Raw genomic sequence first — 144,179 nt, forward strand, 5'->3', positions numbered from 1 at the left:
TGCGGAGACCATCGAGTATGTTCCAGAATAGCTGAATCTTTATAGATACATAGATCCATTCGTAACTTCAGTCCACAAGCGAAACACTGTACCTCGTATCCCAATCCTGACTCAGGTCCCAAGTAGACAAATCCTGTTCTAGCTAAAACATGCGAAGAAGGTAATCCTTCCCTATCCGCAGGCCATTTCTGAAACGTGTCCAATCGACGGGCACAATCACAATAGTCAGGTAAGAAGACTGAAAAATGGTAGGGTTTGAACTTGGAGTTCTCATCGGGTTTCTCACTCGATTCTTGCTGTGGCGAAGTCATCTTTCTGGTGAGTGGCTATCCTCTTACAACCAATGTTTTATACCAACGTGTCCATACGGTAAGGTGAAATGATTGGGAAGTCGAACTCGCTTCTGGTACACGATTTGATAAACTTTTTCCAAAGGTCGACTGACGATGTGGTGAGTGGGTAAACGTACAATCTTGTTCGGTTGGTGAGTCGTCACTTTAAAGTTTCCATCCTCTCCCGATTGCAAGGCTTCTTTCAATACCCCAAAGTTGACCACTCGACTGGTACGATAATTCAGAGTCAGTCCTTTCACTTTGCACGTCGTGTGCACTTCTCCTTGTTTGTCACGGTATTCGTAGCCGTAATTTTTGGGACCGCCACTGACGAAACTTAGAATCTTGTCGTCGGGATGCTCGTCTGTCCAGGCTCCTAAACGGTCTCCTTCGATGTTAGGGTGATGTTGAATCGGGTGATGGATGTAAATGCAACTGTCCGTGTCAATGTACAGGACACGTTCTTCTAACAGTTCTAAAGCTTCGTACAATTTTAAGCGAGCATGGGCTGTCACGTAAGCCGCAATGATGACATTTCCAAAAGGGTCGTCTTGTACAAAGTCCAGATCTTCTTCGTAATTGACCAAGATCAAATTCTCTCGAACGACGTCCACGTGTTTCATGTATTTGGTTTTGTCGTGAATCATCTGGAAGTAGCGGGAAGGTTCTGTCAAATATTCCGTCTTGGGTAAACACGGTCGTTGTGCCATTTTACCCCACAAGCAATTTAACATCACTTTGGCAAACGATCGCCTGCCTTCGTTTTTCTCGATGTGGTCTAAAGTGATGCCTTCTTGTTCGTAGTATTTCTCTTTGAATTGTATTTGGTCTTCGGGAGTGTGACACCAGGAAGGATAGCCGCTGGCTTCTTGCTTCAGTTTCAAAAAGGCATCCACGTAGTCTGCGAAAATGCCTTTCTGCGTGGGGTCACCCTTGCGGTATTGTTGTGTCTTGGGAAAGTGGAAAATTTCGTACACTTCTAACAGTTGGTATCCCATGTCCAGAGCTTTGAACAATTCTACGCTGACCCAGATTCCCATCAAGGCCCGTTCTTCCTGGCTGTGCTGACAAGGTTGGTCTTGGTTGCACGTTTCGGCACAAGTACGGCACAAGGGAAACATCAGTTTGCCTTGACAATGGTGAGGTAAGACGGGATGGTATAGGTTCGTGGGAGGCAAAACTTTGCACTTGATCAAGCCTTCGTATTGTCGAATGTTGACCAGGTCGATGTGTTCCGTCAGCAATTGCGGGTGCCCTACGGGAAAGCGACAATATTTGCACACGTAAGGATACAGCGAACACACGTCCAAGTATTTGATTTCTTCTCCTTTCTCTTCGTCGGCTTGGTACAGCAAACAGGTGGCATTGGTCCTTCCTCCGTACAAACTATCCCTCGGGTTCAGCGGGTCCATGAACTGGTAACTTTCCACGAGGCGTTTAAACTCGGGATCGGTTTTCATACGGTGATCGTACTCGTGTTCCCACATTTCCACCACTTGGTATCCTTGCTGTTCTAACTTTAGGCGTCGCTGACAAGTGTCCTGGTACAAGTCTTCCATGGTTCGTTGCAAAAACTGATTTTTAGTGCCACGGTCAGGGTAACAGACGGGACATCCGTGAAATAAGCAACCGTTAAACTCGTACACGATCTTGGGGTTTTCTAAGTCCCAGCCATCGACCGAATACGTTCCGATGGTCTTTTCGCCCCCTCCGTTGCGGGCATGCTGAATCCACTTGTCTTCCTTGTCGCACAAGTAATGTAACCAACGTAGGGCTTTGACCGAGTATTGACGTTTGACAAAGTGGGTCGTTTGAGGACTGATGACAGCCACGGTGTTTTCAGGCATGAATCGTTGTCGATACACTAAGGAACACGCTTTGGCAATGGTGCAAGCTTCTTTCAAAGGATCGACCCCTCCGTGTTCCATGAACAGTTCTCGAAATTTTCCACAGCAACGCCGTAAAATGTCCACGTCGGAACGACAATACTTTAGCATTTCTTCCTGAAAGTCGAAAGGGTCCGAGGCGTGAATCTGGTACCAAGCGTAGAAAGCTTCTCGTTGTTCGGTACGCATGTTGTCGGGGTCGTAATAGTGAGCCTCAGGTAAATGGGGTAGAACGGCGTGTTGATTGGCTTCCGTATTGAAAAAGTGTGGAAAGTACCCTTTAGCCATTTCTGTCATTCCAAACGTTTTAGGCATTCGACTCAAAGGCATGGCCAAATAGCTCATCGAATCTTTAAACTGTACTTGTCCCACTTGCATGAAAATGATTTTGGCTCCGTTCAAAGTCACTTTAGGACGCTCGGTGCCTTGTTCCGTATAGTACCTCAAAAGAAACTGTCCATCGTATCCGGAGAAATTGTGAGCCATCACCGTGGCATGACGATGACAATCTCCGTAACGTTCGATGTCCTCTTGGCTCCACGTCTTGTCGACGGGGTCTAAGACCCATTGGGCAAAATCGGCTAACGTGTTTGGTCCCCGAAAGATTTTTTCACGCCCTCTGGGTATCTTGCTGCAGTGAGGGCAATGACTGAAGATAGGTTCTTGAATGCACTTCTCGCACGCTCGATGAGCCACGCAGAAATTAGGGATGTGAATGCCAGTCTCTTGCATGCATTCGAAATCGAAAAAGATGAAATTGCCTTTCTTCTTGTGACCGTCCTCTTTCTCTGGTGGGGATTGGTATTTTTGCACGTAACATTGGTGTTCCAAGTCCACGATGTGGTGACAAATGTGACATTTTTTCTTTCCTGAACATACGTGTGCCTTGGTATTATTGGTACGTATGACTTGTTCACACGTAGAGCACAATCTCAGCAGTTGACAAGCACATTTCTTCTGTGAACCTTGCGTCTTCAGATGTTGTTGGTAACAGGTAGGGCTGACAAACGTGCGCAGACAAGTTGAACAAGGCACTGGTTCTTCGCTCAGACAGGGTGAAGAGGCCAAACATCCTGTGCATTTCGATCCACAATGCTTGTGTTGCTCTCGATTGTTATAACCATGGTCACATTTCTCACAGTAATAACTGTATTTCAGGAATCCAGTGATACTGGTAATGGTATCGAAATGGTCATCGTGATGATAAAGGTGAATGTATTTTCCGTCCTTAAAATCTTGCCCTCGAAACAATAGAGGTCCACGCACTTCTTGAGGGTGCACTTTCAAGGTGTATCGTGGAGCTAGGGCATCTTGCAATTTTTGCATCTCAGGAATGCCACAGGGTGTGTCTTTGGGCAGGCCAGCTTGTTGTAACAGGAGTTCTGCTTCGTTTCGTTGTTTGGCTCGATCGGATCGTTGAATAGTGTCCCAGGTTCTTTTCCATTCTACCGTGTCGTTCTTGTTGGCATAGGTTCGTCCCACCACGATGGCACGGGCTAAACACATCTGGTCATGAGGGTTGTTAATTCGGACGAGACTCATTTTGGTGTTGCGAAGGTCGTCCACCAATAACATCTTTTTGCGTCCTGTCCCTTGAGGAGGAGAGACGTGGGTCATGTCCAGTGTGGCTTTACCATCGGTGATGTCAAACTGATCATTAGATTGTTGTACGTGTTGAATCTTGTCCATGACTTTGGAAGCAGTCAATTCTGCAGGGGTGCTAAACTCGATCCAAACAGGGGATTTCAAACCGTCGTGTTGTATGGAAAGTCTCAAGCGATCGTCTTCTTTGGGTTGACATTGTCGCTTGAGTGCAGTGAGCAAAGAATCCCACACCTCGGTGATGAACACTTCTGCTTTCTCTAACGGCACTTCAGCCTTGAAATCTTTAAACTTCACCGTGTATTTGTAAGCCGTGGTTCTAAATTTTCTAGAGGAGCGCTTTTCAGTCTCTCGAATGGAATAGTACTTTTCAGGGTTGACTAAGGGTGGTGAACTTGGTTTAGAGGTTTCAAATTCTGGTTCACTCATGTCCTCTTCAAAATCACTGGCATGAATTTGTGCCAAGATTTCAGCCCTGGTACGAGGCGATAGATCACGTTTCTGCCTCTTACTTTCTTCTTCTTTCTTCTCGAATGAATGGGATCGTTTCATCTTGAAAGCAAAAAGTCAAATGACTCAAGTTCAAACACCATAAACTACTTTATAGTCATAGCAGACCAGCGTATATAAAAGGGTGTGTGTCTTGTCCTTTCACTATTCATTTCACTCTCAAGCCGAGCACAACGATGGAAGAGACTAACCAGATGGAACGTTTCGTCAGAGCTTTGCGAGGGGTCATTAGAAAATTCTCTTCAGACCAGCCTACGGACTACTCTCCTTCCTTTAGAGATAAAAGTCAAGATACTTGCTATATCTGTCAGAAGAAAGGGCATTGGTCTTCAGAGTGTCCAGACCGTCGAAAACGAACAAAAACAGGGACTAAAAAAGACAAAAGTCAAGATACCTGTTATTATTGTCAAGAAAAAGGACATTGGTCTCCAGATTGCCCAAAAAAGAAACAAGAGGAGTCAGAAGAAAAGAGGGATTCTTCAGAAGAAGAGAGGGATTCTTCAGAGAAAGAAGAGGAAGAAAAAAGACAATTCTGTTTACAAGAGGCAAAGAAAGAGGAGAAGAAGAAAAGAAGAAGGGAAGAAAATGAGGAAAAGACGGTGAAGAAATTTAAAAAACAGAGAGAGTAAACAAGGAGAAAGAAGAAGTCAATGAACTTTTAATTAAAGTGATGTGTTGTGAATTGTGAATTGGATTGTAAAAAATGGAGAAAAGAATAAATGAATGATATAAGGTAAGAGTCTTTGAGTTCTGATTTTAAAATAAGAACGTACACTCACGCACTCATATACAGACACGTACTATAAGGGTAAAATGGGTGGGGTTTTTTTTGAGTTATTGGCAAATTGAAATTGTATTTCTTTTCGAGAAATGTGGGTGGCCCTGAAAAGGGCCTTTTTTCTTCATGGTGTAGGGGTGAGTTTAAGCAATCAACTTTAACTGCCTTATGCCTTTGCCACGGCCAAGGCCTACTTCTGGACTGCGTAATGTTGATGATGATTGGGTTGAAATCACTAAGGGTGGTACGGTAGGCTTAGTCACAGGGTTGACGTGTTTAGCTCGGGAAGGTCGTATTCTCTTCGGTCGTGATAAAGAAGTCTGATACATTTGTTTCAGACTTCTTAACTCTGCTAAAATGTCCAACAGTACCGTGACCGTTTGATTTTCACCCTCTTGTTTCTTTGCTGCTACTTCTTCTTGCTGTTGCTGTTGTTGTTTTTTTCTTACCTCTTCTTCTTGTTGCTGTTGCTGTAGGAGAAAAGCCTGTTCCGCTTCCTTTTGTCGTTGTATAAATTTCTCCAATTCTTCTTTCTGTCTCTGTCTAAAATTTTCCACTTGCGGTAATGAAGAAGGTAACGAAGGTTCAGGAACAAATTCTTGCGAGGAGAGGAAATCCACAAAATCCCAATTCACCTCTTCTGAAAGTAAGTCCGAGTTCCCTTGGGCAGTCTCCCCTGCTGGTGCACCCCACTGGATCGTTTTCTGAGTTTCCGTCATGTTGAATCACTATCGCATAGATTGACTGCACACAAGCGCTAGCGAATCTATATTGACTAAGTGACGTCACAGACTGCTCTCTTCGGATTGGATGCGGGCTGACTGAATTCTGTAACGCGTGTTCGGATTGGTGAATGAACTCAATCCGTTTCAATCCTTTCTGTCCCTATAAATAAGCGCAGTTCACTGCATTGATTCACCTATTCTCGGAGCCTCAACATGTGGACCGACGTTGAATCTTCAACCCTTGTGTCAACAATGATGTTCAGGACGGACATGCTCATGTATGTCCGATCCAAGTGGACCGTTGTCTACAGGACCAACAGCAGTCTGTGGATAAGAAGAGTCTATATAGAGAGACAAGGTTGCCTCAAGAGGACTCTGATGTATGGCCCTGCTGTAAGACGAAGTTTGAGGAAAAGAAGATGTCGCAAATGCCCTTTATGTTAAGGGCATATTAACATAAACCAAAGGCCCTTTTCAGGGCCAGCCATATTTCTCGAAAAGAGATAGCCTTTCCATTGCCTACCCCTTTTTTTAAAAAAATTTTTTTAAAAAAAAAAAAATCCCATGTTAAATTCCCCTTGTCCCTAAACAAGCCCAAACTCTATTCCCATGTTAAATTCCCCTTGTCCGTAGAGTGACCCACGATTTATTGCCATGTTAATTCCCCTTGTCCGTAAAGTGCCCCACGATTTTTCTCCATGTTAATTTTCCATTGTCCGTAGAGTGCCCCAGGGGTGTTTTTAATGCTAATTCCCATTGTCCGTAGGGTGCCCCCCTTCACTACTGATATCATAGCAGGGATGATTGAAGAAGAAGTCAATAAGTCAAGAGGCTTCATCAACCCACCTTACTTCAGAGTGGGAAGTTTGAAGGAAGCACTGGATAATGTCATCAAAGTCAGGTGCTTCCTAGAAAAAATATTGTACTGGACAGAGTGGAGAAATGTAAAATGGGGATTGGAAAAGGTGAAGAAAGGGGAAGATCTGATGAGAAAAGTAATGGAGGAAGAAGTAGAGAAGATTAAAGAGAAATGGAGGGAAGAAAGAAAAGATGTGGAAAACAAAAAGAAACAGGCAGAGTTTGAGAGGTTGAATCAGAATTGGATAAAAGTTCAGGAAAAGTTTAGAGCTCTAGGTCATCCTGACTGGATGCCAGAAAAGGAGAAAAAGAAGACAGGAATAGTGACAAAAGTGAGAAGATGGTTGAAGAAGTGGAAGTGTTAGAAGAAACCCAAAGGCCCTTTTCAGGGCCAGCCATATTTCTCGAAAAGAGATAGCCTTTCAATTGCCTACCCTTTTTTAAATTTAAATTTAAATTTAAATTTAAAAAAACTTTTTAAAAAAAAAATCCCATATTCAATTCCCCTTTTCCCTAGACAAGCCCAAACTCTATTCCCATGTTAATTTCCCTTGTCCCTAGACAGACCCAAACTCTATGTTAAATTCCCATTGTCCCTAAAGTGACCCACGATTTTTCTCCATGTTAAATTTCCATTGTCCCTAAAGTGACCCAGGGGTCTTTTTAATGCTAAGTCCCATTGTCCCTAAAGTGCCCCACTTAACTACTCATGTCTCTCATTCACTAAGGTGGTAATTGTGGTTTCGGTGTTGACAGGCTTAAAGTCCTCACATAGTCAAACACCTCCATCTAACTGTCACCATCAGCCATGGTGATGTAGCTATACATTATTATTACAGAGAAGACATATGGACTACAATATCACAAGTGAGCACGTCTTAAATAGGCAACATTCTCGACCCATTCTGCTCCCTCGACTGCGCACTTGGCTGAAAAGGAACCCAGTACACAATTGTTGCCACCAGCAATACAAGAACCATAAACCAAAGCCAGATTCTTATTGTCAGATTTCTAAATCTTGTCAGCAATGATGCTATTGTGGCTGTCATCACCGAGCTGGCGTTCACAGGTGCTTTGAGCAGCGTACAGGATCTCAAGCTAACACCAGTTGAACGACTGTGAAAAGCCTGGCCCACACCATGGTTATGAAGATAAGAATCAGGCCCAAGAGCAATAAACTTGTAATTGTAGACATTACCAACTTAAGGGGCGTAAAAATGATCCTTGGCAGAGTGAAAAAGAGAGGATCAACGGTCAAAAGCCAGGGCAAAAAAAACACAAAAAAACAACAAAACAAACATAAACATAAACACAACTGTAATAGGTGTTGGCGCTGGCAGTGCCATTCAGCTTCAATTTTTTGCTGATAAATAACCACGTGCCATGTTATCAGTCGACCTCTCATACCTTCACACATGTTGTTGTTGTTGTTGTTGGCTTTAAACGCCATTTTTTAGCACACGATAGGCTATACATGGCGGCCAGTATTAATGGTGGAGGAAGAATCCGGGAAAACCCCGAAAAGAACCACCGACCCATGAGAAGCTACTGGCAATTTTGCTCACATATCCACATTGACCGCATTCGAGACTCGAACCCACGCAGACAGAGGTGAGATGGCAGTGATCCGTAACGGAGAGCGCTTTAGACCACTAGGGGCACCACTTTCACACATTGGATATGACATTTAACTACTCCGATATGGTATTCGGGAGCATTAATAATAGGAACAGCTACACCATCAGCAGCGTGTGGCACGCTTGCCCCCACCCCCGGGAATTCACCTCTAAACATATTTTGGCCTACATACATAAAACTTAAAAGCTGACCACTACATGTTTGCCCTCCCCCCAAACCCGCCCACCCCCTAAAAATGTCTGCGTGCGCCCCTGGTCAGCAGTATCTTTTTGAAGTTCGACATCACGACACACCAGATACCAGATCAGGGAGTAATACATGTACTTGAACAATATGGTTACCTCTTATAAACCAGGAATTATGGTATGTGGAACATCAATCTTAACACTCCTGGAATAAGTATGAGTGCTGTGCCACTGCAAGGCAGTACTAAAACAGGAATTATGGTATGTGGAACATCAATCTTAACACTCCTGGAATAAGTATGAGTGCTGTGCCACTGCAAGGCAGTACTAAAACAGGAATTATGGTATGTGGAACATCAATCTTAACACTCCTGGAATAAGTATGAGTGCTGTGCCACTGCAAGGCAGTACTAAAACAGGAATTATGGTATGTGGAACATCAATCTTAACACTCCTGGAATAAGTATGAGTGCTGTGCCACTGCAAGGCAAGGCAGTACTAAAACAGGAATTATGGTATGTGGAACATCAATCTTAACACTCCTGGAATAAGTATGAGGGTCATACTTCCAGGACCCTATACAAACCACCGACGTAGCATGCAATACCGTGCATTTTTAGAACACCCTTAGCAACAAAGTGACAATCGAGGGTGTCCAGATAAATGCCCATTGGGCTGGCATCATACCAGCAGTGGGATTAAACGCTCGAATGAATGGCAAGGGAATCTATCAAAGTCACGGAGCTGCCGTCGATACAGATTAGTGAATTTTACCAAAACAATTTGATATGAGGCAGGTGAAAACAATATACTTCACAGATCAGGAAGGTGTACCGAAAACACAAGCAAAGGCAGAAAACTGTACATTGATGACGATAATGATGATGACGATGAAATTGAATTATTCACATTTAAAAACTATATATTTGTCATTTTAACGCAAAATTATTGTGTACCTTAATGTTATTGTAGTAAATGAATTATGTTGGCAATGAAAAACATAAGTGAAGAATATATAGAGATGTACTAATGAACTAAAATGCAAGATATTTATGACATCTTTTGGACTGGCCTTTCAGATTCAGGGGAAAGTAACTGCCTTTGATCCACCATTGTGTTTACTTTTATAACAATTTTTAGATTACTCTGTTTTGTTAAATTATTTAATCATAAGTTTCCAGATTTTTTGAAAGAATAACATTTTTAAAAAGGCAAACAAATACATATGTGAAGCCAACTGAAGTTTTGATTAGTTTTTAATTGACCTAACAATGATGAACAATAAACACACGATAGCGGTCAAAATATTTAAATTAATGCCATGTGCATCAAAATTACTGTTAATAATCATAATTTTACATTGCGTCATTCAAAGTTGATCATGTAAATAGCTTATATTGCATTGCCTTTAGACCCCAGACCTCTCTTAACGGAAGAATGTCAACGCAACAGAGAACAATACCACTTCCAACACCACGACCACCACAACCAAAACCAATGATAACAAAAATGAAATTAATAAAAGCAATCATTAAAACTAATAATATGGTGATGACAAAGGAAAAGATAGATACTTTAAAACTGTAACTAGCAAAACAAATACTAATAATATTAATACTACTACTAATAATAGTGATTTCTTCTTAACAAATAAATCCAACATGTGCGTGCTCAAACCAATTCATTGGTGTTAGTGCTTCGATTGATCACAAATTCAGTTAAACATTCGTTCCGTATTATTTTTCCATTTTTGCTTTATATGTACTACATGGCTAAACTTGAAACAAAGTATACTATTGGTTAAAAATATCTAGGTTTAATAAAATACACTAATCAGATTCTGGTTTTCATTGACACAACGAGACATATGGCGGGATTACAAAATATGGCAACGTTCTTGCAAGTTCCAGCCAGCGCATATGACGTTAACAACAAAATCCACTTAGTGCCTTGCAGTATTCACTATGATGGTCCAGCCAAGGTGGCAGAGTTCTTTGAAGCAAACGTGAAAAAGGATGGAGATAAAAGTACAAAAGACATCATTGTGAAACCCAAACATTGTTTTTCATTTGAACGATTTAGGATAACAGGCCAAATTTAAAATTTAATCTCAGGTTAACTCCTTTTCATTTGTTTTTGCTCATTGCAAGTGCAAACAACTTATTTTATTGCCCGCATAAAAAAAAAGAATTCTCCAAAAAGTGAGCATTTTTTGTACAATGTATAAATTGAAAACAAATCCAGCAACGGAAAGAATTTTCGGGGTTAATTAATGAAGCAGTCACTAGAGAATATAACGAGACTGCATACTTTACATATGTATGTGGTATATAAAAGGAAATTTTTAGGGAAATGTGCCTCGGCCAATCCAGAATTTCAAGCTTTAATTAGAATTTTTAATTACGGGTATGTCCAATCCAAAAGCCTTATAATGTGTAAGGCTTGTTTTTATTCATGTGAAAGTGAAAAAGGGATTGGTAACATCTGCCTCCTTACTTTTCAAAAGAAATCTATAAGGACAATGTGACAAGAAAATCCATGTATTCCACTTAAATGTCTACCTGGCTTTGAATTTGTTTAGACTAATTCATCTAAAAATATTGTTTTTATGACAAAGTTTACATAAAATATTTTGATTTATTTATTTTGCAGTTGCTTTATTGCATAGTTGGATTGTGTTGGCATTTTTTGTCATAATTATATTAACATAATTTTTAAAGTGTAAAATTAAAATAAAATCACAGATAAATGATGTTTATGCAGGGGGTATGGGTGCTACAACAGTCTGAACTGTGAGTAACCTAAAAAATCTTCTCAAAAGTTTTTTAAAAATTATTACGGGGTGAGTTAGTCTTATTTTTCAGACAGAAAACAATCACATCTCATCTGTGAAGATACAAGTATAAATTTGTGTTAATCTTTTTTTACTACTACATTAATTTTACATCCAAAGGTATCAAACAGGTTTTGTACTATTTTGTAGCAGTAATAATAAAAACAAGCAGCTGGCTGCAGGAAGAGGTAGCAACGATATTTATATTCACTGAGTATATAGTTGCTACCGAAGGAGTCAGACTTTTTGTCAGTAAAGTACCTTACAATAAATCACCTGAATCTACTATGTATATTTATTATTCTGATAAGGTGATTTCGTGTTGTCACAGATTTTGTTGTCCTTTATTGATAAAACGTCAGACTCTGGATGATACCTCCACCAGGTGCTCAAGGGAGAGAACTGACACATTTCCGGTTAAAGATGAGATGGAGGGTATGTTATAATACAACCCTATTCCCACGAAACGAAGATAAGTACCACAATATTCTAATAGTATAACTAAACAAAAACAACGTGCTGTTTTACATTGTAGGACTACTGTTAATACATGCGTGTCAAAATTTATTTCAGATGTACGTCCGTGGTTCATGCCCTGGAATAAATGCCACCTGACTTAAAATTGGAATGTGACAGTTAGCCAAATGTATATAAATCAATTGTTTATGATGTCCCTGTAATAATATATGCATCTGTAAGATTTTTCATCTCATTCAAATGCATATTAACTTCAACAAAACGCTTGTAAATAGTGATGACAAAAATATGGAAGAAAGAGTAAAGGCCAATGTTTTTTCCTTCCAGGTTGTCATAAATTACACATATTTCGAAAGGTGAAGTTTTTAAAGATTTTTTCCATGCTATTTCATGACAAAGATTTTTTTTCTCCTCACTAAAATGAAAATTATAATTTTTATTCTCTTTATTTTTCCTAACATGATATAAGCAGTAGATGTTATAGTAAACAAGTTTTTGCATTGACTTTGCTCTTGTACCAAATTCCTTCCTGGATTTCCCACTAATAAAAAGGGAAACAAAAAAAACTGGTCAAACTTACAGGAAAAAATTCAACTGCCTTACTGAGACAAACTCGTCAGGGTTGGCAGGTCTGCTGACAATTTACAGTTACTAGTAGTGAAAATTTGCTATGCTATATGGAACGAACTATAGTAAAAGTCATAAAGGTCATGTATGCATTCAGTACTATTTCAGTAACTGATATCATTTTTTAGAGTTTGATTGCACATACCTTCAGATGGCTACCATTATAAAACTTCATAGTAATCAAAACTTTTTATCTGAATTTTCTTGAAGGCAGTTAAGGTGCGAAGCATTCATTCATCAGAATTGAATAGATTTTCAGAGGTCTCAGAAATGCTTAATCGTGCATATTTGGATGCTATTTTTTATCTGGGACGCAGAAAATCACTGAGGTGGGAGTCCTGCATACGCATATAATTGGTGTGCAGCAAAATTCGAAGACTTGCCACTCCTGCTTCAGCCACCTGCTTTGTGGGAAAATGTGTTGATCAGTTAGCTGTGCTGATATTTACAATGACAGAATTCAGTGGCTGAAAGACCCCTTGATGTACATGTTGCCATTATAGGAGTACGTCAAACTTACATGATGCAATAGTTTGGTGGCAAGTTCAAAGGCTTTGACTGGCGGCATGGTGGGGAAATGTACTGATATTTACAGTGATTGAATTCAGAGGCAGAAAGACCGAGATGTACACATGGTCATTTATAAGAGTACATGAAACAAACGAATTCAGCTTTCATTATTGTGTTCATTTTTGAATGTTGTGGAATAAGCAGTGCACATGACCTCAGAATCAAGACATGTTGAAACTTAGACAAAATGCCATTCACAAATTTGGATAAGAATTCTGGGGTTAAATGGCAAAATTACGAAGATTGTAACGAGATTCAGAAGAGTGCTATAGCTGCTAGAATTGATAATTTGGATGGGACAGTAGCAAAGTGTAAGAAAGTATGTGATGCTTAGCTTAGTGTTTGGAATAAATCTTTACTTGGATTGACAAAATTTGGCCTCATTCTGATGGACGAACAAAAGCTATGTCTGTGTTACAAAGAATGTAGAAATTGAACTCAATGGCAACTAATAGTTCTAATCTTCATAGTTTTTGGGGAGGCCCAGGGGTCATGCTACCAGGTGAAGTGGGCGACTAAGTCACCTAAAAGATGTAAAAATTGCCTTCTTTTGTTATGAAAGTGAAAACAACTTGGCACTGTGATTTTTTAAGAGGTACATTGACTGACCATACTTTTTTAGATGCCCCTTTGCCTTAGCCTGGTTAGTTCTAGTGTTGTAGTGATATATATTCATCAAGACGTGAGTGGCTAGGCCTAGTTTTGATATCAAATATGCTGACAAACTCTTGCCCATTCACTAGCATGTGTTTTGATAGCTGATTGACCATTAACCCTTTCCCAAGTAAGGTAGCAACTATCACTGCCCAATTTCCACATGCTATCCTTTGATGACAAAAACACAAACTTATGTTTAGAAAGTTTAACAAAAGTGTGTAAATAGCAGTTTTTGTTTTAAGATCAGAATTGGTGATCTGGATATATATTAACTGCCTCTTGTACACTATTTCCTCATAAAATTAGTTTGAAACTGTAAGTAAACCATTAGCCTAACAGGAAATAATGGCCGACATCGCTAAGTCTAGGATGTATCTAGTCCTACAGCATAAGATACATCACCTGATATTTTTGTTCTGGGGGTGATAGCACTAAAACAAAAACAACATATGCTATGTCTTACATTGTAGGACTAGAATGTACCAGTTTATTAGATGTCTGTTTTTGTAAATGATTGGGCAGATATATTCAGAAAATCATGCAATACATTGAAAGGAAATCCTGTGTATTATTTTACTAAAAGATTTAACTTTAAAATGCAAATTATGTAGGTCAGAAACATATGGGACAATGCCATGTCGTGGAATTCGGAAGATGCTTTATAGGGTCAAAGTAGTTTTCTGACTTGACATGTATTTGTGAAAATGTAGAAAAAAACCAGCAAAGCAGATACTATTTAACCATTGCCTAAAATTACTGCAAGTACGTAGACAAATAAATAAACCATAAATTTGCAATCCTATCAATGCACTGTTGTAATGAAGCTATATTAGAGTGATTACATTACGAAAACCTCTCCTTCTAAAAATCGGTGGTTCTTCCCGGGGTTTTCCTCCACCAATAATACTGGCCGCCATACATAGTCTATCGTGTGCTGAAAAATGGCATTAAAAACAATGACCTTTCAAAAATAAATGCACTCATGTCTGTTGATTCTGTAGAAAAGAAGGGTTTAGTTCATATGCCAACTATAAAGGATCCATGTCTATAACTTTATGCATTTTAGTATGTTATGTATGAATAGTTATGGTAATGTTTTATCTGAATGAGGACAAACAGTATGAACTGAAGACGCGTATGCATTTGCCCTCGTACATGGTACAGTGGTTGTTTCAAACACGTTTAGAAATCTTTGAAAGTGCCATTATTGTGATCCTTGAGAAAGTATAAATAAATAAAAGAATTAAAAAATTTGATTAAGCATTTTTACTAACTTGAAATTACAGTAATATAATCTGGTTACTCAGTTTAAAAAATTTACAATGTAGTTTCTGTTATTTTCTTTCAAGTCATATGGCCAAAAAACAGAGAAAATTGTCTACTTGAAAACAAAGTATTGCTTAAATCAAAAGTTAAATGCAAACATGAATACTGGGAAATGGCTTAATTCAAAGAAGAGGACATATATATATATATATATATATATATATATATATATTGTGCTTCTTGCTTCGTGTCCTGTTCTCTTTCTGAGCTCTTACTTTTCCCTGTTCTGTCCAAAAGCAGAATCATGGACTCTTAGTTTTAAAATCCTAGCTAGACCTCTGACTTTGATGAAACTATTAGCTTTGAAGTTTAGAATAACAATTAATTTTAAGACAAATAAATGCTCTTACATGACCACATCTACATACACTTTAGTGCAGTCAGTCCTTGGTAAGTTTTAAGGGTAGTCATACAATGTAAGACATGTACCTGGATATTTATGTTGTTTGGGTTAACATAGATGTCACGATGTAAGTCCTACATTGTAGAACTAGTCGTAATGGCTGTTGAATACAAATTGGCTTAACAGGTGATTGGGTGTGGTATAGTCAGATATCACATATAGTATATGAGTCTAAAAGTGTATATTGTTAACTTTATAAAACCATCATTTAAGTATCCAGGGACAATGTTTTGTGGAAGATATATTTATTTTGAGCTAAAATAGGCAAGGTGATATTTTATTTTATGCTGAGTAGATAACAGCATTGAGATAGTAAGGAGCTATTGTGTTGTAATTATCTTGTTTTTGATTGTTATATGTATGTTTAATTTGCAGTGTGTGTTGGCTTTTGTCCGTGATTATATGTTATGTATATCTATATGTTTTGTGACCTTGGTCAATAAATTGAGTTTACGGCGTATCTGACTATACTCTGTTCATTTTGAGGAAATAAAGATAGTGATCTCCACTAAGTCAGCATGTACAGCGCTCCCATCACATGCCTCTTCATTACTGTATACAAGTTTGGTCTCCACATGTTAAAAATCCATTTTAAATCAATATCTTACAACTAGAATCGTATCCGGTATGAAAAGGTCATGTATGGCTGGAATTGTAGTTTGGTTGAAATGGACTTAGTGCACTTTGGTCAGATTTCAATCATAATGCTAAGTTCATTTTGGCAGTCACTATCGTGCTTTTTGTGGTGCATTTGAACATTTGCTGGAGGCTGTGTTGATGATGTTAGGGCATCATGAAGTCCATGTTGACAGCACTCTTTTCAAAAGGCAGCATCCACCTGGCCAGGATCTTCATTACTTGGTTTGGTAGCCTCCTGTTGGCCCCATTAGTCATTGAGCTACCTATTTGACATATTGGGAGATGAGCTCATGAGATTACCACAAAGGATGGACCTGCTATCACAGCACAGAGGGTCTCCACAACAGTAAACAGGTTCTCCACCTTCATGATTGGCTTATCTCAAGTAATAAATTCACCAAGACTAACTTTCGAGCAAGGTTGCCTACTAAATCGCCCAGGTTAGGAGGCAATTGGCTTGGGAGGTTTTTGATGTGGAGAATCTTCTATGCTTTATGCAGTTGGAAACTTGGCAGTATTGATTGTGGCTGCCCCATTTGGGCACAGTAACTCTTTCCTTTTGAGGAAAGGGAATGATTCTTCTCTACTATTAAGTGCTTTTGGAGACATCTTTCTAACGCTCACAAGCTCTCCAGGGTTTCTGCCATTGGGTTGAACCCTCTTCTTTCTTATCTCATCAATAATTTTGAGATTTAGAGACTGGTAACTTGCTTACATATGCTTGGATGGAATCTTTAATGTGTTCTTTAAGCAATAGCAAAAAACCCTTATGAACCACAAAGTGAAGCTTACTTCAAAAACCTTACCCTTAAGACTGTTTTCCTGTTCTCCTTAGCATCTGCAAAGAGGAATGAGCCGCATGCTTTGTCAGTGGAAAGGGGTTGTTTATGTTTCAACTGTGATTCAATTTCTCTTTGCCATCCTGGGTGTCTGGCTAAGAATGGGCTTCCTTCATTAATACCAGTTTCTGTATTGTCATCTCATTCAAATGCATATCCCTAATCTCGTTGTCACACAAACCTGTCAAATTGACAGTTGGGCAAAATATGTTGCCAAGAGTGAACATGGATTAAACTCGCTGAGCTGTACTGTCATTGCGATTTTAAGGAGAAGACGTGTTCCTGCAAGATAGTCATGCTGCATGGAAAGCAAGCTGTCATACATACATTAAGATGTTGTGAGAATATAAAACAATCAAGACAGATAGAGTGTATGAGCACACATCTCATTTTGGCCTGTGGAGGAAAAGATTGGAAATATAAGCAGGGAATTGAAGAATTTGAATATAGAATAGGCCACATTTAGTTGTTATATGTATTAGTGACTTATGGACAGAAAATTGTGTAATTATTATTTATGTTCATTTTATTTTATTTATTATCACAAGAGGTTGTGTTAGTGGGGATGTGTGAGTGTGTGCATTATTAGTGTTGTATGTCAATAAATGTAATATTACTCAGGTATTTTTTGTTGTTTGTTTTCATCTATTGAGTGACTATTGCCTGTCCCAAACATTCACCCTCACATATCTTAAGTATATGAATAAGTGTAGGGGAATTTGTGACACTCAGTCATATATGTGCTGGAGATGATGAAGATGGGCTTTTTTGCTCAGTTGGGACTTTATGGTTTTATTTGGTCTTTTCTAAAAGAAGAATTATCTCCTCCCTATCTGTTAAGGTTCCTCTGATATTTTGGGAGCCAACTTCCAGTTTGATGAGTTTATCATTCCTGCACTGATGGGGACCTTTTTCCTTGAGAATCATAGAGCATGAAGTTAGGGCTATTGTTACATCTTGGCATATCTTGTGATAGCTCCTCTTTAGATGATGCTATGAAAGCCATCTTCAGGCGGTCTCATGCTACCTTCTTCAACCTCAGATGGTGCATCCAAACAAAGCCATTTTTTTTTCAAAGCTTACTGTGGTGAACACTCGTATCATAAGAATAAATACAATAATTGTTCTATATCATATTTGCAGATACCACCAGCCTTCACCCTAACTGGTAAATTCAGCAAAGCAACAGTAACAGGTTGATGCTGTTACAATGTGGATTTTAAGGGTTTATGACTGATTTTAATTATGTAATACTTGCCTGCTTCTATTGCAAATAGTCTCTCATTCCACCCAGCTGTGCTGACTTGTTGTCTCGGTCTAAGTCAAAAGAAGATGATATTTTGTACTGTTGGTTGTCACCAAGGAGTCAGACAGATCATGTTCTTTCTAATTATGACCCTCCAATACATTTTGGAAGAGGGAATAATTAGGTTGGACAGGGGACTGAGAGACCTAAAAAAGGAAAACAGCAATAGTAGCAGGTAAGTATTACATAATTAAATTTAGTTTTACCCTCTACCCTCACCAGCTATATTCTTCACCACATTCAGAATTTTGTATATCAAGAATGTCGGAAGGCATAGGAAGAAGTTCAGTACTTTTCTTTGGGACATTGTTGTCATCTGAATTATGACATCCAATACTTGGGTGCTTAACATGAGTCGCATTGCTGAATCGATCTTTGCCAATCACATTATGAACCTGGCATTCCTAAAAAAAAAAATACAAGACAGTATTTTGGAATTAATTCACTAACATAATGATCTTTTTAAGCTTATTTGCCACAAATTCAGCTGGACAAAATATCCAATCAGGTCAAATCTTACTCTGACATCTGGAGATTTTTATGCATTGTGTCCTTCACTCCATTAGCCAGTTTGAAAATCTTAATACTGAGGATTAATGGAGATGGTTTCAACACTTGGCATTAAAAGGAAGAAACAATCTCATTATGGATTGCTGGAAATTCTTTTCAGCAGTAGAGTGTCAGTTCCTTCAAGGTTTGCTTGCTTGCATTTAGGGTTTGCAAATTGACTATCAGATGAAGTAACAGGGTATTCATGTAAAATGGCAGCTGCTATCAAATTCTGAAGTCTATGAATCCTGTCCAGTGGAGATGTTGCATAGTTTTTCAAATACTGTAAAGTAATAATCCAAGTGGCTGAGTGGTCTAAAGCACTCTACATTACATATCACTGCCATCTCACCTGTCAGTGTGGGTTCAAGTCTCAGGCTTGGCCAGTGTGGGTATATATGCCCTGGATAACTGCAAGAATATATCATAGAATATACCCTGGATAACTTGGCGTGAAAGTATTCCTTAATATCTGCTAGAAGATGTCCTAGAATTTACCCTGAATAACTGCAGAAAGTGTCTTAGTATATATTGTGGATAGTATGTAAAAACATAAAAGATGTGTGTATTTATACACATAGTTTTACAGCCACTGATTGATGGCTGTTTAAAAATCATTTTAAACTTGGAAGAAATGTTATTTCAGCAAAGGATGTGGTAAGATATCTTGTGGGTGGAGGTGTATTTCCTTGTCAGAAAGGGCAATAACTTCTGAAATACTCAAATGGGAACTCCTCCTAGATGCACAACATGAAGCACTGCACAGGCTTATAATGTATTGTTCAGTTATTTTGTATCTTTTTAGTAAGGTGTAGAATGTATTTCATAAAAGATTATTTTTCTTCCATTTCCAGACCTGACCACATCTTTTAGAGGACGGCCACTTTGTGGTGAAAATTTTCCTGTTCCAAGTGGCTACACAGGTTGAAGTCTAAGTTTCATAAAGTTGATAGTGACAGTACTGATCTAATAAGTTTAATTCAATGCCATAATTTTCATCGTCTGTTCTTAATTATGAGTCATACCTCCTTGTCATTATTGTTTGAATTAGCTGGCTCAAAATTTAAAGTGCAAGGCAAAGTCTATGCAACAGTATGACAGAAGTTAGTGTTGCAAATTTCTCAGCAGAGCAGAAAGAATAGGCTGTAGTTTAGCTGGCAGCTGGTTGATATAGAGAAGGCTGACTATTTTCATCAAGACATTGATACTTGATTTCCGGTTTTGAAATTAATAAAGGCCTTTTAATTCATTTAGGGCGTTACTAGAAATTGATTACGATTGTTCAGTAATTCCTCTCACATTTTCATTTGCTACTTTGAAAATATAATTCTTTTTTAAGTTTTACCAAAGTTGTTGGTTTTGATTGGTTCTGCTTCTTTCTGTTACCATAGAGTTGTAACAGGAGAAGATAATCAGAGGAACCCACATCATCTAGAGGTTTATTAAAGAACCAGCACCATGACCATCAGCGAATTTAGACTGCCAATTAATTCATTTTTTTCCATCAGTTTTGATTGTGTTGAAGGTTGTGGATTTTTTCCATGGAATTTTCACAATTGATGTTAAAGATTTATATTTGGATTAATGGATTATTTATAATAAGAAAACCAAAACTGGAAAGTAAATTACATTTTTACTACTCTGCATGATCTTCTAATATCAGCATGTTGAAATTTATGCCGTTATGTTGATAATTTTATTATGAACAAGTTTGCAAAATGTCAGCATGATTTTAAGGAACACATGCAGAAAATTATCCAATTCAAATAACTCCTTGTAAAAATGACAGTTACATATTACAGTGGAACCCCGCTATAACACGATAATGAGGTTTTTTAAAATGGATCGTGTTAATAGCAGGGTTGCGTAAATGCGGGGTTTTACAGTATTTTACTTTTTTCAAAGAACAACGTATTGGCACGTATGTGTTTATTCATGTCTAATGTATATCATTAATAGGGTATCAAAACCATTTACTACTGAGTCGCAGCATGCAATTCATCCATAATGCATGTAATTCCATTGAAAAATTGCACACCAATTTAAAGTATTCAATAATTTTGTCACAGATCATTGTGTCTGAATTCAATGCCTAATATATAGCATGAACAGAGTATTAACACAGTTTACTTACCGTCTGATATCGTACCATCATGGCATGCAGTTAATCCATAATACATGTAATTCCATTGCACAAATTGCATACATAGTTAAACTATTCCGTAATTTTGTCATTATGTGTCCAGATTCAATGGGAAAAATTTACAGCAAAATTAGGCTAAGAAAGATGAAGCACATGTATGGTTCAGTACGTTCCAGGGTCTATGAACGGTGTCTGTACAAATTTCATTCTGCTAAAATTTTCTCATATGCGTTTCCGTGTACCTTTGTAAATTCCCAATAATTAACTCTTGTATGCCTATTCATTTGAACAACTACAGCAAGAATAATTAACAACACATGCTTTCAGCGTGCATATAACTTTTACTTCATATTTTGTGAATTTCAAAAGAAACACGTGAAAAATACTTTTAAAAAGATTTTTAAGCTGAATGCATGTATAATATCATACCCTTTCAATTTCCAGCTAATAAAGTGGTCGTTTTTTTACTGGTCAACTGATTGCATCTAATAATACCGCCAAGCCCAGCAAACATGTTGGCACCTTACATTTTTTATGTTTATTAAATTGTGAGAATCTTTTATCAATCACCGCATTGTCTGCTGCTTGGTTGTGTATGCAGTTAAAGAAGAAACATGTTGGCTGTTGTTTGAGCAGTGATTGTATACAGAATAAATTGAAGACAATCACAAAGATGACTCACTGGCTTTACTCATGGATCAGTAATAAGTAACATTTCCGATAATGTTTATTTTGGCATCACACTTCAAGAACCTGGTAAAATTGTTAAATTTCAGAAGGCACGCCATGATCATATTATATTCGAATTCATATGTGAACTCTTCTCCCAAATGATAATAAACATTTTAAACACTATTTCTCGTACTTTAAAAAAAAATCCGGGTGCGAGAAAAATACATGTACATGTATTTAAAATTTCAGGAACCATGCCACAATTGTATTATATTCAAATTCATACTTGATCTCTTCCCCAAAATGATAGTCAAATTTTTTATACACTATTTTACATACTTTAAAAAAGAAATATTTTTCTGAGTACAAAATGATAACAAATTTTTTATACACTATTTCATGTATATTTTATTTAACAAATCCATGTGCAGATGAATATATGCCACAACCACATTATATCCGAATTCGCGTTATGCCGGGGTTGCACCGTCTTATTAAATCTCTGGTCACTGATCAGGCTTTCACTTCCCTATATTAACCCTCTACCTGAATATTTAGGAAATGGAGCAGCTAATTTAGTTCAGGGAATAATGAGTCGGATTTGAAGCTTTCCGCTTTAATTTACGTAAAAGTTATTGCCCTTTGTGTCTTGCAGCTTAATGCAGTGTATGACACAGTCCTATAGCACAGCTATTCCCCCAGTTTTTGATGGATTGTTTGATCAGGTTAGGTAATTTGAACTCCACATACTTGAACTTGTGCGTAACACGTGCTGGCCTATCAACCATTAGAGCAAGCCCAACTGGTTAGTTTTCATACTCTGCATATAGAAAGGATCTTAATTGTTGGTGTCTGGTTTAACGCCATTTTTCAGCACACGATAGGCTATACATGGCGGCCAGTATTAATGGTGGAGGAAGAACCTGGGAAAACCCCAGAAAGAACCACCGACCCACGAGAAGCTACTGGCAAGCTTTCTCACGTACCCACATTGGCTGTATCCGAGACTCGAACCCACGCAGGCAGAGGTGAGATGGCAGTAATCCGTAGTGGAGAGCACTTTAGAACACTCGGCGGATCTTGATTGTGTGAGCATGGTGAGACAAATACATTGGTTTTTTTATGGCAGTGGCACCAACAATGATTCTAAGTTCTGTTAAAGTTCTTATGAATATGCCAGATATGGGGGGGGGGGATGTGGACATTAATGAAACAGCAGGTTTGTGGAAACACTTGGTTCAAGTCTTTAAAATCTTGATTCATGTATGATAGCTTGTAAGACATGCAGACAAAACTCTAAACTGCATTTAAACAGAATTCCTCTTTCTTTTTTGCTATCTTACAGGTGTGGTCATAAAGGAGACAAGGAAACCATTCACAGAAGAGGAAGACAGGCACATAACAGGGATCCAGACATTTAACCAGTTCACTTATTGGAACCTTGATCGAGAGGCCACAGCAGATGATAAAATCAAACAAACTCTGGATTGGATAGACATAGCAAAAGTGGTAAGAGCTGTCATTAAAATGAGACTTGCTTGGATTTTTTTCATTTAGCCTTTAAATCTTCAGGTTCCTTGAAGGTGCCAGGATCTTTAACTGATTTCTAATTAAAGAAAAGTCTGAAGTAATTCAACATGTCTCCATATTAAAAATATTTTCATGTGTAAAACATTACATAATGTCCACCACCTCTGTCTGCGTAGGTTCGAGTCTCAGATTCGGCAAATGTGGGTATGTGAGAAAGCTTGCCAGGAGCTTCTCGTGGGTCGGTGGTTCTTTCCGGGGTTTTCCTGTGTTCTTCCTCCACCATTAATACTGGCCACCATGTATAGCCTGTCGTGTGCTGAAAAATGGTGTTAAACCCTAAAAACAACAACAACATAATGTCCACCATAACCAATAAATATTTTTTTAAAAACAGTTATCAGGTTTTGCTCATCACAGGAAAGAAAATTGTGGAAAACGTTAAATTTAAGCCTTGGAAAATGTTGTAAATGCCAGAGAAAACCAGATAAAGATAAATAATTGTAACACTTTGGATGCCATCCACTATAGTCGAGTTATTTTCATTCCAAACGGAACCTGGTGTTCATCTTAAATTCTCCTACGGCAAACAGGCTGAAAATTTTTAGTTAAAGACTTCCCTATTTTGTGGCTTTTGTAATTTTATACTATTCTTTGCTTCATTTTGAGAATCTTTACTCTGTTGTGCTTCAGACGGGTATTGCTCTTCTATTGTGTTCTTTGGTGAGGTATGGTACAAAAACTGAAGACAAACTCCGCCAGGCAATACTGGAGGTGGATAGATTGCAATGGAGATTGCAATAATAGATTTAGTACATCACATATCATGTCAGTGCTGGGCAATAATACCTCTAGAACAGATGTAATTACCATAGTCAAGTTTCGCATCCCAGATTGGGAATTGCTCTTCTGTTGTGTTCTTTGGTGAGGTAAAGTAAAAAAAAAACTGAAGCTGAACTCTGCCAGGCAACACTGGAGGTGGACATGTTGCCATGGAGATGTCTGGCAATAGTGCCTCTGGAACAGTTGTAATGACGATAGTCGAGTATAGCATCCCTTAAAGGGAAATAATACTTAGTGGTCCCTTTTATGCTGCACTCCACTATAGATCAATTTTCTTGGAATCGAAGAATTTGTGTTGAAAAGTACCCCTTGATCTACAAATGCCAATGTTCACATAAAATGGACTCGACATTGTTGTGGTAGGGTATTGGGCTTCAAACACCTGTCAAGTTCTTCTCTTTGATGATTATGACCGAGCTAAATATAACTTTTGAGATTCAGATAGAAAGTGAAATGAACTTGGAACAAAACAGGGTACTAGGCGAAGACTGAAAGCCATGTGACAGTACGTGCATCACTCTATAAACAAGGCATTTTGTCTACTCGATGAAGGATTCATCTGCATGATTAAATTTCAGTGCAATTGGCACCAAAGGAATAAGTCGAAAATTTAACTTGATATCACATGGGAAATTCGGTTGGAAGGAAGTAAAGCTCGAGGACAATGGAGAGTAGCGTTCTTGACAAAAATATTTGCTGTTTTGAAAGACTCAAATAAAAGTCATCATAACAGATAAGGAAAATATTCTACAGCAGTGGACAAATAGAGTAAACGGAAAGAGAATGATTCTGAATGCTAAATTTTTGTCCCATTATATTATTGACAAGGTTTTTGAATGGTTTTGCCCTGCATGGCTAGAACATACCAATTAAGAATCAAGAACTATTAATGATACTCACTTGAAATAAATCGGTTCTTAAGACAACGAGAACCTTTCGGTAATTCATGTGACTTTTAAATGTAGATGTACTAATTATTCAGTTGTTGCCATCTCCCAAAGGAATTCTTCCATACATTGTGTGGTGGGTAGTGCCTGAGGTGAAGGCAAGAACAATATGCCCTTAAATATGATAATTAGGAGAATAGTTACAAAGGGAGAATTGATAATAGATTAATTAGTTTTGTGTGATATCATTGGAAGTTGGTGTGTGTTGGTATTTCCCAGAAACTCTGGTTTTAACTACGCCTGGTATAGAATCTTATAGTCTGCTAGAAATGCATACTGTGGGAAAATAAATACCTGTAGCTAGCTAATCAGAACTCCAGAATACATTACATAATGTACTACATACATTTAATTTGTCTTCTAAAGGTCAAGGTGTTTTTCCCTGCTGTAAGCACAGCTTTCAACCGCTGGACCTTCCTTCATAAAATGTTCTCAGACTCGTGCTTTGATCTGCAATTTGTAATAAAATGTTGCCTCAATCTGAAAACTTAGATCAACTTTTGCTGTCATCCATTCTCAACTTTGATATCCCAAGTGGCAAGTGTCTCATGTTTATATCTCATGCAAACAATATGGAGTGTGAGTGTACTGCAGTCAGTTTTTCTGTCTGTCCATCACATTTTTATTTATTTATTATATCTGAATCCACTGAGATATCTTCAGGAAACTTGATAATCATGACTATACCTTGACGCCTGTGAAAAATGGAGGCTGTGATTAGTATTGTATGCGTTATCCCCATTAATGTTAAAAAAAATTGTCAATCCATTTATGACACTAGTTAATGTCTATTGAACTGTTTGAGATATCTTGATGAAACTTCATATCAGTTTGTGTCATGACAATCATGTGTCCAGTTCGGCTTTGTCAGATCAGTACTTTCATATCTATCCTTTCTCTGCACTCTTCTCTGGATATTTATTATCTTCTAATCTGTTTAAGATGTCTTTATGAAACTTTATATGTAAGATTTGTCAGAATAGTACATTTAGAGTTATCTTTCCACATTGGAAACTTATCTGCACCTCCTATCACCTTAACCATTGGAGGTATCTTCATGAAACTTGTTATGCTTTTGTAGAGTTATCCCCATTTTAAAAAAAGTTCTGTCCATGTCATCTAGACTCAGAATATTAATGACTTTTGAACCATTGCAATATCTTAAACTTGGAACGCATTTATTTCTTGACAAGAGTTTATATCCTATATCAACGTTAATTTTATCAGCGTACTACTTATGCAGTTGTCTCCCCATGTTTTGAAAATTGTATTTACACTTCATAAATTCATAACTTCTTAAGTTATTTTCATGAAACTTTGTTTGCTTTTGTATCATGTAAAGAATTGATGTCATATAAATATATGCTTTGTTAAATTATCCATTGTTTGGAGTGGAAATAGGGGAGTAGAGGTATTCTGTGGCATTTTCTTTCCAAATATTTCCAAATGAAGCTTTCACCAAAAGGAAATGAAGATCATAGGAATTGATACAACATTGTTGGACACAAAATTAACAAGATTTAATGACTTGACAGCTCTCTGCTAAATAAATTCTTTTCAAACGGTAAGAAAGGTGGATGATGCTGGTGCAGACCTGCCAACTCGTACAAAAGTTTACAAATAGTCTTACTGAAACAACCTTTAACTTTCAAACATAAAGAACAGTAGCATTAAAGTGTGATCACCACAGCCAAATCCAGACGTAGGCTTGTCCTGGGTTTTTTCTTCTGGATCTAGGTTTTCATATTAGACTTTTGGTCGGTGGTGTTAGTTGGGGAACCAGACCAACGTTACATTGGGTACCTCATTTGCTTAATTTACCCAAGTTTGTTCTTGCCCATGTGGTCAGATTTTTTTTTTTTCCTTTTACCTAACGGTATCATTTGGAAATTTTATCCAAGAAATGAAAATACTTTGAAGCTCGTGTGGAAAATTGTACTCGTAATTAGATGTCCAATGAATCAGTACAGGAGCATAATGTTGTTATCCCTTCATCAGAGCAAAGTTCTAAACTTTTGAAATTAATTTTAATTTTGTTGTAGGGTTCAACACCATTTTTCAGCACAAGATAGGCTATACATGGCTGCCAGTATAAATGGTGGAGGAAGAACCTGGGAAAACCCTGGAAAGAACCACTGACCCATGAGAAGCTACTGGCAAGCTTTCTCACGTACCCACATTGGCTGAACCTGAGACTTGAACCCATGCAGAGGTGAGATGACAATAATCCTTAAAGGTGAGGGCTTTAGACCACTCAGTCACAAATTCATTTTTAAAACTTTGCACTAGAGATACGTATTACACCTTAAAGAAAATTGGTTTGACTTAGGGAAAGATAACGACTGCTTATGCATAATGCATCACCACATGGCAACATCAGACCTGCCAACAATTACAATTTTGCTGCAAGTCTTACAGAAATGACCCTTAAGATATGGACTTGTGAAATAAAAGTACACATTACGGAAATATGATTGTGGTAAAATCCTGGCTCTTCCATGTTTGATTCAGAATTGAGTTGCATATTAGATTCAGTGGAATTGGTCAGGGAACGAGACCAGCTTTACCAGTGTACCATAGATGTTTTAAACTGCTTGTATTTGGTGATGCGAAGCGTCTGCATGATCAAATTGTTGCTTTTTTCTTAAAATAGTGTCCAACAAGCAACATGTCAGGACAAAAGTGAGAATAGACCTCATAAAAAAAAGTTTAAATGGAACAGAAGAATAAAAGGAATATTGAGATTTTTGGGAGAAAAGGCAGAAAGGGCAACAATTACATTTAGTCGACATCATGCATTGATTTGAGTATGTCACATGGCAGGATAGATGATTGCCATCACCACTGCTGATGTGAATTTTTTTAAAGGATTATGTTAAGTTGAGAGATAATAAGAAGCCATTGATTTCCATAGGGTTTGAATTGCAGTTGTGAGATGGTACTGGAGATCATTATGGTTCAAATTAACTTTACAAACTTTTGAACTGAATATGATGTTTACTTTCGCTGCATCAGTTTTGAATCACACTTCTGGTCTTTTAAATGCATGTTATTCAGCTTGACAGTAGCAGTACATGGCCTTTCTGAAAACGGGTCCAACTTAACGGAAAAATATTAACTGCCTTACTGAGAAGGGGTTGGCAGGTCTGTAACGTATAGAGCCAGATAAATTCTCCATATTTAGTACAGAAATTGCAGCCATACTAAAATCTATGAGCCACATTTAAGCAACAATAACTCCCAAATAATGCACAAAAACTGATCAGACAATTGATTCTGTATAAAACGAAACTTCACTTCCATTCTACATTGAAATTTTGAAGGGAAATTCTTGCCATTCGTGCATTTTAAGATTAAATAATAAAGAAGAAATTAACCATATGAAACGTAAATGCCTTGGTCGGTTACTGGTTGTCTGTCAGTTGAAATAGGTGGCACATTAATATATGAAAGTTGACACAAAGATAGCTGTTTACGTTGTAGAAAATAATGTTCACATATTGTAGTCTGCATGCCTGAGGTTAGTAAAGTTTCAGCTGTCACTAGCCATTGTTTATTTAAAGTCGTACATAATTTGTGAAAATTGATAATATGTCAAATTTTCTCAGTGCTAGTCACATATATATCTATGATTCATTTGCTCCCTAAAGAATTGGACTAACATAGATTCAACAAATGGTATTTCAAAATGAGCTGTATAAATCTTTACCAGGTTTGTTAGGTTTATACGGTAAAGTTGGATGTCAGTGACCATTAGTCTGAGTTTCCTATGACCTTTCTCACCTCATTTTAGATATTTTGACCATTATATTCAGGTAAGAGGTCATAGCTTATTGGCTATTAAAATGTTAGAATGTGTCAAAACCATATGGTGTAGACATAGGGTACTGTATGTAGCAAACCTAAATGACCTGAAATCTAACTCTGTTCGCATGAAATTGATAGGAAGATAATTTTTCTTATTAGAGTATAGCATTTGTTAAATCTTCAAATCATTCACAGGCAAAATGAAACTACTGTGTTGATGCAATCTGACCTATCCTTTCCATTTGCGATGCTAGTCAAATGACTACTGAAATCGTTCAACCTCCATATCCATGACACTCCATGATCACACACACTCACACTTCTGTTTTAGCAGCCTGGAAAAGAGCCAGAATCATCATATAGAGAGCATGGTAGTTGTTACATGATACAACAAAAACTGTGTTGCTGTGCTTTCTGCCTGACAAATCTGTCAATGAATTAAAGACAAATGTTATTCTCACAATGTTTTAGTAGATAAATCATCTTTTTCAGTGCTAAAAAAAATCTGATTGCCCAATGCCCGGATCCACTCTAATTTTAGACCGGGCCCGTCCTGTATTCAAATTAATTTGCCCATCAGGGTTGTCAAAAAAATCAATTTGCCCAAGGAAACTTTGATTGTGCTGTATTTTTAAGACATTGACATACCTGCCATAACACTGCACAGTCTAAATCAAATCGCTGCTGTTCTATATGATAATTGAGATCTGATTTTGAATCAGATTGAAATATGGCATGGCATGCTAGAATTAGGATTTTTACTCCCAAACCTCCTGACACAGTAATGTTTCAAGCAAATGCAATTTTTGGTATTCTTAATAAAAATAAATAAAAAACACCACTTGAGAGGTGTGTGTGTGATTGGATTTTTAACATAGCTTTAACAAATTTTCAGTCGTATTGCTACAATGTCTGCAGTTCATAGTGGTGTCTAGCACCGGGGCATCATGCCGCAGACGTGTAGCATGATGTCCCACCCAGTCACATTATTCTGACACCAGACAGACCAGTCCTAATACTAACTTCTTAATGCTGAGCACCTAGCGAGGCACCAGTTAGTATAATTTTTATAAGTCATTTCTATGACTCGGAAGTGGTTTCAATATCTCATCCTCCCACATCTGAGGTGGACTCTCTACCCACTAGGCCACTGGAGCAGTTGAAGTGGTATATGCCTCTTACATGTAGTATGTATAAATGGTAAACAGTCATGATTGGAGCTGATGTACAACTATCCCTTGTGTAGTTTAATTAGTGGCAAAGAGATCAGGAATAAACCACCATTTCACATATTACTTAATTGGCTGACAATAGCTAGTGAGATGTGTTTGAAGGCTGCAGTGGGAGAACCCATTGTGATAGTTTGCAATGGTAGGATCAGAAGTGGAACAACCCAATATAGGTAAACCAAAGGTATGCTTGATGCATATACAAGAACAAACGTTATTACATGTTATTGCCCTGAATTAGGATGTTTAAGCCGTGTGTGTTATATTTTTGAACATTGGGAATATTTATTTGAAGTCAGATTGCACTGCATATATAGAATACAAAGCATGATCATATCAGTTGTCGGAACAGTGTACACATGTAATTTATTTATTTTAAGCTGCTCAGTGTTAGCTATCAGCAAAGCTCAACAAAGTAAATTTCAGAACTCTTGGGTGAAGGAGTTTTACTTTATGAAGCATGCCAGCGTAGTACTTATGAACACTAATGACACTTGGATTACCTTCAATCCCCTTTGAGCCATATTGAATTTATATTTGAATTTTAGCTATTGCAACCTTGTGACGCTATATTAAAAATGGGGAAATTTTGGGCACGTGGAAATTTGAGTCCAGGGTTGTTGAATTTCAGTCATGGCTTGTAAGTTTGTCTTAGTCAGTAGCCCTTGGCCTGTGTCTAAAAATATTTTTCTTTGAGCACTGTTCTTATTAATTTGATGTAACTTTGGATTTGGAGTTCTGTAGATTTCTAATGCACATTTGATTGCAGGTAATAGATAAAGTGGGTGTTGGGGTATAATTATTATAATATACATTTCTAGTTTCTAATGATTCTTTAAATCATTATTGGGAACATCATGTTTTCAAATTATGAAGAAAACAACAGCAGCATATGACTTTTCAAAGATGCTTACCCTTGTAAGGTATACCACCTTCTAACCACCCCTGTTAGTTGCCACAAATTTAGATGAGTAACTTGACATTCTGAGGCTAAATCAAATACATGTTCACCTGAACATAGGAAAGAACAATATGTCAAAAGATTTTGTAAAAATCCAATTCAGCCCATTTGTATCACTGTACTTCTATTTGAAGCACTTAATACAAGTTTAAAAGTAATTTGAAAACAGCTATAACAAGTTAACATTTCCTTACTGGAATAAATAGCAATTTGACCCCCCCCCCCATAAGTGTGTCCTATTGCACAGGTTTTAAAATTAGAGTCAGTAGGTAGGTATGTTCTTTTTTTTAAAACATTATCAATATTGATTTTATGATTAGTATATATAATATACTAAGCACTTGAAGTAATGGGCTAAACTGGCTCAGATGCACAAATAAATTTTTGGCAATTTGTTCTAAAAAACCTATGTTAATAAAGACAAGTACGTACAATGTACAGGGCACTTTAAGTTCTGTGCAAAACTGGCTCAATTAGATGCACAACTCAAATTGGGAATTTTTGTAAAAATTATTTTGGATGTTTTGTTTTTTTACCCGGGTGGAAAAGGTGCTAGGATCAGCAACAAAAGAAATAGGGATGGTCAGCAGACTAGAAACATTATTTTTGGCCTAGGGGTAGATGAGTATTTTATTTTTAACAATATATATATGATAATGGTTAGTATTTATAATGTCCTAAGCAGTTCAAGTACTGACTAAACCGGCTCAATTAGATACACAAATCAGTTTTGGGAATTCTTTTTAAAAACAATTTTCTTTTTAACCGTGCATGTGTGCTATGGTCGGCAACAAATAACAGACAGTTGGCTGACCCAGAAATACGTATATTAAAAAAACAGTCTTTTTGCCTTGTTTGGTCTGTTCAGAAGTGTGATCTGTTGTTTTGAGAATATGTGTATTCCTCAGATCTCGAAGCCTGCATGTTGCCCACGAGGATATAAAGATTCTGAAAAGATAACAACAATGCCCTAAAAATTATCATGAATACAATAATATTTTTCTTAAATGTGTCATGGAATGAGTAATGGAGATTTGTCACTGTGGGAACAGTGAGTACTCCATAAGATGTTGTTCAATGTTTTCATACATGATTGTGTTTTCAGAAATATTTAGACATTGGCTTGCTATTCTCAGAAATGCTTTTCAAACTTTGGTTCTTCACAAATGTTTTTAAGAAGAGAGAGTGGTTTCTCAAAACATAAGCATAGTTCTGGAGATCAGCAAATGCTCTTTGTGAATTTAGAAAACTTAAGCTTAGAAAACTTAAGCTTGAAATTGTATCCACATAGATCCTGTTTGGATTTAACATATCAAAGCCAAGCCTATGTTTTGCACTGTAGGTGTAATTTGTAAATGATTTGTTTATTTTCTTATTAACAGATTCACAGACCAGTTGAGGATGACTCCAGCCAGAAGAGTGTTGTAGAAAATTGATCATGCTAATTCAACAGTCCTGTGACTTTTTACTGGGTGACAAAGCAGTGGACAGTGCTAAATGAATTGTACAGTTTCAGGCATCAATAAACCATGCTTACAGTCTACAATGATCCTGATCTGCTGTAGCATAATGTACCTGCAGATTAGGGTCTGTATTTGTTTGTTTTTCAGATTATGCCTAAGAAACCACATAGACCCAGATATGCCAGAACATCATGCAATGGCAGATCAGGTTCTGTGCAGTTTGCAGTTGGACTCAGCTTTAGTGAGTAAATATGGCATAACTGCCACTTACCCTAATTTTAGTTGAAAAATGGTGGGGAGGGCACAATTTTCCAATTTTTTTATCCAATGTCCTGATTTTTTATTCAGTACTTACAAAAGTGATATTGTTAGCATGATACTTTTGACATTATCTTGTTTGGAGCACACAAAAAAAAACATTTAGTGCAAGATATTTAGAACTGATCAGTTTTTAAGTCTGTAATGACTAAACAAGAGTTTAAATCCAGACATATAGCATTAATTTTTAATACTGCTAGACTAGTAGAAGCTGGACAGATATTTAATATTGTAAATCCACACAAACAGGAAATGGGACTTGGTTGCAACATTATCTCCATGCCTGCATGTGCAAGATGCATGGCCATTTTCATTTCTTTTTGTATGGCCAAGTATTTTAAAATTTGCTCACATTTTAGATTTTCACAGAGTATGTTCACCAGGCTATACAAAATTTTGGTTATTGTCTGTTGGAAAATTCTGGATGGGATAATTGACAGATGAGAGTTTAATAAGGACTGTCAAGTTTGTAAGCTTTTAGCTGTACCAGAAGAGTTTATTGGAATGCCTGTTGTTTGTTGTATGTCCGCTAGTACAAGTTTGTTATTGCAGCGACTCCTAAACTACTTGGAGGATTGACATGAAACTTTACACACACATACTGTGTTGGTCCTAAATGAAAATGGTGTCACTTGGATATCCAATGTGGCCACTTCAGCAACCTTGGCTATCCGATGTGGCCACTTTAGCAACCATCTTGAAAATTTTATTGTGGCTACTGGTGATTGGGTAGTTTTATCAACATGTGACATACATGCAAACCATTATGCTTTTGGCATAATCATTATGCTTTTTTTTCATCTACTTGCATCTCACATGTATATGTTTTACACTTTTATTTGGTACATTAAAAACATTAAATGAAAGCAATACAGAGTTATGTTTTTTTTTATTGTTATTATCATCTCTTGCATGCTGCTAATATAAATTTGAGAATATTCTGAAAAATAAGACTGCTGCATAAGAATGTTCATTTGCCCGCATTAGACCTACGTGTGCTTTCCTTATTTTCTGTGTATGATATATTTTGAAGAAAACAATGGTTTCAATTTGAAAATTTGCCTTAGAGATTCATTATATTAATAATACATTTAAGTTGCAGACCAGCCTGTACTTTAATGAAAAGGGCACAAGATGTTAAATGAAACAGGCTTTATTAATGTGACTCTAAGATGTTATATGACTGAAAAATGTTAAACTTCAAAACATGTTAAGATCTGAAAATAGACCAATCAATAGCACTTTACAAATTAGAAAAGATTATGAAAGTGGTGCAATTCAGCACTGATCATAAATTTGACACATTGACTTCTTAAGGTGAGTGTTGTATATAGCCATTTTTCATACAGGGTCCTGTTATTATGACATGTAACATATGCATTACACTTTTATGCTCTGATAACGTATTTTTGCCACTTATATTAGCAGTAATTATGCTTATACCTCTCAGTCAGGGTTGGTATGCATGATATGGTTTTCACCAAAGATTGTAAGTTTGGACCTAAATGAAAATGGTGCTGATTTGATATTGTTATCTTGGCAGCCATCTTGAAAATTGTGTCATCACTACACCTCTCCTACTGAGGTTGGATGTCTGGTTGGTCATAAGGAAAAAATGGTATTGCTTGGACATCCAGTATGGCCATCACATTGTTCATCTTGAAAATCTTGTTATTGCTACTCCCTCTGGATAACAAAGTGGTTTTCACTAAAGGACTTATTTTGATAGCTAATCTAATTGAAAAATAGTAGTGTTCAGATGGTGATGTCTTGACAGCCATCTTTATAAATTGCTGTTCCTGAACAGAAGGTTGGATAGACCTGAGGTTTTCACCAGAATACTTAGTATGATGTCCAGTTTTGAATAAAATTATTTGCAACTCAGACATCCAAAGTATGACAGATATAGCAGTTGTATTGCTAATCTTCCTTTATAGAAAATGAAAATGGCACTGTTGAGACACCCAATATGGCCACTACATTGGCTGTCTTGAAAATCTTGTCACTATTCTAGATGGATGGTTATATCAAAATGAAGTTTTCACCAAAAGACTTCTTGTGATGTCTAGTTGTTTTGTAGGGTTTAATGCCATTTTTCAGCACAAGATAGCCTATTCATGGCAGCCAGTATAAATGGTGGAGGAAGAACCCAGAAAGAACCACCGACGCGCAAGAAGCTACTGGCAAGCTTTTTCAGAAACCCACATTGGCCGAAGCTGAGACTTGAACCCATGCAGACAGAGCTGAGATGGCAGTGGTCTGTAATGGTGAGCTCTTGTAGACCACTTCGGGGCCCCCTTGTCCTAAATGAAAATGGTGCCAATCTGACATCCAACATGACTTCTATCTTAATAATCATGTTATCCAGAGTCATATTGATGAGGTTTTCATGAGAAGATGTATGTCTAATTGGTATTTGGTGAAAATAGTGTCAGTCCAGCAGCTAGAATGGCAAATGCAGACCTGCCAACCCTTATAATTTCGCCGTAAGTCTCATGGTGGAATACATGTACACTTTGCCCTCCTATCCAATAATGATTTTCATAAAATCTAACACAAATTGTGGACTTTCATTAAAATGTTTCATGTGCTTATAAACTTGTTTATGCAGAATATGTCCATATTTAAGTTACATTACAGTCAATAAATAAATCAGAAACAACATTGGAGACTCATCATAATAAAGTGGAGATAGCTCAGTGGCCCTTTTCTTTTTACCAATGAATTACATATATTATGGATTAATTGCAAGCCCTGACGGTAAATGGTGTTGATACTCTGTTCATACTGTATATTAGACGTTGAATTCAGACACAATGATCTGGGAATTTTTTTATTAAATATTGTAAATCTGTGAGCAATTTTTTAATGGAATTACATGCATTATAGATGAACTGCGTGCCACGACGGCATGATAGAAAATGGTGTTGATACCCTATTCATACTGTACATTAGACATGAATACATGTATATGTGCCAATGAGTTCTCTGAAAAAAGTAAAATACTGTAAAACCCTACATTAATGCAACCCTGATATTAACATGATCCAATTTTTAAAACCCCAATTATAGCGGGGTTCCACTGTGTGTGTGTGTGTATATATATATGTGTGTATATATATATATGTGTGTGTGTGTGTGTATATATATATATATATATATATATATATATATATATATATATATAATTTTTAATACAGGACTAAATTCTTATGGGTATAATCATACCATGAAACTTTTGGTTAAATAAATTGAATACATTAATTTCCAGAGAAGAAACCTGAACATTTTTTATTTGAATGAAAATCGGTATGTGTTGGCTTGAATAAAACGTCATACAATAACATTGGTGGCTGACAATGTTCAAAGATTTGAGGGATAATTTGGCCTATGCACTGGTCATTTCCATCTAGCTGAATCAATGTAGGACTCCTGAATTGAGGCTTCATACAGTAAACAGAGGTTACTCAGAAAAGGAACGTACTTGGATATATTCAAATGTGTTGGAAGCTTAAGACCTGTGTCCATGATTATGACCTCCTAAAATCTGAAATTGAGAAATTTGCTAAATGTTATTTTGCTTTCAATCTACGGGCAGCTTAATGTGAGACACGTGCAAATGAAACGAAACTACCATATAAGGTGATCACAGTTCATGAACCTAAGTGTCAGTCCTGGGCCTACTCGAGAGAAAAGCCCATAAACATGAAGAATGTGTAATTATTTTTATGTTGATTCTGGATTAAATGTAATGTCCCAAAATATAAAATCTGTTGGTTATTCTATAGCTTGGAAAATTCTGATACTGAAGTAAAGCACTTTGGGGTGGGGTCTGATAATGAAGTAAAGGACCTGGATATCTGATACCTATGTTAAGGACTTGGAGGTCTGATACTGATGTTAAGCACTTGGAGATCTGATAATGAAGTAAAGGACTTTGAGGTCTGATATTGCAATAACTGGCACAGAAGTTTGTACATAACTGTTGTACACCAGATGATCACCTGCTTGATAAAACTCAACAGGAATGGAAATAAAGAAGAAAAAAACATGAATAATTTATCTTTATTTTATTCCTAAAAATATACATTGTAATCATGAATAGTATATAACTGATGCTGTTAATTACAGTAATACAAATCACACACTTGACACAAATGATATGTGAAACTATAAAAAATGTATTTTGGTGTTAATCACAACCAGTACAGTGGTACAATTCATCTACAGGATGTTGATTGGTATGATCTGTGTATTGTGTGTCTTCAGTCAGTACCCTGTAAGGGTCATGGCAACTGACCTCTTTTGATGCTTGTGGCTTCAAACTATTTTCTTTATACAAATAATAAATCCCAACCAAACAAAATGAATATACTCATATTTCAAACTGGTCTACTGCAATCACTATGATAATCAAAGATCATACAGGTATTTTTCTGCACTCACCACAAGATTGATAGGGGATTTAAAAAAAGTTGCCCTTGCCTGTCTATCTGTCCAACACCCCATATTGGTTTTTCCTATTTTAGGCACTGTGATGGGTCATACATGTTCTAATAGTGCACTGGTGTTTCTTTGACCATTTTTTTTAAGAGCTGGCATAATTCATGGAAGAAGGTGTACATATTTAACTGTACTAATTACATGGACCATACAAGTTAAACAAAACCACCCTGATATATATTTCAATAGAAACTACATAAAAAGTAACACATAATGGAAGTTAACATAATCACTACTTTATATCAATAAAAAAAAAAAAAAATAAATAGTAATGAACAGACATGGCATAATAAATCGCTGACTCAATAAACATTTTAGTAAAAATATGAACAAAATCACTCCAGTGATTGGTTCCTTTTTGGGGTAGAAATCACTATTGTCTATAAATAAAAATTAAAATGTACTTCCCTTAAGTCTTCCCTCTATCAAAGAGCATACTGTTAGAAAAACAGCATGAAAGAAGTTGCCACATAAACCAGTTATTTGTCAGTAAGTAACAAGCTAACCAATGGAAAGGAAACTTTTCATGAACTGTATACAAATATATTTAAAATCAACACATAATGAATACATTATACAGAAATATCCAAGTTTCTTGACAAATGAGGACACAAACCAAAGTCTGCAATATGTCTGCCCCTTTGGCTAAATACTAGGCCATGCACATGAATGATATCTTGGATGTATATAGTTTATTCAATTTTTCACTTCAAACTATGGTATATTATTACAAATGATAATCTATCATCTTATGTGATGTGTTTGTCATTTCAAGTAAATGTTTGCTACAGTAAAGGGTCCTGTCTGTATTTATATATCAGAAGTTAATGCAATCTGATACTAAGCTGTAGAACATAAAATTTAGGATTCAGTTACTCCAAAAAGTCAGAGTTGGTGTGACCTCAAGTACTAAAAAATGCAACACCTGAAGCATGATCTCTAACCTGGTAAGAAAACATTAACCTGACACTTAAAATTCAAATACAAAAGGTTAAAATTTCAGTTGATAAAAAGCAACAGTTTTGTGTATACAATTACTAGTATTCAGAAGCTAAAGGTGCAATCAGGTAAATAGCCATGAAGAAATATTAGAGTGCATCATTATGGCTAATCCAGGCAACCATGATTTTTGGTCAGTAAAACTTAGGAAAATGGGCTGGGACATATTAATAGTGTAAAAAAAGGAGACCATGCTGCAGGTGTAAATATCAAATATCGTGCTAAACACAGGTAGGTCTTGTTTGAAATAGCATAATATTCAAAAGAAAGCTAATTCTGACCAGTAAAAAGTGCATCTACAATGATTCACAACTTTTAGAACTAAATCAAACAATGGTCACCCCTTGAAACATATTGGTTACATAAATTCTTAGACATAACTAACATTATATCCCACAAAAGCAGTCATCTTCCCAGAAAATTATGATGGATAAAGAGTGTTCTGAAAGAATCAAAATTTCATCTCCATAAGAGCTACTCGCATCAGCTGATCATGTACAATTCAAGTCGAATGTCATCATACAGTTAATTAAAAGCTTTTTATTTTATGGAAGTAGGATCTTACTGGAAGATACTGTTTTGTCTGGATTGCAGCATTTCGTACAGATCAGAGTAGTTGATCTTTAATTCTGGCTAATAGAAAGTTGTGATATTTATTTTTCTTCCTTTCTACAAAATGGACCTACTTTTATAAAACTTCTATGCTTCCCTAGTTTTGAAGAATAATTGATGAGTGTTAATTACAAACATTTATTTGGCTTTTGTTGTGCCTAAACTAAGGCAATGTACTATTTCTCCAAGTTTATCTTATAGAATTTTTCCTTGATTCTAAAGTAGTTCATCAACTGCTTGGTGGTGGGGGACTCCATGTGTCCCTAACATTGAATGCATCTGTCATGTTCTTGATATTATGTTTCCTACTTGACAAATGAGATTTTTAAAGAAGTTAAAAGTACAGTTAAAATGCTCGAGTTCACTGCCTGGCATTGTACAATACCATGTGACTACCCAATGTCAAGTTTACAAAATACGATAGATCATGCTTATAGCCTATACTATGCAGCAATCAAGCTGGCACTTACATCTTAGCAAAGGGTGAATGATGGTGCTTTCATGTTAAATTGACACCAATTCAGGACTTTTAAGAGGTGACAATGCTACAAGAGTACATACATGCTAATTGACACATCTAATAACTAAACCAATAATGCTGAGGTGCAATTCAGCAGAATGTTAGAGAAGAAGCTCACTGTCTTCAAAAGGATAATGGTTTGCTAATGGTAAGGTAGCAGGCCTGCTTTCCTAAAATGCCCTGGGAAGAGCACAGACCAAACACATCCACTAGGACAGTCGACAGTTTCATGAAAGCTCTGCCCACTTTCATTTGCAAAGAAAATCCTTCTGAAACTGAACTGGAAATTTTAGGTAATTTTGAACTGCATTTGAATGCAAGTGATACTTCATGAGTCATCAAGCTAGGGTTACTATATGCTTCAAGACAACATCTTCAAACAACCTATCAAACCAAGTCAGTCTGTAGTTCCACAGATAGATACAAAAAATGTGTCATGACTCAAGCCAGATAACAGCTGGTAGGTCTATACACATTATGTAATATGTAACCACATATGCCAGATAACAGTTGGTAGCCCTATATACATTATGTAATCACTTATGCCAGATAATATTTGGTAGCCTTTTATACATTATGTAATCACTTATGCCAGATAACAGTTGGTAACCCTATACACATTATGTAATATGTAATCACTTGTGCCAGATAATATTTGGTAGCCTTTTACACATTATGTAATCACTTATGCCAGATAACAGTTGGTAGCCCTATATACATTATGTAATATGTAATCACTTATGCCAGATAACAGTTGGTAGCCTTTTACACATTATGTAATATGTAATCACTTATGCCAGATAATATTTGGTAGCCTTTTACACATTATGTAATCACTTATGCCAGATAATATTTGGTAGCCTTTTATTCATTATGTAATCACTTATGCCAGATAACGATAACCATATTATTCATCATAGTTACTACGACAGTCACTAAGTAAAGTTCCTTTATAGAAAATAAATCCTTAAACTTAGGAAATATCAGAACTACCATAATTGTGGTACATGTGGATCAAAACGAATATGCTTAGTTGAAACAGATCAATGTGGAATAAAGAACATCAAAAAGTAACACTGGCTCTAATGGCATTGTGGAGTTGGAAGGATGGATGGTTACTGATTAATACTGTGGAAGCTATAAGCATACAAGACTGAACCCAAGTTGGTTACAAATGTACTGAAACATTTTATTTTTTATGGACAAAAAAACGAGACTCTAAATTATTTATTTTAAAAAATTATATAACATCAGTTTAACTTGTTAGATTATTTTAAGATATTACATATATATCAGAGAAGTCAACTGTAAAACTATTTATCAAATTATGGAGAGATGGATCATTTTTATCTGAAATACTATGAGTAGTTCATGTACATGTAATATTTACTTGTACTATATTTACAAGGTAAATTTCCACTCCAAATGATTTACAATTTGTCTGGCCCATTTCAGCTAGAGGCTTTACATTGCATGTCAACAGACTACACCACAAACCATGCAGGTTTTAACTGCCAAATAAGCTGTTTCAAACAGATAAGGACTGTTTTGCATAACTGAGCTACATGTATGTAAAAATGTATGTTAAATGAAAATACAAATTCCTGTCTTGTAGAACAAAATATTTATGATATAAAATATGACAACATAGCCACAAATTTTACATTATCAGATCTCTTTAATTAAAATACAAATTTTAAAATGCTTTCAATTTACAAGTGTATTGGGTAAAAAAATATTACTATAAGTTTTAACAGTAAGCTATTCTTACAAGGTGGTATAAAAGATCTTGATAACAATTATTAACAAAATGTCAAGTAAATACAGCTGTAAGAAAATACACAATTTAAATTTCCACTTTTTTTCTGGCAAATTTACATTTTGGTATGCTTTGTTTATTAAACTTTACAGGAAATTATGTTTTAAAAAGTGGACATCACAACCAGAGCCATTTCATAATTTGAAGTTTAAACAGGGCATGATCCTTTAAATATCTTTAAACTAAAATCAATAGAAAATAGAGCCAACAGTGACAATATATATGCTCATCCTGTTTTTAATAGTTCTCCATTCAGATAACTGAAGTTTGTGTGCAAAAACCACTTCTTTCAGTCTTAGTGACTTTGGCCATTGACCCTGAGACTTCTTTCTTTCCCCAAACAAGTCATTGACAAGCCTGGTTAACTAGACAATGAACTTGAATTACTGTGCAGAAATCATTTTTCTTAAGTCACAGTGACACAGACCTTCAACCTTTTGACCCAAAGTTTTACAGACTTCTTCCTTATCCGAAGTGCAAGCAATCCACAACATCTTGCAACTGTAGATGGTGGCAAACTATAGTTATTGTACATGAACCATTGTTCTTCTTTCAGTCACAGTGACCTTGACTATTGTCCTTAAAATCAATAGGGTTCTTCCATACCCATGTGCAAGCTACTAACAACGTTTAGTAACTGCACATGGCTGAGAACTCAAGATACTATGCAGAAACAATCTTCTTTCAGTCAGTGACCTTCAACTTGACCTTTTGCCTCCAAAGTTACTTGGCTTCTTTCTTCGAACAATTACAAGTCATCTACAAAATTTGGAAACTGTTGACGGTGGAGAACCATTCAGTGACCTTGACCTTTCGGCCCCAAAATGGGTAGGACTGTTCCTTACTCAAGAGCTAGGCATCCACAGATTTTCTTATCTATGGACAAATTGTGTTAGTGTGCTGAGACACATCTGGCAGTAGACATGGATAATATCACAACATATGTTTTGCTTTATGACATAGGCATTAAAAATTTAAGCCATGTATGATTCTTTTTTAATGACTTTATGAATGGCAAGTTCTATACATAGCTCAGTGCAATTAAAACTACTAAGCATAAAGACTCCATATCTTGAAAAGCTATATTGGGCTAATGATATAACAATACATTTTTAACAATCATCCAAGTAACCAAGCTTTTAAAAATTAATGTGCTCCAGCAATTTCATAAAATTAAATAAGGGATTAGCTGGCTTATTTTTTAAATTAGTTCAATGACATGCTAAAGTATTCAAAGAAAATTGGTTACATAGATAAACTACTGGTAAATCGTGTTATGAATTAATGTCTACCATTTAAAATTAATCAATTGTCCTTAACCAACATCAAATATGCAGTATACCTTAAAAAAATGATTTAAAATGTTAGATTCAACAAACTATATGACAAGTAGCAGACATTTTAGGAATATCTGACAGCATTTTGCTATCTATTATCAAACACATCCAACACAGCAAAATAGGTTTCCAAAAAGTCTTGGGGTATGCTATTGACATCCTGACACAGGTAAATAACAAATTTCCATGCATTTGGAGTCAGTCTGGAGCAATTTACTGATAAAAGCTCCAACCAAGGTCTTGAAAAGTAATTCTGTAGAAATAAAGAGGCCTCAATATGGAATTAAAAAGTCAGTGGAAAACTTAAACTTAACATTGCAAGTATGTATACCACATAAACTATTTTTCTTCATTCAAAGTTATATTTTTTTAACAAGTGTATAGACATTCAACATGATACCAGCAATAGCTAACTGCAACCCTGTGTCTGTTATGGGGCATTCTGCACCATAAAATTCCTCCATGAGTTGAAAAATGTATCCCCATGACTGATAGGGTACTAGATATGTCTAATTAAGACCAGTCCTGCAGCCTTTTATGGTTCAGACCTCATCCCACCCATTGCACTTAACTGCAAACATCAAAGACTTTCATAACTTTTTTATCAGATATTCAGAAGTGATTTATCCAAATGTTTTCCTTAAGAGGGCTAACAAAATATTTGTGTTTCACAGTGTAAATCTTATCAAATGGTGGAAGGGGCCATCAGTTCTATATAACTGGAATCTGTGCCTTCTTGGCACATATAAAACTATAAACACAAAGGTTCATGCCCATGTCTTGATTCAAAATGTGCTTAAAAATTAACAAGTGATTAATAACAACACATATGTTGCAATCAATAATAGGAGCTCACAATCTCCCTGAGAAACATCATTACTAGATTCAAGTCAGAAATGGAATTTCACACAGGAAGGCTATCTAAAATCAATAGAAAATGGTGAAAAAATCTACTACCTTGTAATTTAAATCCATTCAAACATTTATCATGATTACTCATTAAGTTTAAACAATTTGAGGGTCATTAAAAAAATAAGATCCAAGTGGACCTGAAATGCTCACATGTATGACATTGGCCAAATAGCCAAATGTAAGAAGTGGGACAAGAAATCTGGGTCAGTAGGATCTTTTTTATAGAAATTCTTCCAATTATGTTCATTGCATATGTTGTGAAAAGAACTGTTTCATTATTTTGGTATCTTCATATTTTATGGCACATCAGCATCTTTTGCCTTATACTGGCCGACTTCAATGTCTGGATACTTTCTGTCAAATTTTGTCAAGTGTTCTTTTTTTATAGTTGGGTGTCTGTTTTCAATTTTTGGTAATAGTGGCCATATTTGACAATAAAACACAATTATTTTTTTTGGGGGGGGGATTCTAAAGGCCTTCAATTTAGGTTGTTTTCCGTCAAATTTAGTTAAGTATAACAAGTTATTTAAGGTTTATATGTTTTAATAAGTACAACCACATTTGAAAGGCATTTTTGTACAAACTTAAAAGCCCTTCAAGCCAGGATCCGCTCTGTCAAATTTAACAAAATTATGTTGCGGGTTTTTCTGTTTTTAGTAAAACAGCCATACTTGAAGGTGGATCGACAGCAGCATTTGTACAAATCTGAAAACCCAACATGCCTGGATGCATTCTGTCAAATATGGTAAAATTCTGTTGAGTGGTTTTTGAAAAATAGCCATATAAGGTGTGTCTACTTTTAGTAATGGCAGCTATATTTGATGACGAATTGGCATAATTTGCACAAATGTCAAACACATCCTTGGCATAAAGCTTCCTGTTACATTTTAAGAAATTATATTGTGTGTTTTTGTGATTAAAATGTTTTTCTAGTTTGAGCAATATCTGCCATATTTGATGGTCGACAAAGCATCAGTTGCATAAAATTGGAAGGCCTTTCTGTCAGATTTTGTCTAATTCTTTTGAACAGTATTTGAGATGTCATTCAAATATTTTTCTATTTTTTTTGTAATGGCAGCCATATATGATGGTATACCATCATGATTTATACAAACTAATGCCCTGTATGCCAGGATGCTGTGAAAAATCTTGTTAAGTACTTCACAAGAAAAATTAAAATAAATATTCTTTCTTTCAGTAATGACAACCATATCCGACTGCAGACTAGCATTATTTGTATAAAATTAAAGGTTTTATGCCTGGATGCTATCTGCCAATTTGCTTGAGATTTGTTTAGTTGCTTCTTATAAGTTGTTGAATCTAGCAACTGCAGTGAAACAACCAACAGTGTGTGAAGGTCAATAGGACCATGCAAGAAGCTAACTTGTCATTGCAGCATGGCAAGTTAGACAAAAAAAACTTTGAAGCAAGGACTCTGGTCCAGATCTAAAATAAACATCCTCAGTAAAATAACATAACTTCTTTCATCCAAACCACTTTACGTAACAAGAAAACTGCTGATGGTGGTATGGCCAGACTGAAAATGATGAATAGCCTAAATGCAAACCCTAATGCAGAGAAAATGTGCTCAATAAATAAGTAATATAAATAACAAAAAATATGGGTCACAGTAGCCTAGTTTGTAATGATGGGAGTAGTACTCCTTGTGGCAAAATTCCATACCTGGGAATGTGACTCAAAGGCAACTGTACCAGACTAAATGTAATACATGATAACCTAAATCCATGGAAAATGAAACATGGGCAACACTGACCCAATTTTCATCAAAAGGTGTAATATTCCACAAGCTATATCTAAATAACAAACGTACATTATTATGAGTAATGTCAAAGAAAATGACCCAAAAACAAACCCTAACATGAAGAAACTGAGCTAAGCAAACATTAAACCAAAATCAGTTATGAAATATATATATCACACAAGCCTAATTTTCACTGAACTGCAGGACACATCTAAATACAAATTTATGTGACTCCTGAGCAATAGCTTATGAGAAAATTACCTAAATGTAAACCCTTGCTTTAATATTGATGCTAAAAAGACAGACAAAGCGATATTGTTGATACATTAACCTTAGTTTCCTAGTTATCCAGTCAAAAACTACATTTAAACCTTTGCAACATAGGAAGCTCTTTGCCAGAGGTAGCTCTATAAAATGCTGTATTTACCACTGTGTTCTTATCCACTGTAAGAAATGGTACTGAGATGCATCTTGCCTCCTTACAGTGCAAATTCTTGCCACGAAAATGCAACTTACTGCTCCTTGGCAAGTTCTATGACAATACTTGGAGTGGATTAATGCAACTTACTGCTCCTTGGCAAGTTCTATGACAATACTTGGAGTGGATTTTCTTTTGTTTAAAATCCATATTTCATTCATATAAATTTCTTTTCTTTCTGCATCATACATCGTGCTTTTCTGCTTTCAAAAATGGACGAAACGCATGTATTTGTTCTATTGCAAAAAAACAAGAAATACTAGCAAGAGTGTTATAATTACTGCTGAACAACTGAACAGCTTTGTCTTCCAAAGCAGTTAGTTTTATCCTGCTTCAAGTGTTCTCATTGGGAAGTTCAACCCTACCTTATCTGATTGTCAAGGGACAATTTAATATGTGTGTGTGTGTGTGTGTGTGTGTGTGTGTGTGTGTGTGATTAGGATTTTTAATGTAGCTTTTAACAATTTGCAGTCATATCACTACGATGTAGTGTGGCAGTTTATAGTGATGTCAACCACTGGGGCACCATGCTGCAGACATGTAGCATGATGTCCCACCCAGTCACATTATTCTGACACCAGGCCGACCAGTCCTAACACTAACCTCTTAATGCTGAGCGAAAAGCGAGGCAGCTGTTTGTACCATTTTTGTAAGTCTCTGGTATGACTCGGCTGGGGTTTGAATTCGGCTGGGGTTTGAATCCATGACCTCCCACTTCCGAGGCAGATGCTCTAAGCACTAGGCCACCGGAGTGGTCAATTTAATATAATACACATTCAACTATGAAAATAGACACAGTAATACTATGTGCTGACAGATCATGGAGGGGTAGAAAAATCCATTGCCACTTAGCCTGGGTCAACCACAATTAAAGCAAGACAACCATTTGACTCAAAATCTGAGCCCTGCTGAAGACAAGCTTTTGAAGTTATAAGAGTTTCAACCACTCACGCATACCTTGATACAAATATATTTAAAATGAAAACAGAAACTTTGGCCCTTCATTTTCACATAATTTTATAAATTCTGAATAATTGAGTAATCACTCTTTTGCATGGAATTACTTGTACTACTTTTATTTGAACAACCAGATGTTTTCGCCAGAAAATAAAATTTTCAATCCACTTGTCTGGTGGGCAACTATTTTTGTTTTAAATATAAAAATGTTCTACCTGTCACTGAATCATAACAAACGGGAAATACTCTGATTGATCCAATAATATATTATGTGTCAGTTGCTGATCTAGATCTAAAGTTACGTATGTATATTCTGTGAGCAAATACAATTCCTGAAATAAAACATCTACGAAAATCCTAGTTCCATATAAAAACATCAATACAGATCACTAGTTCCTGTTTCATAAACAGGAATCCAAATTGGTCAATAAATATTCTCTAATTCTGATTAACACGAAGACTCTCTTCTCACAACAATTTCATACACAATTCAATGTCCAGTAACATGATAGGACAGTTCAAATTAAATAATTTCAAATCAATCAGAATCTGATCACAAACCTGTGCTCTAAAAACGTAAATTATCCAAACAAGGCAATTTGGTACACACATATGTAATATGGAACAGGACAGAAATCATCATTAATTAAAAAACAAATAATTGTTTGAGTGCAACATAATATCATAAATCTTCAAGTTCAATCACTGTCTCATAGGTGTGCTAAGCTCTTCATGCCTTAAAGTATGGCATTTATTTCCAATGGTTCCAAACAACCTTGCTTAGCACCTACTAACCTAATTACCTATGACCACTGGAGGCCAATCAGGCTGCACCTGGTGTGAGTCAGAGATGTTAAGTTATAGGGGTCAACAGGTGGAAAACATCTGCACAATGTAGACCAGAACACAGCAAATAAAAGTAACTTTCACCAAAAAATCTCTGAAAATATTGGTTTGACTGAACTCAAGTTCTGAACTTGTCTCTTATTTTGTTCGTGAAATATTAAAATTGCATAATTGTTCATATACTAGGAAAGATTTTCCTATGTAAAAGGAGGTAGGTGGAGGTTAGATACAATTTCTGGAGATTCTATTACTCATACCTTATTGACTTGCACAGATAGCAAGTTTTGCAGTTTGCTGAAAAATTACACTTTCGATTTATTCATATTTGTGAACTGGTTAAGGAGTCACATGTCTTCTAAAGCAATATCTTTCACGGTTTGCAACAACCAAGAAATCCACCAAAAACTGGTACCCTACAACAAATAATGAAATAATAGTATAGATAATTCTTCAGAACTATATGAATTTTAGAGTTTTCCCACTGACACCTGTTTCTTTTTTAAAATTATACCAGCCGACTTTTCTCTCCATTCTACAACCACCCACCCCAAAACTGAAGCATATTTATTAAAAAGGTTTAAATTGTAATTAATCTTGAAAAATTTAATTTCAAAGTACCTTGGACAACTTGGAAATTCAGAAAACAAAAATATCTTATATATGCTAACATTCTATTTGGTCTGCTGCAAAAAATGCATGCAAGCATGGCAAAGCATACTTGAAATTAATTTCTTATTTCTACTTAAGTACACTGTCCAAGTCAGAATTCAGTCTCAGCACGTAATTTTAGCTCCTCAATTTGCTGTAGAAGGCTGGACTTGCTTCCCATCAGTTCTGCAGATAGGGCCCGGTCTGAGTGGAAGTGAAAGTCCTCATTCAGGTCACAGGAGTCAATGCTGGTGATAGAGCTGGTGCGACTACTCATTCCCCAAGAGTACTCAGAGCCTGTGTCAGAAAAGCGATCCTGAATTGCTGCCTTATATTCCTGGATGGCCTCGTGTAATGCCCACAGCTGGTGTAGTAATGATATATCCAGCTGTCTCAGGCCAGCCTAAAAGAAAAGACAGAAATGGAGTTATACATATAATGGAACAACATGATAGTAACAAGAGGTCCAGGTGGACATGATATCACTTACCAGTCTTACGTAACTTACCAGCTGGTCATTTCACTGGGCAGTTTTAGGCTGGTGGTTGTTATGGGTTTTAAAACATCATAGGCTATACATGGTGGCCAATATATTTGGTGGAGGATGAACTTGGAAAACCTCTGGGAAGAACAAATGACTCTCAGGAAGTTACTGGCAAGCTTTCTTACATACCCAGATTGGCTAAGCCTGAGACTAGAACCCACACTGACTGAGGTGAGATGTCAATAGTCTGAAAAGGCGAGTGCTTCAGATGCAATCTTAATGTAATATATTAATAAAACACTCTATTTAAACTATCTTACAAACTTTATATCATGCTGATTTTATCTATTTTTCTACAGTTTGATACAAATTCTTCCCAAAGATAAAGGCATAATTAACATTTATAGTATCTGCCATAACTGAAGTCATTCAAGATCTTTAAAAGTTAGATTACAACGATTTAATCCGCAGTCTACGTCTTTCACACAACTTGAAATTAGAATTCAGATGCTTTTTCAGGACAAGGGTCTGTTTTGCTTTGTAATTAAATTTTTAAAATGTTTCAGGAGTAGAAGGATACTGGAAGTATTTCTTGTGCTTAAAAGCTTAGAATACAAAAAATAAAATGCAAGTAATTTTATGCAATAGGATTGAATGTAAGTCATGCCATAAAATAATGCACAATACATGCAAAGACATGTAAATGAAAATATGTCAGGCACTTTAACTTGGCAATACTAGAAACTGTCAAACTCTATTTCACCAAACATATCATAATTGCTTCCCAGGATTTCCTATGTGTGAAAATTGTATGAGTTCATGTAATTCTCAGCAAATAAACTTACAAACTTAGACAAGTTTTTACAAGAAATATGTCCCAACTGGAGTTAAATAAATAACAGAAGAAAAAAAAAACCAATTACTTACAAACAAATAGAGGATATTTGCTTCAAATGAATAACAGATATTTCATCTAGTCGGAATATATCCATTATTCATTTGTAGAATGCAAATTTTCTTTTGATTTTATGTTCAAAATGTATTGGCTGGCAATATGATTGAAATACATTTCTTACTGGATCCTGTATAAAGTCAGTAGCTTACCATTTATGTTCTGCTGTGTTTTGTGATCATTGACACAGAAAATATAAACAGTAACATGATGCTCCCTCCCAATTCACACAAGCTCAATAATGTATGAGATCCATCGATATTAATGAGGTGATGTCCTTCTCAATTCACACAAGTTTAATAATGTATGAGATCCATCGATATTAATGAGGTGATGTCCTTCCCAATTCACACAAGCTCAATAATGTATGAGATCCATCGATATTAATGAGGTGATGTCCTTCCCAATTCACACAAGCTCAATAATGTGTGAGATCCATTGATATTAATAAGGTGATGTCCTTCCCATTTCACACAAGCTCAATAAGGTATGAGATCCATCAATATTAATGAGGTGATGTCCTTCCTAACTCACACAAGCTCAATAATGTATGAGATCCATCGATATTAATATGGTGATGTCCTTCCCAATTCACACAAGCTCAATAATGTATGAGATCCATCAATATTAATGAGGTGATCCCAATTCACACAAGCTCAATAATGTATGAGATCCATCAATATTAATGAGGTGATCCCAATTCACACAAGCTCAATAATGTATGAGATCCATTGATATTATTGAGATGATGTTTTTCCCAATTCACACAAGCTCAATAATGTATGAGATCCATCGATATTAATGAGGTGATGTCCTTCCCAATTCACACAAGTTTAATAATGTATGAGATCCATCAATATTAATGAGGTGATGTCCTTCCCAACTCACACAAGCTCAATAATGTATGAGATCCATCCATATTAATGAGGTGATGTCCTTCCCAACTCACATAAGCTCAATAATGTGTAAAATGGTAATTAGATTAGAACTAGCACATTTCACACAAATTGGATTATAAACTTCACCATATCAATACTTTTCAAACTTTCAGCCTATCAGCAATACTTTAATTTTAATTTATGTGATACAGTGATGTCCTCCAATCTACTGTAACAAAGATGCCTTGTGTGGATTAAGGTATATTTAACCAAAGATAAGCCTACAAGTTTTAGAACACTGTTATTCGTAACCAATTTTAACCAAAAACTTAGATAACAGTTACATACAAACCTCACAGTGATCTCTTTAGACACCTACATATTTAGATGTCAGTTACATAGAAACCTTAGTGATCTCTTTAGAATCTCCATATTTAGATGTCAGTTACATAGAAACCTCACAGTGATCTCTTTAGACACCTCCATATTTAGATGTCAGTTACACTGAAACCTCAGTGATCTCTTTAGACATCTCCATATTTAGATGTCAGTTACATAGAAACCTCACAGTGATCTCTTTAGACATATCCATATTTTGATGTCAGTTATATAGAAGCCTCACAGTGATCCCTTTGAACACCTTCAAACATAGGACAAGCACTTATGCTTATTTAAATGATATTAAGTCTATCTTAAAACAGGCAGATAATCCCTTTCCACTTTCCATCCACTATATTAGCTTCACTCCCACTAAATCTCACAAGATTTAAGATTCAGTAAGTGCATGTAATCTTAGACTGCTCCAGTGGCCTAGTAGTTAGAGCATCTGCCTCGGATGCGGGATATCATGGATTCAAACAACAGTCGAAGCATATCAAAGACTTATAAAAATGATACTAACAGCTGCCTCGCATTAATAAGTTGGTGTTAGTACTGGTTGGCCTGGTGTCATGATAATGTGCTTGGTTGGGACATCATGTTACATGTATGCAGCATGATGCCCCTGTGATAGACATCACTATAAAATGCCACACTGCAGACGTAGCACTATTACTGAAAATATGTTAAAGCTACATTAAATATCCAAAACACACATACATGTAATGTTGTTGGAACATTTCCATATCCACCAGGATTTTCCAATCCCTGTATAAACAAATCCTTGGTGCCACAATAAAGCAGCAGAAATATCTAACAATGCATTAAAAAATATTACTTTTTTTCTATGCTAAATAAACAATAAAAATACCAGGCTCTATCTTCTGTCAGAAATGTTTTGAGGGCAACCAGGAAATCACAGTTTATGATGCCAAAAGGGCATGTATATGACTACATTTAGGCTTTATGTACATTAATAACTTTTCTCTGCAAATGGCAATCCAGTCTTTTCACTAGCATTTTCTGATACTGGGATTTCCTTTGCAGTAAAAATCTGATTTGCTTTGTAATGACAAACCAAAAGATATCTCAACCAGGGCCTATTTTTGGAAGCACAGCTGCGTATTTCATGCAATTTCGACAAAATTATGCTGAAAAAAATCAACTAAATGCATGAAAATTGCACATCCTATTTTCAATGCTTAACTTTATTCCATAATTAAATACATGGAGTGGAGAATTCTAGCCCCCCCCCCATTTCAATTCAAGAATAAACCCTGCTCAGCTTTCCAACACCTGGTCAACATGGAAACAATATTTCTGCTTCAAATAGATTACCCACCCTTTGTTGGATAGAGTCATCAAAAAATGAGACAACCACCAGAGTGGATCAGAATGGACAGTAAAAGTGTTTGTTTTATTTGCTTAATTCACCTTGTAACTGATTGACTGTACACCAGTAGTTGTTTTGCCTTTAATGTTCTTTGGCGTCTGAAACTAAGAAAACCATAATGCACACATTAGAGGTACAACACGGGTTTGATCATTGATTTAATTATATTTTATTTGTTACAAGGAAAATAGTCGAACCCACCTTTTAATATTTGCAAATTTGATAATTATGCAGTCAAGTTTTGATAGAAAATCCAAAGAAACTTTGAAATTGTCACAAAAACATATTCATAGCGAGAAGGGGTCAATAAATGTGTCACTTGCTCAAGTGAATGTTAATTAGTGCTTGGCAATTGTAAACTGCAAACTGTGAGTTCACAGTGCATGTAATCTGATAACTGCAATTTTCAAGTTATTTCTGTATAAATACTTACACCTATCATATAAAACAAAAATTCAATTTCAATATTGTGTACAAACAATTTGTATAAATGTAGAAATCCAAGTTCATTATGGTGATTCTATCCATCCATCAACCTAGCCTCTTCTGTACCTAACTGATCTACATATACACAGTAATAGAGATGAAGTACAGTAATATAAAAGAAATTGATGTAATGGAGAAAGAAATTATAAATTAAAGACTGTTTAAAAACAATCTGTTGTTGTTCTTTGCCCACTTACCTAATATGAAAATTGATGGTGCTGGTTTAATATAATGGAATGCCACTTCAAGAAGCATTGTATATATACTATGATAATGTGTGTGTGTGTTTGTGATTTGGATTTTTAACGTAGCTTTAACAATTTTTCAGTCATATCACTACGATGTCTGCAGTGTGGCAGTTTATAGTGATGTCTAGCACTGGGGCATTATGCAACAGACATGTAGCATAATGTCCCACTCAGTCACATTATCCTGACACCAGGCCGACCAGCCCTAACACTAACATCTTAATGCTGAGCGTGAGGCAGCCATTAGTACCATTTTTTAAAGTCTTTGGCATATCTCAGCCGGAGATCGAACCCACGATCTCCCGCATCCGAGGTGGACACTCTAACCACTTATGCCATCGGAGCAGTCACCATGATAATAAAAATTAAAAGTGATGTATTGTCAAGGAACTAAGCATAATTATATTTATTTATTTCTCCAATTTGGAGTCTTTTATTCACTGTATTTTCTAAGTTTGTATTTGAATTGTTTATGTAACAATAATGTTGAGAAAATGCAGCAATGGAATTAATGTAATGGAAAAAGAAAGCATTATGTACAAACAATAGAGACTAAGTACGTTGTTGAATTATAATTACAAAAATATATTTTTTGTTCAGTCTGATTTTTGTTGTTCCTTTTGTTGTTCCTCTGTTTACTTTAATATATATATATATATATATATATATATATATATATATATATATATATATACAAACTGACTTAACACAGCGCATTACCATCTCTTTTTTGAGTCGTAATAGGGTATGGTCCAATCTTTTCATAGGATTTGAATCGACTGACGTCTCGAAGTGGGAATCATTTTGCCCATCCCCCTCGGACTCAAAGTGTCCCTGCTCCTGATGAATTGTATGCCTCTGGTCATTGTGACTTTGACTGCACGTCCCCGAGATCGGCAAGCCATCTGGCGAATCCTGAGAAAAATCCCCCCTCTCAGTATCTTCAATGAGAGGCGAAGGTTTGCCGATTAATATCCCACAAAAACACTTGGGAAGGGGCGGAAGCCCCTGAATAGACGCCATTCACCCCTCCGCTCCCCCAGTTAAAAGTTTTGTTCCTTGGCATTGACGGCAAACATGTGTTATGGCAAAAAGACTTCCCTCGTTAGTCACTTAAGAAAGTTAATAAACTTTATTGAAAACTTCCGGTTAACGAAACTGTCGAGTGTGAACAAGGGAGGTAACTTTAGTGTACGTTTGGAGCGAGGACATTGAGCAATGGTTAGCCTACTGATTAGTTTTGTTTGCTTTTTTGTATTTTCTTTTTTGCTGTTTTTTTTTTGGTGGCGATTTTTTGTTTTTTCTTAATTCAGCAATAGTCCTTAGAAAAGCTGGAGATTTTACAAGTTACAATTTTATATGCAAAACATTTTTATTGAAATTAAACTCATTTCTAAAATATGGCACTTACAATGAAATATCGAAGGTGAGATGTTTCACCGCGACAGAGTCAAAGTATGCAATTCTTTGCAGTGGTGGATCCAGGAAGATAGTTTAATGTGATCGCAAACGAGTAGAGAATGGTTCTATGAGGCCAAACCCCTTGTGGGAACCCCTGGGGCTAAGCCCCCAGAAATTGATAACAGTGTATGCGCTTCTTGGCTTAGTCTGGTTCCCTGCTTAATATGCTCCCTGCGTTGCACTCCGCAGGGAGCATACTAAGCAGGGAACCAGACTGTTCTTGGCTGCGATAAATACAGGGAGTGGAGTGTATACAATGAAAACGGTGTGTGCAGGCGAGAGAGCTGTAAATGTTTGCTCTTTTCAATAAATAGGCGAGATCACCCTCTTAACCATCGATGATTATCATTTCAGATGTGAGGCTAAGTCCTACATGTAAGACCTCAAAGCTGATATCTATGTTTTAGACGCAGAAAACATAAATATCAGCAACGAGGCCTTACATGTAGGACTAATGTGAGGCTGAATTATTGGCCTAAAATAGATATATCCACTCTTCGGAGTGTACCATATTTTGGAAATTCAAACGTGGTAACCCAGCTTTAACCGTATAACTAGCCTCAGAGAGGGTGAACAGACCACTTGCTGGAAGGTCCATTTTTGAAAAATAAAGCTTTCTAAGAAAAATGAAAATTAAAGGTCAATAACGTCAAACCGAATCCTCTAACTAAAACCGAGAGTTTCTCTAATTGGGTTGGTTGATTTGTTACTCTATCTTCGTCGTTTGTGTTTTTCAAAGTTTGTGTATGTTTTTGTTTACCCATCGTGACACTTATTTGTCGTCGCACCCTCTCTGCTGCTGTATATGTGTGAGTAATTAAATCAATATTATATAAGTCTCTCAGCCAAAGATTTTTCAAGACCTTAACGATATCGTGATCGAGGATCATGTAAATTTATTGTGATAAATCTGTGTGGGATATATTGTGCTTTTGAAAAGATTTTTTTTTTTTTAACTTAATCATGTCCATATCCCCACTACACCAAGTCTGATGAATATTTCGCAGAGTATGTGTATCGACACCATTAAACACAACTAAAATATTACAGTTATCTCTGATCACTTTAAGTATTTGTGTATATCGCTGACTAACATATATAAAATCGGTGTTTTTGTGTCTGCCTCGAGAAAATACCCGATCTGGATGTTATTGTTTGTCCAGCCTTACATCATCATACACTACAAGATTATCATTAATAAATCCATCGAGGTCATCCACAGATGACAACGGTGATAAAATCAATAATATCATTACCGTCCTCGTCCAACAAGTTTGCATTTTCATTAAAATCTTTAAGCACATCGTAGTATCTCTGATCATCAACTGACGGAGCTACTAAATACAACGTATCCCATTTGAGCCATCTCATTATCAGATTAAGTAATAATTGTATCTTACCAGACCCAGATGGACCTATAATTATGTCAACAATTTTTAGGCAATTTTTTACCCCCCTCCCCCCCCCTTGTCAACAACTGTCAAACTTTCAGTGACCCCCCCCAATACAATTTTACCCCCCCCCCCCACTAACAATATTTTATATGGCTGGCTTTTATGCTAAAATAGAATTATGGAAATTAAAAGGTCTACAAACAAATTTTAATACATTTTTTTTTACTTGTTTAACATATTTCAAATTGACTATAACAATTTTACAGCACATGCAAATGGGGGGTGGGGGGTGCATTTGCCTGAAATGAACAAGAGTCTGTTATCAAAGTGTACAATATTTGTAAGGCATTAAGGTTACTGCATCTGGTTGAAGAACTTGTATGCTTGTGTAGGCGACATAATTTATTTTAAGTATTATGTTAAAGATGACTGTATAATAATCAAGCTCTCAAGTTTCCTAGGCTCAGTTATCCATCCTTGGAGGGATAGCTCATGGACTTCAATATATATAGCATCTATACATATAACATAGATGCTATTTAATAGAAGTCCATGGATAGCTATACTATTTAGATGTCTATGGCTCAGTGCAGTCTTTGAATTTAGTAACAGCTTCCCTTAAAAATCTGTCTACAGTCTACAATCTACATTGAATAAAAACAAAATATGATGATGCAAGACTATGACTTCCTTGGCAAGAGCTCAACCGGTTTAGGATTAAACTGGTGGGCTGTTGACGGGCGAGCGAATGGGTGCCATACCAACGCACCGACTAATTTCCTATTTTTTGATTTATTAAATTTATTATAAAAGATAACATTGTTGACGTCAATTCATAATTAATGGACGATCCCTATGATAATTGATCTGATAGAATTTGGTAGCGCTGGATAATGTTTTACTGGCTCTGTCTTTCGTGTCGCTGAGAAATCAATGACATCCATGTTATAAAAATATAATAAATAATACGAATTAATTATTGTGTTTGATGCAGAGCATCCACCCCATAAGTGGATTAACAACAGTAAATACAAAAAAAAAAAAAAGAAAGTTCACTTACAAGTAAATTTGTAAAATGTGGTACAAATAAATGCAAATTTATTTTGTCTCGTATGAAGACAGGTGGTGATATCGCTGCTTCATTAGGAAAATTACCAGGAACTCCATGGGCTAAATATCCAGGGGAAAAACAACTTCCAGGATATAAATATTGTGGTCCTGGAACCCAACTTGACGAGCGAGATCAACCAAGACCTGGAGAGTATTCACTAAACGATATTGATCAAGCATGTCACGTTTATGATGTAGCTTATAAAAGTAGAGATTTACAACAACGATATATTTCGAATGTGAATTTGATTCATTCGTTAAATTCCATTTATTAAAAATCTTTCAGAGAATAATTAGCTAATTGGTTGGTAAGATCTGCGATGAAAGGTAAACTATTATTAGGTGCTGGTAATTAATCAACCGATTATTATAAAATAATGGAATCGATATTTTTATAGCCCATTAGGATATTGGAGAGGTAGAACAGCGATTAGTAAACTCGCTGATGCAGCAAATGTTACACGTTCTGTTGCTGCAAATTGGTTAGCACGACAGGCAGTTGGCAAATTTATTTATCACCACCTAAAAAAACGTTCAGCATGCACATTTTGATGTCAGCACTCCAATTGAAGTTCATTAAGCATATATGTTATTTATACCACACGATACTATTAAAACTGGTAGACGTCAATCACGGACATACAAATACGCGCTGACTGTTGTTGACGCTGCAAATAGAAAGAAGCGGACCCATTATCAACTAAAACAGCAGTTGAAGTTGTATCTGCTTTTGAACGAATTTATCAACGAGGCCACAGTTGCTACAGCTTGATCCTGGCAAGGAATTTCTAGGTGCAGTATCATCTCTGATGAAAAAACATAATGTCAGAATTAGACGAGGACATATCGCATTTCATCGCGATCAGGCAATTGTTGAACGATTTAATCGAACACTAGCTGAGCGGTTATATGGATATCAATATGCGAAGGAAATAATTCAGAAAGATATGAGTACTCGCTAAAGGGTTGCAAGATTACCAAGTGTGATAGCTGCGTTAAATAATGAAATTACTCGTGCAATTTCTATGAAACCCATCAATCGATTACAAAAAATAAATAAATAAAAAAGAAAATATACCAATACAAGGAAATGACTTTTCAAAACAACCAGTATTAGGTAATATGACTAAAATAAATTTATATCAATCCGGTGAACTTGAAGGTGGTAAATAAAAGGGCGACTGATCCTATTTGGGGTATTAGTAGTAATAGGGGATACCCTACGGACAATGAGACTTTAATGTTAAACTAGGGGGCTTGTACCCTATGGACAAGGGGAATTTAACATGGAAACTTAACATAGGAATATATAGGGACAATGGATTGGGACTGTCTACGGACAAGGGAAATTTAACATGGGGAATATTGGGACTGTTTACAGACAAGGGAAAGTGGAGTCTGTATAGCGTCTGATGTCATGGTATGGGAGATTGGTATCAATGTTTCAACCATGTAGGACGTAGCAAAGAGCGGGTGGGCAGGTGAGTAGTGAATGGGGATCCTATAGGGTCTATGGGACTTATCATTAAAAATACCCTTGGGACAATATAGGGTCTATGTAAATTTAACATGGAGAAAAATCGTGGGACAATATAGGGTCTATGGGAATTAACATGGAGAAAAATCGTGGGACAATATAGGGTCTATGGGAATTAACATGGCCAAAAACCCCTGGGACAATATAGGGTCTATGTAAATTTAACATGGCCAAAAAATCCCTGGGACTGTATAGGGTCTATGTAAAATTGAAACAGGGAGGGACTCTATTTTTTAAAAAAATAAAAAATAAAATAAAAAAAGGGGTAGGCAATGGAAAGGCTATCTCTTTTCGAGATATATGGCTGGCCTTGAAAAGGGCCTTTGGGTTTTCTTCTTCTTCTAATTTCTTCTTTTCCTCCACCAAGTTCTTATTTTATCTCCTACACTCTTCTTCTCTTTCTTTTTTTTCTTCTCCTCCTCTTCTTTCTTCTTCTCTTCCTCCTCTTCTTTCTTCCTCTTTTCATTTCTTCTTCTTTTTCAATTTTTTCGTTCCATTTGCGTATTCTTATTCTTTCCTCTTCATCCTCCTTCTCCTCCTTTATCTCTTTCATTACACCACTAATCTTGTCCTTTGCTTTTCTTAAGTTATTAATTTCCATCTTTACACGATGGGGACTATAGGAATAATGGTCTTCAACCAGTCTTATTAGCATCTGTTCCATTATTCCTAAATTGTCTAAAACCTTTTGCAAGGTTTGCATCTTGTCCATTTGGTTACAAGCCATCTTCTTTGTAGAATGGTTCCAACGAAGAACGTGGTGGGTTCTTATACTGAAAGCGCGGACGTGAAGGAAAACATCCCCCTAAAACATAAAATTGATCTTACCTAGATCATGACCCAACAACGTGCGGACGTGAAGGAAAACATCCCCACTTTTCTCATTTCATATAATCAAACCCAAACTATACTCTCCACATACTCTAAGAAACAATAAAGAAACCCATAATCTACTATTCACACAAACATACCTGAGCTCTTACAAACACAAACACACAATCACACAAACACATACCGTCATATTTTTTCAAAAAGAGTTAGTGTTTATAATCACACTACTCTACCTACACATTGGCAAATTGATTGTTATTTCTTTTCTAGAGTATTGGGGTAGCCCTGAAAAGGACTGTTTTTGGAACTTCAGAGGCACCTGGCTAATGGTGGCACCTTCCGGGTCTGGCACCACAGACACAACGCCTACTCCAGTCATTGGTCCAATTGACTGAAGTTGTTGGAAGAGCTGACGGGGGGTGAGTGGCTTCACTATCCCACTCCTCCGTTTGCGGAATAGTGAACACTTCTTCTTCTTCCCTTTGTCTTCTTTCTCTTCTATTCCTCATTCGAGGATGAACAATTACCTCTTGTTGTGGTTGTAACTGCTGTGGTGCAGTCATTGCCTGTGGAGGTTCCATCACCCAGGGCTTCACCTCACATTTCTTTATCATCATAGGGTGGCACCTGATCTCTCTCTTTCTTTCCTCCTCTTCTTTCATTTTTCTCTCTTCCTCCTCCTGTTTTATCCTGGCTTCTTCCACAAGAGCCTCCGCAGCCAGCTCGTTCAGGAGGCATCTGGCATATTCCAGGTGCATCTGGAGTTCAAAAAGTTTTTCAAGTCTGCTACTCATTTTTATTGTTGATCAGTTAACAAGGGTAGCTAGACTGTCCAGCGAGTTTCAATTTATAGTGAAAGCGCGGACGTGATGGAAAACATCCCCCTAAAACATAAAATTGATCTTACCTAGATCATGACCAAAAAAACAACAGCGCGGACCTAAAAGAAACACTCTCTCACTTTTTATGCTACTCATTCCTATTCTAAAAATTTTTTATAAATCACTTCCATAGACTATTTACATACTCTAAGCAATCCAATCTAACCCCAAATATACACCTCAAACACCAAAAAAATACATTATTTTAATCTACTATTCACCTTAACTTACTTTAACTTTTACTAACACTAACACACAAACACATACCCTCACATTTTTTTAAAAAGAGTTAGTGTTTATTTTCACACTACTCTACCTACACGCACATTGGCAAATCGATCGTTATTTCTTTTCTAGAGTATTGGGTAGCCCTGAAATGGGCTGTTTTTTTGTTTGCTATGGCATTCTTTTTTAGTTTCTAAGAATGCGATGTCCTCTGATTATAGACTTTCTGGCAATAGGTCTGCTTCTTCAAAAAGAGAAGAAGAACTCTTTGGTGTCGATACGGCAATCGACAAAGCCTCTGTCAGGTTCAGGTTGCTGCTGCTGCTGCTGTTGTTGTTGTTGTTGTTGCTGTTGCTGCTGTCTCTGAAGTCTATACTTCTCTGTCCATTCTTCTTTTTCCCTGTTCACTTCTTCTCTGAAGAGCTCTTCTATTAGGTCTTCAGTGATTTTTAACATTCTCACATTCTCTATTTCTTCTGGCTTCGGTATCAGACTGTGTCTGACCCTATGCAAATTCACGTAGGCTTCGTTGAGTTTAGCTAGTTTGGAGCACATCTTCTTAGGAGGATGAGTCGACAATGGATGGTTAGACTGGAAACAACCCCCGGTTCTTAAAGTCAAAGCGCGGACGTGAAGGAAAACATCCCCCACACGGTTTTCGAGTCGCAACGTTCAATGAGTGTTAAGGGAGGGATAGTAAGAAATGAAAGAGCATCAATCCAACATTTTTATAGCTAAACAAAAGACAAAGGCATTTTTTTCAAAACACAACATTTTTTATTCAAAAATCACTTAACACTAAACAACAACAACTCTAACATTTTTTAACAATAATAACATCAAACAATTTTCTTCAAAACCCAAACATTTTTTTCTTCAAATACAAACTACTTTAAACAGGGCTGACAACGTTGTGAATGAAATTGTGATTTCCACTGTTGGAAATCATTAGGCCATTGATGGACACTACGTTTCCTAGCTTGAGACAAAAGATAAGCATAATGGTCACAAAACCATCGATCTACTTTCACATCGTTTCTAGCAGAAGAACGAGGATCAAAATGAGTCACTAAATGTTCTCAGGAATAGCCCAGGCTGCGATGATGCAGAAAATACACACAGTACTGTCCACACACCAAGGAATCTGTGCCTTGTAATTTCACATTATTGAATCAGGTGGTTTGAGCATTTCTTCTCATAAAGTCGATGATATCGTCTTCCAAAGGGGGCAATCCGTACGAATCGAAATATTCCACACATCCTTCTTGAGGAAAGTAGACGGCTACCCAGTGGGTTCCTGGGAGATGACTGTCGTCCGTGTTGATCACGTAAGCTTGATGGTCTTTAGGTTTGCGATGAGGGAGTTCATCTTTAGCACAGACGACAGGATTCCAAGAAGCTGTATACGAACTGTGGTTCAAAAGGTAATAAAGTTCCCAGGTATCCATGTTTTGTGTGTTTTTTTCTTCTTCACAGGTAATAATAAGTCGTCAATTCGATCCTGACTTTTTGCTTGAAAATGTCTGACGAATAAACGGTTATTCGTTCTGTTTCCTCACTCTGATTCAGGAGAGCTTCGATACGATGGATCTCTTGAGTGGTTAATGGTGGACAAGAATGTTCACGCAAGTCTTTATACCACTGATGCAACACGTCTTTGTCCGAGATGAGACTCCAAGCTTCGTCCAGATACCCATCCAATTTTTCTTCTTGACTCAACATCAGGCATTTATCGTGTTGAATTTGACTGGGATGATCGTTTTGACATCCATAGCAATTTTTCTTGATCAATTCCGTCATTTTGTCGACCAAGTGTTTGGCAAAACAGGAGACTAAATGGGCTTCTTGTTCTGGCCATCTTGACTTCATCATGATTACTTCTTCTTTTTCCAGGGTCTCCTCACATTCCATCTCCAAAGTTTCTCCACTAGGTAATGAGGGATAACAGTCTTCCATGGCTTCTAGTAATCTAGAATGACTTCTCTCAAACTGTTGATTTCTATGGTATTATCGAATTCGGCATACAGGATGACGTTCACTGTCTCTGGCACTTTATCTGCAAACTAAAGTTCCACACGAATCTGGCCGGATTTTGTAGGGTGGAAATGTCCCTCGTCGCTGCCTTGGTCTGGAGTGAAATCGAAAGCCCACAAAGCATAACCTCCTGCATAATCTTCGTACGTAATACCGTGACTGGTGTTGGTCCCTAACTGACCCGTGGCTTCGTACAGGGACAAGTACGATCTCAAGTAATTCTTCTGGGCAAAGTCAGGTTCGAAAGGTCTGGTACACAAGGTTTTACCATCGCGACTGACTTCGATTTTCTTCACCTTGAAGTGTTGAAAGTTGAAAGGATTTTTACCCAAAGCTCCGTTGAAGGCTGCATTCTCGACGATACCAATGATTAAACGCTTGGGTAGCTGTCCTTGGAACAGATGATCTTCGATCATGGAATGATGTCCAACGGGAATGGTGAACGTTTTCACTTCCACGCGTCGTATGGGATACTTGGCGGTCGTTCTGCTCAATGTTTGACTGATGTCGTTACCCACTTTAGGTAACACTTCCACGCGTCGTACGTAGAGCCTGGCTACCTCGATGTCAGTTTTGCAAGCGGTACTACCTATCAAATGGAAAGCGGCACTGCTACGATTCAGTCTCAGGCGAACATTCACCCCGTTTAGCAAATATTTCTCTTGCAACCACATGTCCAAATGCAAACGGTCCATCAGTTCTAAACTCTGTCCATCTTTGATTCTGTTTCTTCGTTCTATAAATCCATCATTGTTTGGTGTTTTGCTTTCATCAGTTTCGAATCTTTCAAACTGTCCTGCTTCGTCAGCTTCCCATAGCACACAGGCATTGAGATGAGTGTTCTTGGCATCTATTCCGTACGTCAAGAGATTTTCCAGGTACGCTCGATAAGGGTAAGTATCCATGCTGCTGCTGACTAGTTTGTTGTTCAAGTACAAGTCCACTCCGCTAAACAAGGAATGCATGAAATTGTTGACGGGAGCTATTACCTCATCGCCATCTAGGGTCGTATTATCCTCATCGACAACTTTGACTTTCAGGTACAAGTAACTGCTATTCAGATCGATGTAATCTTCGGGCTGTCCCTTGATTTCAAACTCGATGGGAGCTGAGGCTATCAATGAGGAGACGGGGTGAAATTCCACCCATTGGGATTCTTGCATCGTCATCATGGTGGGGGGCATGGCAAACAGATCCAGTTCCGTCTTGGAACAAGCGCAAGACTCTCGGTGCATCATTTTTTGTTGCTGTGTCTCAATAATCGAAAACGTCTAAGTCTCGAACGGTTCTTCTTTTCTTGGCCTTTCTCGCTTGAAGTCTGGTGAAAGGGTGTTTTCTGCGTCGTCTCTTTCTGCCTTGTCCTTGCTGAATGCCTGACTCGGTAGCGTGCAGAGCATTTATAGGTGTGTCTCGTCGGCCCAAAATGTCTTTGCCCGTTTGCAGCAGGACATTTTTGCCTGCCCTCATGAAGGCTTCTTTAGGGTTTTGTTTGTCGATGATGACATTTTGGAGAAATTCTTTGCCTTGCGTCAGTGCCGCATCTTTCAAGGCGTGCAATCCGCGTGTCACCATCGGTTTCAAGACTGGGACCACCGAACGAAAGGCCGATTTTAACATGTCTCCTAAACCGTGTCCTCGCTGTCGTGCAACCCCTCGGTACACTGGATACATGACTTACTTACGAGTCGTGAGAGAACCGTTTTCGAAAATGGAGTTTCACCGTGACTTTTCCTTTGGTGAATGGAATATTTTGCCCCAAATCTCCTTTTATAGTAATGTTGACCGTGTCCAAATACGACTTGCTGACAGGTAAATAGTGAGGATGGACAAATTCGCGGTGGACGTGGTAAGTGTTTCCACCTTCCTCGTCAGCGTTTGCGGCAGAATCCACTTTGAAAGGAATGACACGCAGTAACGGCACGGAGGTGTGTCCCACCACGTTATACTCCACCACATCGGAATACACAAACATCAAATTCAGTCCTTGGTTCAGTTCTACCGGGGTACGAAAATACTTGGCAAAAGTCTCGTTGTCAGAAATGACTGGTAATTCGGGTTTTTGTTCTACTTTCTTCCTCAGCTCCATGTCACCGCCCAACATGTCAAACAGTTCAGGACAAAATAAGAAAGACATAATTTTGGACCCCTCAGGAAATTTTATCAGGAAGCGACGAGCTGTTTTGTGGTACTCCAGGGTGACACTTTTTTGACACTTTCCAAAGCTTTCCCAAACACACCATTAAACCTGGTGGCTATGGTGCTGACCAAATGTTGACCACTAAAATAATAGCCTGGGGGAATGAACAAGTGATAGGTGGTCCACTTTAGATTTGGTGTACGGGTTTTCTTGTCATATTTGCTATGGATATCCATCCACTGTTGCACTTGCTCGTCATTAACTTCCACATCAAATTTATTTTGATTGGGAAGGACATTGAGGACTTGGGTCGGGTGAATCATTTCTACTAAAGCCACTTCCCAATGGGCTTCGTGATCTAAGGGGATGGCTTGAGGTAATTTGGCCGTGTAACAGCACAACGTGTTGTGGGGAAACACCTCCATGGAACTGTCACTGGGTAAGGTTAAGTAAAATTGGTTTTGGTGACTCATAATTCCAGAGTTCTGTGGCTGTCCGAGGGGATATTACTGGAAGTCAGAGGCGTGTCTCCGCCCAAAATGGGGTTCTGATTGTGGTTGGACTGGTGACCGACACTGGCACTGGACACAAGGTTCCCGGGGTTCCCGTTCGAGGAGAATTTCAGGAAGGGATTGGGAAGCAGGTAACCGATGCAACTGCTCAATAAAATGGTCCACAATTGTTTGTCTCCTTGTTGCAAACTCAAATTGGCAATGGCTGCCCCGATGACACAATACACCACGAAGATTTGGCAGAAAAAGACGATTTGCGTTTTAGGCACACGTTCTCCACACCACACCCACAAGGGTTGTTTTTGTAAATCTTGCACTGAAGAACTAGGGGAAGAAGGACTGGTCGACGTAGCTGCGTCTGCTGTGTGAAAGGGCATGATGGTCACTTCTTTTTATAGTCGATGACTTGCGAAGCGTCGATCCAAGAATCGAAACTGGGTGGATATCCTTTCCAACGTACTTTGACTTCTTTGACACGTCGTTTGCCCACTTTACGGGTTCTGCGTTCGAGAATGCTTTCGATGTCGTACACGTCGTCTTCTTTTTTGGTGACACGTTGTAACTCGGGTAAATAAAACGTTCCTTTGAGTACTTCTCCGTTCATGTCTTCCAATTTATAGACGGTAGGATGACGACCATGCACTCGTCCAGTGACGCGAAACAATTCGGTCGTCCAGTTAGGTAAGTAACCTTTGTCGAAAGTGCGTTTGGTTTTGCCAATGCGCACCCAATCTCCTACGGCCAACTCTCCACTTTTCTTGGGGACAGCCCTCGTCGGGGACGTAGCAAACAGGCGCTCAAACACCAACACTTCGTTCTCGGGAGTCACGTCTTGCGGGGCACGTCGGATGCTTCGATGGTAAGATTTATTGTACGCTTGCACCAGGTGCGGTAAGATGTCGATGTACTTCAGAGTGTGGTGATGCGTAAAATATTTCCACATGCGTTCTTTCAAAGTGCGTTGAAAACGTTCCACAATGCTGGCTTTGGTTTCGGGATTCTCGGTGGTAAAAAAATGAATGTCACGTTTCTTTAATTCTTTTTGGAAAGCTTGGTTCAGAAATTCGGTGCCTTTATCCGTTTGCCATCGAAGAGGGTGACGACCGCTTTGTTTCAACACCCGTTGTAGGGCTCGCACTAACTCGCTGCTGGATTTGGAAGTCAAGGGCACGACCCAGGCAAATTTGGAAAAAACGTCGATGACACAAAACAAATATTTGTAGCCGCGATTGTAGCTGGCCAAATGAGAGACATCGGCTAAATCGGCTTGCCATTGATGATCGATGCCTTCCACTCGGGTACGACTTCTGGCAAACTTGCGTCGAATGGGTTTGTGTAAAGTGTAGGTAGCTTGTTCTTGTAACCATCGTTGCACTTGTGGTAAACGGAGACTTTTCAGTTGCGTTTTGGCAGCACGATACAATTTTTGAACTCCTGCGTAACCTGCAGGATGGGAGGGATCGTAGTAAATGCTAGCTAAGACTTTTTCCATTTTTTGTGTTGATTGGTGTCTTAATAAGGCACCCACTCTTGGAAGAGGCTACTCTTTTTCTCTTGGGGTATTTTCTTGGATTGCAATGCTTTGCGTGTGCGACCGGCAATAGGTGTTGAAGAGGAGGAGGATGTCTGAGCGGGGGATATCGGTTCTTGTTTCACTTCTGTCTTCACTTTCTTTTTCTCTTGTGATGAAGAAGGGGTGGCCATCATCTTTTTAATCCATCCAATTCTGGAGGTAGGTGGTGTTGTTAACTTCTGTACTTTTTTTGGTGGAGTTTGAAACCCTTCTTCTTCTTCTTTTCCTTTTTCTGTCTTGACCACTGGTACTGGTACTGGTACTGGTGATGGTGCTGGACTTTTCATCAAGGTCTTAAAATCTTTCAAAGTGGGTAGAGCTGTTTCGTCTAAAGCTTTCTGGTGAAAGAGTTGCAATCGTTGCAAGAGTTGACCGTACTTTTGCGATTTTTCTGTTTCGGACAAATCTTGGCGATCCATCAAGGACTGCAATTCGTGTTGTAACTGGGACATCTCGCTCAAATGGGGATTGGGAGGTAAATGCGGGGTGCGTTGTTCTTGCCACCGATGGTATTCCATCCATCGTTTGTAAGGCACTAAAGCTAGTTTTCGTCCTTCCATGGGGTTGTCAGGGGTCGATTCTGAGATCTTGGGACTTCCGAGGGCCTTTTTATCTTGCTCCCACCAGTCCTCCCAACATGGTTCCCAAGACTCCTTTCAGTATGGGACCTAACAAGAGAGGCAAAATGCCTCCACGTTGCACTAACATCTTCTTTTTTTGACGAATGGGAATTTGTTTTCGAACCATTTGGTGAAGAACGTGACGATGTTTGCCTAAGCATTGTTTCTGGTGTTTGGACAAAGGGATCGTGTCTTTCAAAACGTTCAAACAACATTCGCACACGGTATCGATGACCTCTTTGGAGGCCGTTTGAATGAGTTTTTTTCGTAGGGGTGGAGAAGCTTTGGACAGGACAGATAACAGGTCCCCATGTTTGGCTAAACGTGGTGGTAGTCCTTTTCTTTTTCTTTCCTTGGGGTTTTCTAGAGGGTGACATCTTTGAGTCTTTAGGAGCACCAAAAGAACACTGATACCCTACTTGGTCACACACCTTTTTTATACTGGAACGCGTCGCCACTGATTGTCTTTACGGCGTATCAACTTCATGACAGGCATGACACGTCGTGCAGGGGTACGTAACGGACTAAATCGAGTCAGTTCTTGCTTGGACAAATCCAGTAAACTTTGTAACATGCCCGATCTTTCATGGACTTTGATTTTGGGAGAAGGTACTTTGTGAGCAGCAGCCACTGCTACTAAATGGGAGGGTCCTGCCACTGGGGAAGTTCTTTTGGGGGTCATCAAAGGAGAAGTTCTTGGTGTGATTAACGTCTCCAAGTACTCTTCAGTTCCTGGTGACATCAACGGAGAAGTGGATAAACGTGAGGCTGTCGGAGACACAGTCACCGCTGTGGCAGGTCGTGGTTTGCGAGTGTAAGGCTGCGTCCTGGCCGCAGTGCCTCTCTTGCGACTAGTTTTCTTCTGTGGACTTTTCTTTTTCTGGGGACTTTTTCTCTGTTTCTTTTTCTTGGGGCTTCTTTTCTTTTTCCGGGGTGGTGTCTGGTAAGAGGAGGGTCCCGCCACTGGAGAAGTTCTTCTCTTTGGGGACCTGGTCTTTTTCTTTTTCTTCTTGGGGCTTCGTTGGACTTTTGTCTTAGGGATAACTTTGGGGGCATTAGGATCCCATCTTAAGAGTGAGCGAATGATGACCCCTCCTAGAGTACCGCTCCCTCCAGGTTTCAAAATGATTTGTTTTTTGGTTTGAGTGTCGATGCGGGGATCGGCCAGTTGGACCAAAGCGACTTTGTTTCGATCGAAAAAGCGTTTGGTTTGATGAGGAATCTGAATGATTCCTTGGAGTAATTGACGTGCAATCACCGTGAACCATCGTAAGACTTCTTTGAGACTAGCTTCTAAGACACGAGCTCGTGTTTGTGGATCTTTTTCTTGACTGATGCCATACAAGGCACGAATCAATTTGACGGGAAGATGCGACTGAAGGGACGTCATGTTCGCACTAAGAGTGAGACAGACGAAAAAGGGTCTGAGGTTTTTATAGATTTTTTTATGGGGAGTGAAATGAAGTCGAGGACGGAGACGTGTACAGGACAGGCCCTCCGTCTTGGCACCAGTGGTGAAACAAGTGGGTACGAAATCGCAAATCCTCGGGGGTGGTAGGTTTCAAATCGACGAGTAAATAGGCGTGTGGCGTTTGAGTGGCATCGTCGTACGCCTGAGTCAGCCAAGGTGTTCCTAACTGTTTGGCTAAGACTTGCACTTGCGATTTATCTCGAGGGCTTTTAAACAAGACCGCGTAATGCGCATTGAGACTGATGGTACGATGGGCTTTACTTTGTTGAAACAAATTTTGGGTGATGTAAACGACACTGGCATTACGGTGATGCCCTTTACGCGTGAACCACAGTTTAATTTCTTCTTCGTCTTCTCCTAACATGTCGTCGAAAATGACCAAATGGGTTAGACGGGAGTCAGAGACGATGCCGTCGTCTTCTTTAGGAATGCCTTCCACAAACACGATGGAATCGCCTTGACTTTCTCGCAAGAGGCTGTACGCCGATTGCCACTCTTTGTAACACCACACGATCCGCTGAAGTGGCCGATCGATCAAATGATGTTTATGTTCGATCAAACGTTTGACGAATTCGGTTTTGCCTGAACCGCTAGGTCCAGCAATGAGCATGTTAAAGGGATGGCGAAGATACAAAGCCTCCCAACTGGCACGATCTAAGTGTTCGTCGATGACTTTGACAGTAAAGGAAGAGGGAGCAGAGACAGCAGAGGTAGCCATGGTGTAAGAAATGTCACTTGTGACACGAAAAACAAACAAGACAAGAGTTTATATACTTTTTCAGAACACGTTTATTGAATGTTTTTTTCAAACATGAATACGAAAGACAAAAATACATAAAAGCCAAAGGCTTAAGTACAAGGATAAAAGGCACATGATAACTATGAACGTGGAATAAACACAAGTGTCTGTACAACAACATGTTTTGGGTAATGTTCTAACCAGTTCTATAGTAGAGGGTAAGGTCACACAAGTGTCCTCCCGAAAGGGTCTTTCAGGCCTGTCCACGACAGTCCTGTCCTGGGTGACGGGTTCTTCTGGTACCGTCACTAACACGGGTTGAAAAGTAACTTTTTTCCTTGAACAACTCTCGTGCATACTGGGCCACTTCTTGGGTCCAAGCCTCAAAACCCCATTCTTTCCAGGCACGGACATCTGTCCAATGGGGATGTAACTCACAAGCTACACACACATCGTCATACACGTCTTGGGTAGCTAAAAGTTGACGAATCTTTTTTTCCTGTTGAGGTTGAGAAGTATCCAGATGAAACCGCAAGGCTTTGAGCAAAAGGAGTTTTTCGTGACCATTTAAGGCCATGGAGGTGGTAAGTACTGATCGTAAAGTCCACAAAGAATTGGCTGGTAAACGAAATCCCAGAAAACAAGTCACTAAGACACACACCACTTGTCGTCCCAAATTGAATGGATACAGTTCTTGTAATAAACAAAGGTAATGATCCACAGTTTGAATATGGTCATTGAGTTCCTTCCACGGAATCTGTTGGATGACATACGACATAAGTCGTGGCATAGCAGCCTGTTTTTATAGTCTCTTTGTTTCGAAAAGAATACACGTACTTTCTAGCCAGTGATCTTCGTTCTCCAGTTGGGAATGTAAATCTTGCACACTGTAACCGAAACGTCAGAGTTCGATTAGAAGTTTCCTCTTCCGCTAAGTAGATTCCACGTAACAAATGTTGGTAATCCTTTACCTCGTCTTCCTCAAGGGGTTGCTCTAGGTGAATCTCGAAGTAACCAAAATGATCAACACATGAATCATCGGGGGCCTGGAAGTATTGAACAAGGTCTGACCATTGAAACAATTTCTGACGAATCAGTTCTCTTATACCATTCAGGTACCAGTGGTTAAAGATCTGGTGACGTAACGGATGCAATTGTTCTTTACGTTTCACTTGTATTTTCACCAGCTCTCGGTAAATCCTTTCTCTCAATTCCACAGGCAAAGCACGAATGTTCTCTTGTAAAGTACTCATGAATAGGTCAGTCTTTACAATTCACAAAAGTAATCCACATAGTGAGTAATTTCTGACCACTGCCATTCAGGGTAACGTCCAAGAATGTCACTGAACTCTTTTGATGTAAACGGTCTAAAGCGATATAATAGGATGAATGCAACCTTGACCCAAAGAAATCTAACACACTGGTTGACTTTTTTCACTTTCCTCTTATGAATTTCTCGACACAAAAGTTCTACAGTGACCCATTGAGATTTCACTCTGGCAAACCCCTGCCAAACTTCCTTGTAAATCTTCTCTTGCAGTTCTTTAGGTAATGATTCAATATCGTTTTTGAAATGAAGTTTAAATACTGGTCTCGGTGATGTCCAACATTTGACTCCTAGCCAATCTGGTTTCTTCTTCGTCAACGACATGGTAAGAAGTTACTTCAATGTCTCGGTCCCACTAAGGGTAAGTAATGACAATTCGGTGACCATCGAGCATGTTCTACGTAGGCCGAATCTTGCGGTTCCCAGTGGTGAAGTGACACACCGCAACTGAAGCACTTGACTTTATCTCCTTCGCCCAAGTAGAAAAATCCGGCTCTGGCTAATTCTTTGGGGGTCGGTCCTCCCAGATACTTTGGCCATTTTCCTTTGAACGATTGAAGACGATTTTCAAAGTCGCAGTATTCCGACAAACGCACAGGAAACGAATATTCGTCTTTCACAGGTTCGTTTCGATGAGGGTTGAGTGACATGGGTAGGAGTTTGCTCAGGGCTGGATGACATCCGTAGGGGGGTAGACGTGAAGGTGAACATTCCCCTTTAAAACGAAACCCAGTAAAATGTCCAAGAGGACGAGCGGCATCACTTTCGCATCCCACAGGTTTGACACGCACAGCATCCTTTCCATGATAGGGGTAGGGACACTAAAGTTCTCATGATGCTTTACGGCATCGCTCAGGTCACAACGTACAGCATCGTACCCATCGCAAGGCTCACAATCGCATTCCACTTCTGAAGCCTCACACTTGAATTGTGCCTTTCTAAACAACTTGTTCTGTGTTTCTCTGAAAGTATTCATCTTGTTCGCTCGGTCTTGGTAGTCCCAATGAACTATCGATCTTGCCTAGGGTTCCTTTTTATATACAGACCAATACCGACGTGACCGTACGGTAACGTAAAGTGATTGGGAAGTCTCACTCGCTTCTGGTACACGATTTGATAGACTTTTTCCAAGGGTCGACTGACGATGTGGTGAGTGGGTAAACGTACAATCTTGTTCGGTTGGTGAGTGGTCACTTTAAAGTTTCCATCCTCTCCCGATTGCAAGGCTTCTTTCAATACCCCAAAGTTGACCACACGACTGGTACGATAATTCAGAGTCAGTCCTTTCACTTTGCACGTCGTGTGCACTTCTCCTTGTTTGTCCCGGTATTCGTAGCCGTAATTTTTGGGACCGCCACTGACGAAACTTAGAATCTTGTCGTCGGGATGCTCGTCTGTCCAGGCTCCTAAACGGTCTCCTTCGATGTCAGGGTGCTGTTGAATCGGGTGATGGATGTAAATGCAACTGTCCGTGTCAAAGTACAGGACGCGTTCCCCTAACAGTTCTAAAGCTTCGTACAATTTTAAGCGAGCATGGGCTGTCACGTAAGCTGCAATGATGACATTTCCAAAAGGGTCGTCTTGTACAAAGTCCAGATCTTCTTCGTAATTGACCAAGATTAAATTCTCTCGAACGACGTCCACGTGTTTCATGTATTTGGTTTTGTCGTGAATCATCTGGAAGTAGCGGGAAGGTTCTGTCAAATATTCCGTCTTGGGTAAACACGGTCGTTGTGCCATTTTACCCCACAAGCAATTTAACATCACTTTGGCAAACGATCGCCTGCCTTCGTTTTTCTCGATGTGGTCTAAAGTGATGCCTTCTTGTTCGTAGTATTTCTCTTTGAATTGTATTTGGTCTTCGGGAGTGTGACACCAGGAAGGAGAGCCGCTGGCTTCTTGTTTCAGTTTCAAAAAGGCATCCACGTAGTCTGCGAAAATGCCTTTCTGAGTAGGGTCACCCTTGCGGTATTGTTGTGTCTTGGGAAAGTGGCAAATTTCGTACACTTCTAACAGTTGGTATCCCATGTCCAGAGCTTTGAACAATTCTACGCTGACCCAGGTTCCCGTCAAGGCCCGTTCTTCCTGGCTGTGCTGACAAGGTTGGTCTTGGTTGCACGTTTCGGCACAAGTACGGCACAAGGGAAACATCAGTTTGCCTTGACAATGGTGAGGTAAGACGGGATGGTATAGGTTCGTGGGAGGCAAAACTTTGCACTTGATCAAGCCTTCGTATTGTCTAATGTTGACCAGGTCGATGTGTTCCGTTAACAATTGCGGGTGCCCTGCAGGAAAGCGACAATATTTGCACACGTAGGGATACAGCGAACACACGTCCAAGTATTTGATTTCTTCTCCTTTCTCTTCGTCGGCTTGGTACAGCAAACAGGTGACATTGGTCCTTCCTCCGTACAAACTATCCCTCGGGTTCAGCGGGTCCATGAACTGGTAACTTTCCACGAGACGTTTAAACTCGGGATCGGTTTTCATACGGTGATCGTACTCGTGTTCCCACATTTCCACCACTTGGTATCCTTGCTGTTCTAACTTTAGGCGTCGCTGACAAGTGTCCTGGTACAAGTCTTCCATGGTTCGTTGTAAAAACTGATTTTTAGTGCCACGGTCAGGGTAACAGACGGGACATCCGTGAAATAAGCAACCGTTAAACTCGTACACGATCTTGGGGTTTTCTAAGTCCCAGCCATCGACCGAATACGTTCCGATGGTCTTTTCGCCCCCTCCGTTGCGGGCATGCTGAATCCACTTGTCTTCCTTGTCGCACAAGTAATGTAACCAACGTAGGGCTTTGACCGAGTATTGACGTTTGACAAAGTGGGTCGTTTGAGGACTGATGACAGCCACGGTGTTTTCAGGCATGAATCGTTGTCGATACACTAAGGAACACGCTTTGGCAATGGTGCAAGCTTCTTTCAAAGGATCCACCCCTCCGTGTTCCATGAACAGTTCTCGAAATTTTCCACAGCAACGCCGTAAAATGTCCACGTCGGAACGACAATACTTTAACATTTCTTCCTGAAAGTCGAAAGGGTCCGAGGCGTGAGCCTGGTACCAAGCGTAGAAAGCTTCTCGTTGTTCGGTACGCATGTTGTCGGGGTCGTAATAGTGAGCCTCGGGCAAATGGGGTAGAACGGCGTGTTGATTGGCTTCCGTATTGAAAAAGTGTGGAAAATAACCTTTAGCCATTTCTGTCATTCCAAACGTTTTAGGCATTCGACTCAAAGGCATGGCCAAGTAACTCATCGAATCTTTAAACTGCACTTGTCCCACTTGCATGAAAATGATTTTGGCTCCGTTCAAAGTGACTTTAGGACGCTCGGTGCCATGTTCCGTATAGTACCTCAAAAGAAACTGTCCATCGTATCCGGAGAAATTGTGAGCCATCACCGTGGCATGACGATGACAATTTCCGTAAAGTTCGATGTACTCTTGGCTCCACGTCTTGTCGATGGGATCTAAGACCCATTGGGCAAAATCGGCTAACGTGTTCGGTCCCCGAAAGATTTTTTCACGCCCTCCAGGAATCTTGCTACAGTGAGGGCAATGACTGAAGATAGGTTCTTGAATGCACTTCTCGCACGCTCGATGAGCCACGCAGAAATTAGGAATGTGAATGCCGGTCTCTTGCATGCATTCGAAATCGAAAAAGATGAAATTGCCTTTCTTCTTGTGACCATCCTCTTTCTCTGGTGGGGGTTGGTATTTTTGCACGTAACATTGGTGTTCCAAGTCCACGATGTGGTGACAAATGTGACATTTTTTCTTTCCTCGACATACGTGTGCCTTGGTACTATTGGTACGTATGACTTGTTCACACGTAGGGCACAATCTCAGGAGTTGACAAGCACATTTCTGCTGTGAACCTTGCGTTTTCAGATGTTGTTGGTAACAGGTAGGGCTGAGAAACGTGCGCAGACAAGTTGAACAAGGCACTGGTTCTTCACTCAGACAGGGTGAAGAGGCCAAACATCCTGAGCATTTCGATCCACAATGCTTGTGTTGCTCTCGATTATTATAACCATGGTCACATTTCTCACAGTAATAACCGTATCCCAGGAATCCGGTGATACTGGTAATGGTATCGAAATGGTCATCGTGATGATAAACGTGAATGTATTTTCCGTCCTTAAAATCTTGCCCTCGAAACAACAGAGACCCGCGCACTTCTTGGGGGTGCACTTTCAAAGTGTATCGTGGAGCTAGGGCATCTTGCAATTTTTGCATCTCAGGAATGCCACAGGGTGTGTCTTTGGACATGCCAGCTTGTTGCAACAGGAGTTCTGCTTCACTTCGTTGTTTGGCTCGGTCCGATTGTCGAATGTTCTCCCAGTCTCTTTTCCATTCTGCCGTGTCGTTCTTGTTGGCATAGGTTCTTCCCACCACGATGGCACGGGCTAAACACATCTGGTCATGAGTATTGTGAATTTGGACAAGGCTACGCTTAATGCTGCGAAGGTCGTTCACCAATAACATCTTTTTGCGTCCGGTCCCTTGAGGAGGAGAGACGTGAGTCATGTCCAATGTGGCTTTTCCATCGGTGATGTCAAACTGGTCATTAGATTGTTGCACGTGTTGAATCTTGTCCATGACTTTGGAAGCGGTCAATTCTGCAGGGGTGCTAAACTCGATCCAAACAGGGGATTTCAAACCGTCGTGTTGTATGGAAAGTCTCAAGCGATCGTCTTCTTTGGGTTGACATTGTCGCTTGAGTGCAGTGAGCAGAGAATCCCACACTCCGGTACTTCGGACTTGAAATCTTTAAACTTCACCGTGTATTTGTAAGCCGTGGTTCTAAATTTTCTAGAGGAGCGCTTTTCCGTCTCTCGAATGGAATAGTATTTTTCAGGGTTGACTAAGGGTGGTGAAATTGGTTTAGAGGTTTCAAATTCTGGTTCACTCATGTCCTCTTCAAAATCACTGGCATGAATTTGTGCCAAGATTTCAGCCCTGGTTCGAGGCGATAGATCACGTTTCTGCCTCTTACTTTCTTCTTTCTTCTCGAATGAATTGGATCGTTTCATCTTGAGTGAAAAACGTCAAATGACTCAAGTTCAAACACCATGAGCTACTTTATAGTCATAGCAGACCAGCGTATATAAAAGGGTGTGCGTCTTGTCCTTTCACTATTCATTTCACTCTCAAGCCGAGCACAACGATGGAAGAGACTAACCAGATGGAACGTTTCGTCAGAGCTTTGCGAGGGGTCATTAGAAAATTCTCTTCAGACCAGCCTACGGACTACTCTCCTTCCTTTAGAGATAAAAGTCAAGATACTTGCTATATCTGTCAGAAGAAAGGGCATTGGTCTTCAGAGTGTCCAGACCGTCAAAAAAGAACAAAAACAGGGGCTAAAAAAGACAAAAGTCAAGATACCTGTTATTATTGTAAAGAAAAAGGACATTGGTCTCCAGATTGCCCAAAAAAGAAACAAGAGGAATCAGAAGAAAAGAGGAATTCTTCAGACGAAGAGAGGGATTCTTCAGAGGAAGAGGGGGATTCTTCTGAGGAAGAAAGAAGACAGGTGAAGAAAAAGAAACAGGAGAAAGAAAGAAAAAGGGAAGAAAGCGAGGAGGAAGAAGAAGAGGAAAAGAGTGTGACGGTGAAAAAATTCAAAAAACAGAGAGACTAAACAAGGAGACAGAAGAAGTCAATGAACTTTTTAATTAAAGTGCTGTGTTGTGAATTGTGAATTGGATTGTAAAAAATGGAGAAAAGAATAAATTAATGATATAAGGTAAGTGTCTTTGAGTTTTGATTTTAAAATAAGAAGCTACACTCACGCACTCATACACAGACACGTACTATAAGGTAAAATGGGTGGGTTATTTTTTTTTGGAGTTATTGGCAAATTGAAATTGTATTTCTTTTCGAGAAATGTGGGTGGCCCTGAAAAGGGCCTTTTTTGGTGTAGGGGTGAGTTTAAGCAATCAACTTTAACTGCCTTAAGCCTTTGCCACGGCCAAGGCCTACTTCTGGACTACGTACTGTTGATGATGACTGAGTTGAAATCACTAAGGGTGGTACGGTAGGCTTAGTCACAGGGTTGACGTGTTTAGCTCGGGAAGGTCGTATTCTCTTCGGTCGTGATAAAGAAGTCTGATACATTTGTTTCAGACTTCTTAACTCCGCTAAAATGTCCAACAGTACCGTGACCGTTTGATTTTCACCCTCTTGTTTCTTTGCTGCTACTTCTTCTTCTTCTTGCTGTTGCTGCTGTTGTTTTTTTCTTACCTCTTCTTCTGGCTGTTGCTGTAGGAGAAAAGCCTGTTCCGCTTCCTTTTGTCGTTGTATAAATTTCTCCAATTCTTCTTTCTGTCTCTGTCTAAAATTCTCAACTTGCGGTAATGAAGAAGGTAACGCAGGTTCCGGAACAAATTCTTGCGAGGAGAGAAAATCCACAAAATCCCAATTCACCTCTTCTGAAAGTAAGTCCGGGTTCCCTTGGGCGGTCTCCGCTGCTGGTGCACCCCATTGAATCGTTTTCTGAGTTTCCGTCATGTTGAATCACTGTCGCATAGATTGACTGCACACAAGCGCTAGCAAATCTATATTGACTACGTGACGTCACAGACTGCTCTCTTCGGATTGGATGCGGCTGGTTGAATTTTGTAACGCGTGTTGGGATTGGTGAATGAACTCAATCCGTTTCAATCCTGCCTCTGCCTATAAATAAGCACCGTTGACTGCATTGATTCACCTGTTTCTCGGAGCCTCAAGATGTGGACGGACGTTCAATCTTCAACCCTTGTGTCAACAATGATGTTCAGGACGGACATGCTCATGTATGTCCGGTCCAAGTGGACTGTTGTTGATAGGACAGATACAAGTCTATGGATGAGGAGAGTTTATATAGAAAGACAAGGATGTCTCAAGAGGGTACTTGTGTATGGACCGGCAGTTAGAAGGAGTTTAAGAAGAAGAAGAAGATGTGACAGATGCCATCTATGTTAATATTAATATTAACATAAACCCAAAGGCCCTTTTCAGGGCCAGCCATATATCTCGAAAAGAGATAGCCTTTCAATTGCCTACCCCTTTTTTATTTCATTTTTTTATTATTTTTTTTTAAAAATAGAGTCCCTCCCTGTTTCAATTTTACATAGACCCTATATTGTCCCACGATTTTTGGCCATGTTAATTCCCATAGACCCTATATTGTCCCACGATTTTTCTCCATGTTAATTCCCATAGACCCTATATTGTCCCACGATTTTTCTCCATGTTAAATTTACATAGACCCTATATTGTCCCAAGGGTATTTTTAATGATAAGTCCCATAGACCCTATAGGATCCCCATTCACTACTCAGGTGTGCACCGGGCTGACCTCAATCGGGAATAAAGAGTGGGACTTAGATTTATATAACACATACAACATACAATTTTGTTTAGGCAAGAAAGCAACTCTTTTCGAGGGAAATGAGTGGCCCTGACAAGGGCCTTTGGGTTTATGTTAACATTATTCCGTTAACACAGAGAGCATCGCATATGTCTTCTTCTTTTCCTCAAACTTCTTATGACTTCTGGTCCGTCGATAAGAACCCTCTTCAAACAGCTTTGTCTCTCCACATAAATTCTTCTTTACCAAATGCACGTACCCGTGATCCTAATAATTGTCCAAGATGATTTCACATACATGGGTAAGTCCGTACGGAACAGCATTGGCGATACGAGAGTAGATGATTCTACGTTAGTCCACATCTTGTGACGAGAATAGATGAAGGGAATGCGGTGAACTGTGGTTATTTATAGGGGAAGGGCGGATCCAAACGGATTGAGTTTATTCACCAATCCAAACGTACCTTACAAAATTTAGTCACAACACGGAGTCTGTCTTACAATCCGAAGAGAGCAGTGTGTGACGTCACATTCCCTATATAGAGGTGCTAGCGTATGTGCTTAGTCAATCCATGCGACAATTTTCCAACATGACGGAACCTAAGAAGACAATGAATTGGGGTGCACCGGCTGTGGAGACGACAAGCAATCGTATAGCAGCGGCTACTCAAGTCAACACAATCCTACTTCCAGAAGAGGTTGATTTTAATTGGAATTTAGTCGATTTTCTTTCTTCTTCACAAGAATTTGTTCCGGTACCAGTACCTTCGTCACCTTCTCCTTCTTTACCACATGTGCATAATTTTAAACAGAGACAGAAAGAAGAATTGGAGACTTATTGACAGCAGCAGAAGGAAGTAGAACAAGCTTTTCTCCTTCAACAACAGCGAGAAGAAGAAGAGACAAGAAGGAAACGACACAAAGAAGAAACAGAGAAGAAACAAAGTCTAAGAGAGAATGAGAATATCGAAAGTCAAACGGTAACGGTACTTTTAGACATTTTAGCAGAGTTAAGGAGTTTGAAACAAATGTATAAGACTTTTTTATTACGACCCAAGAGAAAAAGACCTTCCCGAGCCAAACAGCCTAACCCTATTACTACACCTGCAATACCACTTCTAGTGGGGGCCCCGAGTGGCCGAGTGGTCTAAAGCGTGGGTTCGAGTCCAAGGCTCGGCTAGCGTGGGTACGTGGGAAAGCCTGCCAGTAGCTTCTCGTGGGTCGTTGGTTCTTCCCTGGGTTTCCCAGAGATCTTCCTCCACCAGTTATACTGGCAGCCTTATATAGCCTATCATGTGCTGAATAATGGCATTAAACGCTAGAGGAACAACAACCACCTCTAGTGATTTCTACCAAATCATCATTGACAGGAGCCAGTCCAGAAGTAGACCTTGGCCTTGTCAAAGGCTTAAGGCAGTTATAGCAGATTACATTCCGTTCCTGGGTGTTTTTAATTATAAACAAACAAATGCCCAACGGTCCTTTTCAGGGCCACCCACTTCTCTCGAAAAGAGATATTATTTCAATTGCCAAAATCAATTAAAACTAAAAAAAGCCCTTTTTGTTACCCATGATGTACGTATGTGAATGTTTGAGTGAGTGCGTGAGCGCAGGTTCTTGTTCTAAAAATCAAAACCAAAAGACACTTACGTTTTATGTCTGGTCTATTCTGGTAAAAATTTTACAATCCAGTTCAAAACACAACACTTTATAAAGTTCATAGGCTTCTTATATGTCTTTTCACTCTCTCTGTTTTTTTTAATTTCTTCATTTTCACAGATTTTTCCTCCACTTAGTCTTCACTTTCTCCTCTTCTTCTTTTCTTCTCTTTTTTTCTCTTTCTGAATGTGTCTGGGTTCTTCCTTTGGGGAGGGTACCTCTTCTCTTCTTCCTGTTCGAAACCTCTCTCTTCTATTTCTTGCTCCTGTTGTTTCTTAGGGCATTCTGAAGACGAATATCCTTTTTCTTTACAATGATAACAGGTATCTTGACTTTTGTCTCTTCTAGCATCTGTTTTTCTTTTTTGACGGTTTGGACAAACTGAAGACCAATGTTCTTTCTTCTTACAGATATTACAAGTATTTTGACTTTTATCTCGAAAGGAGGGTGAGTAGTCTGTCAGCTTGTCTGATGAAAATTTTCTTATGACACCTCGCAAAGCTCTGATCAGAAGTTCTGTGTGTGCTCTTCCATCGTTCTGTTCGGTTTGAGAGTGAAATGAATATTGGAAGGGAAGACACACACCCTTTGTATATACGCTGGTCTGACATTAATATAAAGGAACCCATGGCGTTTAAATGTAGTCATTTGACATTTCGCAGTCAAGTTGAAACGATAGCATCATGTCGTGGAGAAAGGAGAGGAAAGTAAGAGGATGAAACGTGATTTATCGCCTCTTACAGTAGCTGAAGTCTTGGCACAAATTCATGCCAGTGATTTTGAAAATGACATGAGTGAACCAGAATCCAGACCCAGAGATTCTACACCAAGCCAAAGTTTACCATTAGTAAACCCTGAAATGTACTACCACATTCGAGAGACAGAAAAGCGCTCCTCTAGAAAATTTAGAACGACGGCTTACACGTACACGGTGATGTTTAAAGATTTCAAGACCGGCGTACCGCTGGGGAAAGCATACGGCTTCATTACCGATGTGTGAGATTCTTGTTAATCACAGACAAACGTCAGTGTGAAGCCAAAGAAGACGATCGCTTGAGACTTTCCATTCATCGCGACCGTTTGAAGTCTCTTTTGGATCGAGTTTAGCAACCCAGCATAATTAACACCTTCCAAAGTCATCGACAAGATTCAACACGTGCAACAATCCAACGACCAATTTCACATTACCGATGGAAAAGCCACACTGTTCATGACCCTCGTGTCTCTTCCCCAAGGGACAGGACGCAAAAAGGTGTTATTGGTAGACGAACTTCGCAGCACCAAAACAAGTATCGTCCGAATTAACAACCCTCAAGACCAGATGTGTTTAGCCCGTGACATCGTGCTGGAACGAACGTATGCCGACAAGAACGACACGGTAGAATGGAAAAGAGCTTGATAAACAATTCAAAATCGAATCGTGCCAAACAACGAAATGAAGCAGAACTTCTGTTACAACCATCATGGCTATCCAAAGACAAACCCTGTGGCATTCCGGAAATGCAAAAATTGCAAGATGTCCTAGCTCCACGCTACGCCTTGAAAGTGCAGCCTCAAGAAGTGCGCGGACCTTTATTGTTTCGAGGCAAAATATTTCCAAGACGTCTATCATCACGATGAACATTTCGATGCCATTACCAGCATCACCGCATTTTTGGGATACGGTTATTACTGTGAAAAATGTGACTATGGCTATAACAATCGAGAGCAACACAAACATTGTGGATCGAAATGCTCAGGATGTTTGGCCTCTCACACCTGTCTGGACGAAGGACAAGAACGAGTGCATTGCCCTGCTTGTTAGCGCACTTTTGTCAGTCTAACCTATTGCCAACAACATCTGAAGACACAAGGTTTACAGCAGAAAAGTGCTTGTCAACTGCTGAGATTGTGTCCTACTTGTGGGCAAGGTATACGTACCAATAGTGACAAGTTACACGTTTGTCGAGGAAAGAAACTATGTCACATTTATCGCCAAATCGTGGACTTGGAACACGAATGCTACATTCAAAAGTACCAGCCACAACAAGAAGATGACCAGAAGAAAGGGAATTTCATATTTTTCGATTTCGAATGCATGCAAGAGACTGGCATTCACATTCCTAATTTCTGGGTGGCTCATCGAGCGTGCGAAAAGTGCATCGAAGAACCTATCTTTAGTCATTTCCCTCACTGCAGCAAGATTCCTGGATGACGTGAAAAAATCTTTCGGGGACCTAACATCCTGGCCGGTATCGCCCACTGGATCTTAGACCCCATCGACGACGAGATGTGGAGCCAAGACGACATCGAATGTTACGGAGATTGTCAATTTCTCGGGATACGATGGACAGTTTCTTTTGAGATACTATACGGAACAAGGCATCGAACGTCCGAAAGTGACTTTGAACGGAGCCAACATCATTTCCATTCAAGTGGGACAAGAACAGTTTAAAGATTCGATGAGTTACTTGGCCATGTCTTTGAGTCGAATGCCTAAAACGTTTGGAATGACAGAAATGGCTAAAGGTTATTTTCCGCACTTTTTCAATACCCAAGCCAATCAACACGCCCCTCTACCCCATTTGCCTGAGACTCACGATTACGACCCCGACAACATGCGTACCGAATAACGAGAAGCTTTCTACGCTTGGTACCAGACTCACGCCTCGGACCACTTCGACTTTCGAAGGATTGATCAAGTGCAAAGTTTTGCCTCCCACTGCCTTGTACCATCCCGTGCTATCTCACCATTGCCAAGGAAAAGTGATGTTTCCTTTGTGTCCTACTTGTGCCGAAACGTGTAACCAAGACCAACCTTGTCAGCACACCCAGGAAGAACGCGCGTTGGATGCCAGCTGTTAGAGGTGTACGAAATTTACCACTTTCCCAAGACACAAAAATACCACAAGGGCGACGAGACTCAGAAAGGCATTTTCGCAGACTACGTGGATGCCTTTTTAAAACTGAAACAAGAAGCCAGCGGCTATCCTTCCTGGTGCCACACTCCCGAAGACCAAAAGACATTCAAAGATAAATAATGTGAGCAGAAAGGCATCACTTTAGACCACGTGGTGAAAAAAGAAGGAAGGCGATCGTTTGCCAAAGTGATGTTAACTTGCTTGTTCGGTAAAATGGCACAATGACCGTGTTTATCCAAGACGAAGTATTTGACAGAACCTTCCCGCTACTTCCAGATGATTCACGACAAAAGTACATGAAACACGTGCACGTCGTTCGCGAGGACTTGATCTTATTCAATTACGAAGAAGAACTGTACTTTGTAGAAGCTGACGAATTTGGAAATGTCATCATTGTGGCTTACCTGACAGCCCATGCTCGCTTGAACTTGAACGAAGTTTTAGAACTGTTAAGAGATCGCATCCTGTACTTTGACACGAACAGTTGCATCTACATCGATCGCCTGGGTTACTGTTACCCTAAAATCGAAGAAGACCGTTTAGGAGCCTGGACGGACGAGCACCCCGGCGACAGGATTCTATGTTTCACTAGTGGCGGTCCCAAAAATTACGGCTTCGAATACCGGGACACACAAGGAGAAGTGTACACCGAGTGCAAAGTGAAAGTATTAACTCTCAATTATTGCACCAGTCAAGTAGTGAACTTTGGAGTACTGAAAGAAGCTTTGCAATCTGGAGAGGATGGAAGCATTAAAGTGACCACCTACGAACCACACAAGATTGCACGTTTACCCACACACCAAATCGTCAGTCGACCTTCCGAAAAAGTGTATCAGATCGTGTACCAGAAGCGAATGCGACTTCCCAATTACTTCAATTTACCTTACGGACATGCCGGTATAAAACAATAGTTCAAAGAGGATAGCCACCAAGAAGAAGAATGACTTCGACATAGCAAGAACCGAGTGAGAGACAAACTGAGAACTCCAAGTTCAAACCATACCATTTTCCTGTCTTCTTGTCTGACTATTGTGATTGTGCCAGGTGATTGGAAACGTTTAAAAAATGGCATACGGATATGGACCGAAAGTCGATTCAAAACAGTCAAAGAATAATGGCCAAAATACATGGGAGGGCCTACCCCTGAAGAATTAGCCAGAGACTGATTTATCTACTTGGGCTGTGTCACTTCAACGGTGGAAGCAGAATATTCGGCTTACCTGGAACATGCTCGATGGTCTCCGGATTGTCACTACCTATCTTTAGTGGGACGACCTCAGTAATCTCTGGATGGATACTTAGCAAGAGAATATTCGTCGCCTGTCTGTGGAGTTGAGAGAACGCATTTACCAAGAGTTGGTCAAATTACAAGTGAAACGCAAACTCAAAATCATTTCTCCATTTCCAAACTAAACGAAGACTGATTATGGGAGGACACTATTTCAATCACAAACATACACGAGGCTATTGGCCTCGACTCAGCGATTCCTGATTCTTGGAGGACACTGAATGAATACTTTTGAAAGAGAACATCTGTGGTTTGCCTGTGGAGTTGGGAGAACGCATTTACCTAGAGCTGGTCAAAATACAAGTGAAAAGCAAAGAACAATTGTTATGTTACGTCATACATGCTTAAACCATTGGTACTTGAATGATATAAGATGACTGATTCAGATTAAAGTTTTCTAGTGGTCAGACATTGTTAACTGGACTTGGGCGAGATGGATTGGCTTGTTGTGACTCATTCTTTTTACTACAAGGTAGACATGCTGCAAAGAAATCCAGAAGAAGATTTAGAGGATTACCAAAATCTTTTACACAATGTGAACTTTTTTCAAGAGGAAACCTTTGAACGAAGTGTGATGTCAAAGCTAGTGACTGAACCATTTAGATTCTTCACTGGAGTACGATCATATCGGTGCAGAAAGTACACTTATTACCTGCGACAAAAAGAGGTATAAAAACGGGATATCATGTGTCACAGTCTTTATCAATGGTGATAAAACAAATTTCGTAGAAGGAAATCAATGAGAGTATTGAGATGGTGGAGGATTTCCAACCCTTATTACATGAACTCAGTGGCGTCGCTAGGGGGGTGCGGGGGGTGCGGACCGCACAGGGTGACACCATCTCAGAGGGGTGACACCAAAATGAAAAATTGCAAATTTTACAGAGCACACACTGCTCAATCTAGTCGGATTTCATAAGCGGATAACCGATCATAGTTAAATACATGACTAGCAGGCACAGCATTGGCGTCGCTAGGGGGATGCGTGGGGTGCGGACTGCACCGGGTGACACCATCAGAGGGGGTGACACCAAAATGACATTACTAAGGATTCTGTATGGTCTGTTACGGAAGGAGGACCATGGGGATGACACCATGAGCTACCGCACTGGGTGACACCAACCCGAGTGATGCCACTGCATGAACTGTGTCCACTGAATTGGGGTGTGTGTTCATGGAATTGTGGTGTATGTCTTAATGACTTCCTTTCTGGGATTTCGTTTACCATACTTATCCTTGTGGGCTTTTTACGAACAGTACTTGCCACAAAATAAAACATGAAAGCGATCCCTTTAAATGTTCACGAGAGACTAATTATGTTAAAAGCATTGCGCTTTCATGACGATACGTATCAACCTCTACGGGTGAAAAATATTCGTCAACCTTTAGGTACTGAAGATGTGTACGACGATATTTGTGTAGCTTGTGACTTAGACCCTCACTGGACAGATGTATGTGACTAGAAAACTTTGAGTTTCGTGGCTTGCACCAAAGAAGTGGCCAATTATGCCCAAGAGTTGTGATCCTAAATTCAAACGTCCAGTGAATAGTAACTTTTAAACCTGTGTTAGTGACAGTGCCAGAAGAAGAACCCGACACCGAGGAAAACCATTTCCTTCAGGACAGGAGTGTCATGGACATTCTCGAAAGACCATACCAGGAGGACACCTGTGTGACTGTACCCAATGTAGAGACTGTAAGAACATTATTGACTGTCCCTAGGACACCTTTGTTACCAAAACATGTTGTACAGTGACTTCTTTATATTTCACTTTGATCGTTGTGATGTGAATTTTATCGATGCACTTAACCATTTGTCTTTTAAGTATTTTTGTCGTTCATGTTGTTCCATTTGAAGCATGTATTGAAATAAACGTGTCTTTAAAAAGTATCAAACTCTTCTCATGTCTGTCTTTATGTCAAAAGTGACATTCCCTGCACTATGGCTACCTCTACCGACCCTGCTCCCTCTTACTCCACTTTCAAAGTCATCGACGAACACTTAGATCGTGCTAGTTAGGAGGCCTTATATCTTCGCCATCCCTTTAACATGTTAATTGCCTGACCCAGCGGTTCAGGCAAAATCGAATTTGTCAAACGTTTGATCGAATATAAACATCATTTGATTGATCGTCCACCTGAACGGATCGTGTGCTGTTACAAAGAGTTGCATTCCCTGTACAGTCTCTTGCGACAAAGTCATGACGATTCTATCGTGTTTGTGGAAGGCGTTCCTGGCGAAGACGACGGGATCGTGTCTGACCCCAGTCAAGCCCATCTCGCATCTGGTCATCTTCGACTATATGTTTGGAGAAAATGAAGAAGAAATTAAGCTGTGGTTTAAGCGCAAAGGGCATCATCGTAATGCCAGTGTCATTTACATCACCCAAAATTTGTTCCAACAAAGAAAATTCGATCGCACCATCCGTCTCTATGCTCATTACTTGGTCTTCTTTAAAAGCCCTAGAGATAAATCAAAAGTACAAGTCTTTAACAAACAGTTAGGAACGCCTAGGCTGACACATGCACACGACGATGCCACTCAGACCCCACATGCCTATTTACTCGTGGCTTTAAAACTCACCACACCAGTTTATTTGCAATGTCGTACCCATCTTTTTCACCACTGGTGCCAAGACGGAGGGCCTGTCGTGTGCACGTCCCCGTCGTCGACTTAACAACAACAGCAACAAAAAGTCTATAGAAACATCGGACACTGGGTCTGTCTCATACAGAGTCAACAGGATGTCCCTTGAAATTGATTTATGCCTTGTACGGAATCAGTCGCGAAAAATCCACAAATACGTGCTCGTGTCTTAGAAGCTATTCTCAAAGAAGTCTTTCGATGATTTAAGTGAGAGCACGTCCGTCACTGCAAGGCGTCATTCACATTCAACATCAAACCAAGCGCTTTTTTGAGAGAAACAAAGTAACCTTGACGCAACTGGTCGATTATCGCATCGACACTCAAACGAAGAAGCGTTTCATTTTAAACCTGGAGGTAGCGGTTCTCTAGGAAGTGTCATCATTCGCTCCCTCAAAAAATGGAATCATATTGCCCCCAATGTCCTGCCCAAGAAAAAGCCACTCGCAAAAAAGCCAAACGGATTCAAAAGAAGAAAGCAGTGGTGTCAAATCCAGGTCACAGCCACAGAAAAAGAAAAGCCCAACGCGTTGCATACCTACGCATCCAATCCTTGGCTTTGACCGAAATCCGACAAAGAAAGGTGGCGAGACTGTCCCGCAAAAAATACCCCAGAAAACAGCCTCTACCAGCAAGAAAGGCACTTCAACCAGGACGCAACCGTATAATCGCAAACCAAGACCTGCAGCGACGATGACCGAGTCTCCAGTAGCCTCAGGTTCTTCCACTTCTCCGTTGCTGGTGATGCCTGCCAAACCCAATATGACAGCCGTTCATCCTCATTTGATGAAACAATGGAATCCCGCATCTCCAAGAACTTATTTTTCAGCTGTGACACCCTCCTCCTCTTTAACTGCTGTGGCAGCTGCTCACAAAGTATCTGCCCCCAAAAGCAAAGTCCAAGAGAGAGCGGGCATGTTACAGAGTTTACTGGATTTGTCCAATGAAGAACTGTCCCAATTTAGTACGTTGCGAACCCCTCTACGATGTCCGATGCCTGTCATCAAGTTGATACGACGTAAAGACAAGCAGTGGCGATGCATTCCAGTAGGGAAAAAAACTGCGGTAAAGGATGGGGATCAGTGTTTTTGTGCTCCTAAATGCCCTTAAGATGTCCACTCAAAGAAGCACACACCGTCACCATCGTCGATTTCTGTCCAAAAAGAAAAAGGAAAAAGAAAAGGACAGTCTCGTCATCCGAGAAATCACTTAGCCAAGCATCGACGTCACCCCCTGAAAAGACGCAGTAGCCCAAAAAGAGAAGAGCAGCCAAAAGAGAGGATTTTTTCAAATCTTCTAATACAAATGAGATAAAAGGATGCATGTCAAATGATGAACTTCAGTGCATTTTTTGCTCCTGAACCAAGCAGATGTTCACAAACAAACGTGCACACCACTCTCTGGCTAAAAATGGAGAGAGAAGGAAAGGATTTTCTCCTCGTTTAGCCAAACACTGGGACATGTTGTCTCTTCTGTCTCAGGTTCATTAACCCATACGAAAACAATTCCTTCAAACAGCCTCCAAAGATGTTAACGATACCGTGTGCGAATGTTGTCTGAATGTCTGGAATGGAACGATACCTTTGTCTAAACACCAGAAAGAATGCTTAGCCCAACGTCGACACGTTCTTCGACAAATGGTCCAAAAGAAAATACCCATCCGTTAAATAAAAAAAATGATGGTGCAAGATAAAAGGACCAAGAAGATAAAAGGCACACCTGGAGTCCAAAGATCTCAGACGTGACCTTTGGAATCGAATGGAAGGACGAAACATAACTCTAGTGCCTTCCAAACTATGGATGGATTACCATCGTTGGCAAGAACAACGGACCCCGCATTTGCCTCCCAATTCTCATTTGACCGAGATGTCCCAGTTATAACACGAATTGCAATCGTTGATGGACCTCAACAATTTATCCGAAACAGAAAAATCGCAAAGGTACAGTCAACTGTTGCAACGATAGCAACTCTTTCACTAGAAAGCTTTAGACGAAACATCTCTGCCAACTCTGAACGATTTTAAGGCTCTGATGAGAAGTCCACCACCACCACCACCGCCACCACTATTAGCGGTCAAGAAAGAAGATGTATGAGAAGTCTTTCAAACACCGTCATCAGCTCCAATTCATAGTAAGACTGCAGAGTCCTTGTTAACCACTAACCCCACTCCCCAACGAGAAGAACTTAAAGCTTCGGCTAAAACCCTGATGTCTACTCCTCCTTCGACGGAAGTCAAAAAGAAAGAGGTGAAACCAGAAGGGAAAAAAGAAAAGACCAAAGCTATCCCATTACCACCACCACCGCCACCACTACCCTCGAGTTCTACTCCCGTGGCAAATCGGACACGTAAAGCCGTTTCCAAACCACCATTTCGCCCCATCCAAAGTAGCATCAGACTTATTACAAATGGAGGTGTTAGCCGGCATTAACTACGATCCAGCCCATTCTGCAGGTTACGAAAGAGTTCAGAAATTGCATCGGGCTGTCAAAACCCGTCTGAAAAGTCTGCGTTTACTTCAAGTGCAACGATAGTTACAAAAACAAACTACGTACACTTTACACAAACCTATTCGACGAAAATTTTCCAGAAGTCGCACCCGAGTGGAAGGCATCGATCATCAATGGCAAGCCGATTTAGCCGCTGTCTCTCATTAGGCCTGAATCAATCGTGGCTACAAATATTTGTTTTGTGTCATCGACGTCTTTTCCAAATTTGTCTGGGTCGTACCATTGACTTCCAAATCGAGCAGTGAGTTAGTGCGAGCCTTAAAACTGGTGCTGAAACAAAGTGGTCGTCTCCCTTTTCGATGGCAAACCGACAAAGGCACCGAATTTCTGAGCCAAGCTTTCCAAAAAGAATTAAAGAAACGAGACATTCATTTTTTGCCACCGATAATCCGGAAATCAAAGACCGCATCGTGGAACGTTTTCAACGCACCTTGAAAGAACGCATGTGTAAATATTTTACGCATCAACACACTCAAGTACATCGACTTATTACCCCACCTGGTCCAAGCGTACAACCAATCTTATCATCAGAGCATCGGATGTACCCCCCCCCCCCCAAGTGGACCACTGAATTATTTCGTGTCACTGGACGAGCGCGTGGTCATCATCCTGTTGTCTGTAAATTGGAAGACATAGACGTGGAATTATTTTAAATGTTAAAATTAACGCTTTACTTGCTCGAGTTACAACGCGTGACCGAAAAAGAAGACGAAGTGTACGACATCGAAAGCATTCTCAAACTAACAACCCGAAAAGTTGGAAAACACCGTGTCAAAGAAGTCAAAGTACGTTGAAAAGGATGTCCTCCCAGTTTTGAATCTTTGATCGACGCTTCGCAAGTCATCGACTATAAAATGAAGAGACCATCATGCCCTTCAACACAGCATCAACCTCTACCACTGCAGTGACCACTTCTTCACCGAGTTCTCCTATGCAGGATCAACAAAAGCATCCCTGTGGTGTGGAGAACGTGTGCCTAAAACGCAAATCGTCTGTTTCTGCCAAATCTTTGTGGTGTCTTGTGTCATCCGTACTGCCATTGTCAATTTGAGTTTGCAACAAGGAGACTAACACGTTACTTAAAAACTGTATCAGTTACCTTCTCTCGAATCTGAAATACTCCTCAAATTGGAACAACGGGAGTCTTGTGTCCAATGTCAGTCAACAATCCAACAACCACGACAACAGAATTTACTCTTTTATACGCTCCTCTGACTTCCAGTGACCCCTTGGACAACAACATAACTCTGTAATTATGAATAACAATAACCTGTTTTACTAAACGTTACCCAGTGGAAGTTCCAAAGAGGTGTTTCCCAACAATACTTTGTGTTGTTACATGACCAAATTACATCAGGCCATCCAATTAAATCACGAAGCCCATTGGGAAGTGGCTTTGTTGGAAACGATTCACCCTACACAAATCAAAACCATCATTGAAACTCAAAACACTTTCCGGGTCAAAATCCTGAACGTCCAATTGCAAGAAGAGATGAATAAAATCGGGTTTTCATGTGACACAAAGTTAGCAAGCAATTCATCATTCGGCATCTACACGTTGAAAAATCCGGTAGACTATTATTTTAGCGGCGAAAATTTGGTGGACACAATTGCTGACAGGTTCAATGCTGCGTTTAACAAAGCCCTGAACGGAGGAAAAAAAGTGTTAAGATTGAGTACCATAAAGTGGCTCGTCGCGTACTGATGAAATTTCAGGATACGGAAACGTTGTCCATCGGGTTTAATGGTAGTTTGTTTAAAATTAGGGTGGACAGCCACATATGGTAGCACAGAATCCGAGCCCGATGCTCAACAGTTTTATGGATTTTTACAGGGCGATTGGATCCCCTGTAGAACTGAACTAGGAGCTCAATCTGATCTTTGTGTATTCCGATGTGGTGGAGTCCAACGTAGTGGGAGACATCTACTCATCGTTACTACGTGTCATTCCTTTCAAAGTAGATTCTGCTAGGACTAATCACCAGGAAGGTGGAAACACATATCACGTTCACCTCGAATTAGGACAGCCTCACTATTTACCCGTCAGTAAATCGTATTTTGACACTGTCAACATTGCTATAAAAGGAGATCTGGCACAAAATATTCCATTTTCCAAAGGTAAAGTCACGGTGAAACTCCATTTTCGAAAACGATTCTCAAACGAGTTGTAAGTTATGTATCCAGTGTACCAAGACATCGCTCGACAGCGAGGACATGGTTTAGGAGAGATGTTGAAATAGGCCCTTCGTTCGGTGGCCCCCGTTTTGAAACCGATGTTGACATAAGGACTGCACGCCTTGAAAGAAGCTGTATTGACACACGGCAAAGTATTTCTCAAAAATGTCATCATCGACAAACAAAACCCCAAAGAAGCTTTCTTGAGAGCAGGCAAACTTATCTTGCTTAAGACGGGCGAAGACATTGTGGGCCGACGAGAAATTCCTGTAAATGCCCTGGACGCTACCGAGTCAGGTATTCCTGCATCACTGACGCTACAGCAGGGACAAGGCAGAAAGAGACGACGAAGACACCCTTCCAGAGGCCTTCACACCCCTTGAGCTAAAAAAAAAACAAGAAAAGAAGAACCGTCCAAGACTAGACGTCTTTAATTATTAAAAACCAGAGATAAAATAGAAAACAAGAAATCGATACAACGAGAGTCTTGCGCATGTTCCAAGTCGGAACTGGATCTGTTTACCATGCCACCCACCATGATGGCGATGCCAGAATACCATTGGGTCGAATTTCATCCCGTCGCCTCTTTCAAGGACACAGAATCAGCTCCCATCGAGTTTGAAATCAAAGGACAGCCCGAAGATTACATTGATCTGAGCAGTGACTTGTACTTGAAAGTGAAAGTGATCGACACATCGATGGACGGTCCCGATATAAATGACGAAGATAAAGAAGCCCCCGTCAACAATTTGATGCATTCCTAGTTCAGTGGAGTGGAGTTTAACTTGAAGAACAATATGGTCAGTATTAGCATATACACTTACTTTTACCGAGCTTACCTGGAAAATCTCTTGACGTACGGAAAAGAATCCAATAAAACCCATCTGGATGCTTGTGTGGTAAGGAAACCTGACACAGCAAGCATTTTCAATGATTCCAATTTGATTACAGATAAAGAACCAAACCACAGTGTGGGATTCAACGGTCGACGAAACAAAATCAAAAGACCCAACAAAATTTAGGATTGATGGATCCTTTGCATTTAGACATGTGGTTGTAAGAGAAGTAATTGCTGAACGAAGTGGATGTTCGACTGAGACTGAAACGTAGCAGTGCAGCTTTCCACTTGATAGCTGAGCCTGCCTCTTACAAAACAGTAAATGAAGAAGCCAAACTCTACGTACGACGTGTGGAAGTGTTACCTAAAGTCACACATTGCTCAGAACGACCGCCAAGTATCTGATACGACACGCAGAAGTGAAAACTTTTACCAGTCCCGCTGAATATCAATCGATGATCAAAGATCATCTGTTCCAAGGAGAGTTACCCAAATTTTTGATCATTGGTATCGTAAAAAAAATACAGTCTTCAATGGAACCTTCGAGGAAAATCCTTTTGAGTTCAGCACTACAACGCGTCCAAGATCGAGGTCCGTCGAGATGGCAAAACCTTGTGTACCAGGCCTTTCGAACCTGACTTTAGTGACGAGAAGAAGAATTACCTGAGATCGTACTTGTCCCTGTATGAATCTACGGGGCAGTTAGGAACCAACACCAGTTATTACGTACGGGGATCATGCAGAAGGTTACACTTTGTGAGCCTTTCATTTCACTCCAGACCAAGTCAGTGACAAGGGACATTTCCACCCATAATACAATAAGAAAATACCAAATATAGGACAATTAAATAGAATTATAAAATAGTGAAAATCCAGATTGTGTTTCCTTAACATCTCTAGCCCTACGAGATCCGAGTACAATCGGCAAGGACAACCGGGGGCCCCGAGTGGCCGAGTGGTCTAAAGCGCTCACCGTTCCGGATCACTGCCATCTCACCTCTGTCTGCGTATGTTCGAGTCCAAGGCTCGGCTAGTGTGGGTACGTTGGAAAGCCTGCCAGTAGCTTCTCGTGGGTCGGTGGTTCTTTCCTGGGTTTTCCAGGGTTCTTCCTCCACCAGTTATACTGGCCGCCATATATGGCCTATCTTGTGCTGAAAAATGGCGTTAAACCCTAGAACAACAACAACAACAAAAGCAAGGACAACCATATGGACCTAGCTATATCAACCCAAACAGATTTCAAACAACTTTATAGGAAAAATAAACAAAAAAAAATATTTTTTTTTTAAATTAAACAACCTATCTGTACTCTACTAGTCCTATCATAACACTCTTCTACAACATCAAGCCTCAACAGCTAAAACTCATACCGTCTCTACCTAGGTGACAGCTACAACAAACCTAGACTTAACCATACAACCCCAAAATAGAACGTATAAGGTCGTCGCAAGACAAGACCATCAGGGACACCCGCAATAGGACCCAAAATTAGAACATATAAGGTAGTCGAAAAACCCAACGACTATCAGGCCCGGCGGTACAAGGCTGCAAATTAACAAAACCACATAGAGTAATACCCTAAAAATTACATGTATAAGGTAGTCAAAAACCCAGTGACTATCAGGTCCAGCAGCACAAGGCTGCAACCAAAAATCAAACCTAGGATAATAGGACCCCAAATAAAACAAATAAGATGGACAAACACCAATTCCGTCCAGGGCCAGCAGCACAAGGCTGCAAAAAAATACTGAAATAGATTCCACTGCTGTCACATAGGAACTAACCTTGACCTCATAAATTCGATAGGCTCTCTCTCAAAAAAACAGCACAGAGTTTATTATTCCAATTTCAAAGACGGAATTTAGAACCAAAATATCCTGGATTGGAAGAGCACTACTGACCCGTGGCGAGAAACCACCTCCCGAGCCTAACCACGTTCACCCTTTACCACGGACAGACACCAAACCCCATACGTGCAGTGCACGCATCATAAATTAGCGGTAAAAGCGCACTTAGATCGGGTCCAAACCCACTAGTCGCAGCAAAATGCAACTGAAAACTGAGTGTGTGCTGGGTCCAATCCCACTCAACTTAGACCTTACAATCAGATCGATATGTACACAAATAGTACCTCGACCTGACGGCCCAATCAATAAGTGTTCTGTGAACACATTAAAGCCTTGAGGAAGTGGCACCATTCCTTCCCCCAGGAGTAATCAAAAAGGTGCCTGTGGCATCATAAACCAGTGGTACATGCTCAATGCCAGCGCACACCACTTTAATCCAACTAATCAATCAATCAATTCGCACTATTCAACATTGAATAAACCAAAACGGCAAGTAACCACACTGAGAAAATGAAGACGTTGCAAGAAGCAGTAGAAGACATGGGTATGGTGGAGGAAATGTTGCTCAAACTAAATGATGATTACTATTATTGTCCCCACCGTCTCAAAATGTAAATCAACAATTTAAAGAAGACGAAGTTAAAACTAAGAGTTACTGAAACAGGTAAAGGAGGACGAAAAAGATAGAATAACAATGAGATCATGGAATGAAAAAGTAGAAAAAGAAGAAAATGAAAGGAAGAAAGAGGAAGAGGATAATGAAAAACAGGAGGAGAAAACAAATGAAAGGAAGAAGTCAACAGCAATAACAAAACTAAGAATATGGTAGAGGAAAAGAAGAAACTAGAAAAACAAGAAGAAACCCAAAGACCCTTTTCAGGGCCATTCATGTGCCTCGAAAAGATATTTATTCTCTTTGTCATATGTGTGTGTGTGTGTGTCTTTGTTTACCCACCTACTGATCCTATACAACAACCCAAATTTCCCTTGTCGTTATACAGGCCAAATATTCCCCATGTCCAATTCCTCTTGTCGCTAAATGTGCGCAGGGTGTGCTAAAAAGTGCTGTCGTTAAACGTGCATTAAAGGGGGGGGGGGAGGAGGATCTGTAATGTATTTTACATTGTCGCTAAACAGCCCCCATATAATATATAATGGGGTTGTCCAGTTTCTTTCTTATAGTTCCCAAACTTTTGTCAATAAGCCTCAGGTACCAAGTCATAGCACTTCAATATGCATTCCCTAACAAGATCATAATCAGCACTATGCTGTACTGACAAGGAAATTAGATGTCACGAGCGTTGCCAAAAAAAATGCACTTTGCAATAATAGAGTCCGATGCTGTCTTGGCCATTTAAAGTTTTCAGCACTTTTTTTTCTAAATGAGAAACTATTTATCCACTTTTTTGTCTTTAAAAGGGGGTACTAACCTAATATTCTTAGTAACATCAAAACTTGAATTTGAGTGTAAGGTGGGGTTTGGCTTTTCACTTTCTGGCTCTAATTCTTTTAACCTAAATTGATATTCCCTTTCTTCCTTCTCTTTTTCTCTGTACTTCTCTCTTTTTTCACTTTGCATCCTTACCTATGCATACCTATAACTCAAAAGACACCAAGTGTGCCATTCTTATATGACACACTGCTGTTATTGCTCAGCGACTTTGCTACTTAATGCAAGACAACGCCATTTCCAACTGAGAATAAAATAAACTTTATGCTTCACAGATATTAAAGAAATCTAAAGTGATTTTGGGAAGAGAGTTCAAAACCAGTAGACGTGTTAGACAGAAATACAAAGTAGCATACACAGTTTTGAATTGAACGAGAGAAGGAATGGAACCAATTAAAAAATGTATAGTTGTTTTTGCAGCTGGGTTGGGTTTATCTGATAAGTTACATCCATAACTGTTCCTTTGGGTTTTACCGGTGTTCTTACAACACTTAAACGAATTATCGGAAAGCTATTTAATGAAAACGTTGATTTACAATAAGAATTAAAATATAATGAAATAGTTAAGTCTATAGATTGATCAGTCTTGATGATTGTATTAAAAACTATCAGTGACAGAAATCAATTACGATGAGAGTGTATCGGGATAAACGAATACAAAGAATAAAGTGTGCGAGCAGAAGAATAGAAGAAGAAAAAAACTCAGATAACTGAAATAGACAAAAACCGCAACTCAGGTCAATACAGACAGAAAAAGTGAAAAGAACTTTTTCATAAAGAAAAGAAAATTATTAAGAACTCGAACAATGAATTATGGCGTTTAAATTTGGCCAATACACGTTATCTTAGATAAGTTGCTTTACATCGGCAGAACTGAATGGAACGTTATATTGGAATCGACAGTCTCCCTGAGAAATGAATGTGCGTTACCGATCAAATTGATAACCAAAGACCTAACTCATAAACATATTTTGCTGCTGGATATTGCAATTTTTCCCAAGATCTATATGAAAAGTATTTTCTATTACACCAACAACAAGAACCAAACGATTAATGTCTTAATATCTGATGGATTTACAAACTCCAAATAGATATAAATATATTAAAAGAGGAAATTACTGCAATTGATAATAAAGAAAAAAATTGTGTAGCTGTCGAATGTCTGAAACAACTCAGAATTTACAATCATTCCTAGCAGCAATTACGGTGTATTTCACCAACTAAAATTCTAATTTGTTACGGTTTCGTAGACAAGGATCAATATAGTTACCAATTCTGATAGCTTGTGTTTTAAAAATCTAAAATATATACATTTTCCTCAAGCAGATGAATAATGCTTTTTAACGGCTATTATTCTTGCATGCTACAATCTCTATCTACTCACGGAGATTTACTTTGATACAATGATAATGATTATTACAAGCAACCGCAAAAGATGAAGATGGAAGCTTGATAGACTATCAATATATGCACGTGACTTTAGTTATTTATGCAAAGTAAATAATCTAAAACATGATATAGCTATATACCAGAGGCTCTAGAGATGTGCTCTGAATTACTTCTAAATACCCTGAAATTTGGGGTGGGGAGTGGTACAGACACAATGACTATTGAATTGATACACTTGATGATGACTTGTACCTCGTTATTAACGGGAATACTGTAAACCGGTGTTTGTTATTTTTATCGTTTGTGTGCGTTTAATATTTTGGTGTTACGTGTTCGGTACAGTGATGTCCAGTGTCAACAGACATGTTATGTTGTACGAATGGTGAGTATTGTATGAATTGCTTGTATTGCACGTGCCTAATATGCACGCGCCAATTTCTATTAACAAATTACCTGTTCAATTGTTCAATATTCCAACGAGTCTCCTTGAGTCAACTTCAACATTTCTGGGTGCAATAAGTTACTCAATACTTTGTAAATGGTATCGAAGAAAATAGCATTTGCACATCAGAATACTACATGGCGCTGGTAAGTTTTTAGGAATTGCATTGTTATAGTTTTATATATTTCCGTGCCTTCTTATTTTGTGATTTGTCCGTTGTTATAGATGGTTTGCTTTTAATTATTTATATATTTCATATGTATATGTTGTAGGTCTTCTGGAGATTCTTTTTCTGTGTCATCACCACGACTGATTAAATCCCAGGGAGTTTTTCAAGAGACCTAGGTAATGTGGTTCCTGCAATATTTTTTTAATTTATTTTAATGTTTTTTTATGTTTTTTTTTTTTTTAGTTCATTTCCTGTCAAGAGAGACCCCTTTGTGTTTTGAGTTCGACGCGTGGACCCAATGACATTTTCACGGGGAAATTAATGACCATTTTACGGGGAAAAGTGACAGTTTCGCTGGAAAATTGATGGAAAATGGAATTGATTCGGCGCAAGGATTTGAGTGGAGTTATTATGTGTTACTGTTTAATTTTATTATGAAGAATTTGAATGGCTTTTGGATTGTGTAAGTAGAATTATTAATATAACTACATTTTTTGGGTAATTATTTTGTATTGTTTGAGGCATTAACAGTTATTACTAATGAAATATTATCACTTTGATAAATTTTGTGTAGTTCTATGTCCATTAGTGTTTTGACCATTATACGATATTCTGTGTAGAAGACGTTATTGTAATGTGATCGATGTTTACAATTGTCAACTGTTATTGTTTATACCTCAAGTGTTTATCGATTTGGGATAAAATTAGTTGATTATCCAATTGCCCCAGATATCTAAAAAGTTAACACTTTCAATTACTATCCTATTCTCTATAATTAACATAAGCTAATAGCATGGCGTGGGTGAGAATGAAATAAATACACGACTATATAAGCAAAGTAGTGGTAGCTACATTCCAGAGTTTTTCTATTCCCCTTGTTATTTGTGTAAAGGTGTATTGTGTTGCATGTTTTGCAGGTATTGAAAGTGGTTGCCAGGTGATAGAATGATACAGATGATACGTGTATTGTTTTATTGATATATTATAAAAATTTGTATTTCAAGCCAAGAGATCAACTATATTGCCCTAATATTTAAGTATATTAAATTTGATAGGAAATTTGATAGGAACAGATCGGGCATAGACTGTGCAGGTTGTGGTCATATCTCCCAATCGTACCCTTGATATTATACTTGTGTTTGTGTATTCGATACTTTTATATATAAAGTATAAAGGGTTGTCGTGTATTTACGCGTGCGTACTGCTAGATAGTTTTCGCGATGTCGCAGTCTTATTTCTGAAGAAGAGATGGTGGAAAGGACCATAGCCTCAGGTAAATATAAGGTATAAAGTGTTGACCCCAAAGTAGACGTGCCTAATATTAGACCGTTGTTTTCTATAGTGCTGGTACCTGCTAAGAGGTCCACTCCAAAGGACAAAGGCATTGCTGTAACATAATCGAGCTATCACCCTTTGAGACTGAAAGGGATTTAAGAAATAACACGTATGTGAGTGACAATGGAATAAAATGCATTATCCTCTCGTACTAATGATTATAAAATAAAGAAACAGGACACTGAAATAATTACAAGAGTACATTGTATGGACCCAATGGAAAACAATGAAGAAGAACAAATAAATAATTATTTGGAATATTCAGTGACTTTGTGACATCATCTTAGATAGTCAAACACTATCATGCCTCTTGTCTCTATAGTTAACCACTATACTGGCATTTATCTTTATAGTCAAACACTATAATGAATTTCTCTTATAGTCAAACACTAGTATGACATTTATCTTTATAGTCAAACACTATACTGACATTTCTCTTACAGCAAACACTATACTGACATTTCTCTATAGTCAAACACTATGCTGATATTTCTCTTATTGTCAAACACTATACTGACATTTCTCTTATTGTCAAACACTTCACTGACATTTCTCTTTAGTCAAACACTATACTGACATTTCTCTTATTGTCAAACACTTCACTGACATTTCTCTTTAGTCAAACACTATACTGACATTTCCCTTATTGTCAAACACTTCACTGACATTTCTCTTTAGTCAAACACTATACTGACATACATATGGCCAATGTTTACTTGACATTCCATATATTGCTCTTAACCCGCTTTCCCGGCTCGGCCACTTTAAACACCCAGGCCTTCCATGCGCACACACGTTGGCACTTCTCCTGGCGGTCTGTCATCTCTCCTTACTACAGCGGTCTCTACTTACATCTAGTTAGCCCGCACCCATTTATGCACATCGTCATCCACGCCTAGTCAGCCGAATGAGAAAACGTTCCAAATAATCTGCTTTCTGATTATCATTCAGATTAATAACATCTGGGCGTTTCAATCGAACCAATATCAACACACCTGAAACATTTCCTTATGTACGACTTTCTGTAATGTATGAATGACATAACTGATTGCCTAAATAAAGAATATGATATGCTAAAACTATATATATATATATATATATATATATATATATATATATATATATATATATATATATATATACACATACATACATCTTGAATATTAGTTATAATAGCGACAAAATAACCTACAAACAGCAGTATTGCGTATATGCTGACATCTGTCCACAGTCTGAACCGTACCGTCTCTCGGTACCAAATTACATAAGCCGCACACTCTTGGTGAATTAAACTAAATGTAAGATAAAACAATGCAAGCCTATATTATAACATTAAACATGTTTTGCGAAACTAAACATTAATTTGAACTAAAACGAACACGACTCACCCAACTTGTTGGCTCGAGCTTGACAAACCATAATGGTGATCCCGGCCCGACAGCTAAACGTACAAAGAGTTTCCCTCAAATGTATGTTCCAGTTAAGATCCCTAAGGAATAATACATAGTGCCGCGCATGCAATGTAGGTGTCACTAAAAAGGAAAAATTATATTTACAAAAATACTATGGTGCGCCAAACACGTCACCTTAATAATACTGGAGTCTTTGGTAGTCTAGCTAAGCCATATCAGGTATTTCGTAACAATGGCAAAGTTATATTATCCCACACCTAGCAAAAAGCACAAGGCTGCGTGTCTAGACTCCGATGATGATAAGCCTGGCCCAATCTGGTAAAAACTTGCTTCTCCAATTATCACCAAATTACTTTATTTTCTGGTGAGGAACCTTGTCCCAAGACTGAAGCCACATACCGGAAATGGCGATTTGAAATATGTCATATGATAGTTAATGAGAATAGGGTTGTAATGGAAGAAATTGTAGAACATTTAGTGCCCTTGTCAAAGCAATTAGCGCTTCATTAGAGATCCCGCTAGGCAGGTTATGTCCTTAGGTGACACCCTACTATTGAGCACATGCTTAATAAGATGGATTTCATGTTCGCACCTACTACAGCCAAGAACAATATTATACAAGAGCTCTTTAATGCATATCAGCGTACTGATTAGTGTCATTGCATTTGTTTGATGGCACATTGTTACACGCAAATAGACAAGTGTTAGATGAGTGACGCCACTCGTAACGACATGTTACGAAGTAAGTTCTGAACATCCCACCAGTTAAACCGATTGAGGAGTCATACTAGAAACAAGCATGATTCGGTATAATCTTATGGATATAATTCGTGAAATTTGGTTGGTATAGCATGAATTTTCTCTATCCCTCTTAGGTGTTACCGGTAACATTTCTGCTTCTAAAGTTTCCACGGGGATAAAACCTTCTATCAAGAAGGTCGTGCAGAACGTTGTTTCTGCACATGCTGTCCTGTTTGATTTTTTTACAGCTCCTAACTAGGCTTGAGACTAAGTTTGATAGCAAACTTAATGACCTTGACCGTAAGTTGGATCAGGTGATGCAACGGCTTGATGGCCAATCACAGCCCAATAATAGGGGCTCATTTCAGCTATGCTATTTTTTTTTTTAAATCCAGAGGCAGAGGGTCTTATCCCGGAATTCGCAAAAGGGGCAATGCCCATCTTGTCGGCAATAACCAGGCGAACAAATCAAAAAGTTAACCACCTCTGTTATGGGACAGAGGTTGGTGAACATGATGGCCATAACTTAGCTAAACGGTTACTTGATGTGTCCAATGAGGGTACTGTAATTATAAATAAAACCATTTGTTTAACACTTATTGTTTCGGGTTCGATGGTTTCGATCATATCTGAAAATGTACATAATTCCTTGCATAACAAACCATAATTATTGCCATTAGATACACTATGTCTCAAACTGTCTACTGAAGATGGTGCCCTGCTAAAATATACAGGTTGTATTGAGTGTAATGTTATACTACCAACCGGTTCAACATTTTCGGGGCCCCGAGTGGCCGAGTGGTCTAAAGCGCTCTCCGTTACAGATCACTGCCATGTCACCTCTGTCTGCGTGGGTTCGAGTCTAGGAGTCGGCCAATGTGGGTATGTGAGAAAGCTTGCCAGTAGCTTCTCGTGGGTCGGTGGTTCTTTCCGGGGTTTTCCTGGGTTCTTCCTCCACAATTAATACTGGCCGCCATACATAGCCTATCATGTGCTGAAAAATGGCGTTAAACCCCACAACAACAACATCAACATTTTCTGTGGATGTTCCGATGTTGGTCATCCAATATAATGCTATCAACGGAAAGTGCCCAGTTACTATAGGCACTAATGTAATTCGCCTGTTAAAGGAATCTTCCAATGATTACACACATGGCGACCTGCCATGTATAGCATTACCCTCAAGTCATTTGTTGCTAAGAATTGTAGCAAAAAGGCTTACCGTAGTCCCTTATGAATCAGTTACAATTAATGGCGTGGCCAAAGATATGGACCATAATATTGCTTAAGTGGTCACTGAAAACCTCGAGAATTTTGCCAATTTTACAGTGTGTCCCCGGGTAACACGATTACAACAAACCAACAAACCGGTTCCTGTAAGATTGCAACAAGTTTCTGCAATATTACTGGGAAACCTATTTTTTAAGTCCCAAGTCCAAGGCTTGCCTGATTACAGAAGTTGATGTAGCTGATAATCTCACATCTGATATAAATATATCCCTACCCGACAAATCCTCCCCAGTTGAAGACCTTGGGATACATACTGATACCCAGAATCTCATACCAGCCCACGTGCTGTGAGTGAAACAGTTCCGGGGTAATTGGGCCCATGTGTTTTCTAAAAGTGCCACTGATATTGAGCTCACTAACCTTGTAAAACAGAATATTGTGTTGGAAGATCCTACACCTTTTAAGCAGGTATACCGCAGAATTCCACTAGGGTTATATGAGGAGGTGCGCCAGAACAAAATCAAAATGATCCGAGTCATTAGATAATCTGATTCTCCCTTCTCGTCCAATGTAGTCTCGATCAAAGAGAAGGACGGGCCCCTTCGTTTCTGTATCTACTGGCGTCAACTTAACACTAGTACCAAAAGCAGCTCATATATGTTGCCAAGGTTTGATGATATCGTGGACAGTTTGGTACGTTCGACCTACTTTTCCATATTCGATCTCAGTTCTGGATACTGGAACTGGAAATGCACGAAGAGGAAAAACAGAAGACTGTCTTCTCTGTGGGTAACTTATGTTTCTTTGAGTGGAACATGATTTGATTCGATTTCACCAATGCTGACGCCACCTTCCAACGCTTGATGGAATGTGTATGGTTGACAATATATTTGAGAGAGTGCCTTTTTGGACAACATCATAATCTTCTCGAGAACCTTTGAACGACATAACCAACGTCTCGAAACAGTTTTCGAAAGACTTGCGGAGCATGGAATTAAACTTAAACCGGCTAAGTGTGAGCTCTCCAAGACTTCCTTTGTTTACCTCGGTCATGTCATTAGCTAGTGTGGTATTTCCACTGATCCAGAGAAATCTCAGCAGTGACTGAGTGGCCGACCCCCCAGGAACGTGAAGGAGCTGCGTCAGTTTCTTGGTTTTGCCGGTTGTTACCGTTGGTACGCTGAACACTATGCCCATATAGTGGAACCATTAAATGACTTAAAGGAAATTCTACCGACCAGTAAGAAAAATGGTAAAAGGAAGCCCTAGACCACCAGTATTAAGTCTTCAACATAGGGTAAATCTCAAACGCAGGCCTTTAATATCATTAAAGACATGCTTCCGTCCCCACCTGTTCTTGCTTCAACATTCCCTTCATATTACACACTGATGCTTCATTCAACGGTCTTGGTGCCATTCTATGTCGGCAGTAAAATGAAGAGGATAGGGTTAAGTGCAAAAGTACCTACGATAATGGAATCGTTTGTTCATTGACGAAGAAAGTATTCTGTATCCAACCGCTTTGCTTGATGGACAACAACTTAAGCAATTGGTCTTTCCCCCGAATTACACAGCAGGTCCTTAAAGACATCCATGATAATGAAGGTCATCAAGACAAGGACAAGTGTATGTTACTTGCAAAGCAACGCTTTTACTGTCCAGGGTTAGAGAAGGATCTTGATTCCGCCATTGATCACTGTGCTCGCTGCATCTTGAGAAAAGGACCTATCCATTTTGCCGAGTTAATCCCAATACAGACAACACACCGAATGAAGCTGGTTTACATGAACTTCTTCTTATCACTGAAAAGTCTGAGCATATTCTGGTGATCAGACCATTTCACCAGGTATGTTTAAGTTGTTCATGCAGTTCAGTGATAAGGGAACTATGCAAGCTAGCGGGAGTAGCCAAATCTCGTACTTTTCCATATCTCCCCATGATAAACGGTTTAGGTGAGTGTTTCAGCCAAACAATATTAAAAATGCTTGGTACACTGGAAGCCGATCTAAAATTGGATTAGAAATCGTTTATCGGACCAATCGTCCAGGCCTAAAATGCCACAAAAGGTGATGCCACGGGAGATTCGCCCCATGGTTTAATGTTTGGTTCGCATTCCAGGATATCAGATGACGCCTGTTTGGGTACCCATCCTGGAAACGATAGTGCCAAAGATCCGGCTGGTTATGTGCAGACACGTCAACAACGCCCGCAGTGTGCTTACAGACGTGCTGGTGAAGAGGCCGGGAAATAGGCTGAACGTAGCAAGTATGTTTACGACCGAAAGGTTCGGTCTCCCAGGCTACAAGTCAACAACGAGCGCGTACTCGTCAAGAAAGTTGCACCCCAGGGAAAGGATAAACTGGGGGACCGCTAGGAACACCATCCTTATATAGTCCATGAGATTTCTAACCCTGATATCCAGTCTATAGGGTACAGCGTGAAGATGGCACAGGAACCTCTTGCTCCACTTTAACTGCTTTCCATCTTCTCCTAGCTCTCCTGGTCCCAAAAAGTCCCGAAAAACCAAATCCCAATCAGTCCCAGTAGCCCCAGTTTCCCATGCTCAAGCCCGTCTAACGACTCTAGATCAGTCCATAACACTGATTCTAAGTCAGAAATGTATACAAATTCCTTTCCCATGCCTGACATTAGAACAAATCCCAAGCCCGGGTTAGCAGACTCAGAAACCCCCCAGTCAGTCCCCACCGAGACAGTTGGAAACAAATTTAACCCTTGAGTGGCAGTATGCCCCCGATCTGTCTCAGCAGGATGTTCTAATCTACAAAAGACTGTTCTGACAACCCCTGCATCAGAGACTTCGTCTTCGGTAAATACACCGACAGAGTATGAAGGATACTGAGCATCGGTAGAGTGGCGTATCCTCGAGTAATACCCAGTCTCCACCTACCCCAGCAATTGAGGCAATTATTTTATGTCTAAAAGATACCCAACAATGTAATAGTGCACATTATGAAATATGCATCTAGTATTTCAGGTTAATTAACAGTTGGTATTTCTATTTTATTTCAGCTTGATGAATAAAGGCAAAATTTGTCTGTTATATGTATTATATAGCTAGCATAGTAGAGCATAATAATCATATTTTATATTTCAGGTGATTTTATATAACGCAATAGTGATGTCATGTTTATGCAAAATCTTGTTGCGTAGCAATCTGCCTGACACATTTATACAGTTCACCGGTCCCGCATTGTTGGAATTTCTCAATGTTTTCTAATACATACCTTGTAGTACAAGTAAAGTGATATTTACTACGCGTTCATTCAGTGGACTATACCACATGTACATGTAGTCTTGTGTGGTAAAGTATTTGAATAGGGTGTTATTGTCAGAAGTTTTGATTTTAATTTGATTTTATTTTTAGAATTTGATAAATGTTGGGACGCCATTTAACCCAACCCGGGAGCATGTAAACCAGAGTTTTTATTTTTATTATTTGTATGCGTTTAATATTTTGGTGTTACATTTAGTTACACTGATGTCCAATGCCCATATACATGTTGTGTTTTGTTGCACGTATAGCGAGTGAGTAGTACGTGTCCAATTTGTATCAAATTTCTATTAGCAAGTTACCTGTTCCATTTTTCAATATTCCAACGACTCTCTGGGTGCAATAAGTTACTCAATACTTTGTAAATGGTATCGAATAAATGAACCATTGCACATCAGAATACTACACTGCGCTGTGATAGTTTTACAATAATTCCACGCCTTGTAATTTTTTGAGTTGTCTGTGATAGATTGGTTTACTTTTAATTGTTTATATGTCATATGTCTTATGTTGTAGGTCTTATAGTGATTCTTTTTCTTTGTCATCACCACATCTAATAAATCCCAAGAACCCACCAAAGCGTAACTTTGTTATTCCTCCCATATACCCTCCATAGGTATTACCTTACCAACCTAGCAGATCGGATATACACATTTTGATGCAGCTAATGTCGATGTCATACGCATAAAATAGAACAAAATAATTAGAAATTACCAGCTATTAAACATAATGGTATTGACAGAGCATAAAATGCCTCATATCTACAGACGCACGCTTTAGATGTTAAGCACTTGTTCGCACAGATTCAGAACATTATTTGTTTTCGTTTTCCATACAATTGCAACGTAAAGAGTGTGAGCAGAGTCGGTGTCCAGTATTCAACAATATATAAAGACTGGATAAACTGAGATATGTTTTGGAACAATGTACAACTTTGTAAACGCAATTGGAATAGTTGCAAAGAAATTTGAACAATAAAATTTAACATACTTATCAAGAAACCCCAAACTAATGAACACGTGTCACACAAACATAGATAACAGCTAACAGTAATACCATATCGAATTGTGAAATGAAAATTATATAACCTATAAAGATGGAGAACAACTAAAGAAAATATTTGTTAATCAAGCAACAATAACAGATTATACATTTATCACGAACATAAGTGATCAGAAAGAATATATTGTTCGAGAAGTGCTTAATAATAACGTGTAATATAACAATTAGACAAAAGGATAAAACGACTGAGAAAACGATTTAATTGATGTGAAAAGAGAGATGCATTTAAACGTGAAAAGCTGGAAAGTTTTGCATTTTGTGGTAGAATTGAAACAAATAAAACTAAAGCAAGCGAAAGCTTGATGCATTTAAGGCTCAGCTGAAAACGAAAACCGGAAAACAAGATAAAAGAAATTGTATGTAATGTCGGGAAGTCAGGGTAACTTAAAAACACTAGCTAAATGAAATTGTATGTAGCGTCGGGAAGTCAGAGTAATTTAAAAAAACAAAACACTAGCTAAAGAAATTGTATGTAGCGTCAGTAGTGAAGGGGGGCACTTTACGGTCAATGGGAATTAGCATTAAAAACACCCCTGGGCAAGATTACCGTCAAGAGAAATTTAACATGGAGAAAAATCGTGGGTAAGATTACCGTCAAGGGAAATTAACATGGAGAAAGAAAAAATCGTGGGCAGTTTAGCGTCAAAGGAAATTAAACAGGGTGGGCCTTTATAGCGTCAAGGGCTTCCACTAAAGTGGGTCTTTATAGCGTCAAGGGAAATTGAACATGGGATTTTTTTTTTTTTTAAAAAAAAAGGGGGTAGGCAATGGAAAGGCTATCTCTTTTCTAGAAATATGGCTGGCCCTGAAAAGGGCCTTTGGGTTTATGTTAATATTAATATTAACATAGATGGCATCTGTCACATCTTCTTCTTCTTCTTAAACTCCTTCTAACTGCCGGTCCATACACAAGTACACTCTTGAGACATCCTTGTCTTTCTATATAAACTTTCCTCATCCATAGACTTGTATCTGTCCTATCAACAACAGTCCACTTGGACCGGACATACATGAGCATGTCCGTCCTGAACATCATTGTTGACACAAGGGTTGAAGATTGAACGTCGGTCCACATCTTGAGGCTCCGAGAAACAGGTGAATCAATGTAGTGAACGGCGCTTATTTATAGGCAGAGGTAGGATTGAAACGGATTGAGTTCATTCACCAATCCAAACACGCGTTACAAAATTCAGCCTGCCGCATTCAATCCGAAGAGAGCAGTCTGTGACGTCACTTAGTCAATATAGATTTGCTAGCGCTTGTGTGCAGTCAATCTATGCGACAGTGATTCAACATGACGGAAACTCAGAAAACGATCCAATGGGGTGCACCAGCAGCGGAGACCGCCCAAGGGAACTCGGACTTACTTTCAGAAGAGGTGAATTGGGATTTTGTGGATTTTCTCTCCTCGCAAGAATTTGTTCCGGAACCTTCGTTACCTTCTTCATTACCGCAAGTGGAGAATTTTAGACAGAGACAGAAAGAAGAATTGGAGAAATTTATACAACGACAAAAGGAAGCGGAACAGGCTTTTCTCCTACAGCAACAGCAACAAGAAGAAGAGGTAAGAAAAAAACAACAGCAACAACAGCAAGAAGAAGTAGCAGCAAAGAAACAAGAGGGTGAAAATCAAACGGTCACGGTACTGTTGGACATTTTAGCGGAGTTAAGAAGTCTGAAACAAATGTATCAGACTTCTTTCTCACGACCGAAGAGAATACGACCTTCCCGAGCTAAACACGTCAACCCTGTGACTAAGCCTACCGTACCACCCTTAGTGATTTCAACCCAATCATTATCATCATCATCAACATTACGCAGTCCAGAAGTAGGCCTTGGCCGTGGCAAAGGCATAAGACAGTTAAAGTTGATTGCTTAAACTCACCCCTTCACCATGAAGAAAAAAAGGCCCTTTTCAGGGCCACCCACATCTCTCGAAAAGAAATACAATTTCAATTTGCCAATAACTCAAATAACCCACCCATTTTACCCTTATAGTACGTGTCTGTGTATGAGTGCGTGAGTGTAAGTTCTTATTTTAAAATCAGAACTCAAAGACACTTACCTTATATCATTAATTTATTCTTTTATCCATTTTTTACAATCCAATTCACAATTCACAACACAACACTTTAATAAAAAGTTCATTGACTTCTTTCTCCTTGTTTAGTCTCTGTTTTTTAAATTTCTTGACATTCTTTTCCTCATTTTCTTCCCTTCTTCTTTTCTTCTCCTCTTTCTTTGCCTCTTGTAAATAGAATTGTCTTCTTTCTTCCTCTGAAGAATCCCTCTCTTCTTCCGAAGAATCCATCTCTTCTTCTGAAGAATTCCTCTTTTCTTCTGACTCCTCTTGTTTCTTTTTTGGGCAATCTGGAGACCAATGTCCTTTTTCTTTACAATAATAACAGGTATCTTGACTTTTGTCTTTTTTAGTCCCTGTTTTTGTTCTTTTTTGACGGTCTGGACACTCTGAAGACCAATGCCCTTTCTTCTGACAGATATAGCAAGTATCTTGACTTTTATCTCTAAAGGAAGGAGAGTAGTCCGTAGGCTGGTCTGAAGAGAATTTTCTAATGACCCCTCGCAAAGCTCTGACGAAACGTTCCATCTGGTTAGTCTCTTCCATCGTTGTGCTCGGCTTGAGAGTGAAATGAATAGTGAAAGGACAAGACACACACCCTTTTATATACGCTGGTCTGCTATGACTATAAAGTAGCTCATGGTGTTTGAACTTGAGTCATTTGACTTTTTGCTTTCAAGATGAAACGATCTAATTCATTCGAGAAGAAAGAAGAAGAAGAAAGAAGTAAGAGGCAGAAACGTGATCTATCGCCTCGAACCAGGGCTGAAATCTTGGCACAAATTCATGCCAGTGATTTTGAAGAGGACATGAGTGAACCAGAATCAGAACCCTCTAAACCAAGTTCACCTCCCTTAGTTAACCCTGAAAAGTACTATTCCATTCGAGAGACGGAAAAGCGCTCCTCTAGAAAATTTAGAACCACGGCTTACAAATACACGGTGAAGTTTAAAGATTTCAAGGCTGAAGTGCCGTTAGAGAAAGCAGAAGTGTTCATCACTGGGGTGTGGGATTCTTTGCTCACTTCACTCAAGCGACAATGTCAACCCAAAGAAGACGACCGCTTGAGACTTTCCATACAACACGACGGTTTGAAATCCCCTGTTTGGATCGAGTTTAGCACCCCTGCAGAATTGACTGCATCCAAAGTCATGGACAAGATTCAACACGTGCAACAATCCAATGACCAGTTTGACATCACCGATGGTAAAGCCACACTGGACATGACCCACGTCTCTCCTCCTCAAGGGACTGGACGCAAAAAGATGTTATTGGTGGACGACCTTCGCAACACCAAAAAGAGTCTCGTCCGAATTCGCAACCCTCATGACCAGATGTGTTTAGCCCGTGCCATCGTGGTGGGACGAACCTATGCCAACAAGAACGACACGGTAGAATGGAAAAGAACCTGGAACACTATTCAACAATCGGACCGAGCCAAACAACGAAACGAAGCAGAACTCCTGTTGCAACAAGCTGGCTTGTCCAAAGACACACCCTGTGGCATTCCTGAGATGCAAAAATTGCAAGATGTCCTAGCTCCACGATACACCTTGAAAGTGCACCCTCAAGAAGTGCGCGGACCTCTATTGTTTCGAGGGCAAGACTTTAAGGACGGAAAATACATTCATGTCTATTATCACGATGACCATTTCGATACGATTACCACTATCACTGGATTCCTGGGATACAGTTATTACTGTGAGAAATGTGACCATGGTTATAACAATCGAGAGCAACACAAGCATTGTGGATCGAAATGCACAGGATGTTTGGCCTCTTCACCCTGTCTGAGCGAAGAACCAGTGCCTTGTTCAACTTGTCTGCGCACGTTTGTCAGCCCTACCTGTTACCAACAACATTTGAAGACGCAAGGTTCACAACAGAAATGCGCTTGTCAACTGCTGAGATTGTGCTCTACGTGTGAACAAGTCATACGTACCAATAATACCAAGGCACACGTATGTTCAGGAAAGAAAAAATGTCACATTTGTCACCACATCGTGGACTTGGAACACCAATGTTACGTGCAAAAATACCAACCCCCACCAGAGAAAGAGGACTGTCACAAGAAGAATGGCAATTTCATCTTTTTCGATTTCGAATGCACGCAAGAGACTGGCATTCACATTCCTAATTTCTGCGTGGCTCATCTAGCGTGCGAGAAGTGCATTCAAGAACCTATCTTCAGTCATTGCCCTCACTGCAGCAAGATTCCCGGAGGGCGTGAAAAAATTTTTCGGGGACCGAACACGTTAGCCGATTTTGCCCAATGGGTCTTAGACCCCGTCGACAAGACGTGGAGCCAAGAGGACATCGAACGTTACGGAGATTGTCATCGTCATGCCACGGTGATGGCTCACAATTTCTCCGGATACGATGGACAGTTTCTTTTGAGGTACTATACGGAACAAGGCACCGAGCGTCCTAAAGTGACTTTGAACGGAGCCAAAATCATTTTCATGCAAGTGGGACAAGTACAGTTTAAAGATTCGATGAGCTATTTAGCCATGCCTTTGAGTCGAATGCCTAAAACGTTTGGAATGACAGAAATGGCTAAAGGGTACTTTCCACACTTTTTCAATACGGAAGCCAATCAACACGCCGTTCTACCCCATTTACCTGAGGCTCACTATTACGACCCCGACAACATGCGTACCGAACAACGAGAAGCTTTCTACGCTTGGTACCAGGCTCACGCCTCCGACCCTTTCGACTTCAGGAAGAAATGCTAAAGTATTGTCGTTCCGACGTGGACATTTTACGGCGTTGCTGCGGAAAATTTCGAGAACTGTTCATGGAACACGGAGGGGTCGATCCTTTGAAAGAAGCTTGCACCATTGCCAAAGCGTGTTCCTTAGTGTATCGACAACGATTCATGCCTGAAAACACCGTGGCTGTCATCAGTCCTCAAACGACCCATTTTGTCAAACGTCAATACTCGGTCAAAGCCCTACGTTGGTTACATTACTTGTGCGACAAGGAAGACAAGTGGATTCAGCATGCCCGCAACGGAGGGGGCGAAAAGACCATCGGAACGTATTCGGTCGATGGTTGGGACTTAGAAAACCCCAAGATCGTGTACGAGTTTAACGGTTGCTTATTTCACTGATGTCCCGTCTGTTAACCTGATCGTAGCACTAAAAATCAGTTTTTGCAACGAACCATGGAAGACTTGTACCAGGACACTTGTCAGCGACGCCTAAAGTTAGAACAGCAAGGATACCAAGTGGTGGAAATGTGGGAACACGAGTACGATCACCGTATGAAAAACGATCCCGAGTTTAAACACCTCGTGGAAAGTTACCAGTTCATGGACCCGCTGAACCCGAGGGATAGTTTGTACGGAGGAAGGACCAATGCCACCTGTTTGCTGTACCAAGCCGACGAAGAGAAAGGAGAAGAAATCAAATACTTAGACGTGTGTTCGCTGTATCCCTACGTGTGCAAATATTGTCGCTTTCCTGTAGGGCACCCGCAATTGCTGACGGAACACATCGACCTGAAAAACATTCGACAATACGAAGACTTGATCAAGTGTAAAGTTTTGCCTCCCACGAACCTATACCATCCCGTCTTACCTCACCATTGTCAAGGCAAACTGATGTTTCCCTTGTGCCGTACTTGTGCCGAAACGTGCAACCAAGACCAACCTTGCCATCACAGCCAGGAAGAACGGGTCTTGACGGGAACCTGGGTCAGCGTAGAATTGTTCAAAGCTCTGGACATGGGATACCAACTGTTAGAAGTGTACGAAATTTGTCACTTTCCCAAGACACAACAATACCACAAGGGTGACCCCACGCAGAAAGGCATTTTCGCAGACTACGTGGATGCCTTTTTGAAACTGAAGCAAGAAGCCAGCGGCTCTCCTTCCTGGTGTCACACTCCCGAAGACCAAATAAAATTCAAAGAGAAATACTACGAACAAGAAGGCATCACTTTAGACCACATCGAGAAAAACGAAGGCAGGCGATCGTTTGCCAAAGTGATGTTAAATTGCTTGTGGGGTAAAATGGCACAACGACCGTGTTTACCCAAGACGGAATATTTGACAGAACCTTCCCGCTACTTCCAGATGATTCACGACAAAACCAAATACATGAAACACGTGGACGTCGTTCGAGAGAATTTAATCTTGGTCAATTACGAAGAAGATCTGGACTTTGTACAAGACGACCCTTTTGGAAATGTCATCATTGCAGCTTACGTGACAGCCCATGCTCGCTTAAAATTGTACGAAGCTTTAGAACTGTTAGGGGAACGCGTCCTGTACTTTGACACGGACAGTTGCATTTACATCCATCACCCGATTCAACAGCACCCTGACATCGAAGGAGACCGTTTAGGAGCCTGGACAGACGAGCATCCCGACGACAAGATTCTAAGTTTCGTCAGTGGCGGTCCCAAAAATTACGGCTACGAATACCGGGACAAACAAGGAGAAGTGCACACGACGTGCAAAGTGAAAGGACTGACTCTGAATTATCGTACCAGTCGAGTGGTCAACTTTGGGGTATTGAAAGAAGCCTTGCAATCGGGAGAGGATGGAAACTTTAAAGTGACCACTCACCAACCGAACAAGATTGTACGTTTACCCACTCACCACATCGTCAGTCGACCTTTGGAAAAAGTTTATCAAATCGTGTACCAGAAGCGAGTTCGACTTCCCAATCATTTCACCTTACCGTATGGACACGTTGGTATAAAACATTGGTTGTAAGAGGATAGCCACCCACTAGAAAGATGACTTCGCCACAGCAAGAATCGAGTGAGAAACCCGCTGAGAACTCCAAGTTCAAACCCTACCATTTTCCAGTCTTCTTACCTGACTATTGTGATTGTGCCCGTCGATTGGACACGTTTCAGAAATGGCCTACGGATAGGGAAGGATTACCTTCTTCGCATGTTTTAGCTAGAACAGGATTTGTCTACTTGGGACCTGAGTCAGGATTGGGATACGAGGTACAGTGTTTCGCTTGCGGACTGAAGTTACGAATGGATCTATGTATCTATAAAGATTCAGCTATTCTGGAACATACTCGATGGTCTCCGCACTGCCCTTACCTTTCTATGGCTTTTCCACCCATCACACTACGGTACAATGTTGACGGTACCTTAGAGACGGTACCTTCCGAAACAAGACATAAAAAACGTAAAAAAGGAAAGATGTACAAGCTGGAGACTGCATTGCGACTAGTATAAAAAGGGGGCTATGGTCAAGATCGATAGTTCATTGTGACTACCAAGACCGAGCGAACAAGATGAATACTTTGAAAGAGACATCGTTCCAGTTTGGGGATTGTAAAAAAGTTGTATCTTCCTCTAGTGTGACTAATATTGGATGGATAAGACCCATGCATTGCGACGGAAAATGTCCGGAAGGAAACTGCGATTGTTCATGTGGTTACCATTGTAATTGCGTAACGGAGTTTGCAGACGAGTGCGATTGTGAGCCTTGCGATGGGTACGATGCTGTACGTTGTGACCTGAGCGATGCCGTAAAGCATCATGGGAACTTTAGTGTCCCTACCCCTATCATGGAAAGTGATGCTGTGCGTGTCAAACCTGTGGGATGCGAAAGTGATGCCGCTCGTCCTCTTGGACATTTTACTGGGTTTCGTTTTAAAGGGGAATGTTCACCTTCACGTCTACCCCCCTACGGATGTCATCCAGCCCTGAGCAAACTCCTACCCATGTCACTCAACCCTCATCGAAACGAACCTGTGAAAGACGAATATTCGTTCCCTGTGCGTTTGTCGGAATACTGCGACTTTGAAAATCGTCTTCAATCGTTCAAAGGAAAATGGCCTAAGTATCTGGGAGGACCGACCCCCGAAGAATTAGCCAGAGCCGGATTTTTCTATTTGGGCGAAGGAGATAAAGTCAAGTGCTTTAGTTGCGGTGTGTCACTTCACCACTGGGAACCGCAAGATTCGGCCTACGTAGAACATGCTCGATGGTCACCGAATTGTCATTACTTACCCTTAGTGGGACCGAGACATTGAAGTAACTTACCATGTCGTTGACGAAGAAGAAACCAGATTGGCTAGGAGTCAAATGTTGGACATCACCGAGACCAGTATTTAAACTTCATTTCAAAAACGATATTGAATCATTACCTAAAGAACTACAAGAGAAGATTTACAAGGAAGTTTGGCAGGGGTTTGCCAGAGTGAAATCTCAATGGGTCACTGTAGAACTTTTGTGTCGAGAAATTCATAAGAGGAAAGTGAAAAAAGTCAACCAGTGTGTTAGATTTCTTTGGGTCAAGGGTGCATTCCTCCTACTGTATCGCTTTAGACCGTTTACATCAAAAGAGTTCAGTGATATTCTTGGACGTTACCCTGAATGGCAGTGGTCAGAAATTACTCACTATGTGGATTACTTTTGTGAATTGTACAGACTGACCTATTCATGAATACTTTACAAGAGAACATTCGTGCTTTGCCTGTGGAGTTGAGAGAAAGGATTTACCGAGAGCTGGTCAAAATACAAGTGAAACGTAAAGAACAATTGCATCCGTTACGTCACCAGATCTTTAACCACTGGTACCTGAATGGTATAAGAGAACTGATTCGTCAGAAATTCTTTCAATGGTCAGACATTGTTCAAAACTTTGAGGTCGCTAATGATCGACATGTTCATAATTATGGTTACTTCGAGATTCACCTAGTGCAACGTATTGAGGAAGACAAGTTAAATGATTACCAACATTTGTTACGTGGAATCTACTTAGCGGAAGAGGAAACTTCTAAACGAACTCTGACGTTTCGGTTACAGTATGCAAGATTTAGATTCCCTAATGGAGAACGAAGATCTCTGGCTAGAAAATACGTGTATTGCATCCGAAAAAAAGAGAATATAAAAATAGGCTGCTATGCCACGGTTTATGTCACATGTCATTCAACAGATTCCGTGGAAGGAACTCAATGACCATATTCAAACTGTGGATCATTACCATCGATTATTACAAGAACTGTATCCATTCAATTTGGGACGACAAGTGGTGTGTGTCTTAGTGACTTGTTTTCTGGGATTTCGTTTACCAGCCGATTCTTTGTGGACTCTTTACGATCAGTACTTACCACCTCAATGGCCTTAAATGGTCACGAAAAACTCCTTTTGCTCAAAGCCTTGCGGTTTCATCTGGATACTTCTCGACCTCAACAGGAAAAAAAGATTCGTCAACATTTAGCTACCCAAGACGTGTATGACGATGTGTGTGTAGCTTGTGACTTACATCCCCATTGGACAGATGTCCGTGCCTGGAAAGAATGGGGTTTTGAGGCTTGGACCCAAGAAGTGGCCCAATATGCACGAGAGTTGTTCAAGGAAAAAAGTTACTTTTCAACCCGTGTTAGTGACGGTGCCAGAAGAACCCGTCACCCAGGACAGGACTGTCGTGGACAGACCTGAAAGACCCTTTCGGGAGGACACTTGTGTGACCTTACCCCCTACTATAGAACTGGTTAGAACATTACCCAAAACATCTTGTTGTACAGACACTTGTGTTTATTCCACGTTCATAGTTATCATGTGCCTTTTATCCTTGTACTTAAGCCTTTGGCTTTTATGTATTTTTGTCTTTCGTATTCATGTTTGAAAAATTCAATAAACGTGTTCTGAAAAAGTATATAAACTCTCGTCTTGTTTGTTTTTCGTGTCACAAGTGACATTTCTCACACCATGACTACCTCTGCTGTCTCTGCTCCCTCTTCCTCTAATGTCAAAGTCATCGACGAACACTTAGATCGTGCCAGTTGGGAGGCTTTGTATCTTCGCCATCCCTTTAACATGCTCATTGCTGGACCTAGCGGTTCAGGCAAAACCGAATTCGTCAAACGTTTGATCGAACATAAACATCATTTGATCGATCGGCCACTTCAACGGATCGTGTGGTGTTACAAAGAGTGGCAATCGGCGTACAGCCTCTTGCGAGAAAGTCAAGGCGATTCCATCGTGTTTGTGGAAGGCATTCCTAAAGAAGACGACGGCATCGTCTCTGACTCCCGTCTAACCCATTTGGTCATTTTCGACGACATGTTAGGAGAAGACGAAGAAGAAATTAAACTGTGGTTCACGCGCAAAGGGCATCACCGTAATGCCAGTGTCGTTTACATCACCCAAAATTTGTTTCAACAAAGTAAAGCCCATCGCACCATCAGTCTCAATGCGCATTACGTGGTCTTGTTTAAAAGCCCTCGAGATAAATCGCAAGTGCAAGTCTTAGCCAAACAGTTAGGAACACCTTGGCTGACTCAGGCGTACGACGATGCCACTCAAACGCCACACGCCTATTTACTCGTCGATTTGAAACCTACCACCCCCGAGGATTTGCGATTTCGTACCCACTTGTTTCACCACTGGTGCCAAGACGGAGGGCCTGTCCTGTACACGTCTCCGTCCTCGACTTCATTTCACTCCCCATAAAAAAAATCTATAAAAACCTCAGACCCTTTTTCGTCTGTCTCACTCTCAGTGCGAACATGACGTCCCTTCAGTGGCATCTTCCCGTCAAATTGATTCGTGCCTTGTATGGCATCAGTCGAGAAAAAAATCCACAAACACGAGCTCGTGTCTTAGAAGCTAGTCTCAAAGAAGTCTTACGATGGTTCACGGTGACGGCACGTCAATTACTCCAAGGAATCATTCAGATTCCTCATCAAACCAAACGCTTTTTCGATCGAAACAAAGTCGCTTTGGTCCAACTGGCCGATCCCCGCATCGACACTCAAACCAAAAAACAAATCATTTTGAAACCTGGAGGGAGCGGTACTCTAGGAGGGGTCATCATTCGCTCACTCTTAAGATGGGATCCTAATGCCCCCAAAGTTATCCCTAAGACAAAAGTCCAACGAAGCCCCAAGAAGAAAAAGAAAAAGACCAGGTCCCCAAAGAGAAGAACTTCTCCAGTGGCGGGACCCTCCTCTTACCAGACACCACCCCGGAAAAAGAAAAGAAGCCCCAAGAAAAAGAAACAGAGAAAAAGTCCCCAGAAAAAGAAAAGTCCACAGAAGAAAACTAGTCGCAAGAGAGGCACTTCGGCCAGGACGCAACCTTATACTCGCAAACCACGACCTGCCACGTCGGTGACTGTGTCTCCGGCAGCCTCACGTTTATCCACTTCTCCGTTGATGACACCAGGAACTGAAGAGTACTTGGAGACGTTGATCACACCAAGAACATCTCCGTTGATGACCCCCAAAAGAACTTCCCCAGTGGCAGGACCCTCCAATTTAGTGGCAGTGGATGCTGCTCACAAAGTACCTTCTCCCAAAATCAAAGTCCATGAAAGATCGGGCATGTTACAAAGTTTACTGGATTTGTCCAAGCAAGAACTGACTCGATTTAGTCCGTTACGTACCCCTGCACGACGTGTCATGCCTGTCATGAAGTTGATACGCCGTAAAGACAATCAGTGGCGACACGTTCCAGTATAAAAAAGGCCTGTGACCAAGTAGGGTATCAGTGTTTTTTTCGGTGCTGAAGACTCAAAGATGTCACCCTCCAGAAAACCCCAAGGAAAGAAAAGGAAAGGACTGCCACCACGTTTAGCCAAACATGGGGACCTGTTATCTGTCCTGTCCAAAGCTTCTCCACCCCTACGAAAAAAACTCATTCAAACGGCCTCCAAAGAGGTCATCGATACCGTGTGCGAATGTTGTTTGAACGTTTTGAAAGGCACGATCCCTTTGTCCAAACACCAGAAACAATGCTTAGGCAAACATCGTCACGTTCTTCGCCAAATGGTTCAAAAGAAAATTCCCATTCGTCAAAAAAAGAAGATGTTAGTGCAACGTGGAGGTATTTTGCCTCTCTTGTTAGGTCCCATACTGAAAGGAGTCTTGGGAACCATGTTGGGAGGACTGGTGGGAGCAAGATAAAAAGGCCCTCGGAAGTTCCAAGATCTCAGAATCGACCCCTGACAACCCCATGGAAGGACGAAAACTAGCTTTAGTGCCTTACAAACAATGAATGGAATACCATCGGTGGCAAGAACAACGCACCCCGCATTTACCTCCCAATCCCAATTTGAGCGAGATGTCCCAGTTACAACACGAATTGCAGTCCTTGATGAATCGCCAAGATTTGTCCGAAACAGAAAAATCGCAAAAGTACGGTCAACTCTTGCAAAGACTGCAACTCTTTCACCAGAAAGCTTTAGACGAAACAGCTCTACCCACTCTGAAAGATTTTAAGACCTTGATGAAAAGTCCAGCACCATCATCATCATTACCACCACCACCACTACCATCCCCAAGGGTCACCAGAGATGCTACCCCACAAAGACCTGAGGAAGAAGAGATGCGAGAAGTGCTTCAAACACCGTCAGCAGCTCCCATTTCGAGTAAGATTTCAGCATCCTTGTTGACCCCGTCCCCCACACCCCAACGAGAAGAAATGAAAGCTTGGGTTAAAAAGATGATGTCCACTCCTCCTTCGACAGAAGTGAAAAAGAAAGAAGGGAAACCAGAAGTGAAAAAAGAAAAGAAAACCAAAGCCATTCCATTGCCACCTCCACCACCACCACTACCTTCGACTTCCACTCCCGTAGCCCATCGGACACGTAAATCCGTTTCCAAACCACCCTTCCGTCCCACCCAAAGTAGCATCACCGAAGAGTGGGTGACTTATTAACACACCAACAAAATGGAAAAAGTCTTAGCCAGCATTTACTACGATCCCTCGCATCCTGCAGGTTACGCAGGAGTTCAAAAATTGTATCGTGCTGCCAAAACGCGACTGAAAAGTCTCCGTTTACCTCAAGTGCAACGATGGTTACAAGAACAAGCTACCTACACTTTACACAAACCCATTCGACGCAAGTTTGCCAGAAGTCGCACCCGAGTGGAAGGCATCGATCATCAATGGCAAGCCGATTTAGCCGATGTCTCTCATTTGGCCAGCTACAATCGTGGCTACAAATATTTGTTTTGTGTCATCGACGTCTTTTCCAAATTTGCCTGGGTCGTGCCCTTGACTTCCAAATCCAGCAGCGAGTTAGTGCGAGCCCTACAACGGGTGTTGAAACAAAGCGGTCGTCACCCTCTTCGATGGCAAACGGACAAAGGCACCGAATTTCTGAACCAAGCTTTCCAAAAAGAATTAAAGAAACGTGACATTCATTTTTTTACCACCGAGAATCCCGAAACCAAAGCCAGCATCGTGGAACGTTTTCAACGTACTTTGAAAGAACGCATGTGGAAATATTTTACGCATCACCACACTCTGAAGTACATCGACATCTTACCGCACCTGGTGCAAGCGTACAACCAATCTTACCATCGAAGCATCGGACGTGCCCCGCAAGACGTGACTCCCGACAACGAAGTGCTGGTGTTTGAGCGTCTGTTTGGTACGTCCCCGACGAGGGCTGTCCCCAAGAAAAGTGGAGAGTTGGCCGTAGGAGATTGGGTGCGCATTGGCAAAACCAAACGCACTTTCGACAAAGGTTACTTACCTAACTGGACGACCGAATTGTTTCGCGTCACTGGACGAGTGCATGGTCGTCATCCTACCGTCTATAAATTGGAAGACATGAACGGAGAAGTACTCAAAGGAACGTTTTATTTACCCGAGTTACAACGTGTCACAAAAAAAGAAGACGACGTGTACGACATCGAAAGCATTCTCGAACGCAGAACCCGTAAAGTGGGCAAACGACGTGTCAAAGAAGTCAAAGTACGTTGGAAAGGATATCCACCCAGTTTTGATTCTTGGATCGACGCTTCGCAAGTCATCGACTATAAAAAGAAGTGACCATCATGCCCTTTCACACAGCAGACGCAGCTACGTCGACCACTCCTTCTTCACCTAGTTCTTCTGTGCAAGATTTACAAAAACAACCCTTGTGGGTGTGGTGTGGAGAACGTGTGCCTAAAACGCAAATCGTCTTTTTCTGCCAAATCTTCGTGGTGTATTGTGTCATCGGGGCAGCCATCGCCAATTTGAGTTTGCAACAAGGAGACAAACAATTGTGGACCATTTTATTGAGCAGTTGCATCGGTTACCTGCTTCCAAATCCTTCCCTGAAATTCTCCTCGAACGGGAACCCCGGGAACCTTGTGTCCAGTGCCAGTGCCAGTCACCACTTCAACCACAACCAGAACCCCATTTTGGGCGGAGACACGCCTCTGACTTCCAGTAATATCCCCTCGGACAGCCACAGAACTCTGGAATTATGAGTCACGAAAACCAATTTTACTTAACCTTACCCAGTGACAGTTCCATGGAGGTGTTTCCCCACAACACGTTGTGCTGTTACACGGCCAAATTACCTCAGGCCATCCCCTTAGATCACGAAGCCCATTGGGAAGTGGCTTTGGTAGAAATGATTCACCCGACCCAAGTCCTCAATGTCCTTCCCAATCAAAATAAATTTGATGTGGAAGTTCATGACGAGCAAGTGCAACAGTGGATGGATACCCATAGCAAATATGACAAGAAAACCCGTAGCACACAAAATCTAAAGTGGACCACCTATCACTTGTTCATTCCCCCAGGCTATTATTTTAGTGGTCAACATTTGGTCAGCACCATAGCCACCAGGTTTAATGGTGTGTTTCTGAAAGCTTTGGAAAGTGTCAAAAAAAGTGTCACCCTGGAGTACCACAAAACAGCTCGTCGCTTCCTGATAAAATTTCCTGAGGGGCCCAAAATCATGTCTTTCTTATTTTGTCCTGAATTGTTTGACATGTTGGGCGGTGACATGGAGCTGAGGAAGAAAGTAGAACAAAAACCCGAATTACCAGTCATTTCTGACAACGAGACTTTTGCCAAGTATTTTCGAACCCCGGTAGAACTGAACCAAGGACTGAATTTGATGTTCGTGTACTCCGATGTGGTGGAGTATAACGTGGTGGGACACACCTCCGTGCCGTTACTGCGTGTCATTCCTTTCAAAGTGGATTCTGCCACGCTCGCTGACGAGGAAGGTGGAAACACTTACCACGTACACCGCGAATTTGTCCATCCTCACTATTTACCTGTCAGCAAGTCGTATTTGGACACGGTCAACATTGCTATAAAAGGAGATTTAGGACAAAATATTCCATTCACCAAAGGAAAAGTCACGGTGAAACTCCATTTTCGAAAACGGTTTTCTCACGACTCGTAAGTAAGTCATGTATCCAGTGTACCAAGGGGTTGCACGACAGCGAGGACACGGCTTAGGAGACATGTTAAAATCGGCCTTTCGTTCGGTGGCCCCAGTCTTGAAACCGATGGTGACACGCGGATTGCACGCCTTGAAAGATGCGGCACTGACGCAAGGCAAAGAATTTCTCCAAAATGTCATCATCGACAAACAAAACCCTAAAGAAGCCTTCATGAGGGCTGGCAAAAATGTTTTGCTGCAAACGGGCAAAGACATTTTGGGCCGACGAGACACACCTATAAATGCTCTGCACGCTACCGAGTCAGGCATTCAGCAAGGACAAGGCAGAAAGAGACGACGAAGAAAACACCCTTTCACCAGACTTCAAGCGAGAAAGGCTAAGAAAAGAAGAACCGTTCCAGACTTAGACGTTTTCGATTATTGAGACACAGAGAAAAATGATGCACCGAGAGTCTTGCGCTTGTTCCAAGACGGAACTGGATCTGTTTGCCATGCCCCCCACCATGATGACGATGCAAGAATCTCAATGGGTGGAATTTCATCCCGTCTCCTCATTGACAGCCTCAGCTCCCATCGAGTTTGAAATCAAAGGACAGCCCGAAGATTACATCGATCTGAATAGCAGTTACTTGTACTTGAAAGTCAAAGTTCTAGATAAGGATGATGGTGCAGTAGATGACACTGCACATAGCTCCCGTCAACAATTTCATGCATTCCTTGTTTAGTGGAGTGGACTTGTACTTGAATAACAAACTGGTCAGCAGCAGCATGGATACTTACCCTTACCGTGCCTACCTGGAAAATCTCTTGACGTACGGAATAGATGCCAAGGATACCCATCTCAATGCTTGTGTGCTGTGGGAACCTGACGAAGCGGGCAAGTTCGACCTTGTAGATGGAACCAATAACGGCTTTGAGCAAAGAGAACTCAAAATCTTAGATAAGAAGAGTTTAGAACTGATGGATCGTTTGCATTTGGACATGTGGTTGCAAGAGAAATATTTGCTGAACGGAGTCAATGTCCGCTTGAGACTGAATCGTAGCAGTACCGCTTTCCATTTGTTGGCTGAGGATGCTAAGGCTCCTAAAAGCAAAATCGAAGAGGCCAAACTCTACGTACGACGCGTGGAAGTGTTACCCAAAGTAGGTAACGACATCAGTCAAACGTTGAGCAGAACGACCGCCAAGTATCCCATACGACGCGTGGAAGTGAAAACGTTCACCATTCCCGTTGGACATCATTCCATGATCGAAGATCATCTGTTCCAATGACAGCTACCCAAACGTTTGATCATTGGTATGGTCTCGAATTCAGCCTTCAACGGAGCCTTCGCTCAAAATCCTTTCAACTTTCAACACTTTAACGTAAAGAAAATCGAAGTCAGTCGCGATGGCAAAACCTTGTGTACCCGACCTTTCGAACCTGACTTTACCAAGAACAATTACTTGAGATCGTACTTGTCCCTGTACGAAGCCACCGGCCAGTTAGGAACCAACACCAGTCACGGCATTACGTACGAGGATTACGCAGGAGGCTATGCTTTGTGGGCTTTCGATTTCACTCCTGACCAAGGCAGCGACGAAGGACATTTCCACCCTATAAAATCAGGCCAGATTCGTGTGGAACTTCAGTTTGCAGAACCACTGAAAGAGACAGTGAACGTCATCCTGTATGCAGAATTCGATAATACCATAGAAATCAACAGTTTGAGAGAAGTCATCCTAGATTACTAGAAACCATGGAAGACTGTTGTCCCTCTTTACCTAGTGGAGAAACTTTGGAGATGGAATGTGAGGAGACCGTGGAAAAAGAAGAAGTGATCATGATGAAGTCGAGATGGCCAGAACAAGAAGCCCATTTAGTCTCCTGTTTTGCCAAACACTTGGTCGACAAAATGACGGAATTGATCAAGAAAAATTGCTATGGATGTCAAAACGATCATCCCAGTCAAATTCAACACGATAAATGCCTGATGTTGAGTCATGAAGAAAAATTGGACGAGTATCTGGACGAAGCTTGGAGTCTCATCTCAAACAAAGACGTGTTGCATCAGTGGTATAAAGACTTGCGTGAACATTCTTGTCCACCATTAACCACTCAAGAGATCCATCGTATCGAAGCTCTCCTGAATCAGAGTGAGGAAACAGAACGAATAACCGTTTATTCGTCAGACATTTTCAAGCAAAAAGTCAGGATCGAATTGACGACTTATTATTACCTGTGAAGAAGAAAAAAACACACACAAGTAGTGAAAGGGGTCACTTTACGGACAATGGGAATTAGCATTACAGGGACCCCTGGGTCACTTTACGGACAATGGAAATTTAACATGGCGAAAAATCGTGGGTCACTTTACGGACAAGGGGAATTAACATGGGAATAAATCGTGGGTCACTCTACGGACAAGGGGAATTTAACATGGCGATAAATCGTGGGTCACTCTACGGACAAGGGGAATTTAACATGGGATTTTTTTTTAAAAATTTTTTTTAAAAAAGGGGTAGGTAATTCAAAGACTATCTCTTTTCGAGAAATATGGCTGGCCCTGAAAAGGGCCTTTGGTTTATGTTAATATGCCCTTAACATAAAGGGCATTTGCGACATCTTCTTGTCCTCAAACTTCGTCTTACAGCAGGGCCATACATCAGAGTCCTCTTGAGGCAACCTTGTCTCTCTATATAGACTCTTCTTATCCACAGGCTGCTGTTGGTCCTGTAGACAACGGTCCACTTGGATCGGACATACATGAGCATGTCCGTCCTGAACATCATTGTTGACACAAGGGTTGAAGATTCAACGTCGGTCCACATGTTGAGGCTCCGAGAATAGGTGAATCAATGCAGTGAACTGCACTTATTTATAGGGACAGAAAGGATTGAAACGGATTGAGTTCATTCACCAATCCGAACACGCGTTACAGAATTCAGTCAGCCCGCATCCAATCCGAAGAGAGCAGTCTGTGACGTCACGTAGTCAATATAGATTCGCTAGCGCTTGTGTGCAGTCAATCTATGCGACAGTGATTCAACATGACGGAAACTCAGAAAACGATTCATTGGGGTGCACCAGCAGGGGAGACCGCCCAAGGGAACCCGGACTTACTTTCAGAAGAGGTGAATTGGGATTTTGTGGATTTTCTCTCCTCGCAAGAATTTGTTCCGGAACCTTCGTTACCTTCTTCATTACCGCAAGTGGAGAATTTTAGACAGAGACAGAAAGAAGAATTGGAGAAATTTATACAACGACAAAAGGAAGCGGAACAGGCTTTTCTCCTACAGCAACAGCAACAAGAAGAAGAGGTAAGAAAAAAACAACAGCAAGAAGAAGTAGCAGCAAAGAAACAAGAGGGTGAAAATCAAACGGTCACGGTACTGTTGGACATTTTAGCGGAGTTAAGAAGTCTAAAACAAATGTATCAGACTTCTTTATCACGACCGAAGAGAATACGACCTTCCCGAGCCAAACACGTCAACCCTGTGACTAAGCCTACCGTACCACCCTTAGTGATTTCAACCCAATCATTACGCAGTCCAGAAGGAGGCCTTGGCCGTGGCAAAGGCTTAAGGCAGTTAAAATTGATTGCTTAAACTCACCCCTGCACCATAAAGAAAAAAGGCCCTTTTCAGGGCCACCCACATTTCTCGAAAAGAAATACAATTTCAATTTGCCAATAACTCAAAAAAAAATAACTCACCCATTTTACCCTTATAGTACGTGTCTGTGTATGAGTGTAGCTTCTTATTTTAAAATCAAAACTCAAAGACTCTTACCTTATATCATTCATTTATTCTTTTCTCCATTTTTTACAATCCAATTCACAATTCACAACACAACACTTTAATCAAAAGTTCATTGATTTCTTCTTTTCTCCTTGTTTAGTCTCTCTGTTTTTTGAATTTCTTCACCTTCACACTCTTTTCCTCTTCTTCCTCCTCGCTTTCTTCCCTTCTTCTATTTTTCTCCTGTTTCTTTTTCTTCACCTGTCTTCTTTCTTCCTCACAAGAATCCCTCTCTTCCTCTGAAGAATCCCTCTCTTCTTCTGAAGAATTCCTCTTTTCTTCTGACTCCTCTTGTTTCTTTTTTGGGCAATCTGGAGACCAATGTCCTTTTTCTTTACAATAATAACAGGTATCTTGACTTTTGTCTTTTTTATCCCCTGTTTTTTTTCTTTTTTGACGGTCTGGACACTCTGAAGACCAATGCCCTTTCTTCTGACAGATATAGCAAGTATCTTGACTTTTATCTCTAAAGGAAGGAGAGTAGTCCGTAGGCTGGTCTGAAGAGAATTTTCTAATGACCCCTCGCAAAGCTCTGACGAAACGTTCCATCTGGTTAGTCTCTTCCATCGTTGTGCTCGGCTTGAGAGTGAAATGAATAGTGAAAGGACAAGACACACACCCTTTTATATACGCTGGTCTGCTATGACTATAAAGTAGTTTATGGTGTTTGAACTTGAGTCATTTGACTTTTTGCTTTCAAGATGAAACGATCCCATTCATTCGAGAAGAAAGAAGAAGAAAGTAAGAGGCAGAAACGTGATCTATCGCCTCGTACCAGGGCTGAAATCTTGGCACAAATTCATGCTAGTGATTTTGAAGAGGACATGAGTGAACCAGAATCCCAACCCTCTAAACCAAGTTCACCACCCTTAGTCAACCCTGAAAAGTACTATTCCATTCGAGAGACGGAAAAGCGCTCCTCTAGAAAATTTAGAACTACGGCTTACAAATACACGGTGAAGTTTAAAGATTTCAAGGCTGAAGTGCCGTTAGAGAAAGCAGAAGTGTTCATCACCGAGGTGTGGGATTCTTTGCTCACTGCACTCAAGCGACAATGTCAACCCAAAGAAGACGATCGCTTGAGACTTTCCATACAACACGACGGTTTGAAATCCCCTGTTTGGATCGAGTTTAGCACCCCTGCAGAATTAACTGCTTCCAAAGTCATGGACAAGATTCAACACGTACAACAATCTAATGATCAGTTTGACATCACCGATGGTAAAGCCACACTGGACATGACCCACGTCTCTCCTCCTCAAGGGACAGGACGCAAAAAGATGTTATTGGTGGACGACCTTCGCAACACCAAAAAGAGTCTCGTCCGAATTAACAACCCTCATGACCAGATGTGTTTAGCCCGTGCCATCGTGGTGGGACGAACCTATGCCAACAAGAACGACACGGTAGAATGGAAAAGAACCTGGGACACTATTCAACGTTCCGACCGAGCCAAACAACGAAACGAAGCAGAACTCCTGTTACAACAAGCCGGACTGCCCAAAGACACACCCTGTGGCATTCCTGAGATGCAAAAATTGCAAGATGCCCTAAGTCCACGCTACACCTTGAAAGTGCACCCTCAAGAAGTGCGCGGACCTCTGTTGTTTCGAGGCCAAGATTTTAAGGACAGAAAATACATTCACCTTTATCATCACGATGACCATTTCGATACGATTACCAGTATCACTGGATTCCTGCGATATGTTTATTATTGTGAGAAATGTGACTATGGTTATAATAATCGAGAGCAACACAAACATTGTGGATGGAAATGCTCAGGATGTTTGGCCTCTCCACCCTGTCTGAGCGAAGAACCAGTGCCTTGTTCCACTTGTCTGCGCACGTTTGTCAGCCCTACCTGTTACCAACAACATTTGAAGACGCAAGGTTCACAGAAGAAATGCGCTTGTCAACTCCTGAGATTGTGCCCTACGTGTGGACAAGGCATACGTACCAATAATACCAAGGCACACGTATGTTCAGGAAAGAAAAAATGTCACATTTGTCACCACATCGTGGACTTGGAACACGAATGTTACGTGCAAAAATACCAATCCCCACCAGAGAAAGAGGACGGTCACAAGAAGAAAGGCAATTTCATCTTTTTCGATTTCGAATGCATGCAAGAGACTGGCATTCACATTCCTAATTTTTGCGTGGCTCATCGAGCGTGCGAGAAGTGCATTCAAGAACCTATCTTCAGTCATTGCCCTCACTGTAGCAAGATTCCCGGAGGGCGTGAAAAAATCTTTCGGGGACCAAACACGTTAGCCGATTTTGCCCAATGGGTCTTAGACCCCGTTGACAAGATGTGGAGCCAAGAGGACATCGAACGTTACGGAGATTGTCATCGCCATGCCACAGTGATGGCTCACAATTTCTCCGGATACGATGGACAGTTTCTTCTCAGATACTATACGGAACAAGGTACCGAGCGTCCTAAAGTGACTTTAAACGGAGCCAAAATCATTTTCATGCAAGTGGGACAAGTGCAGTTTAAAGATTCGATGAGCTACTTGGCCATGCCTTTGAGCCGAATGCCTAAAACGTTTGGAATGACAGAAATGGCTAAAGGGTACTTTCCACACTTTTTCAATACGGAAGCCAATCAACACACCGTTCTACCCCATTTGCCTGAGGCTCACTATTACGACCCCGACAACATGCGTACCGAACAACGAGAAGCTTTCTACGCTTGGTACCAGATTCACGCCTCGGACCCTTTCGACTTTCAGGAAGAAATGCTAAAGTATTGTCGTTCCGACGTGGACATTTTACGGCGTTGCTGTGGAAAATTTCGAGAACTGTTCATGGAACACGGAGGGGTGGATCCTTTGAAAGAAGCTTGCACCATTGCCAAAGCGTGTTCCTTAGTGTATCGACAACGATTCATGCCTGAAAACACCGTGGCTGTCATCAGCCCTCAAACGACCCACTATGTCAAACGTCAATACTCGGTCAAAGCCCTACGTTGGTTACATTACTTGTGCGACAAGGAAGACAAGTGGATTCAGCATGCTCGCAACGGAGGGGGTGAAAAGACTATCGGAATGTATTCGGTCGATGGCTGGGACTTAGAAAACCCCAAGATCGTGTACGAGTTTAACGGTTGCTTATTTCACGGATGTCCCGTCTGTTACCCTGACCGTGGCACTAAAAATCAGTTTTTACAACGAACCATGGAAGACTTGTACCAGGACACTTGTCAGCGACGCCTAAAGTTGGAACAGGAAGGATACCAAGTGGTGGAAATGTGGGAACACGAATACGATCACCGCTTGAAAACCGATCCCGAGTTTAAACGCCTCGTGGAAAGTTACCAGTTCATGGACCCGCTGAACCCGAGGGATAGTTTGTACGGAGGAAGGACCAATGCCACCTGTTTGCTGTACCAAGCCGACGAAGAGAAAGGAGAAGAAATCAAATACTTGGACGTGTGTTCGCTGTATCCTTACGTGTGCAAATATTGTCGCTTTCCTGTAGGGCACCCGCAATTGTTCACGGAACACATCGACCTGAAAAACATTCGACAATACGAAGCCTTGATCAAGTGTAAAGTTTTGCCTCCCACGAACCTATACCATCCCGTCTTACCTCACCATTGTCAAGGCAAACTGATGTTTCCCTTGTGCCGTACTTGTGCCGAAACGTGCAACCAAGATCAGCCTTGTCATCACAGCCAGGAAGAACGGGCCTTGACGGGAACCTGGGTCAGCGTAGAATTGTTCAAAGCTCTGGACATGGGATACCAACTGTTAGAAGTGTACGAAATTTGCCACTTTCCCAAGACACAACAATACCGCAAGGGTGACCCCGGTCAGAAAGGCATTTTCGCCGACTACGTGGATGCCTTTTTGAAACTGAAGCAAGAAGCCAGCGGCTATCCTTCCTGGTGTCACACTCCCGAAGACCAAATACAATTCAAAGAGAAATACTACGAACAAGAAGGCATCACTTTAGACCACATCGAGAAAAACGAAGGCAGGCGATCGTTTGCCAAAGTGATGTTAAATTGCTTGTGGGGTAAAATGGCACAACGACCGTGTTTACCCAAGACGGAATATTTGACAGAACCTTCCCGCTACTTCCAGATGATTCACGACAAAACCAAATACATGAAACACGTGGACGTCGTTCGAGAGAATTTGATCTTGGTCAATTACGAAGAAGATCTGGACTTTGTACAAGACGACCCTTTTGGAAATGTCATCATTGCGGCTTACGTGACAGCTCATGCTCGCTTAAAATTGTACGAAGCTTTAGAACTGTTAGGGGAACGCGTCCTGTACTTTGACACGGACAGCTGCATTTACATCCATCACCCGATTCAACATCACCCTAACATCGAAGGAGACCGTTTAGGAGCCTGGACAGACGAGCATCCCGACGACAAGATTCTAAGTTTCGTCAGTGGCGGTCCCAAAAATTACGGCTACGAATACCGGGACAAACAAGGAGAAGTGCACACGACGTGCAAAGTGAAAGGACTGACTCTGAATTATCGTACCAGTCGAGTGGTCAACTTTGGGGTATTGAAAGAAGCCTTGCAATCGGGAGAGGATGGAAACTTTAAAGTGACCACCTATCAACCGAACAAGATTGTACGTTTACTCACTCACCACATCGTCAGTCGACCCTTGGAAAAAGTCTATCAAATTGTATACCAGAAGCGAGTTCGACTTCCCAATCATTTCACCTTACCGTACGGTCACGTCGGTATTGGTCTGTATATAAAAAAGGAACCCTAGGCAAGATCGATAGTTCATTGGGACTACCAAGACCGAGCGAACAAGATGAATACTTTCAGAGAAACACAGAACAAGTTGTTTAGAAGGGCACAATTCAAGTGTGAGGCTTCGGAAGTGGAATGCGATTGTGAGCCTTGCGATGGGTACGATGCTGTACGTTGTGACCTGAGCAATGCCGTAAAGCATCATGGGAACTTTAGTGCCCCTACCCCTATCATGGAAAGTGATGCTGTGCGTGTCAAACCTGTGGGATGCGAAAGTGATGCCGCTCGTCCTCTTGGACATTTTACTGGGTTTCGTTTTAAAGGGGAATGTTCACCTTCACGTCTACCCCCCTACGGATGTCATCCAGCCCTGAGCAAACTCCTACCCATGTCACTCAACCCTCATCGAAACGAACCTGTGAAAGACGAATATTCGTTCCCTGTGCGTTTGTTGGAATATTGCGACTTTGAAAATCGTCTTCAATCGTTCAAAGGAAAATGGCCTAAGTATCTGGGAGGACCGACCCCCGAAGAATTAGCCAGAGCCGGATTTTTCTACTTGGGCGAAGGAGATAAAGTCAAGTGCTTCAGTTGCGGTGTGTCACTTCACCACTGGGAACCGCAAGATTCGGCCTACGTAGAACATGCTCGATGGTCACCGAATTGTCATTACTTACCCTTAGTGGGACCGAGACATTGAAGTAACTTCTTACCATAATAATCTGTTCATGGATACTTTACAAGAGAACATTTGTGCTTTGCCTGTGGAGTTGAGAGAACGCATTTATCGAGAACTGGTTAAAATACAAGTGAAACGTAAAGAACAATTGCATCCGTTACGTCACCGGTGTTTGAATCACTGGTACCTGAAAGCTATACAAGGATTGATTCAATTGAAAGTGTTCCATCGAACAGACATTGATCAACGATCCTCTAGTTTTCAAAAGGATTGGTTTGGTATGGACGATTGTAGTTACATCATTGTAAACGTACTGCATCGAATTCCAGAGGAAGAGTTAACGAATTACCAACATCTTGAACACAATGTCAACTTGGTGAAAGAGGAAACTTCTGAACGAATTGTAATGTGTAGATTAGTGACTCAACGATTTAAATTCGACACTGAAGTGAAACTATGTTTGTGCAAAGAGTACATTTCTTGTGTCAGACCAAAGAGGATTTAGTATGACCTATTCATGGATACTTTACAAGAGAACATTCGTGCTTTGCCTGTGGAGTTGAGAGAACGCATTTACCGAGAGCTGGTGAAAATACAAGTGAAACGTAAAGAACAATTGCATCCGTTACGTCACCAGATCTTTAACCACTGGTACCTGAAGGGTATAAGAGAACTGATTCGTCAGAAATTGTTTCAGTGGTCAGACCTTGTTCAATACTTCCAGGCCCCCGATGATTCACGTGTTGATCATTTTGGTTACTTCGAGATTCACCTAGAGCAACCCATTGAGGAAGACGAGGTAAAGGATTACCAACATATTTTACGTGGAATCTACTTAGCGGAAGAGGAAACTTCTAATCGAACTCTGACGTTTCGGTTACAGTATGCAAGATTTACATTCCCCACTGGAAAACGAACATCACTGGCTAGAAAGTACGTGTATTCTTTTCGAAACAAAGAGACTATAAAAACAGGCAGCTATGCCACGACTTATGTCTTATGTAATCCAACAGATTCCGTGGAAGGAACTCAATGACCATATTCAAACCGTGGATCATTACCATCGATTATTACAAGAACTGTATCCATTCAATTTGGGACGACAAGTGGTGTGTGTCTTAGTGACTTGTTTTCTGGGATTTCGTTTACCAGCCGATTCTTTGTGGACTCTTTACGATCAGTACTTACCACCTCCATGGCCTTAAATGGTCACGAAAAACTCCTTTTGCTCAAAGCCTTGCGGTTTCATCTGGATACTTCTCGACCTCAACAGGAAAAAAAGATTCGTCAACTTTTAGCTACCCAAGACGTGTATGACGATGTGTGTGTAGCTTGTGACTTACACCCTCATTGGACAGATGTTCGTGACTGGAAAAAGGGGGGTTTTGAGGTTTGGACCCAAGAAGTGGCCCAGTATGCACAAGAGTTGTTCAAGGAAAAAAGTTACTTTTCAACCTGTGTTAGTGACGGTGCCAGAAGAACCCGTCACCGAGAACAACCACTCGCTTCAGGACAGGACTGTCATGGACATTCCTGAAAGGTCATTCCGGGAGGACACTTGTGTGACAATACCTCATGTAGAGACTGTAAGAACATTACACACTGTCCCTAGGACATCTTGGTTAACCAAAACATGTTGTACAGACACTTGTTTATATTCCACTTTGATCGCTTTGCTGTGTTTTATATTCCTGTACATCACTATTTGGGTTGTATGTATTTTTGTCTTTCGTGTTCATATTTGAAACATTCAATAAACGTGTTCTGAAAAAAGTATATAAACTCTTGTCTTGTTTGTTTTTCGTGTCACAAGTGACATTTCTCACACCATGGCTACCTCTGCTGTCTCTGCTCCCTCTTCCTCTACTGTCAAAGTCATCGACGAACACTTAGATCGTGCCAGTTGGGAGGCTTTGTATCTTCGCCATCCCTTTAACATGCTCATTGCTGGACCTAGCGGTTCAGGCAAAACCGAATTCGTCAAACGTTTGATCGAGCATAAACATCATTTGATCGATCGGCCCCCTCAACGGATCGTGTGGTGTTACAAAGAGTGGCAATCGGCGTACAGCCTTTTGCGAGAAAGTCAAGGCGATTCCATCGTGTTTGTGGAAGGCATTCCTAAAGAAGACGACGGCATCGTCTCTGACTCCCGTCTAACCCATTTGGTCATTTTCGACGACATGTTAGGAGAAGACGAAGAAGAAATTAAACTGTGGTTCACGCGTAAAGGGCATCACCGTAATGCCAGTGTCGTTTACATCACCCAAAATTTGTTTCAACAAAGTAAAGCCCATCGCACCATCAGTCTCAATGCGCATTACGTGGTCTTGTTTAAAAGCCCTCGAGATAAATCGCAAGTGCAAGTCTTAGCCAAACAGTTAGGAACGCCTTGGCTGACTCAGGCGTACGACGATGTCACTCAAACGCCACACGCCTATTTACTCGTCGATTTGAAACCTACCACTCCCGAGGATTTGCGATTTCGTACCCACTTGTTTCACCACTGGTGCCAAGACGGAGGGCCTGTCCTGTACACGTCTCCGTCCTCGACTTCATTTCACTCCCCATGAAAAAAATCTATAAAAACCTCAGACCCTTTTTCGTCTGTCTCACACTCAGTGCGAACATGACGTCCCTTCAGTCGCATCTTCCCGTCAAATTGATTCGTGCCTTGTATGGCATCAGTCGAGAAAAAGATCCACAAACACGAGCTCGTGTCTTAGAAGCTAGTCTCAAAGAAGTCTTACGATGGTTCACGGTGACGGCACGTCAAATACTCCAAGGAATCATTCAGATTCCTCATCAAACCAAACGCTTTTTCGATCGAAACAAAGTCGCTTTGGTCCAACTGGCCGATCCCCGCATCGACACTCAAACCAAAAAACAAATCATTTTGAAACCTGGAGGGAGCGGTACTCTAGGAGGGGTCATCATTCGCTCACTCTTAAGATGGGATCCTAATGCCCCCAAAGTTATCCCTAAGACAAAAGTTCAACGAAGCCCCAAGAAGAAAAAGACCAGGTCCCCAAAGAGAAGAACTTCTCCAGTGGCGGGACCCTCCTCTTACCAGACACCACCCCGAAAAAAGAAAAGAAGCCCCCAGAAAAAGAAACAGAGAAAAAGTCCTCAGAAAAAGAAAAGTCCACAGAAGAAAACTAGTCGCAAGAGAGGCACTTCGGCCAGGACGCAACCTTACACTCGCAAACCACGACCTGATACGGCAGTGACTGCGTCTCAGGCATCCTCACGTTCATCCACTTCTCCGTTGATGACACCCAGAACTGAAGAGTACTTGGAGACGTTGATCACACCAAGAACATCTCCGTTGATGACCTCCAAAAGAACTTCCCCAGTGGCAGGACCTTCCAATTTAGCGGCAGTGGCTGCTGCTCACAAAGTACCTTCTCCAAAAATCAAAGTCCATGAAAGATCGGGCATGTTACAAAGTTTACTGGATTTGTCCAAGCAAGAACTGGCTCGATTTAGTCCGTTACGTACCCCTGCACGACGTGTCATGCCTGTCCTCAAACTGATACGACGTAAAGACAATCAGTGGCGACGCGTTCCAGTATAAAAAAGGCTTGTGACCGAGTAGGATATCAGTGTTTTTTTGGTGCTCCTGAAGACTCAAAGATGTCACCCTCCAGAAAACCCCAAGGAAAGAAAAGGAAAGGACTGCCACCACGTTTAGCCAAACATGGGGACATGTTATCTGTCCTGTCCAAAGCTTCTCCACCCCTACGAAAAAAACTCATTCAAACGGCCTCCAAAGAGGTCATCGATACCGTGTGCGAATGTTGTTTGAACGTCTTGAAAGGCACGATCCCTTTGTCCAAACACCAGAAACAATGCTTAGGCAAACATCGTCACGTTCTTCGGAAAATGGTTCAAAAGAAAATTCCCATTCGTCAAAAAAAGAAGATGTTGGTCCAACGTGGAGGCATTTTACCTCTCTTGTTAGGCCCCATACTGAAAGGAGTCTTGGGAACCATGTTGGGAGGACTGGTGGGAGCAAGATAAAAAGGCCCTCAGAAGTCCCAAGATCTCAGAATCGACCCCTGACAACCCCATGGAAGGACGAAAACTAGCTTTAGTGCCTTACAAACGATGGATGGAATACCATCGGTGGCAAGAACAACGCACCCCGCATTTACCTCCCAATCCCAATTTGAGCGAGATGTCCCAGTTACAACACGAATTGCAGTCCTTGATGGATCGCCAAGATTTGTCCGAAACAGAAAAATCGCAAAAGTACGGTCAACTCTTGCAACGACTGCAACTCTTTCACCAGAAAGCTTTAGACGAAACAGCTTTACCCACTCTGAAAGATTTTAAGACCTTGATGAAAAGTCCAGCACCATCATCATCATTACCACCACCACCACCACTACTGTCATCCCCAACCGTCACCAGAGATGCTACCCCACGAAGACCTGAGGAAGAAGAGACGCGCGAAGTGTTTCAAACACCGTCAGCAGCTCCCATTTCGAGTAAGATTGCAGCATCCTTATTGACCCCGTCCCCCACACCCCAACGAGAAGAAATGAAAGCTTGGGTTAAAAAGATGATGTCCACACCTCCTTCGACAGAAGTGAAAAAGAAAGAAGAGAAACCAGAAGCGAAAAAAGAAAAGAAAACCAAAGCCATTCCATTGCCACCTCCACCACCACCACCACTACCTTCGACTTCTACTCCCATAGCCCATCGGACACGTAAATCCGTTTCCAAACCACCCTTTCGACCCACCCAAAGTAGCATCACCGAAGAGTGGGTGACTTATTAACACACCAACCAACACAAAAAAAATGGAAAAAGTCTTAGCCAGCATTTACTACGTTCCCTCCCATCCTGCAGGTTACGCAGGAGTTCAAAAATTGTATCGTGCTGCCAAAACGCGACTGAAAAGTCTCCGTTTACCTCAAGTGCAACGATGGTTACAAGAACAAGCTACCTACACTTTACACAAACCCATTCAACGCAAGTTTGCCAGAAGTCGCACCCGAGTGGAAGGCATCGATCATCAATGGCAAGCCGATTTAGCCGATGTCTCTCATTTGGCCAGCTACAATCGTGGCTACAAATATTTGTTTTGTGTCATCGACGTCTTTTCCAAATTTGCCTGGGTCGTGCCCTTGACTTCCAAATCCAGCAGCGAGTTAGTGCGAGCCCTGCAACGGGTGTTGAAACAAAGTGGTCGTCGCCCTCTTCGATGGCAAACGGACAAAGGCACCGAATTTCTGAACCAAGCTTTCCAAAAAGAATTAAAGAAACGTGACATTCATTTTTTTACCACCGAGAATCCCGAAACCAAAGCCAGCATCGTGGAACGTTTTCAACGTACTTTGAAAGAACGCATGTGGAAATATTTTACGCATCACCACACTCTGAAGTACATCGACATCTTACCGCACCTGGTGCAAGCGTACAACCAATCTTACCATCGAAGCATCGGACGTGCCCCGCAAGACGTGACTCCCGACAACGAAGTGCTGGTGTTTGAGCGCCTGTTCGGTACGTTCCCGACGAGGGCTGTCCCCAAGAAAAGTGGAGAGTTGACCGTAGGAGATTTGGTGCGCATTGGCAAAACCAAACGCACTTTCGACAAAGGTTACTTACCTAACTGGACGACCGAACTGTTTCGCGTCACTGGACGAATGCATGGCCGTCATCCTACCGTCTATAAATTGGAAGACATGAACGGAGAAGTACTCAAAGGAACGTTTTATTTGCCCGAGTTACAACGTGTGACCAAAAAAGAAGACGACGTGTACGACATCGAAAGCATTCTCGAACGCAGAACCCGTAAAGTGGGCAAACGACGTGTCAAAGAAGTCAAAGTACGTTGGAAAGGATATCCACCCAGTTTCGATTCTTGGATCGACGCTTCGCAAGTCATCGACTATAAAAAGAAGAAGTGACCATCATGCCCTTTCACTCAGCAGACGCAGCTACGTCGACCACTCCTTCTTCCCCTAGTTCTTCTATGCAAGATTTACAAAAACAACCCTTGTGGGTGTGGTGTGGAGAACGTGTGCCTAAAACGCAAATCGTCTTTTTCTGCCAAATCTTCGTGGTGTATTGTGTCATCGGGGCAGCCATTGCCAATTTGAGTTTGCAACAAGGAGACAAACAATTGTGGACCATTTTATTGAGCAGTTGCATCGGTTACCTGCTTCCCAATCCCTCCCTGAAATTCTCCTCGAACGGGAACCTTGTGTCCAGTGCCAGTGTCAGTCACCACTCCAATAACAACCAGAACCCCATTTTGGGCGGAGACACGCCTCTGACGTCCACTAACCCCTCGGACAGCCACAGAACTCTGGAATTATGAGTCACCAAAACCAATTTTACTTAACCTTACCCAGTGACAGTTCCATGGAGGTGTTTCCCAATAACACGTTGTGCTGTTACACGGCCAAATTACCTCAAGCCATCCCCTTAGATCACGAAGCCCATTGGGAAGTGGCTTTAGTAGAAATGATCCACCCGACCCAAGTCCTCAATGTCCTTTCCAATCAAAATTTTTTTACGGTGGAAGTTCTTGACGATCATTTGCAACAGGAGTTGGATAAGAGAACCATATCTGACATTAAAACATATAATGAGAAAACTAAAACGACCACCTACCACTTGTCCATTCTCCCAGGCTATTATTTCAGTGGTCAACATTTGGTCAACACCATAGCTGCCAAGTTTAATGGCGTGTTTGGGAAAGCTTTTGACATTGTCAAGAACAAAAGTGTCACCATGGAGTACCACAAAGTAGCTCGTCGCTTCTTAATAAAATTTGAACGGACTAAAATCGTGTCCATTTTATTTTGTCCTGAATTGTTTGACATGTTGGGCGGAGACATGAACATGAGAATGACCATACTCAAGAACAACGAATCACCCAGCGTTTACGACAACGACTCTTTTAGCAAGTTATTTCGTACCCCAGTAGAACTGAACCAAGGACTGAATTTGATGTTCGTGTACTCCGATGTGGTGGAGTACAACGTGGTGGGACACACCTCCGTGCCGTTACTGCGTGTCATTCCTTTCAAAGTGGATTCTGCCGCGAACGCTGACGTGGAAGGTGGAAACACTTACCACGTTCACCGTGAATTTGTCCATCCTCACTATTTGCCGGTCAGCAAGTCGTATTTGGACACGGTCAACATTACTATAAAAGGAGATTTGGGACAAAATATTCCATTCACCAAAGGAAAAGTCACGGTGAAACTCCATTTTCGAAAACGGTTCTCTCACGACTCGTAAGTAAGTAAGTCATGTATCCAGTGTACCGAGGGGTGGCTCGACAACGAGGAAACGGTTTAGGAGACATGTTAAAATCGGCCTTTCGTTCGGTGGCCCCAGTCTTGAAACCGATGGTGACACGAGGATTGCACGCCTTGAAAGATGCGGCACTGACGCAAGGCAAAGAATTTCTCCAAAATGTCATCATCGACAAACAAAACCCTAAAGAAGCCTTCATGAGGGCTGGCAAAAATGTCTTGCTGCAAACGGGCAAAGACATTTTAGGCCGACGAGACACACCTATAAATGCCCTGCACGCTACCGAGTCAAGCATTCAGCAAGGACAAGGCAGAAAGAGACGACGAAGAAAACACCCTTTCACCAGACTTCAAGCTAGAAAGGCCAAGAAAAGAACAACCGTTCGAGACTTAGACGTTTTCGATTATTGAAACACAGAACAAAATGATGCACCGAGAGTCTTGCGCCTGTTCCAAGACGGAACTGGATCTGTTTGCCATGCCCCCCACCATGATGACCATGCAAGAATCCCAATGGGTGGAATTTCATCCCGTCTCCTCTTTGACGGATTCCGCTCCTATCGAGTTCGAAATCAAAGGACAGCCCGAAGATTACATCGATCTGAATAGCAGTTACCTGTATTTGAAAGTCAAAGTGATCAAAACTGACAACACCAATCCTGGAGCCAATGATAGGGTAGCGCCCGTCAACAATTTCATGCATTCCTTGTTCAGCGAAGTGGACTTGTACTTGAATAACAAACTGGTCAGCAGCAGCATGGATACTTACCCATATCGTGCCTACTTGGAAAATCTCTTGACGTACGGAAAAGAAGCCAAGAATACTCATCTGGATGCTTGCGTGGTATGGAAACCTGACACGGCAGGTGAGAACACGTTTAGCGATACAGCCCTGACAGCAGATGACAATCTTCACAATGTGGGGTTTAACACACGTAGAACTAAAATTCTGCAAGGGCGAAGTTTAGAACTGATGGATCGTTTGCATTTGGACATGTGGTTACAAGAAAAGTATTTGCTGAACGGTGTGGATATCCGCCTGAGACTGAATCGTAGCAGTGCCGCTTTCCATTTGATGACCCATACCAATGAATACAAAACTGTTATCCAAGAAGCCAAGCTCTACGTGCGTCGCGTAGAAGTGTTACCTAAAGTGGGAAACGATATCAGTCAAACGTTAAGCAGAACAACTGCCAAGTATCCCATACGACGCGTAGAAGTGAAAACGTTCACCATTCCTGCTGGACAGCGATCCATGATCGAAGATCATCTGTTCCAAGGACAGTTACCCAAGCGTTTGATTGTTGGTATCGTCAAGAATACAGCCTTCAACGGAGTCCACAACGAAAATCCTTTTGAGTTTAAGCATTACAATGTGTCCAAGATCGAAGTCAGTCGCGATGGCAAGACCTTGTGTACCCGACCTTTCGAGCCTAAATTTGATCCCGAGAAGAATTACTTGAGATCGTACTTGTCCCTGTACGAAGCCACCGGCCAGTTAGGAACCAACACCAGTCACGGGATTACGTACGACGATTACGTAGGAGGCTATGCTTTGTGGGCTTTCGATTTCACTCCAGACCAAGGCAGCGACGAGGGACATTTCCACCCTATAAAATCTGGCCAGATTCGAGTGGAAATTCAGTTTGCGAGTGCACTGGAAGCAGGGAACACAGTGAACGTCATCCTGTATGCAGAATTTGATAATACGATAGAAATCAACAGTTTAAGAGAAGTCATCCTAGATTACTAGAAGCCATGGAAGACTGTTATCCCTCTTTACCTAGTGGAGAAACTTTGGACATGGAATGTGAGGAGACCGTGGAAAAAGAAGAAGTGATCATGATGAAATCGAGATGGCCAGAACAAGAAGCCCATTTAGTCTCCTGTTTTGCCAAACACTTGGTCGACAAAATAACGGAATTGATCAAGAAAAATTGCTATGGATGTCAAAACGATCATCCCAGTCAAATTCAACACGATAAATGCCTGATGTTAAGTCAAGAAGAAAAATTGGACGAGTATCTGGACGAAGCTTGGAGTCTCATCTCGAACAAAGACGTGTTGCACCAGTGGTATAAAGACTTGCGTGAACATTCTTGTCCACCATTAACCACTCAAGAGATCCATCGTATCGAAGCTCTCCTGAATCAGAGTGAGGAAACAGAACGAATAACCGTTTATTCGTCAGACATTTTCAAGCAAAAAGTCAGGATCGAATTGACGACTTATTATTACCTGTGAAGAAGAAGAAGAAAAAACCCACACAAAACAATGGATACCTGGGAACTTTATTACCTTTTGAACCACAGTTCGTATACGTCTTCTTGGAATCCTGTCGTCTGTGCTAAAGATGAACTCCCTCATCGCAAACCTAAAGACCATCAAGCTTACGTGATCAACACGGACGACAGTCATCTCCCAGGAACCCACTGGGTAGCCGTCTACTTTCCTCAAGAAGGATGTGTGGAATATTTCGATTCGTACGGATTGCCCCCTTTGGAAGACGATATCATCGACTTTATGAGAAGAAATGCTCAAACCACCCGATTCAATAACGTGAAATTACAAGGCACAGATTCTTTGGTGTGTGGACAATATTGTGTGTATTTTCTGCATCATCGCAGCCTGGGCTATTCCTTAGAACATTTAGTGACTCATTTTGATCCTCGTTCTTCTGCTAGAAACGATGTGAAAGTAGATCGATGGTTCTGTGACCATTATGCTTATCTTTTGTCTCAAGCTAGGAAACGTAGTGTCCATCAATGGCCTAATGATTTCCAACAGTGGAAATCACAATTTCATTCACAACGTTGTCAGCCCTGTTCAAAGTAGATTGTCCATTGAGAAAAAAATGTTTGTGATTTGAAAAAAAATTGTTTGATGTTATAGTGTTGGATTATTGTTCAAAAATGTTAGAGTTGTTGTTGTTAAGTGTTAAGTGATTTTTGAATAAAAAATGTTGTGTTTTGAAAAAAATGCCTTTGTGGTTTGTTTAGCTATAAGAATGTTGAATTGATGCTCTTTCATTTCTTACTATCCCTCTCATGAACGTTGCGGCTCGAAAACCGTGTGGGGATGTTTTCCTTCACGTCCGCGCTTTCACTTTAAGAACCGGGGTTGTTTCCAGTCTAACCATCCATTGTCGACTCATCCTCCTAAGAAGATGTGCTCCAAACTAGCTAAACTCAACGAAGCCTACGTGAATTTGCATAGGGTCAGACACAGTCTGATACCGAAGCCAGAAGAAATAGAGAATGTGAGAATGTTAAAAATCACTGAAGACCTGATAGAAGAGCTCTTCAGAGAAGAAATGAACAGGGAAAAAGAAGAATGGACAGAGAAGTACAGACTTCAGAGACAGCAGCAACAGCAGCAGCAGCAGCAGCAGCAACCTGAAGCTGACAGAGGCTTTGTCGATTGTCGTATCGACACCAAAGAGTTCTTCTTCTCTTTCCGAAGAAGCAGACCTATCGCCAGAAAGTCTATCCTCAAAGGACATCGCATTCTTAGAAACTAAAAAAGAATGCCATAGCAAAACAGCCCTTTTCAGGGCTACCCAATACTCTAGAAAAGAAATAACCATCCATTTGCCAATGCGTGTAGGTAGAGTAGTGTGAAAATAAACACTAACTCTTTATTAAAAAATGTGAGGGAATGTGTTTGTGTATAGGATTGTGTGTTTGTGTGTTAGTAAGTAATCAAGTAAGTTGGTATGCATAGTAGATTAAAATGATGTTTGTTTTTTTGGCTGTTAGAGGTGTATATTTGGGGTTAGATTGGATTGATTTGGGTATGTGGATAGTCTATTGAAGTGATTTATAAAAAATTTTACAATAGTGATGGGTAGCATAAAAAAGTGAGTGAGTGTTTCTTTTAGGTCCGCGCGTTGTTGTTTTTTGGTCATGATCTAGGTAAGATGAATTTTATGTTATTAGGGGGATGTTTTCCATCACGTCCGCGCTTTCAGTATAAATTGAAACTCGTTTGGCAGTCCAGCTACCCTTGTTGATTGATCAACACCAAAAAATGAACACGAGACTTGAGAAACTGTTGGAGCTTCATGTGCATCTGGAATATGCCAGGCGCATATTAAATGAACTGGCCGCGGAAGCCATTGTCGAGGAGGGAAGGATAAGAGAGGAGGAAAGAAGAAACAAAGAAGAGGAGGAGAGAAGATATAAAGAAGAAGAAGAGGAAAGAAGATACAAAGAAGAGGAGAAGGAAAAGGAGAGAAGAAATTTCAAAATCCCAGAGAGCGAAAATTGGGATTCTGAAGCGACATATCCTGCCTCTGCTCTCTCCCCCCAAAAGGTAAAAAGTAACTGGGGGATAAGATGCGTATGTGGCGCCAGGCCTGGAAGGTGCCACCATTAACCAGGTGTCCATGAAGTTCCAAACAAAACAGCCCTTTTCAGGGCTACCCAATACTCTAGAAAAGAAATAACGATCAATTTGCCAATGTGTGTAGGTAGAGTAGTGTGAAAATAAACACTAACTCTTTTTTATAAAAATGTGAGGGTATGTGTTTGTGTGATTGTGTGTTTGTGTTTGTAAGTGATAAAGTAGGTTGGTGTGGATAGTAGATTATGGGTTTCTTAGAGTATGTGAAGAGTATAGTTGGGGTTATATTATATAAAATGAAAAAGTAGGGGGATGTTTTCTTTCACGTACGCGCGTTGATGGGTCATGATCTAGGTAAGATTAATTTTATGTTTTTAGGGGATGTTTTCCATCACGTCCGCGCTTTCACTATAATAACCCACAGTATTCGTCGTTCAAACCATTCTGCAAAGAATAAAAAGAAGATGGCGTCAAACCAAATGGACAAAATACAAACCTTGCAAGACGTTTTAGACAACTTAGGAATAATGGAACAGATGCTAATAAGACTCGTTGAAGACCATTATTCCTATAGTCCCCATCGTGTGAAGATGGAAATTAATAACTTAAGGAAAGCAAAGGACAAGATTAGTGGTGTAATGAAAGAGATCAAGGAGGAGAAGGAGGATGAAGAGGAAAGAATAAGAATACGCAATTGGAACGAAAAAATTGAAAAAGAAGAAGAAAATGAAAAGAGGAAGAAAGAAGAGGAGGAAGAGAAGAAAGAAGAGGAGGAGAAGAAAAAAAAGAAAGAGAAGAAGAGTGTAGGAGATAAAATAAGAACTTGGTGGAGGAAAAGAAGAAATTAGAAGAAGAAGAAAACCCAAAGGCCCTTTTCAGGGCCCCATATTTCTCGAAAAGAGATAGCCTTTGAATTGCCTACCCCTTTTTTAAAAATTTTTAAATTTAAAAAAATCCCATGTTAAATTCCCCTTGTCCCTAAACAAGCCCAAACTCTATTCCCCATGTTAAATTCCCCTTGTCCGTAGAGTGACCCACGATTTATCGCCATGTTAAATTCCCCTTGTCCGTAGAGTGACCCACGATTTATTCCCATGTTAATTCCCCTTGTCCGTAAAGTGACCCACGATTTTTCGCCATGTTAAATTTCCATTGTCCGTAAAGTGACCCAGGGGTCCCTGTAATGCTAATTCCCATTGTCCGTAAAGTGACCCCTTTCACTACTCACACAAATCAATGGATACCTGGGAACTTTATTACCTTTTGAACCACAGTTCGTATACGGCTTCTTGGAATCCTGTCGTCTGTGCTAAAGATGAACTCCCTCATCGCAAACCTAAAGACCATCAAGCTTACGTGATCAACACGGACGACAGTCATCTCCCAGGAACCCACTGGGTAGCCGTCTACTTTCCTCAAGAAGGATGTGTGGAATATTTCGATTCGTACGGATTGCCCCCTTTGGAAGACGATATCATCGACTTTATGAGAAGAAATGCTCAAACCACCCGATTCAATAACGTGAAATTACAAGGCACAGATTCTTTGGTGTGTGGAAAGTACTGTGTGTATTTTCTGCATCATCGCAGCCTGGGCTATTCCTTAGAACATTTAGTGACTCATTTTGATCCACGTTCTTCTGCTAGAAACGATGTGAAAGTAGATCGATGGTTTTGTGACCATTATGCTTATCTTTTGTCTCAAGCTAGG

General features: G+C 40.3%; 2 protein-coding genes across 3 annotated transcripts; one reads left to right on the top strand and one right to left on the bottom strand.

Moving 5' to 3' along the window:
* Window positions 1-10,370: 10,370 nt before the first annotated feature.
* LOC149804788 (ribonuclease H2 subunit C-like) lies at window positions 10,371-33,520 on the top strand. 2 transcript variants are annotated; one of them, XM_089944596.1, is made up of 4 exons: window positions 10,371-10,541; window positions 19,595-19,663; window positions 22,901-23,064; window positions 32,252-33,520. In XM_089944596.1, the coding sequence occupies exons 1-4, from the start codon at window positions 10,382-10,384 to the stop codon at window positions 32,303-32,305; spliced, it is 447 nt and encodes a 148-aa protein (XP_089800722.1). In that variant the 5' UTR covers window positions 10,371-10,381; the 3' UTR covers window positions 32,306-33,520. The 2 variants fall into 2 exon arrangements, with proteins under 2 accessions (XP_089800722.1, XP_089800730.1); XM_089944604.1 differs by lacking the exon at window positions 19,595-19,663.
* A 3,185-nt stretch (window positions 33,521-36,705) lies between these two features.
* Window positions 36,706-54,381, bottom strand: LOC149804789 (uncharacterized). The gene is made up of 2 exons (XM_089944611.1): window positions 53,583-54,381; window positions 36,706-48,446 (listed from the first exon to the last, which is right to left on the bottom strand). Exons 1-2 carry the CDS (start codon window positions 53,883-53,885, stop codon window positions 48,156-48,158), a joined length of 594 nt encoding a protein of 197 aa, XP_089800737.1. The 5' UTR covers window positions 53,886-54,381; the 3' UTR covers window positions 36,706-48,155.
* Between the last annotated feature and the right edge of the window lie 89,798 nt (window positions 54,382-144,179).

This window comes from Sinohyriopsis cumingii, chromosome 2 (genome assembly GCF_028554795.1).
Source record: "Sinohyriopsis cumingii isolate HCF-2022 chromosome 2, ASM2855479v2, whole genome shotgun sequence".
NCBI classification, from domain to species: Eukaryota; Metazoa; Mollusca; class Bivalvia; order Unionida; family Unionidae; genus Sinohyriopsis; species Sinohyriopsis cumingii.

Excerpts from the sequence above, each read along its gene's own strand:
- LOC149804788 (XM_089944596.1), top strand. The coding sequence starts at position 10,382 with ATGGCGGGATTACAAAATATGGCAACGTTCTTGCAAGTTCCAGCCAGC. Across the intron at positions 10,542-19,594 it reads GAAAAAGGATGGAGATAAAA|ACCTGACCACATCTTTTAGA; the intron begins GTACAAAAGACA and ends TTCCATTTCCAG. Across the intron at positions 19,664-22,900 it reads TGTTCCAAGTGGCTACACAG|GTGTGGTCATAAAGGAGACA; the intron begins GTTGAAGTCTAA and ends GCTATCTTACAG.
- LOC149804789 (XM_089944611.1), bottom strand. The coding sequence starts at position 53,885 with ATGGCGTCTATTCAGGGGCTTCCGCCCCTTCCCAAGTGTTTTTGTGGG. Across the intron at positions 48,447-53,582 it reads TACGACTCAAAAAAGAGATG|GCTGGCCTGAGACAGCTGGA; the intron begins GTAATGCGCTGT and ends CTTTTCTTTTAG.